Source organism: Musa acuminata, chromosome BXJ1-4 (genome assembly GCF_036884655.1).
Source record: "Musa acuminata AAA Group cultivar baxijiao chromosome BXJ1-4, Cavendish_Baxijiao_AAA, whole genome shotgun sequence".
In the NCBI taxonomy this organism is placed as follows: Eukaryota; Viridiplantae; Streptophyta; class Magnoliopsida; order Zingiberales; family Musaceae; genus Musa; species Musa acuminata.
The window spans coordinates 16,480,179-16,624,357 of record NC_088330.1 but is presented as its reverse complement, the minus strand read 5'-3'; the positions used below and the strand labels follow the sequence as shown (position 1 = coordinate 16,624,357).

Here is a 144,179-nt window from a genome sequence, read left to right as displayed (position 1 = left end):
TTTCTATGCCAGTACTGAAGCCATGTTATTCTGGTAATGGTCTTATACAGGGTTGGGGTAGTCTTTTGTGGCCGCCAATCACCTGGAGGGCATAACATTATTTGTGGACTTTATGATGCTATGAAGTTACACAACCCAAAAAGTACCTTGCTAGGGTTTTGCGGTGCGTATGCACTCACCATATATCTGATATATAATGGGCAAAGAGTTTATTTTATAGTTCACTGTTTTAACTTTCTATCCAGTGGCTTATTTTTAGAAGGTATTTCTTTGAAACTTCTTTTATCTGGTGACATGTTGGTTAGGCAAATTATTGCATAAGGCTTTTTGATAATTGACAATTTCTTTGCTTTGTTAAAATAGGAGGAACCGAAGGATTATTTGTGCAAAAAACATTAGTGATCTCGGATGATATCGTCGCTGCTTATCGTAATCAAGGTTTATATTAGTTGTCTTTTGCTAAACCTATGGGCATTTTATTTGTTCATTTCTGGAATCACTTGCTCTATGACTTTCTTGTCACCTGGCACCAGCTGTGGCTTGAATGCTATAAATTGTCAATTTTTTTAGCCATGCATTAGCAATTTAAGTTGTTGTTAAAGCTATATACTTCCACAATAGGGAATTTAATCATCTTTTGGAAAATGCAGACCAAAAATTTCTTACTGGTTTATCTGGAAATAAGCTAATTCTTCTGGTTTTACAATGCCCTAGCACCCTCACATGATGCACTTGCTTGAGTGTTTATTTTAATCAATGAATTACAAAATTAGAATATTTAGTAGTTTAAGAGTCATATGCATCAACATGTTGCATTTTGGTCCATAAATATTATTAGTGTATGGCCGTATGCTTCATAGCACAATGTGATTTTGTAACGACATGTTGCATTTTGGGCCATGCATATTAAAAGCATATGCTCCATACCATCCGTATTAGTTTAAAATGTCAAGAAACCAACAGTTGGAAGTTTTTCCCAAGAAACAAGTTTCTAAAATTGTTTATTCTACTCCATTGATGAGAAGTACCAGATAAACTGAGATTGACCCATATGCATTGGGTAGATGACAGTCATGATTGCTGACAAGAATGTGTTGTTTACATAAATGACTTTTAATCCAAGGATGAAAATTACCAAATAAATTGAGATCGATCCATCAGGTTAAGTCATTGTTTCTGATGTTAATTTCTTTACATAAATTGCCTGGCAAAATATCTCTGCCCTAGCAAACTAAAGCCTTTGTAAATAATGTACTTGTGATTTCATGAATGTTGATGTCTCCTCTATATATTTTGAATTGTTAAGTGCAAAATTTTGTCTTTGGACCAGAAGAAATGAGATCTGGCAATATTGAATGCTTAACACAAATTGGTATGGTTGGCACTTGCAGAAATAAAATCTGAACTACCTAATCATTCCGAAATTTATTATCTAGGGGGTTATGATATGCTGGGAAGGACAAAGGATCAAATAACATCAAAGGAACAGGTGAACTCTGCACTAAATGCATGCCAAACACTAGATCTTAATGGACTTGTTGTTATTGGAGGTATTTGCCTTGATTTTAATCCTAAATAGACAAGCTTTTCAGCATTATCTAGAGTGATAGTTCATGTATTCTTTCTTCATGAAGGTGTCACATCCAATACTGATGCAGCTCAACTTGCTGAGACATTTGCAGAAGCAAAATGTTTGACAAAGGTTTTTGGCAATTCCTGTAGCTAATGTTAATTCTTAATCTGTAATTCATATAATTTATTGAATTATTGCTCTTAACAAGTTCCAACACAACAGTGAACCATTTTTCCCCTTGACTGGTCCAATCCTTATATGGCTATTTTTTTCCAACAGAAACGACAAATATTGTCTTAAATTTGGGTATTTGAACTTTTTATTGAGTAGTGAACTCCACCTAAGGTCATAGTCTTTATATGCGATAGAAGAATGATAAATCTTGGGTTTGTAGGTTGTTGGTGTTCCTGTTACCTTCTATGGGGATCTTCAGAACCAGTTTGTTGAAGCTAATGTCGGATTTGACACAATCTGCAAGGTATTTAATGTCCACTTTTTTTTTTCTTCAGTTTTTTCTCTTTATCCTTAAATTTGGAATGAAGAAAAGCAACCACTAGACGTCAAACAAAATTAGCATATTGTGTCGCCACCATATGCTAACTGCCTTATTAAATATTATACATGTAATAACTGAAATCTTTGTAAAAGATTTCTTTTTCTTTTGATGATTTAGTAACCTCCAACCATATACAAAATTGTGTATGCAAAGTTGCAATCTCTTATTCTTTTGTTCGTCAATAAGAAAAAATGCGGTTGCAAGGAAAAAAATTAGTTACAATTTTTTTTTAAAACAAACAACAAAATGTTAAGGAACAGTAATCGGGTAGGTCACCACTCCAAACATAAGAACCCTGCTGTCAGGCATAGTCAGCAAGGGTGTAGGCCTCAATATTATGATCACGTTTCACATATTAAGCATGTTTCCAAAAGGTGAATCGCCTGCAGGTGGTCAGATCTGGCCAAAATGGGGCGGGCACCTCTCTAGTGAGCTAACTTCAATCCTTTAAGAATGGTCCATCTTTCTGTCTGTAGAACTGAATGAAGCTGTTTAGCCCTACAGCCTGCTACAATGATCTGGCCTTGAAGGTCCTTTAGAGAATATAACCTGTTCCTGCAAACTCCATAGAACTTTTGAAAGAAGCATCATATTCTAAAATATAGTAACAAGTTGCAACTTCTATTGTACAAGAAATTACACAAGCATCTTATATTAGAAATTGCTCTGAAACTACTAAGAGAAACTAAGACTCAAGATTGTCAAAGTAGGATAAAAGAAATGTGATGCATATTTATTCAATATAATGCAGTACTAACTAGTAAGATTAGTTAAATAATATTATTATCGGATTGAACACCATCCTTATATGTAACTAATATATAATAGGTTGAATTTAACAAGAAAAGCTCAATGAAAAAGTACTTAGAATCAAGGTTCGCCATACCGCAGCATACCGCTCAGTTCGGGTGGTTACGTGCCGATCTGACAAGGGACTGGTATGGGTGGTACATTGGTATGTCCTTATGTACTATATGTTGATATGTTTGGTATGGCTCGGTACAGTTTGACACGTATCGTACCGACAATTGGTCAGTACCGGTACGAACCAATTAGACAAATCATGCTTAGACTTATGAATCAGATATCTTAAGAAAATATAGGAACTTTAATATGTAATTGGTACATATGGTAATTATGTATGCAAAAATAGTCTGGAGTTATTGTATGATCTATTATGCATAAAATTATGACATAGCTTATGATTTGAAGTATCAGTATATGATTGGGAAGGTTTATGGTATAGGGTGACAAAAAAATCAATCTGAAGAGCCATCTCACTCTGTTTATCAGGAGAGATCATCTTGTCCCGCTCGGTACGGGCGGTACGTACCGGTCCGATAGGTTGTCGGTACGCGGACTGCCCCGTACTGGTCCGCACTGTAGCAGTGCTACAGTGCTAGGTACACCTGGGTGTACCGCTCGGTACACCGTACCGTACCGGTACCGAGCTCAGGTCGAAATACCGGGACGGTACGGTATTGCGAACCTTGTTGGAAAGAACTATTTGAAGAAAACATTACAGACATGCAGTCTACTTCTTGATTTTCTACATCAATAGATTGCATATACTTTCTGGGCTCCAATCTTTTGAATATGAACAACTCATGGCCCATTAAAAAGCACTGACATGACATGGAATGTGGGTTCAGCATCATGTGAGAGATCTATTTTGCTAACAGATACATTGATGATGTCTAACTTTTGCCAGTATTCTTAAATCTGGTGCTAATAAACTGCTCAGCAAGTGAAAAATCTTGTCATAGACCGTAATATATGATCTATTTCTTGAGATTCATGCAATGACTTAATTTATATGCCTGCTTTGAACTTCCAAAGTATGACTTTTAAATTTTTGCTGTTAATTCTCACAGACATCTGTTAGTAAGCACAGAAAACTGTGAACTCCTAGAACCATCATTATCTTTGATATACATTATACAGTACCTTAATTTACTTATGTTGCATTTCTTCATTTTATTAAAAATAAGAAAATCATTTTCATAGTTTAGCTGGTTCTTTTGCTTAGGTGAACTCTCAACTCATCAGTAACATATGCACAGACGCCCTTTCTGCTGAGAAGGTACAAATTACATTATTTGAAATTTAAATTGAGTATTAGTTGGAAAAGGGTATTGATAGTGGGTAAGTTTCATATGATTCTGTGAAATAGGTCCATTTGAATAGATGTCAAGACTGTCCTGATCAGCCATCAGCACTTGTAATATGCGTATATCCAGAAGCATATATATATATATATATACATACATACATACATATATACATACATACATATATACATACATATATATATATATATACACAAGGTCTGCCGTACCGAAGTGTACCTCCCGTACCGGGCGGTATGTACTGGTCTGACAGGTTATCGATACGTGGACCGCCCGGTAACACTACAGTGCTACGGTACTATACTGTAGCACTGCTACAGCAGTATAGTAATATACTGTAGCACTGCTACAGTATGAAAAATAAAAAATTATTCGGTACACCAGGGCATACCGCTCGGTACGCCCTGATGTACCGCCCGATACACCGGTACCGTATCGTACCGAGCCCGGGTCGAAATGTCGGTATGGTACGGTACAACGAACCTTGTATATACATACATATATGTATGTATGTATATATGTATGTATGTATGTATATATACATATGTATATATCCATACATACATACACATACATACACATACATACATACATACATACATACATACATACATACATACATACATACATACATACATACATACATACATACATATATATATATATATATATATATATATATATATATATATATATATATATATATATATATATATATATATATATATATATATATATATATATATATATATACTTGTGGATGTACATATGTATATATGTAAACTTAGCCTTGCAGATTCAAAAGGAACACAAGGATCAACACAAGGATCAACCAGGATCCAACCCTCATCAACTATCTTTTTCTAAATTGTCAAGTCTTAAAATGGTAGGACTGAGTGATTACCTTGTCTTCTTTGCTTGCATGGTGATTTTGGTCCCTTTTTGCAGAAAAGAAGAAATTAAGTAACTAAACAAAATGGATGATAGATTTGTTCTATTTTGGTATTTATGTTTTACATAGCTTAAATTTTAATTAACTAGTTGCTTTGCATGTGCTAAATCACATCTATACCTAGAATTGGGAGAGTTTTGAAGGTTATTAATTAGCATGAGGTTCAGATGATTCAGTCAGAAATTAATCACTCAAATCATTCTGTGATTCATGTGAAGCTTTTATTGCACATCATTTCATTGTTTTTCCTGGTTACAAAACCAGTCTTGTGAAGTCTATTATCTTTTGACTGTGTAAAGTAAATTCATCAATCTGGTTGACATATTTAAGCTAAACAACTTCCACAGAAATAACCTATCAAATTATGACAAGAATACTTAATCCTTTCTTGACTGTAAGGATTATGTATGAACTTTTCATTTATTGTATGAGTCCAAAGCAGAACCACACATATTGGTGCTTATTAAGTAACTTGTAAATAGTAGAAACAATCTTGGCATGATTTTGTATAGTATCTACCATCTATGATCTTTTTAACTTTGGCAAACACCTCGTACTTGCATCTGAAAACATTGTGATTTAGGGGCTTCATGAAGCAACAAAGAGTAACTAGCTTTTATTTCCAGCTAGCTTGGGATACACCATGTTTATTTTGTCCATTTAATTTTTTGGAGTCATCTTAATTTCCCTAACCAATGCACTAAGTTCTTTTAAGCATGTTCAAACAAATTGTTTTTGGTTGACGTAAGTCTCTACGGATCCAATTTTATTGTTTTATATTGGAAAATGTATTGTAATCTAAGAAACTAATTACTCCTGAAGGTTCTTTTATACTCAATTTTTTTGGACGTTTGTTTCTTTTTTATTCATAAACTACACAAGGTAAGTCTACATATGTTGACCCTCCCTAGACCACCTTCCTCGAGTTGCATGCTCTTTGCCTTTTTGTTTCACTAGTCTTATAAATTTTGTAAAAGTTAACAAAAGGCATATTTATTAATTGCATAAAACATTAGATGGCTGGCCTTATTGTCATATACTCAACTCAAGTTTGTGCTTCGATGACTACATATGAATGGGCCATATTGGGTACCCCACATGGCATACAAATTCATATACCATCCCATAGCTAAAATCAGTGTCTGCCGTACCGAATCGTACCGCCCGGTACAGGTGGTACGTACCGGTCCGACAGGCCAGCGGTACGCGGACCGCCCGGTACGGGTCCGCACTGTAGCAACAGTGCACTATGCACTGTTGCAGTGCAGTGTACAGTGCTACAGTGCACCAGTACACTGTAGCACTATACACTGCACTGCTACAGTGATCGATACACCGTACCGTACCGGTACCGAGCCCAGGTCGAAATACCGGTATGGTATGGTATTGCGAACCTTGGCTAAAATGATTACAAAATCCAAATTTAAAACCTCGATACCAGGTTGGACCGATATAGGTCTGGTACATAAAAGCATATCAACACATGGTACACCATACACTAACAATACTGATCAACGCCAACCAAAGAGAAAGAGGGAGAGAAGGGAGGAGAAGAGGAAGATGATAGGAGAAGAGGAGTGGAAAGAAGAGAAGTAGAGGAGGAGGGGGTCTACAAAAGGCGAAGGAGGAAGTGATGATCCGGTGGCACGGTAACAACAATCCAGCAGGATGGTAGCAATGAGGCAGTGGATCCACGACAGTGAGGCAACAGGTCAAATGAGGGCGAGGCATTGATGTAGTGGGATGGTGGCAGTTAGGCGGTAAATTGGCCAGGACAAGGTGACAGGGAGGAGAAGGAAGAGGCTTAGAAGGAAGGGAGAGAGAGTGAGAGAAAGAAAGGGTTTAGGACTATGTGGAAAAACAACTCAGGAAAGATTAAAGAAAATGGAAGAAGAAGCAAGATAACTGCAAGAAAAATGATAGTGGTACCAGGTTGTAGACTTATCACCATGTAACCCCATCTCTGAACCAACAACGGGATAAATCATTTGGATCGTGCTCTAGTTTTTGGTTGGACCAGTAAATACCAATCGACATGGACTAGCACAACTGGTTTTCTATACCTTGTACAAAATAGGTGAAAATTTTGAAGTTTTGATTCAATGACTTAAATCTCATATTAATACTGATTGGATTCATATGATACTTGTACACCGTGTGATATATTGGTTTGTACCATACAATATCACCATGAAAGGGAAAATTAAATGCTGGCTGGTACCGACCTATATGGTTTGTTACTGATTTTTGATCGGATTGATAAAATAATGTTTGACATGTACCAGCCCAACATGTATTTGTAATCTTGTTCTGGTTGCATATTGGTCAAAGGTTGCAATTTTCATTTATATACTTCTGCCTTTTCAATTACCAATCACTTTTTCTCTCTCCTCAGCACATGGATTTTATGTGCTCCAATCTCCTTCCTTTTCTGACAATCCTTTGACCATGGCCATCGTATGACCTCACCAAACTACTGGCACAGTTTTGGCCCATTGCCCCTTAGAATATTAATCATGGAAGCAATTCATTTTGCTGTGGTTGGTGCATAAATGAGTAGTAGCAATGGAAAAGGCAAGATCCACAATGGCTTAAGTTACAAGGGATAGTCTTGACGCTACTCATTAGTGTGAGCTTGATTCTATGAATAGGATTCCTAAGTATGATACGAATGTATCATGATAATTTCCATCATATCAACAAAAGCTCCAGTTGGACTTATGATTACGTAAGCTCTTTTACGGCACATGTGTTATCGAATGATTGTCCATGAGTACAACATACCAGAAATGGAGAGCTCCTCTATATTTAGTGATAATTCTCTATATAATTATTGTTTTTGACAAAAACAATAACATTTTGTTTGATTGTTATTCTTAATGAAAAGTGTCTGTGATAGTTCTCTTCATAATTATTGTTTTTGTTTGATTGCAATTATTATTAAAAATTTGGCTTCTGACTTGATTCTACTTTGTTTTTCTTAATTAAATGTTAAAAGCACTGTAATCTATATATTTAACTTGGACATCCATTTTTGGATGCTTAAATTCTTAAGTTTGCAAGCAGGGAAAAATGTTATAAGAAAATAGCACTAAACAAACAACTTGGTATTCAACACAAAATTCGCCTCCGGGTGTCATAATCATAGAATTAGAAGATACCCATGCACCTAGAGTAGACATATCTTTGGCCAATGTAGACCGCGTACTGCATAAGGCTCTTTCCGATACAAGATCTTAAAATGTCAATGTGCACAAGCTTACTCCTGAAAGTAGAGAATTTGTTTCCATGACTCCAAGCTTGGTTACCCAAGTGGTAAAGGAGCAACATTTCTTACATCAATATTTGTCCTATATATTGGCATTTCTAGACCATGCATAAGTATTTGGCACATATGAATGCTTATAAATAAAGCTATCATATTGTTTTTGTTGTTGAATTATACCAAGTAAAGCAGAGTGAAAAGTTTAAGGGATTGCTAAATCCATCTGTATGTTTCTCAGTATTACTATTTTATTCGGCTTATGGGAAGGAGCGCATCTCATGTTACTTTGGAATGTTCTCTTCAGTCTCATCCAAATATGGTATGCTTATCTGGATTTGCACATTGGTATTTTGTCTTCACAGCATTGCTGGTAACTTGTTGCTCTGGAAACATATGGTTAGGTTATTCTTGGAGAGGAAGTTGCTTCTTCAAAGCTTACTCTTCATGACATAACAAAACGAATTTGCAATGCAGTTCAATCAAGGGCAGAAAAAGGTAATTTCTCTCTCCATGCACATCGAACATTGTGATTCCAAATTTCTTAAAATGAAAAGAGAATGCAGCATTTATTACATTACATTGATTTCAGACAATGTAGTAGTGATGGAATTTCATTATCAACCAATAATCCATGATATATAGTCAAGGAACTTGCTCTTTCCATATAATGTGGTGGATGAGTTAGTGCATGCAAGAAAATCATATCATTCTTCTAAAAGTACCATAAGAATAGCAGCATATCAAGTGCTTTTTTAGCTTTTTCGATATTGGAGTTTGGAGGAGACCAACCTTTTCTTTCTAATCAACTTCTTGAGTTGCCATTTCCATGATGTGGGAAGATCTCCATCTTCTGTGGCAGGCCTTTTTGCCTTACATAAAACTCATACCATTATTATGCTTGTTTGAATTGGAATTGATCACTTTTTTGGCCATTACCTTCTACCAGTACTGTTAAAAATTCATCATGATATTGAACTACATTCCACAGTAATTATTTTTAATCTTTTATTAGAGTTCTTGGCTGATTAAGTACGCATGCATGTTAATGCAACTTGTTCAAATGTTTCCAATCTTTTGCACTTTTGAGAAGTATTTTTACTTTAAGAGATCTAAATTCATATGGAAGCTATATTTGATATTGGTCAGTGTAAGAGATTTGTAGACATTTTTTTCTACATACTGGAACGTTTCCCCAGGAAAAGATCAAAATGAGATGCTTTTATTCAAAATATATTTATTCTTTATCATTTCTATGAAAATATATGTCATGATGCAAATCATCTTAAGGGACAGAATCTTGTTTTTATAGGAAAATATCATGGTGTGATTCTTTTACCTGAGGGACTCGTTGAAAGTATACCTGAAGTATATGCCCTACTGCAGGTACTAACTGCATCATAATGAGAATAATGGTTATATATTTTTATGTTTTTGTTATTTTGGGAATAAAATGAGCTTGAGCTTGGATCTTTCATCTTTCAAGGAAATACATGTTCTTCTGAAGAATGGTGTTTCGACTGAGAGCATTTCAGGACAGTTGTCTCCTTGGGCCTCTGCTTTGTTCGAGTCTATGCCGCCATTTATAAAGAAGCAGGTATACTGATTTTCCCATTACAGCCTCCATAATGGCCTTTATTTATGTTAATGAGATTTAACATTACTTGTTCACACTATCGTGTAAAATTATACTTCATGTTACTCTCTGAGGCTTGTTCAAATGCGACATCCAATTAGAGCTTCTCGAATGAGGATAAAACACTGGGTGTGGTTCTTTACCATCCATTTATGTAATATTTGTTTAAATACTAAAGCTACAGCATGCAATGCCTCATTTTGCCATTCTGTATTTTCTTTGGATTCATTTTTTGTGTTAACATGTTTTCAGCACTGAAGAAGTTCTGTCTAATGTTGACTCTTATACCAATGTTTTCTCAATGAACTTGATTTTGAACTAAAGTTATTTATTTAATTCTGTTCCCATGATGCAGCTTCTTCTTTCTCCTGAATCTGATCAATCAGCACAATTGTCTCAGGTATAAAACTGATGTAGTACATGTTTCATTCAAATTGTTTGATATTCGAGTGCCTCCATGAGAATGAGTGAAATTAAATTCTTCTCCTGACAGATTGAAACAGAGAAATTGTTAGCTCAATTGGTGGAAACAGAGATGGAGATACAGACTGTAAGTTGAAATTTGAAAACTATTTATGTGTTTTAAGTGTTTAATCTGTCTGTAGTAAACCTTGATTATGTGTTATCAATTCTTTATTGATTTATTTGCCCAGAAGTTTTAGCATTATGTATATCAAGCACAATGGTATAGTATTGACACCATATTGTATCGTGTATCAATATGCTTGGTTTAATGGTAGGCCAATAAAAAAATTCTTTCAATATTTTTTGATTGTTTTGGATGGTTTTGAATGTCTTTGAATTTGTATCATCTATGTCACGTATCATGATCATAATATTGTCTTAGAAGACAATAACATATTATTGCATTTTATCTCATTAAAAGATCATATATGGTAATGAATTTATAACTCAATTAATTACAAAACATGTTAGCTCAATGATATAAATGTAATTCAGGTTCTACTAGCACAACTATCAAATTATTATTATTTATATATTTATTAATACAGATCAGCGACCGAACCAATACACTAGGCTTTTAGTGGCTCATAGAGACCCAATTTTTAATTGTCAATGTTTCATATGGATTGATACCATTTGGTACCACCCAGTGTGTATAGAGAGAGAGAGAGAGAGAGAGAGAGAGAGAGAGAGAGAGAGAGAGAGAGAGAGGATGTGCACTAGTAGGAGGCATGAGTGATCTATTGAGAATGAAGAGGCGACATCTACAAAGCTGCGAGGAGGAGGTGGCAGTGAAATGGTGAAAAAGAGGAGGCAGCTTAGCGTGGAGGAGGTGGAGGAAGGGAGTGAGAGCTTGAGAGATAGAGAAATAGAGAAGAATATGAAGAAAAGACAACTATGATAGAAGTCAGTTATAAGCTTACCACTAATCTATTTACTTCCTTGTAAGATGAGCTTACTAAATGGTTCAATTCATACTGAACCAAACAAAGTGAAAACCAGTTCATATAAGTTAGTACAGATGATATTTTGATCCGTGCTTGATTCAATAGTAAGTTTGCTCCTTTGAGACCTAAGTGATTGAGATTCGGTATGGAAATAACCTCTTATAGGGATAAGGCTTCATACTTTGAACCTCCCCATACCTTGCTTTGGCCAAAACCTCATGCGTTGGGTTCATAATATTTTGCTCAATATTGGTCTTATAATATATCTAGACCTCTTATTGTTGGATAAGTAGCTGCAAAAAATGGTCCCCCAATGGATTGTTGGCTATTGGATGGTGTATATGGATGCAACCATGTGTCCGACCAAAATAAGAAGCTGGATCTGAGATGGGCCAAGTAAGATAAAGTTATGAACTTATTTTGTTCTGTACAAACTTTTTAATTAGAGACGTGTAGTCACTAAGTTCGCTGTTGTAATGTATATTTTCTTGTCAGCTTCTGTCACCTAGTTGTAAAGGGGTTGACCTTGGGAGGGGAAAAGACTAGAAGCAGCTCCTTCATACTCTTTATAGGTGAAATCATTATGGGCATACCGGCACAGCGTTGGATGCATTGGCAGTGGGCATTAGATGATGCTTCACCTTGCAATAAATAAAGGTGTGGTGGTGGGAACATGAAGTTGCTACTTATGATGAGTGCAAACTTCATAGGCAGATATCAATGGCATTGCAAGTGGGAGCATGCTGCTTACTGAAAGCCAGCGAGGATGAGGCCATGGTGGGAAGGGCAAGTTGTGCATGGTGAGGCCACTGGTGGCGAGGGGGCAGCAGGACTGGAGGTACTGACATGGGTGGATGGCATCCATGATATTGCCATTCAAGAGAGGTAGGGATGGTTTGAGCATCTAAAAGACAGGCTTCTTAGACCTGGGTTTTATCCATGATACTTTTCGAGGGTAATGGAGCACTACCTAGAAGTGACAGGAGCAGTAACTTATTTGAAGTTTTGCAGGGGTGTAGTAGCAATTCCAACATTTGTGGGGATATCTAGACAAATATGGAAAATAGGGGGTGTCCAGTGCAAAAAACCCCCAAAAATTTCTAAATTACCTTCAAACATCATTTGTGTTGAAAACATGATACAGACATAAAATCTGTGCTTAATATGTCATTGCTGTCTTTCTTGATTTAAAGTTATTTCTGCTGGAAGCTGATATATTTTCTTTGAATGTTATATTTGTGATATACAGAAAAATGGTACATACACAGGTAAAAAGTTCAATTCTATCTGCCACTTCTTTGGATACCAGGCACGAGGATCAGTTCCCTCCAACTTTGATTGTGACTACGCATATGTAAGGGTTGGATTCTTTAGCTTGTTGATGGCAAGTTTATGCTGTTTTTCAATCAACTGATTTGATTCATGATGGTTGATCTAAATGTAGGCTCTTGGTCATGGTGCTTATCATCTTCTTGCTGCGGGGCTTAATGGTTATATTGCTACAGTGACAAACCTTAAAAACGATGTTTCTAGGTGGCGATGTGGTGGTGCTCCACTTACGGTATGTCATCTGTTATGCTTTTACATTGATGAACTCACAAATATATCTAAACCTCAACACTCTTAAGATGACCCTTGGCATCATACATTAGAATCAAATCAAGAAATTGGCCTGTTGGAGGGTCAGACTCTCCCACAGTCCCACTAAGCATATGTTTTGCTAATAGCAAGATCCAACCAACCCAGATTCTGTCTTTTTTTCTTAACTTGAAATTGAGGTTAAATTTGTCTTAACCTGCAAATCATTCCCTGACCTGAAATCTTTTTACCCGAGCTGTTATCTACATGGTTAGGATACATGAAATGAGTTGTTGACCTGCCAGGAGGTCATGGCAGGCTCAGGCCAGCTTTTGTTCTATTACCCAATCTTGAATTGACATGAACATCTCATTAGGCCCCAAGCAAATGTGAAGAATTTATTTGAAGGAAGAAGCCAGGAATTATATAATTAGTAATAGCGAGGTCTTAAATGCTGCTCTGAGACCAATTTGACAACTTGTCAGATAATTGTACACTGGACAGTCTATCAACCTGCTCCATCCAGTATCATAAAAATATCAAAAAAAATAAATACTGATCAGTAGAAACTATATGGTAATTCTAGTCCCTGTTTAGACCGATTATTCTCAGCCTGCTTTGAACCGGTTCAACAGGTATTTGAAATTGAAACCATAAGTAGCATATGTAGATTAATTTAGTTTGTAAAGAGATAATCAAAGGTTTACATCATGAATTAATTTTTATACTGCATGAATTTTATTGTTTTTCACATGAACTTTATTGTTTTCCAGATGCAGAGAACAGCATATTTTCACTTGTTATCATATTGTATGAACAAGATATTACCAATGATGACCAATTTTTTTCATGATGAGAGTTGCAAAGTATTTTGCAATTTGATTAGAGGACAAATTGCTGTATGTTTGATATATAGTTCCTCAACATTAGTAGTTGTCCTGTTATAACTTATGTGTTTTAAAGAACTAGTTTTCAGAATTCTTGTAGCCCATTTATTGCTGGTGTTAGACTTGCTAAACAAGACGACATACATTAATTCTAGCGGTGATGTTTTGTGCCAGCATCTGACCTAATAAGTGTATTTCCAACAGGTGCTTATGATCGTGAACTCTTCACAATGCTGACCTCATTATTATAGTTTTGATGTATTTCAATGCTTAAGATTTCTTTTTAACATATCATTGGTTGAATCCTGATTTATATTAATTGTAAAACCTTATTAAGCATAAAAAATCACTGCTCTCTTGTTTTCTGTTAAAATTAACTGCTCCAGGTTTGTGTTTTATAAGGAAATTCGTTCTCCTATGTAGCTTCCATATGATGCTCTTAATTGGGAACTTCTTTCTTACTTTGCTTATTGTTTATTGAGAGCCTTGGTTTTGTCCCTGTAATTGCTAATACTGCTCTGCCCCCAGGCCTTTTGTTTCAAACGGCAAATTTTACGCTAAAGAAACAATACCATAGAGGTGATTTTGACCTTTTCTTATATATTGGCAGGCTATGATGACTATAAGGAGGTTGTTGCGTGGTCTTGGAACTCCCTTGATTGGAAAACCATCAATCCATCCGGTTGGAGTGGACTTAAAAGGAAAATCATATGGGTAAACTGTTTTTTTTTTAATGTTAGTTAGTAAAATGAGTTTGTCAGTTTTAGGTTTTAGAGTGAGTCTCCATAAAAATTTAACCTCATGATTATTCCAACATTTCAAATATAGTCCTGATCTATATAGTGGTATTTGTAATGCTATCCTGACAAATCATATCATATTCTAGATACTGAGGGATATATCATGGGAGATGTCTGAAAAATGTAAAAAAAGGGGAAGTTGTGATCTGAGTTCTAGACTGTTTAGTATGTTGGAAGGTAGAGCTGCAAAACCAACTTCAAAGAGAATGTTGAGGCTTATTTTCATGTCAAGCCTTGTAAATACTCCAATTTGCTGTTAGTGTTCTTAGTAAAAGTGATAAAATCAAAGGTAATATATAAGGGAGTCTGATGCAACATCAACATAGTATTGTAGTATTATGAAGAACAAAGGGTTAAGTATGAATTATGTGTAGTCTTATGGCACATTAATGATATTTAAAACCCTTACAACAAATTAATGATCTTTCATCTATACGTATATGATAATCAAAATGACATGGCCATCCCCGTACTTCTTTCAACTTTGTTGCTACTATAGTAATGTGTCAAATAATAGAAAGGTTCTACAGAAATGCTTGCACTAGGCATTGAGGAACATCTGCATAGAAAAATGAAGCTTTGAAGTTTGTTGTGGGGCAGATACCAGATAGGAAAGTAGAAGATGTAGCATTTATCATTTTCACCTTGCCATATTGTGCATAGAGAAATCTTTCCAAATACAAAGAATAATGTATCGTCAGCTGAAACTTGATTTTGATTTATGTTGTAGGTTGCAACAAAATTAACATTGATGAGAGCTACTTACTGAAGTTCATCATTATATGATAATAATGATGACAAATCTGTACTTTGACATTTTTTAAGCACTGGCTTTTTTTGTTCACAGTTTGTTGCTGCAAAATGCTGAAAAGTACTTGATGGATGATCTTTACTCCAATCCAGGACCAATTCAGTATAAAGGACCTGGTTCTGACAGCAAAACCATCTGCCTGTGTGTGGAGGATCATGATTATATGGGCAGGTTGAAAAAGTTGCAATCTTACCTTGATAAGGTACAGTGAATAAGTTATTTTTATAACTCATGTTCCATTAGATGTTCTTCATATGGTTTGTGCAGCATATCTCGTCTAATAAACAAAATCAATACTTAAAAGACCGTGTTTGCTGTCTTTGCTGCCATGATGATACTGATCAACTTTCCAGAATGATTTTAGACAAATATCAAATCTCTCTGGTAGTTTGTTAATGGTAGCCTTACTCGACTGAACTACATTTGGTCACTCAATTGACATTCCTATCATTAGGAGAGAGGCTTGGCAACTACTCACTGCCCTCCTGCCCTTTGCAGCACCAGCAAACTTCCTTCAAATATTTGTGACCAGATCATATCGCTGATATTAGTGCACTATGATATTAGTGCACTATGATCGAAGTAGTGAGCAAGATTTCTTATGTGACACTAATTAAAATAAATATATTAGTAATTTTAGTGGATTTTTCTTTGACTGCAGGTGAAAACAAGTGTCAGACCTGGTTGTTCACAAGAGGTACTGAAGGCTGCTGTGAGTGCCATGGCTTATGTTGTTGAGATACTTAGCCTGATGTCACCAGCTGGAACAGGCCATGCTTATCATCCTTTAGAAGATACATATGCTAATATGTGATAACCAGTTTTGGCATTTCATCAAGTTACGATTCTTCAACTCTAGAGATCTCAGTTTTGCTTTCTTGAAGCCTCTGTTGCAACAAAGTCGCAGTGAAAATTATTATTATTTTGATCCTTGTTTCAGTCCCAATGAAAAAAAAAAATGTATGAATGAATTTAATTGATTTTAGCAATAACCCCAACTAAGTCAACTCTACCGTCTATGATTCAACAATATAAAAATATTTTGCTAGCAGCTGTTTCTTTGAAGTCTGATTAATCTACCAGCTTTTTTGTGTCTGCACTTATTGTGTCTTCTTTTAGGGTAAATCATGTTACAGATTGTTTAGATCTGCACAAAGACTGATTTGGTCATCCATGAAGGTAAATCTCATGCAGTTTTATTGAATCATAGCATTAGCAAGCCTCTAAATTACAACCTTGTGATATATAAGAAGTTGGCAACATTAACATTAATTCTTTGACTTCACCTTCAGGCTCTCTCTTGTGAAAACCCTTTTTATGCCCTAAAATTTTATTTTCACAGATTTTTTTACTTATTTTTATTTTTTCAGAATTACGAACAAAGCGTAAATATTTAAATGGAGATGGATACAATAAATTGAAGCATAACTCTTCTACTCGCTTTCTTATTGACTTGTTATGAATTTAGTTAGTTTTGTTTAAGTAGTATGATATTTTTACGTGTTTGATCATAAGGGTTAGTCTTGAAACTTTTTATGGTTCGTTAAGGATTTGCAAAAGAAAAGATAAACTAGAGAAAGTGTTTAACTCGGGATCCATAAGTAGTCATTTCCGTAAGCATTTGATAGACAATGCAAATTACAAATAAAGACTTCACAAGCTCTGAACGTGAAAAAGGGTCTAAGATGACCCGTTGCGATCAAAAGTCCTCATAAGTGTCCACATGATATTGTTAGAATATGACAACGAACCTGTCTTAGACATTATCCTAAATGCCCATTCAACCATGTGCCAGCCAAGTAGCTCTTGGGTGTTATATTGGTTGACACTTTACATTACTCTACGGAGCTAGAAAATCTCCAAAATGACTGTTTGGATGGTTTGTTCCTAGCAGATTTGCTTTTACTTAATGACTACACAATAACATGCATTTACAAGCCTGAAACAACTATAAAAACCAATCAAAATAGGGTTGTCAAGTCTACTACAAGCCATCTGTATGTTGTGTAGAGAATAAATAAAATTAAAAGACACGACATAGATGAGCATTATATCGAACCCCTTGTTTATAACTTTGTCTGGAACATTCTCCCCCACTTATTTCTTCAATGTTATCATCGAAGTCTTTGCGGATACTATGTATCCTCATATTTGATGAACATTTAATCTTCTACTCTAGTTGCAATGCACTCGTAGCTCTTAACTGCTTATCGTCGTTATTATGAGTAGTCAAACTTTGATCTACTATGCTACTTCAACTCGTCAATAACTCTGTCTCTATTGTGGGGTCGGTTGAGTTGTGTTGATCTTTGTTGGTTCTTACGGATCCTTCAGATGAAGGAAAAAACATTTCTTGTTATGCATAATCTCTCAAACATCTCGTCACTTGAATTGGTTGAATGCATATTGGAGCTTTAACAAGTATTACCTTGCCGACTCTAAAAATTTTGAGGTTTTTCCTTTGTTAAATTTGTCTATCAATTCTTCTTCTACTTAGTTGTCACCTTCAGGCAGGTTTGCATCACTTTCACTTTTGACTGATATTATGTTAGAAAATGAAACAGATAGTCTACTCTCGATAGAATCGATCACTATCGGTGAGGATTTACAATTATTGTCTTATACTAAATTTCTTTGAATGATCTTTGAATATGTACAAAGCTCCTCTATTGGATAAATAAGAGAATTAAGGTACTCGATTTTTCTCATTCTCTTAAGAGTTAAAAAGGTAAATATTACTTGACTTTGCTTCCCTTATTAGAGGTTGTACTCAATGCATTGAGTTGGTTATTAGCCTTCGCTTGTTTTTTGCTCATACTTTTGAAGCACTCGAAGTATTTGCACTACTTGTATTGGGTTAACTATTGTGATTCACCTCCTTATCACTATAGAACTTTTGGAATATAAGAAGTTTTGCCCCAGAAGAGAAAATTTTATCTCGATTTGGAGCAAGTCTCCAATATTTTTTATTGCCTCTGGCATTATATTGTCTTATCTATCATTTCTATCGTATACTCCTTTGAGTAGAAAAGGTACAACACCATGTATTGTCTAGTTCATTTTTTAGTCAAGCATTTCTGCATCGACTTGAAGTCCCCCACTTTTGGTTATAATGATTAGAAGCATGTTGACACCAGTCTTACAAAGTTTTTGAACTTTTGCCCTTCAGTATTGTCTTGATACTTGGAGTTTGTCTCTGTATTCTCCACATCGTCAAACCCTTTCAGGATCATGCATTCTCCCTCCATAAGAGCAAGGAATTGATATCATAGTGTTGCCATGCCCATAGCTCTGCAATCTGTTGCCTTGCATGTGCATCTCTTTCTTTACGATTGGTAGATCAGCATCTGTGGCACTATGATACTCCTTTGAGTCCACCTCCATTCTAATTGATATTTGGTTTTAGATAGCTAAGTTTTTATCTACTTATCATCGCTTCCTCGCCCCTTTCAACTATCTACTTTAACACATTTATATTTTTCGAGTAGTTCTCCTTGATCGATAGAAAGACAGATTACAACTCATATGCATGACCTCCACCATCATGTTGTAGGGTTCATGTCGATTCTATTCTCATTTATATCCTTGGTAACAATGTTTACTTACTCGACTTTATCCTCTGACTTGTTGGGCTTCCTTAAGTGAATATGAGCTATGGAGCATTCCAATACTCTAAGCACTCAAATCATACCTCTGTATGATCAAGTCTCCCTTGGGACTCATTAGTACTTACACTTGAAATTCTCCCTTAGTGGTATACAACCCTTATATAATGATGACCAAGACTTTTATCTGATTCAAAATTCGATGCATGCAAATAAAACTTGCCTCCGTGGTATCATGACATTTACTCATTAAATCCATAGGCCTTCTTGTTCTCGTATTTATTCACCAAAGTGAATCTCTTAATAACTCTCAATCATACATCCATATGACCAAGTCCTCTTACAAGACTTGTCTCATGTGTGTCGCATCGCCTTGAATTATTTCATAATGATCTGTTGCACTATTGTCACGGACTTAGCTGGTTTTGCCTACGTCGTGCGGCACCCTTGCGTGTTCGTTCGTAAAGGTCAGCCTCCCCGAAGCCTCCCATGTCCCTTAGGACCCACAAAAGAGAGAACGGGTTAGAGAAAACGCCTCATTCGAGATCCACAAGCAAACATTTCCGAAAACACTTCATAGACAATGCAAATTACAAACAGACTTTACAAGCTTTGAACAGTTGCACAACAAAGGGTCAAAATGGTCTATTACAGATCAAAAATCTCTCACACGTGTCCTCATGACACAATCTTTATTTACAAGCCTAAAGCGGCCACCAACCTAACTAAAATGAGACTATTAAGCCTTCGGTCGTCCCTCTACATGTTGTACAAAGCATGAACATACCAAAAGACATGGACATATATAAGAATTACATCAAACATCTTGTTTAGAAGTTTGTCCGTGACATTCTCCCCCACTTATTCCTTCGACGTCCTCGTCGAAGTCTTTGCCAACACTATAACTCCTTGCCTTTACTAAGTCTTCAATCTTCTGCTCCAGTTGCAGTGCGCCTCCTGGCTCCCAACTGCTCTCCGCTGCTGTTTTTGAGTAGTCGAACCTTTGATCCGCCATGCGGCTTTAACTCGCCAATGACTCTGACTCTAGTGTGGGGTTGGCTGAGTTATGTTGATCCCTGTTGGTTCCTGCGGATCCTCCAAATGAAGGAAAAGACCATCCTTACTATGCGCTAGTCTCTCAAATGCTCATGCTGCTTGAACTGGGTGGATGCTTGTTGGAGCTTTAACGAGTATCGTCTTGCAAACTTCTGAAGTTTTTAGGTCCTTCCTCCAGAAAATTTGTTCATTGACTCTTCTTTCACTTAGTTGTCACTTCCGAGTAGGTTCGCATCACTTCCGCTTTCAATTGGTAGTTCATTGGGAAATGAAGCAGACAATCTACTCTAAATAGCACTGATCACCATTGGTGAGGATTTGACAACTATTGTCTTTCATTATCTTCGAAGGGTCTTTGAACATGTGTAGAGCTCCTCTATTGGATAGATAAGAGAATTAGGGTACTCGGTTTCGTCCATTCTCTTAAGAGTTGAGAAGGCAAAGGTTACTTGACTTCGCCCGCCTCCTCGAGGTTGTACTCCATGCATCGAGCTGGTTACTGGCCTTCGCCTGCTCTTTGCTCACACTTCTTAAGCACTTGAAGTGTTTGCACTCCTTGCGTTGAGTTAGCTACTGTGATTCACCTTCTCAATGCCATCGAACTTCTGGAATGCAAGAAGTTTTCACCCCAACTTGGAGTAATTCTCTAATAGATTTGGTCGCCTATGGGATTGTACCGTCTTCTCCATCAATCCTGCCGCCTACTCCCCTGAGTAGCAAAGGTACAGCACCGCATACTGCCTGCTTCATTCCTTGGTTGTGCACTCTTGCATGACCCGAAGTCCTTCACTTTCGGCTATCTTGATGAGAAGCTTATTGACACCGGTCTTACGAAGTTCCTCGGTCTTTGCCTTTCAGCCTTGTCTTGGTACTTGGAGTTTGCCTCTGCATGCTCCACCTCCTCGGCCCCTTTCACGACCAAGCACTCTCCCTCCATGAGAGCAAGGGATCAATGACTTTCACGAAAGTCCCGCCTCTGCGGTACCATGACGCTGCCATGCCCATGGCCCTACTATTAGTCGTCTCGCATATGCATCCCTTTTCTTCACGATCAGTAGATATGTCTCCATGGCACTCCTTTGAGTCCACCTCTATTCTAACTGATGCTTGATTTTGGGTAGCTAAGTCCCTTTGGACTCGTTGTCACTTCCTCGCCCCTTTCGACCCCCTGCTTCAACACCTCTGTGTTCTCCAAGCAGCTCCCCTTGGTCGATGGAAAGACAAACTGCAACTCCCATGCATGGCCTCTGCCATCACGTTGTAGGGTTTGCACCGATTCTGTTCTCCTTAGCTTCCTTGGTAGCAACGTTCGCTTACTCGACCTTGTCCTCTGACTTGTCGGGCTCCCTTAAGCGAATATGAGCTCTGGAGTAGTCCAACTCTCCAGCTGCTTCGATCATACCTCTACATGATCAAGTCCCTCCCATGGGACTCACTAGTACTTGCATTCGAACTTTTCCCTTGGTGGAACACAGCCCTCACATGCTGATGACCAAGGCTTTCATCCGATGCAAAATTCGATGCATGCACGGAAGACCTGCCTTTGCGGTACCATGGCCTTCACTCCTTGAATCCATAGCCCTTCTTGCCGTCGTGTTGTTCACCGAAGTGGAGCTTCCAGTAGCTCCCGATCATACCTCCATATGATCTAGTCCCTCACGGGACTATGTTGTGTGTATCACATTACCACGAACTGTTCCACCACGATCCACTGCACCATGTCGCCTCCTGGTGACATCTCTATTGCATTCTGATCCTTGTGGGATGAACTCGAATTGTGAACCCTTCATATGTGGCCTCTGCCAATACATCGCAGGGTCTCTTCCACCTTCGATTTTGTTCGCTCCTTTGGCAATCGACCTTCATCCACCCACTCTTGGGTCACACCTAGATGAAGTACCGCTCTAGACAGTCCATCGCCTAGTAGCTCCCAAAGTCCCCCGACTTCGCTACAATTAGTGCACTATTGTTTGGATCCTAGGCCTCTACCCCTACTAGTACAATCTTTGCTGCGCACCGCTTCCTTCATGGCAACTTGAATGACAACACTGTGGCATATTCTTCAAGAGTACCCGCCTCTACGTCCTCTTGCCCCGTGCTAAAGCCTTCTAAACCCAACTTCACCTCTGTAAATTGAGTCGCCTTAGTTCCTCCATCAAATGCTCCTCCGAGATAAGGTGCATGTGCCCAGAAGCTCCCTTCGTCTTTGGCACTATGCAAGATGAGTCTGCTCCGTCAGAATGAATGACCCATGGAACAACATGATCCTGCTCTTGCCTCTGCAAGAGTTCATGTCCTTGACCTCTGTCCAAGGAAATCACTGTGCCTCCGCTCCATGTTCCATCTTCTATGCTGGCTCCCTTCATGTGGCTTGGGTACTTCGCCAAGTTACACCTAAGTTGCTCTACTCCTCGTTTTTGCATTGAGTTGATGGTGGCCTTCACGCCCACCATTCTACGGGTCAGCCCTCCCTTGAGTCCGATCTCCATATCGACTCCAAGTGTGCCTTCATTTGTGTTGCTTTGGGTCGCTCCCCCACTTGATCTCGCAATGCATCCACCAATGCATTCTCTCGAGCGAGATCATGCGACGACTCCTCGCCGCTTGCTTAGTCCATTAAGCTTTGTGGAGTTGTTGTTTGTTGAGGTACTCCTCCTCAACATGTGAGGTCCGTCTCACATGATTCTCCCTCTGGAGAGCCGGGACTTATCCCTCTTGGATAACTATCCCATTGGAGCAACATCTCTCTTCGTTTCGGAGACCACCATCCCCTTAGACTACTCCGATTTGCTGAACAAACTGTGCATTATTCTGCCTCCTGCAAATGCACTTACTAGATTACGACTCCACATCAATACAGCCCCCGCTGCACCACTCAAGGTCTAGCAATATGTTGAACTTATTGCACACTTCAGCCTCTTATGGACGTATCCTTCACATACCGAAGAGAAAGTTTCAATGCTCCCTGGCGCCGAGATTCGGTCGCCTTGGGATGGCCGCGAACATTCCATCGTCCGCATACAAGCCCATGCATGCATGAGTATCAAATTCTTTGAGTTAGCAATTCCCCTCACCTCTGTGAGCTTTGCACAACTCATTCGGTCGCTGAGCAACTCATTCCACCTTGCATGGTCTCATTCTTTACCAAGCGTCTCGCTTGCCTTGAGCACCATCAAGTATAGTTGTCAACGTTGAGCCGTAGCTCAAACTCAGCCATCCCAACCTTTGTGCGCTCCGTATTCTTCCAAGCTTGCCTGTTCTCGTGGTGCCTCTTGCGCGAAGGGTTGGCCATTCCTCTGAATGCCAATGTCAGATGCCCGCTCCTTCGAGCGACTCCTTTTCCCTAAATCTCCATGCCCGTTTTCCCTCAAACGGTCACGCGTGTGCTGACTGCCCTCAACGTAGCCCCGCTAGGTCCTCCACGTTTGCATGCTAAGTGTTTCTATGAGTGCTTGTCCCGCTCTGATACTATCTGCCGCATGACTTAGACAAAACCAGCTAAGTCCGTGACACTATGTTGCCTCTTAGTGATATCTCCATTGCATTCTGATCTTTGTAGGATGAATTTAGACTATGATCTCTCTATGTATGGCTTTTGCAAACACATCAAGGGCCTCCACCACCTTTGATTATATTCACTCATTTGGTAATCAATCTTCGTCCAACTGCTCTTTGGTTATACTTGGATGAAGCATAAATTTAGGATAGTCCACCTAGTAGCCCTTGAAGTCCACTAACTTTGCTAAAATTGGGGTGCCACTATTTTGATCTTGGGTCTTTGCCCCCCAACATAATCTTCACTATGCATTGCTTCTTTCACGGAAACTCGAATGACAACAATACGACATATTCTTCAAGAGGACTCGCATTGGCGTACTCTTACCCTATTGAAGGCCTTCTGACTCCAGCTTTGCATTTGAAAGTTGAGTCAGTTTAGTTCTTTCATCAAATGCTTTATCGAGATAAGGTGCAAGTACCTTGAAGCTCCCTTGGACTTTGGTCCCAATCACGTGAGACTTGATACACAGTCTTTTTTCACTTATTATTATATGGTATTTTATTACTTTATATTACCTTTTGCATGAATATATTGTGATGTCCATGGATCTGTGCAATGAGAATTAGATCGTGATGAGATCATGATAATGAGACCGATTCGCCTTTAAACACATATCTTAAATAATCCTAGTCATAGGTTACTCGAAAGAGATTGAGATAACCAGATAAACTGATGTGCTGTATACCCATCCATATGATGGATACAGTTGGTCTTATAGCTGCTCATGTGGGGACACTAGCAATACAGTGCAGGTGCTCATTGGATAATGAGTTCACTGATTGATCCGCTCATAGAATGTTGGATGGTTGATGATGCCTTATTGTTAGACAGTGATTCTGTCGTCTTAGTGATGTATCTAGTCCTTAGACTTGAGACATCAAGGATGTCCTGTATGAGTACTCCACTCTTTGATACCAGACTTATTGGTCTAGATATTCCAGATCTAGTACAGCTGGTTATCGGGAGTGGTAACCAACTTTACAAGAACTATTGAGTGTCGATAGAGGATCATCCACTCTTCGTGTCATGAGAGGAATATCTCATGTATTCTTGCTTAGACAAATCCCTAGCCAGCGTCATTCGGATTGAGAGAGAGAAAGAGTTCTTCGAGAGAATCCGATTAGAGTGAGACTCGTGTAGAAACTGTATGGGCCTAATAATACTATGCTTGGTATATGATCTCTATGATATTAGATGGATGATGGACTATAGGTATATGATAATCGAGGATAGATAGGTCCAAAGGATTGGATTCCCCTATATCGTTTGGGGACTACGACGTAGTGGCCTAGTACGTCCACAATTGATGAGTCGAATGAATTATTATGAAGATAATAATTCACTGAGCTAGAAGGAATTCTGATATGTATGACTCACGGCTAGCTTGATATTGAGCCTAGAGAGTTACATACATATGGTAGGCGTTGCGATGAGTAAAGGTTCGGATATAAGATATCCGTCGGAGCCCCTATCTTATTGGATATCAAATAAGCTCTTGAATTATTGGATCCTATGAATGAGATCTAATAAGAGCTAATAAGATATTATTAGGTAGAGATCCACTAATCTAAGAGGCTTAGATAGTTGGATGGAGATCTTGTATCCAATATGATAGGGTCCATTATGGTTAAGTTGAGAAGGGACCTTCATAAATAGGAGAGAACCAAAGACCCATAGGCTAGAGGTTCTTTTTGGTTGCCTCATTCTATTCTTCTCTCTGCCTCTCCTCCTAGGAAGTTTAGAGGTACTGAGGTGTTTTACCTAAAGAGATCGTATATCCCTGAATCTCTACAGATCTCTAGGAGACGGTGAAGGAGGTTAAGCATCCTCCTCTCTAGCGGTGATCCACACAGCAGGATTGCGTCGATGCTTCTCAAAACTCTAAGCCTACTATCTGAGGAGGAGAAGGGGAGGAGAATAGGAGAGGCAATCCAAAAAGGCTCTAGCCTATGAACTATTGGTTCCCTCCTATTTATAGAAGTTCCTTGTCAACTTAACCATAATGGATCCTACCATATTGGGTATTGGATCTCCATCCAACTATCGCCTCTTAGATTAGTGGATCTCTATATAATAATCTCTCATTGGCTCTTATTGGATCTCATCCATAGGATCCAATAATTCATGGGTTTATTGGATATCCAATAAGATAGGGGCTCCGATGGATATCTCATATCCGAACCTTTACTCATCGTAATGCCTATCATATGTGTGTGACCTTTTAGGCCCAATATCGAGCTGACCGTTAGTCATACCTATCAGAACTCCTTCTAGCTTAGTGAATTATTATCTCCATAATGATTCACTCGACTCATCGATTGCGGACGTACTAGGCCACTACGTCGTAGTCCCCAAACGATACAAGGGAATCCAATCCATTGGACCTGTTTGTCCTCAGTTACCGTATACCTATAGTCCCTTATCCATCTAATATCCTAGAGACCATATACCGGGCATGGTGCTATTAGACCTATGTGGTTTCTACTCGAGTCTCGCTCTAATCGGATTCTCCCAGAGAACTCTCTCTCTCAATCCGAATGACCCTAGCTAGATATTTGTTTGAGCAAGAACACATGAGATATTCCTCTCATGACACCGAGAGTTGATGATCCTCTGTCGACACTCAATAGTCATCGTAAGGTTGGCTACCACTCCCAATGACTGACTATGCTAGATCTGAAACCTCCAGACCTATAAGTCTGGTATCAAAGAATGAAGTACTCATAGAAGACATCCTTGGTGTCTCAAGTCTAACGACCAAATACACCACTAGGACTACGAAATTATTATCTAACAATAAGGCATTATCAACCATCCATCATTCTAAAAGCGGATCAATTAGTGAACTCATTCTTCAATGAGCACCTGTACTGTATCCCAAGTATCCCCACACAAGCAGCTATGAGACAAGCTGCATCCATCATATGGACGGGTATATAGCACACCAGTCTATCTGATTATCTCGATGTCCCTCTCGAGTAACCTATGACCGTGATTATTTAGGATTTGTGTATAAAGGCGAATCGGTCTCATTATCATGATCTCATCATGATCCGATTCCCATTGCACAGATCCATAGACACCACAATATATTCAAGCAACAAACAATATAAAGTGATAAAATATCAAATAATAATAATAAGCAAAAAGACTACGTGTCAAGTCACACGTGCCATCACTCAGGTGATTGGCTTGTAGGGCACCTATGACTAGCACTAGCAACATGTTGAATTTGTTGCACATTTTAGCTTTCTACGAAGGTATCCTTCCCATACATAAGAGAAAGTTTCAATACTCCATGACAGTAAGTTTTAGTTATCTTGGGATGGCACTGAGAAAGTTTCAGAACTCCTTTTGGCTTAGTGAATTATTATCTCCATAATAATTCACTCGACTCATCGACTACGGACGTACTAGGCCACTACTCCGTAGTCCTTGACGATATAGGAGAATCAAATCCATCTGACATGTCTATCCTTAGTTACCGTGTACCTATAGTCCCTCATCCATCTAATATCATAGAGACCGTATACCGAGCATGATGCTGTCAGACCTATATAGTTTCTACTCGAATCTCGCTCTAATCGGATTCTCCCGGAGAACTCTTTCTCTCTCAATCCAAATGACCTTGGCCATGGATTTGTCTGAGCAAGAACATATGAGATATTTCTCTCATGATATCGAGAGTGGATGATCCTCTATTGACACTCAATAGTCCTTGTAAGGTTGACTATCACTCCCAATGACCGGCTATGCTAAATCTGGAACATCTAGACCTATAAGTCTGGTATCAAAGAGTGAAATACTCATACAGGACATCTTTAGTATCTCAAATCTAAGGACCTAATACACCACTAGGACTATAAAATCGCTGTCTGACAATAAGGCATCATTAACCATCCAGCATTCCATAAGTGGATCAATCAGTGAACTTATTCTCCAATAAGCACCTGTATCGTATCTCTAGTGTCCCCATACGAGCAGCTATGAGATCAACTGCATCCATCATATGGATGAGTATATAGCATGTTAGGAACGAGTCGACACTAGGGGGGGGTGAATTAGTGCAGCGATAAAAATTACGTCGGTTCGAAAATCTTTGTGCATTAAAACCGATTCCGACAAAAATCATTTCGTAAAGATCTTAACTTAAAACACATTCGTAAATGTATCGGAAGCAGTAAGCAAGTAAAGTTTGCAATAAAGATAAATTGCTCAAATATAAATGCAAACCGAGTTTTACAGTGGTTCGGTCGTTGTGACCTACATCCACTCCACCGATTCCTCTTCCGTCGAGGCCACCAGCATCCACTATCGGTCTTCCTTCAATAGGCGAAGACCAATCATATTTTACAACTCGATTCTCCTTTTATTGGATTTAGGAGATAACCCTTACACCCCCACTTACTCCTCTCTCAAACTATTCTAACACTTAGAACTTTGAGAGGAGTTTCACACACAATTGCAACAGAGTTTTCTTTCTTTTTTTGCTCTCAGTTTTGTGTTAATTAACCAGGGATGAGAGAGGTATTTATAGGCTTCAAGTTGATTTAAACTTGAAGCATAAAAAGGTCTTATCCCAAGTTTCCTGAGTACTAGCAGTACCACCGTTGTTCCTGGGCGTACTACCACCGTAGGATCTACCACTGGGCGGTACCATTGCCTGACAGGGGTGGTACCACCGCTGGCAGCATTACTACCGGCGGTACTACCGCCCAGAATACATGGGGTGCTATTCCCCAAGCGGTGCCACCATTGGCCAAGGTTTCAGCACTTTGGTTGGGCCTTGAATCCGGCACAAACCAGCCCAACTTCGGGCCCAGTTGGCCCCTAAGAGAGTTGATGGGATTACCTCCCAATCCCAACTCCAATTATGTGCTAACTACGATTCCTAAGACATAATCTAAGCAAGATAAGTTCGGTTTCTTTTAGCGAACTTCCGACGATCTCTCGGCAAGCTCTTGGACTTCACGACGATATTTTTGGCGAGTTCCGATGAGCTTCTTTAGCAAGCTCCTGGACTTCTCGGTTGGTTTCGATAGAATTTCCGACGAACGTCCGGACTTCCGACGAACTCTCAAACTCCCAACAAAATCGCGTTCTTGACTCCGGGACTTCATTTTGCTTTATGCCTTGTTATCGTAGTTAATCCTGCACACACAAAAACACACTTCGATCTAAAAAAATATTACTAAGCATGAATCATGTTGTCCAGCATGTCATTGGTCCATCGACGCTTCGTCCGATCTTGCGGCCTATTGCCCAATCGACCATTTAATCTCCGCAACTCCGATATCCTTGGAGCAATATCCGCTCTTCTTGGCCTGATGCCCAAATCCATGGCCCGAAGCCTTCTGTCAATACGTCGACCGATCCTCCGGCCCGACGTCCAATCTTCTGACACGTTTTCCTCCGGCCCAACATGATTCTTGCTGCGTTAATTGTCTCTCCCTGATTGAAGTATCCTGCGTCACTCAAAACGCAGATCAAATCATAAATACTTATCAATTGATTTCATCATCAAAATCCGAGATTCAACAATCTCCCCTTTTTTGATGATGACAACCAATTGATGATGGAGTTAACCTTAACTCCTGGAGTTTAAACAAACTCTCCCTATCAATATGTCATATTGATAGAACTCTTGAATTCAAAAATCCAAGCAACATGTTATCATAAACTTATGCATAACATCATCATACTTCCCCCCTTTTGTCATCAACAAAAAGAAGTTCAACTATCAAGTGTTGGAGATATAATGTCAAATATTGCATTTATCATCATGTAATTTGTAAGCTTGAAAATTTAGGAAGTGCTACATCATGCAAGCTATCAAGTTTTAGATATGCAAGTTAGTAAGATAGCAAGTTTATACAAGCTAGCAAAAATTTCGAAAGCAAATGCAAGATAGCTTTCTTGTTGAAGTGTGTAAGCTAGCGATTCTTGCTTCCTTTTGCAATGTGCAAGTTACAAGTTTTGTTTCTTGAGATAAGCAAGATAGCACGCTCTTTCTTCTCTTTTGAGAAGTGCCATTTTTGCTTCCTTTGTAAAGTGCAAGCTAGCAAAATTTTACATTATTTTATAATATACAAGCTAGCAATTTGACAAGTGTTACTTCTCTTTGAAGTATGAAGGCTAGTAAGTTTTTAAAAAATAATACAATATAACAAGCTAGCAAGATATAATGTTTTACATGAAGCAAGCTAACAAGTTTTGCATTATGCAAGCTAGTAAGTTTTTTCAAACCTTTTGATATATACAAGATAGCGTGTTTTTGCATCTACTTAAAACGTGCAAGCTAGCTATCTCCCCCTTTGTCATTGCCAAAAAGAAAGAAAGAATACAATTTTGTATCTCTTTTTCTCTTTACAATGATTTTCAAATCATCACAAAGGATAAATAATAAAGATGAAAAATCAAGTCATGAATGTTAAAATAATTTTTCATCATGAATATTTCATCATTGCATGCATTATTATCATAAGTTAAAATATTATATGCATAATGCCAAATCATCATTTATAATTACATCAATATTTCAATCATTATTTCAATATGTTTGTGCATCATTACAGTTTCAATTTACGACATGCACAATTTTAAAGCATTATATATCATCCTTACTCTATGCATGATACTAAAAATAAATCAATTATCATATCATACATGATACTCATATGCTAGCAAATTTATATCATTTTAGTGTATCAACATAATATCATGAGTATTTCATGCATTTATATCATCACATGAAAAATATCAAGAAGAATTAGATGATGAGATATACACTAAATGAATACAAGGGAGTTTCGAAAGATGAAAGAAAAATCAATTTATGTTTACCATGTTCCAAACTTCAAAGTACATCATCTCAAGTTGTGAGTAAAAAAAAAATTATGGAAACATTTGTGATTCATTTGGACAAATATTCTCATTAATAAACTGCAAGAAATTATTCGAGAATAAAAAGTGAGGGATTTTGATTCAATTAAGGAAAATATCAAGATTTGATTCTGAGTATCCAAGATCATGAGTTCAGTAATACTTCCTTTTAATATATAGCAAGTAGAATCATAAGAGATCAAATAATAAAAGATCTTCAAAATAAATTTTCAATCATGAATTCCTAAAAAGATATTCTCTTTAATAAATCGTAAAAGGAAATATAGGGGAAAAAGATTTCAATTTATGCATAAGAAATTTTATGATTCAAATTCAAATCTCAAGTAATTCCAAGGAATCAAATTCACGAAATAGGTAAAAACTCATTCAAATTCAAATAATCAAAATCATATATTTTCAAGAAAATTCAATAAAGACAACGTAAATAGATTTTCATGAGAACTCGATTCATGCATAATATCTCAATTTTTCATGAAGGTCATAAGACATGATTTATTTTAACAAATCTCTTCTTTTATAAGTGGATAAAAGAAACATAGGAGATCTTGATTCGTGCATAAAAAATCTCAAGTTATAAATTTTGAAAAATCAAGATAAAGCTCATTTAAATTCAAATCATCAAATCAAGATCATTTTTTAAGAGATTATATAAGATAGATTCATCACTAAGAATCACTTGTTGAAAAATCGAAAAGCTTTAGAGGTATTTTCAAGAAAAATATACATTCCCCCTTTTTGTTTTAATCTAAGTGATTTGATTTCATACATGCATGCCTAAGTTTTTTTCATATGAAAACCATACATCATAGTTTAAAACTGAAAAGGCTATGTTCATTATTATAAAAATCGATAATCCATAAATCTCAAGAATCATCATACATAAATTCGAAACATAAACTTATTGAGTATGATATCAAATCATTACTTCAAATGAAATATGATTTCATTAATCATAGAGCATCATTAAAGCATCATGATTCCATAAGGTATTTTTAATCAAAATTATTTTATTTATTTATCATAAAACATAATCATTTTCAAAATTACTTAGCATGATCCCTATTTTTTTTTGATATTTTCATTACATCATTAAACATGCAAATTTTAAGAAAAATAATTAAACTAAATTAAAAATAACTAATGAAAAGTATTATGTAATTTTAAAATAAATTAAAGGAGGTTCGTTTGAGTTGTTTACCTCATTGTAGAAAGTCGTTAAGGCATAGTTTGCCACCTGGCCTTTATTTTTCTCTTCGTTTTCGGATGAGCTTGATTCGTCCAAAGTCGCTTTCTTCTTTTTTTTAAGTTCATTTTTAATTTTTGATTCTTGTTTTAAAAATTTCATGAGGAGTTCAAGTTCACCATCACTTGAGCTTATGCTCGAGTGGTCTTCAATTATTCTTAGTCCGAAATCCTTCATGTCCTTTGGAAGATGGTTCTCAAGTTCTTTACGTGCATTGCACGTCATTTCATAGGTCATTAGAAACCTGATAAGTTTTTCGATCAAAAAAGTATTCAAATTGTTTGATTCTTGTATAGTCGTTATTTTTGAATCCCAATTCTTAGAAAGTGATCGTAAAATCTTGTTAATGAGTTCAAAATTAGAAAAACATTTGCCAAGAGCTTTTAAACCATTGACGACATCCATAAAACAGGTGTACATGTCTCCAATGGTTTCACTTGGCTTCATTCGAAATAGTTCAAAATCGTGCATTAAAAGATTTATTTTAGAATCTTTTACTCTATTAGTGCCTTCGTGTGTGATTTCGAGAGTGTGTCATATATCGAAAGTCGTTTCACAAGTATAAACCCAATTAAACTCGTTTTTGTCTAACGCACAAAATAGAGCATTCATAGCTCTAGCATTTAAAGAAAATGTCTTCTTCTCCAAATCATTCCAATGGTTCATTGGAAGAGAAGACATTTGAAAACCATTTTCAACAATGTTCCATAAGTTCAAATCTAAAGAAGGCAAGAAAACTCTCATTTGAGTTTTCCAATGTGTGTAGTCCATCACATTGAAAAAGGAGGACGAACGAGAGAGTGACCCTCTTGAAAGCCGAAAAGAGTTATTTCTCTTCGGTATTAAACCAAATAAGAAATACGAGAACTTATAAAAAAAAAAAAACAAGAAATACGAGACTCTGATGCTAACTGTTAGGAACGAATCAGCACTAAGAGGGGGGGGGGGGGGGGGGGGGGTGAATTAGTGTAGCGGTAAAAATTACGTCGGTTAAAAAATCTTCGTATGTTAAAATTAATTCCAACGAAAATCGTTTCGTAAAGATTTTAACTTGAAACACATTCGTAAATGTATTGGAAGCAGTAAGTAAAGTTTACAATAAAGATAAATTGCTCAAATACAAATGCAAACCGAGTTTTATAGTGGTTCGGTCATCGTGACCTATATCCACTCCACCGATTCCTCTTCTGTCGAGGCTACCGGCATCCACTATCGGTCTTCCTTCAATAGGCGAAGACCAACCACATTTTACAACTCGATTCTCCTTTTACCGGGATTAGGAGATAACCCTTACACCCCCACTTACTCCTCTCTCAAACTATTCTAACACTTAGAACTTTGAGAAGAGTTTCACACACAATTGCAACAGAGTTTTCTTTCTTATTTTGCTCTTAGTTGTGTGTTAATTAACCAGGAATGAGAGAGATATTTATAAGCTTCAAGTTGATTTTAAACTTGAAGCCTAAAAAGGTCTCATCCCAAGTTTCCTAGGTATTGGCGGTACCACCGCCGTTCCTGGGCGGTACTACCACCGCAAGATCTGCCACTAGGCGGTACCACCGCTGGCAGCATTACCGCCGACGGTACCACCGCCCAACCTGGGCAGTACCACCTCCCAGAATACCTGGGGTGCTATTCCCCAGGTGATTCCATCGCCGGCCAGGGTTCCAACACCTTGGTTGGGCCTTGAATCCGGCCCAAACCAGCCCAACTTTAGGCCCAATTGGCCCCTAACAGAGTTAATGAGATTACCTTCCAATCCCAACTCCAATTATGTGCTAACTATGATTCCTAAGACATAATCTAAGCAAGATAAGTCCAATTTCTTCCGGCAATCTTCCGACGAACTTCCGACGATCTCTCGGTGGCGGTCTCCCTGTAAGCTCCTGGACTTCTCGGTTGGTTTCGACAGAACTTCCAACGAACGTCCGGACTTCCAATGAACTCTCGAACTCCCAACGAAATCGCGTTCTTGACTCCAGGACTTCATTTTGCTTTATGCCTTGCTATCATAGTTAATCCTACACACAAAAACACACTTCGATCTAGACAATTATTACTAAGCATAAATCAAGTTGTCTGACATGTCATTGGTCCATCGACGCTTCATCCGATTCTTCGGCGCATCGTTCGATCTTGCGGCCTATTGCCCAATTGGCCAATTAATATCCGCAACTCCGATATCCTTAGCATAATATCCGCTCTTCTTGGCCCGATGCCCAAATCCATGGCCCTAAGCCTTCTGTCGATATGTCGACCGATCCTCCAGTCCAACATGATTTTTCCTGCGTTAATTGTCTCTCCCTGATCGAAGCATCTTGCGTCACTCAAAACGTAGGTTAAATTATAAATACTTATCAATTGGTTTCATTATCAAAATATGAGATTCAACATAGCACACCAGTCTATCCGGTTATCTCGATGTCCCTCTTGAGTAATATATGACCGAGATTATTTAGGATATATGTTTAAAGGCGAATAAATCTCATTATCGTGATCTCATCATGATCCGATTCTCATTGCATAATATATTCAATCAATAGGCAATATAAAGTGATAAACTATCAAATAATAATAATAAGCAAAAAGATTGCATGTTAAGTCACTCGTACCATCACTCACATGATTGACTTGTAGGGCACCTGTGATTAGCATTAGCAACATGTTGAACTTATTGCACACTTCAGCTTTCTGCGGACGTATCTTTCCCATACATAAGAGAAAGTTTTAATATTCCATAGCACTGAGTTTTAGTTATCTTGGGATGGTTACAAACATTCTATTGTCCACGTATAAGCTCTTGTATGAATACCGAATTCTTTGAGCTAGCAATTCCCTTACTCGTGTAAGCTTTGCACAACTCTTTTGGTTGCCGAGCAACCCATCCCTCCTTTCACAATCTCTTCCTTTACCAAGTGCTCTACTTGCCTTGAGCACCATCAAATTTAGTTGCCAACGTTGAGCCATAAGTCGAACTCAGCCATTCTAACCTTTGTGCATTACACGTTCTTCACAGTTCACTTGCCTCGTAGTGTCTCTCGTATGAAGGGTTGGCCATTCCTTTGAATGCAGATCTTGGATGCCCTTTCCTCTAAGTAACTCCTTTCCCTACATCTCAACGTCCGTTTTCTTCAAACAATCATTTGTGTTGAATGCCCACAATGTAGCCCTATTAGGTCTCCTACGTTTCCATGTCATGTGTTTTTAAGTGTGCTTATCCTGCTTTGGTACCATCTGTCACAAGCACAGCTAATTTTGCCTAAGTCATGCGACACCCTTGTGTGTCCATCTATAAAAGGTCAGCCTCTCTGAAATCTCTTATGGTCCCTTAAGGACTTGCAAAAGAGAAGATAAGTTAGAGGAAATATTTAACACATGATCCAACAAGTAACCATTTCAACAAACACTTGATAGTTAATACAAATTACAAACATAGATATTGTAAACTTTGAATGATCGTGCGACAAAAAGTCCCAAGTGATTCATTATGGCCAAAAGCCCCCACAAGTGTCCACATGATCCTACTACAGAATAAGATAGCAAACTAGCTCTAGATACTATCCCAAAGGCCCATCCGGCTATGTTCTACCATGGTAGCTCTTAGGTGCTATATTGGCTTATACTCTGCACCACTTTACAGGGCTAGAAAACCTCTAGAATGGCTGCTTGGATGGTATGTTTCTAGACGGTTTTGCCTCTATACGATGATTGCACACAACTTGTATTTGCAAGCTTAAAATGACTACAAAAGCTAACCAAAATGGTCTCTACCAAGCCTACTGCAAGCCCTCTACATGTTGTGCAAAGTGTGAACAAAACCGAAAGACACGGATATACACGAGCTTTACATTGAACACTCTGTTTATAACTTTGTCTGTGGTAGTGCAACACCTTTGCGTGTTCCTCTACAAAGGGTTAGTCACCTTGAAACTTCTTATAGTCTCTTAAAGACTTATAAAAGAGAAGATGAGTTAGAGGAAGCGTTTAGCTCAGGATTTCACAAGCAGCTATTTTAATAAACAGTTGATATGCAATACAAATTACAAACATGAACTTCACAAGTTCTGAACGGTTATATGACAAAGGGCCCAAAATGATCTGTCATAACCGAAAGTCTCCACAAGTACCCACATGATACTACTATGGAATAAGAAAGCAGACCAACCCTAAGCACTACCCCAAAAGCCCATCAAGCCATTTGTCACTCAAGTAGCTCTTAGATGCTATACTGACCGACACTTTACATCACTCTGTGGAGCTAAAAAACCCTCAAAATGATTGTCCAGATAGCTTGTTTCGAGGTAATTTCTTTTCCGTACGATGATCGCAAATAATTTATATTTAAAAGTCTGAAATAACCACAGAAGCTAACCAAAATAGGGTTGCCAAGTCCTTTACTTGTGGTATAAAGCATAAATAAAATCGAAAACATAAACACACACAAGCATTACATCGAACCTATTATTTATGATAGATCGAGTCCTGAGATTTGAGACTCTATAGGTCTCTTGAAGTTTTCTTTTTTATTTTGAAGATGAGGTATCGTGGTGGTGACCATAAATTTATTTTTAATTTTATTATTCTCATTTCCCTCGGACATCCTCTCATAATCCACATTCAGAAATTTAATGAGTCCAAAACTAATTATGGGGAATTCCATTTCGCCCAATTAAGATGGCGTATGCTAGCCTAGAATTAGGAGTACAAAGACAATCCCCATAGGAATCAAACCACAATTATGAGAGAGAGAGAGAGAGAGAGAGAGAGAGAGAGAGAGACTGCATGGCATTCAAAAATTAACCTTTCAGAAACCGATGACGTCTGGAGACAAAGATGCAAGTTATCATGCCATGGCACAAAGATAGAAGACAACATCATCAGCCATCCAACCCTTAAGTTCCAAAAACTCTATAAACATGCCAAAACTGCTAGTTCTGGAGACTGACATTGGGAAGAAGCTCTATACATTAACTGTGAGACTCTCTTAAGCTGATGGAAGTTCGTTCAAGTCATAGGCAGCCAATTCACCGGATTCCAAGGTTTCAGTTGCCAGGCTTCTGCTCAGTGCTTGGTGAAGCCTGTGACATGGAAAATGTTGAGGACAACTTCATCAATGAGGCATGTGAATCAGTATTTAGGTTTTTAGCATTGTGTGTATTGCATTGACAATGTTAAACATGATGGCATTCTATTTAACATGTTCAATCATCCAATAATCACTGGAAATGATTGATACTGACCCCAACTGAGGTGACAAAGCTGCAAACTGCGCACTTCACTGATCTTGCTCCATATTGATACATCAGCAGCATATGGCAGTTTCCGCAATTGACATGTGCAACCTGGTTTGCTGCAACACAAATGTGTCAACAATGAGAATACAGTGGTAACAAAAAAGAGCTCAAGATGCTCTTATGTTTGTGATCTGCTTAATAAATTGTCTACATTGATTCCTAGACACTAATTACAGCGTTGAAACTTGAAGAATGGCTTGAGAAGTTTCAATGCTAGTTTGATTAGGAACACTGTTATTGTTAAGAAACTAGAGTGTTTCAGCTACTTCTACACTGAGTTTCAGGCACAGCAAGTGTCTTTGTAAGGATTCCATCAATGTCGATGAAAAGAGCAATCTCATCTTACAAATTCATACTGAGTTTTCTTGTCGAAGATTATAAAATTTAAGCCATTTATTTGTCAGATTGTAAGAAGTTTCTCTGAAAAATCAGAGATATGCAATCAGATTTGGTACACAAAGTAGAAGTTGATGGAGCTACAAATATGAAGCAAGAGTATCAGCATGAAGTTTAAGTGAATATAATGTCTAAAATGTAGGTTAGGTTAGGTTATATGTTACCATAGTGTTTCACTTGCTGTAGTTTAAAGAGAAACTTCTCGGTAATGTAGAGCAAACACTTGATGTCCAAGTCAAAAATTCAGTCGAAAGAAGGCTCTAATTATGTGAAGGAAATTTGATATCACTACAAAAAAATTAAAAAAATATAGTTAGAAAATATATTATGGTTCAAGAGCATCCAAGTGTCTAAATGCAAATTTAGTTGGTAAAGACTTGAACCAGTGATAGCATCCAGTTGACACCAACTAATGTAACATATGAAAGAACAAGTTCAACCACCTCAGAAGTAGCAAAAACCAAAAAAAAAGATATTGGTATTTAGCATCTTCATGAATCAATAGCCTTCCATTAATAGCAATTTAAATTCATTAAAGTAGAACTTTTTTTGTCACAAAAACCTGCTTACCTTCTGGAGCCAGATTGACTGTGTGACAGCAAGAACACTGAACCCTACTCGCTCCACGAACATACATCAACAGTGTGTGGCAGCTTCCACAAATTAACTGTGCCATTTCTGTTCCTGCAGAAAACTCAAGAAAACCTGACAAAGTAAATTCCAAATTGATATCAGAACGCAAGAGGAACTCGATAATAACAAATCGAGTTGCAAACTTACGGGGAAAAGAAAATATTACCAGGTGGAGGTACAGTGGTCACTGCACTGCAGACGGCACAGCATACTGATGTTGCCCCACCTGGATAGATGAGGAGATTTCTACACCCACAACAGACAACTTGGCTCTGCCCACCTGCATATGAAATTAATCGACATCAATATTTCAAATGTAACAACTTCATAATCTAATACAATGAAACATTGATAGCAAATATAGCACTAGCTGAGACATTATCTCCAGATTTCAGATTCCATTATTGCTAGCATAGTTTTATGCTAATTTAACAACATCAGAGCTTAGGAGTGTTATCTGATCAAACAAATCAGCTGCCATGATAGAGGCAATACTAATAAAACAGAGCTCTAATCTTTTGTTGCAAGCAGTACTTTCAGATTAAGCCAGAGAAAAAAGGTGAAGTATTTATTCAGTTCTGATATCTTAGTCACCCTTGTTCTTATACTAAATTCAGGGCCTATTAAAATTTTCAGCAAGCATTATCTTCTACGGTTAGTTGGAATTTACGATTTTGTTGTTGTATTATCCTCTACCGTAGGAGACATGATATTGTTATGAACTTCATTTTCTTCTTTTACTAAGAGTTTATTGCCCTACTTGGCATAACATATTTCATTTGTCTTCTTTGTGACATATACATCTATCACACTCAAAAGAAAATTGAGGCAGAAGGTACTATTCGGTAGAGCTAATGGAAGTGGAGGTGTCGGGTATGGAGCAAGAGGGACTGGCATTGCCGGCTGTTGTCGATATCTCTCTTGTCAAGCTCTGAAGGCCTTCGACTTCGAACTGGAGATATGGATTCTCTAGTCTCCCATAGCTCCCTGTACCAGAACCACACCTTGCCTAAGGCAAAAGAATTGGAAGAGAAAGACTACTCGAACTTGTAGTGCATATTAGCACATTAAAATCCAGACAAAAAAGCAACCTTGTAAATCCACCAGCGTAAGCAGAATTCTAAGGCTTTGTATTGTTTCTCGATATAAAGCCGAGCAGATCACGTCACAGAAATAAACACAAACACCTGGTGCGACAACTCGAAATCTCACACAAATGTTGTGTTTTGCGGCTAACAATTAGCCATGGAACTAAAATCCATTTCCAAGGTACACCAAAATCTTATAAAGCTAGAGATGCAATCGGAAGAAACGGAACAAAACCAGTAGATAAGGAGCATTTAGCAATCAACATGATCAAGGAAAACATGGTGGAAGCACCTTCGATTACTGTGTCTGATCCGGGAATACCTCACCAAGTTGATCTTTTTTGCTCGTCTCTCATCTGCTTACTATAGTTTTCTCCTCCTCCGAGTACTGTAACTATTCGAGGAGAGTTGTGGTGGTGGTGAGACCGAGCAGTCTCCATTGTTCTCAGTATATATACGGTGAGATTTCAAGATCACCGGCTGCCTTCCATCCTTGCACTGTTCTTTGCCTCTCCCACCTTCGTGTCGTGTGGTGGCCGACGCCATGCACGTGAGCTCCACGTACCTGCGAACTGGCGGCTGACGAACCTCCACGTTCATCAAAGAATCGCTAAGAGCACGAGGAGACCACACCACACACACAAGCTTTATCTCTACATGTTTCTGTGACAATTACCAGTCAAGAAATCATCAACATTTTCTTTCACGTCTCAAATCATTCACTGATTTGCGTCTTAGAGTGGATAAGAGCGCCATCTTCTTCCAATCCCACCCATCTTTGACCGACTCACGAAAGGAACTTCCAACCCTTCACGGCCACAAGCACAATATCTTGTGGCGATGGACCACATGATTTCGGACGGAGACATGCTCTGCTACTTTGTGGGCAGCGGAGGCATCAGGGTCCTTCTCCGTAAGTTTGTAGCTCTCCAATCACCGCATGCCCGCGATCTTCGAGTGTGACTGCCCTCCGCGAGTCGAGCCGAGAGGTGGAGTTCACCGCTGTAAAACCTCAGTAAACCTCATGTCATCCGCCGAGACGATGACACGAGCACTGCGTCAACGCCACATCATCGTACTTATATTGTATTCGAGTCTATTGGATCTGCGAGAAGAGCCGCAACGTTGCCAAAAGGCATGACGAATATTCCCAACGACAACCACATCAACTTCTCTTCTGCACTGTTTGGGTCCTGCGTGTCGGATGCGACTATAGAAATCGGCGGCAGGAGACGTGACAAGAGGAGGAGGGAGCAATGTGTTGTTGGCTCCTTTTCCCGGACACAAAGATCCATTCATGTCCGATGAATTAATTATGTGATGCAGCAGCATAATGGATATTATGTTTTGTAGGAATCAATAGATGATCTCTCATTCAACTCAATCCCACCCTCCATTCTCGATATCAAACTTATTAAGAAATATTGCGAAGAGTGTCATATTAAGTCGATTGTTATTTGTTGTGACATAGCCCATACATAGTCTCCATTTATCTTAGATTTATCTTCTTTTTTTGCTTTCTTTCTTTCTTTCTTTCTTTCTTTCTTTATTATAATAATAATATAAAACGAGATTCGAGTTCGGAACCTCCTTAAGTTAATCTTAATTATTAGAAATCTAATAATAGATAAAAAATATAAATAATATTTATCCTTTTGTCTTCCATACAACCAACCCTACTAGGATTTGATGGCTTAACTAATGCCAAAATAAAATTTAGAAAATTATTTTGGTACATTTAATGACACGGGAGTATCTAATTTGTTACAATCTGCTCATATGGACCATACTGATAATATGATATTTTTTTCAGCCAACAATATTGCTACATAATCTTCAACTCAGCCTACTCAGATAAGACAGCTCGTCAGCATATTCCCTGCACAAAGGAATACATTAATGGAGTTGGTTGGCAACTGTAAAGCTGTATCATGATACTTTTCTTCATGGCTAAGGAATACATTAATGGAGTTGGTTAGCAGCTGTAAAGCACTTAATTTCGAAATTTCCTATGCATGAAGGGTTGTTTCATGCACTAGTATTTATTTTGGGGTTTAGGGCTTAGAAAAGACTTTAGAAAACTGAGGATATTGGCAGAAGCTCTCTTGGAGTGATCTTTTGAACTCTGTATCTCTTGGATGTGTCTTTGAGTGGTGAGTCTTTTGCTTTCAGTTTTGTATCCTTGTATATTGTCATTAGGGTGGTGATCTTTCTGTATCCCTTTTGATTTTAAACTTGGTGGTGGGCTATTTTTCGTTTTACCGAAGTTTCTTCAAGAGTTTGTTCATTGCCTTCTGTGATATTTTCTATCTGTACAACTATTCTATTGATGTTCTTTCGAAATCCATTCTGTATTTTTTACCCTCCCCGGTATCAGTTTGGTATCAGAGCTAAAGGCTAGAGATCATGACAAGGCGGAATGGAAAAGATGTAGTTGGTGAAGGTAGAGACCACGAAGATGACGCTAAGTCGTTGAGGCTGCAGCTATGAAAATTGCTGCGTAGCTTACAAGAAAAAAATGAGATAATCGATGAACTTCAAAGTAGACATAACCAACATGAAAATGAAGCTCGAGAGTTTACTTATGATGATGATACACCTCTTCCAAGGGAGTCGAGAAGATGTCGGAGAAGAAATGGAGCCCAAGATGAGTGGCAGAATAAATATAACCCGAGATTAGATATTCCAGAATTTGAAGGTAAAATAGATATTGATAACTTTATCGATTGACTTAACATAGTAGAAAGAATTTTTAATTTTCATGAACCACCAGAACAAAAGAAGGTCAAACTTATGGCACTCAAACTCAGGCGAAATGCATCTTTTTGGTGGGAAAATCTGAAGAAACAAAGAGAACGTGAGGGGAAGAGTAAGATCGTTACATGGGAGAAAATGAAAAGGGAGCTAAAGAGAAAATATTTACCTCATCATTATAGGCAAGAGATCTTTCTCAAAATACATGATTTCAAGCAAAAAGATCTTAGTGTGGAGGAGTATACTGCAGAATTTGATAATTTGATGTTAAAAGGAGAACTGGTGGGACCGGAAGAGCAAACAATTGCAAGATACTTGGGAGGTCTGAAGTATGAGATTGCTAAAGTTATTCAGCTACAGTCATATTGGTCTTTAAATGATGTGAGCAAGCTGGCATTAAAAGTTGAAAAGCAACAGAAGTTTGAAAAGAGTTTTCGGTATGGCTCAAAAGAAGGCTACACAAAAGGAGGAAGTTCCAAGCCTACTGTCCAAAGCAAGGTGATATCGAAGGTGCAAGAAAAGGGTGAAGAATCTGCTGGCAGCAAAAAAACACCTAATTCTTCTACCCCAACTGGCCGAAAATGCTTCAAATGTTATGGTTTTGGGCATATTGCTTCGGATTGTCCAAATAAGAGGATTGTAACTTTGGTTGAAGATCATAGTGATGGAGGAGAAGATGAAGCTGACGACGAACCAAAATACGATGATGATGAGGAAGAGATTACTTATGTTGATCATGGTTTGTCTATTGTATTGCAACGTAGTTTACAAGTGTCATATGTGGCCGATGATGAAAGTTGGGTGAGAAAAAATGTGTTTCACACTAAATGCACTTCTCTTGGCAAAGTGTGCTTGGTGATCATCGACGACGGTAGCTTTGAGAATGTGGTATCTTTGGAGATAGTGCAGAAGCTAAAGTTGGATACCATCCCTCATCCACATCCATACCAGTTATGTTGGCTGCAATAAGGAAATGACATCAATGTAACTAAAAGATGTTTAGTTTCATTTTCTATTGGCAAGTATTATAAAGATGAAGTATGGTGTGATGTTGCTCCTATGGATGCTTGTTATTTGCTGTTGGGAAGACCTTGGCATTATGATAGAAGGGTGTTGTATGACGGCTACAAACATACTTATTCTTTTAAGGTGAATGAAAAGAAGATTATTTTAGCTCCATTACAACCATCGGAAATTAGTGCACCAAAAAAGAAAGTTAGCGCTTTTATGTCCTATGGTGAATGCAAAGATGAATTAGACAAGGGTGGTCATGTTATGGCTCTACTAGTAGTAGAAGAAAATGAACAACACAAGGAGACACCAGAAATCATGAAACAAATCTTGGAAGAGTTTGAAGATGTTATACCAGAAGAGATTCCACATGACCTTCCACCCTTGAGAGATATCCAGCATCACATTGATCTTATTCCGGGGGCTGTTCTACCTAATAAGGCAGCATATAGAATGAGTCCCAAGGAGCATGAAGAACTTCAAAGGCAAGTTGATGAATTGGTGAAAAAACAGTTAATCCGAGAGAGCATGAGTCCTTGTGCGGTTCCAGCCTTGTTAGTGCCTAAGAAGGATGGTTCTTGGAGAATGTACGTGGACAGTCGCACCATCAACAAAATCACAATGGACTATCGCTTTCCTTTTCTAAGGTTAGATGATTTAATTGATCAATTATGTGGTGCTTATATTTTCTCAAAAATTGATTTGAGGAGTGGCTATCACCAAATAAGAATGAAGCCCGGAGATGAGTGGAAAACAACATTTAAAACTAGAGAAGGCTTATATGAATGGTTGGTTATGCCATTTGGGCTATCTAATGCTCCTAGCACCTTCATGAGATTTATGAATCATATACTTAAGCCATGCATCGGAATATTTATTGTAGTTTATTTTGACGATATATTGGTGTACAATAAGAGCGTAGAGGAGCATATGAATCATCTGAAAGAGATCTTTCTTATTTTGAGGCATCAAAAGCTTTATGCTAACCTAAAGAAGTGTGATTTCTTTACTTCTAGTATGGTGTTTCTAGGGTATGTTGTTTCAAAAGATGGAATCATGATGGATCAAAGTAAGGTAGAGGCTATTCTCAGTTGGCCAACACTTGCTTCGTTGCATGATGTGAGGAGTTTCCATGGCTTAACTTCATTTTACAAAAGATTTATCAAGGGTTTCAGCTCTATTGTCGCTCCAATCACCGAATGTCTGAAATGTGATAAATTCAAATGGACTAGTGAGGCTAATGATGCTTTTGAGCTTTTGAAAAGAAAGGTTACCGAAGCTCCTATCTTAGTTCTACCAAATTTTGATAATGTGTTTGAAGTTGAATATGATGCATCTAATGTGGGAATTAGTGTTGTTTTGAGTCAAGACGGAAAGCCCATTGCATTTTTTAGTGAAAAACTGAATGATACGAGAAAGAAATACTCTACTTATGATAAGGAGTTTTATGCGATTTATCGAGCTTTGTCTCATTGGAGTCAATATCTTCTTGCCAAGCCATTTGTTCTATATTCTGATCATGAGGCATTAAAGTTCATTAATCACCAGCACAAGCTAAACAAGAGGCATGCAGCTTGGGTGGAGTTTTTACAATCTTATAACTTTACAATCAAGCACAAATCTGGTGTTCAAAATGTAGTTACTGACGCATTGAGTAGAAAGCATTCTTTATTATCAGCAATGGAAGTCAAAGTGGTTAGATTTGAAACATTCAAAGATCTATATGAGAATGATGTGAATTTCGACTTGATATGGCAAAATTGTAAATCAGGTTCCTTTCAACAATTTTTTATCTTTGATGGTTTTCTTTTTCGAGCTAATGCTTTGTGTGTTCCATCTTGTTCTTTGAGACAAGTAATTCTAGCTGAAGCTCATGGTGGTGTTTTGGGAGGACATTTCGGTAGGGACAAGACTCTAGCTCTTGTTCAATCAAATTTTTACTGGCCTAAAATGTTCAGAGATGTGGATAGACATGTGAAGCAATGCCGATTGTGTCATTTGGCAAAAACAAGAAGTCAAAATTCTAGTTTGTACACTCCATTGCCAGTGCCAAATTCTCCATGGGAGGATGTGAGTCTTGATTTCGTTTTGGGACTGCCAATAACTCAAAGGAACAAGGATTCTATCATGGTTGTTATTGACATATTTTAAAAAATGTCTCACTTTGTTCCATGCAATAAATCAAATGATGCATCTCATATTGCTGATTTATATTTTAAGGAGATTGTTAAATTGCATGGTATTTCAAGAACTATGGTGTCTGATCGAGATTCAAAATTTGTTAGTCATTTTTGGAGAACTCTTTGGAGGAAGCTGGGTACTTCTTTGAATTTCAGCAGCTCGCATCATCCACAAACCGATGGGCAAACTGAGGTAACAAACCGAAGCTTGGGAAATTTGCTTAGAAGCTATGTTGGCAAGAATATTAAGCAATGGGATGTCCTTCTTCCACAAATTAAGTTTGCCTACAATCGTTCTATGCATCATAGTATTGGTAAGAGTCCTTTTGAGGTAGTTTATGGTGCTAATACTACTGGTCCTTTGGACTTAATCCCTCATTCTACAACAAAGCAATTTAGTAGAGATGATGATGAAAGAGCTAAGCAGATAAAGAAGCTACATGAGGGTGTGAAAGCAACCATTGAGAAACAAAATGAGAGGTACATGCAAGCTGCTAACAAACACAAAAAACTTGTGGAGTTTAATGCAGGTGATTTGGTCTATTCATCTAAGGAAGGAGAGGTTTCTACCAGGAAAATTTGGAAAATTGAAACCTAAGGCTGATGGTCCATTCAAGGTGCTTAAGAGAATTGGCAAAAATGCTTATGAGATTGAGCTATCTAAAGATTACGGAGTATCCCAACATTTAATGTGGCTGATTTAAGTCCTTTTTATAATCATGATGACGAAACAAACAAGAACTTGAGGACAAGTCTTTTTCAACCAGGGGAGATTGACATGGGAGTATCTAATTTTCTACAATATGCTCATATGGACCATACTGATAATATGATATTTTTTTCAGCCAACAATATTGCTACATAATCTTCAACTCAGCCTATTCAGATAAGACAGCTCATCAGCATATTCCCTGCACAAAGGAATACATTAATGGAGTTGGTTGACAGCTGTAAAGCACTTAATTTCGAAATTTCCTATACATGAAAGGTTGTTTCATGCACTAGTATTTATTTTGGGGTTTAGGGCTTAGAAAAGACTTTAGAAAACTGAGGATATTGGCAGAAGCTCTCTTGGAGTGCTCTTTTGAACTCTGTATCTCTTAGATGTATCCTTGAGTGATGAGTCTTTTGCTTTCAGTTCTGTATCCTTGTTTATTGTCATTAGGGTGGTGATCTTTCTGTATCCCTTTTGATTTTAAACTTGATGGTGAGCTATTTTTCATTTTACCGAAGTTTCTTTAAGAGTTCGTTCATTGCCTTCTGTGATATTTTTTATCTGTACAACTATTCTATTGGTGTTCTTTCGAAATCCATTCTGCATTTTTTACCCTCCCCGGTATCATTTAAGTATAGAACAAATTAATTAACAAAAAAAAAAATGTATTATTTTAATTTGCCCTTGTTCTTCCTTTCTTAGAATCTTGACGGGCATATCATAATCTTTGGAAGAGTTGACTTATCATCTCTTGTTTTTGTTTGAAGTTTATTTGCTCAATATGAATGTTCTTTTGGGCCGGGCCTCAAATTAAACGGTTCGGGCTCCATCTCCACCGGTCCGGTCCGCCGATCGCCTCAGACGAAGCCGTGGTTTATAGTAGGGTTTACGAACCGACCTCTCGCTTCCGTTTCCGTTCCATTCTTCGCACGAGGCTTCTATCCGCTGCGTTCGTCGTCTGATCCCGCCCGCACAATTCTTGACGCGGATCCTTCTCCTTCTAGTATATAAGTATCACGCACCGCACCGCCCCGACCTTTGCCTTCATCTTCCCCTCCGATCGACATAGCGCGTGCATTCGACGAGAGGGCGAATCCGTCGCCTCCGATGGGCGTTTTACCAGATGAGTACGTTCGATTTCGATCCCTTTCCGTGAGAAAGAAGACAACGGTCACTTGTTCGATCTGATGAAACCGTTATTTCTCCTTTGGCAGCGCGGTCGCGTCCACCAAGTCGCTCGCCGCGCCCGTCAAATCCGCCGTCGATAAGTTCCAGCTCCTCCCCGCCTTCTTGCGGGTGCGAAATCCTCTTGCAATCTCGATTTGTTCTTGGATTCTTTTGGTTCTTTTTCGTCGCGGGGTTCTTGAAAGGATCTGGTGGTGGTGGATGGGTTTTGGATGCAGGTGAGAGGACTGGTGAAGCAGCACATTGATTCTTTTAATTACTTCATCAACCATGATATCAAAAAGATCATGAAAGCCAACGATCTCCTCGTCTGCCGCCACGATCCCACCTTCTATCTTAGGCAACTGTCGTCTCAATCCCTTCAAATTTGATTTTCTTTGGATTCCAAAGAATTGATCAATCTTTTTGTTTTCCTTTTTTTTTTGTCTTGGTTTAGGTACACTAACATCGAAGTTGGGGAGCCATCAGTGGACGTGGATTTCTCCATCGAGAAACTGACACCGCACCTTTGCCGCCTCTCTGACAGAACGTACGTTGCGTTCCTCTCTGTCCTCCCATTGCTCGAAATATTTTTTAGAAATGGTCACGAATGTCAATCAGTTGCTTAACGTTGCAAGCAGGATTATTAGGTCATATGCCAGCAGTTGTTAGAGCTTTTGGTATTGTATTGTTTGGACAAATGGTTTCGCCAAAGAAACGGATACAAAATAACCCTCATTCTTCTATAGCTTTAGGTTATTCTGATGTTGAAGGTAAAACTAGCACAGGTAAATCTGTCTGATGTTGGTACTTGGTGGGGAATATTTGTAAGATCAGCAGATCAGGAAGAAGTGATTGGAGCGAGTGTGCTAACCAAGTTGTAGCCTGCTGACAGGATACATATGTGTACTTTTAGGTCCCAGATAATATAATCTAGTAATATTCTAATTCTTAAAATAAATCAGGTACACTATTCGTTTTGATAATGAGAGTACCAAGTCAGTCAGTGGGTGCTTTTATTTTTTTTCTACGTCTTCTTGAGTCTCCATTAAGTTCTGGTGATTACATCAAAGCAATCAGGATGAATGCCACTTTACACGGTTGGTTTTCAGACCCTAAACAGGGACAGATCTATCTCCTCTCTATAGCAGGAAGAGCCTTACTTCCTGGCCACTCGTTCTGTCTTTGTGCATTTTTTAATAAATTAAATAATTTAATCTGACAAAACTATCATAACCTGTTTGGTTATCATGTTTACCAACGCAGGTTTCTCAGAGAAAGTAAAACCAGTCCTTTTCAGTCAAAGGCTCTTTTTGGTATTTATATAAAACATTGAAATTCTTTCGTGAAAAATCTGGCATTTGGTAGAACCAAAAACTTAGCTGAACTGTTCAAGAATCAGATGTATGTGCAAACAAATATTGGTCGCAAAATGTTCGAAGTGACCAGAAAACAAATATGCATACATTGCCAAATTTTAATGATGAAAGACAAATATTGATCACACTTTAGATTGTAAAGTTATTATTAAGTCACTAACTCTTAAGCAAAGAAAATCATTTTTAGTGTGGGAATTTCAGGCTTCTCAACCGTAAGTCTTTGGTCGTCCGTGTATCCTAGCTGCATGTTTCAGAAGGCCTGTTCTAGTCACATTTTTATTTGGCATTCCCTTTTGGTCGGAGAACAGTCTTCCTCTCTTGTTGATGTCCATGGACAGAAACACTCTCTTGCTGATATCTGAAAACAATATTTTGTTTATAGTGTTCATTATCCTATTCATATGATAGTTAAAGGCTATAAAAGTTCATTGTGATTGTCTGTTTCCTATGATGGTCAAAGGCCTAAATAAAGGTTCCGGTGACATCTAAATCTCATCAACTTACCTAATTGTTATGCATAGCTATGATGATTGGGTTGCATATTTGTATTCATAAATGGTTTGGTGGGATAAATTATCATACATCCTTTTTTTCTGCTTCAATTTTTACGCGATTCATTCTGTCATAGGTAAAATGGCCAATTTGTTTACTTATATTCTTAGAGAAGCAGTAATAATAAACTAATGTCAAGTTAGACATTTGAGGTAAATTCAAATATATGTGGCTGATGAGGGGTTAAGATTAGAGCAGGAGTTAGGTTTTTTTTATAATTATTTTCCCACCCCCAACAAAGGCATCTTCTTGCATGCAAAATTATGGGGAGTTGTCTATTCAGATTGGGAGAGGGAAGCTGGTTGAAAGTTAATAGAGATGAATTATGCCCAACCCTTTAGGTGAGTTGCTAAAGATGCTAAACATGGTTTTTGCGTATATGGGTACATCGTTGGTTAACATTTATTAGAAATTAATTGAACTTTGAAGTATCAGCATGATCAATATCTTGCCCATCAGTTCTTATGCCAAGTACGGGTCGTTGCATTGGAATGTGATGGATTGTAGCTTTACATGCTCTCCGTATTATGCATTTTTTTCTTCCCTTCTCAGGAAAACTATGCTTTTCGTTGAGACAATTAATCTGTATTATCTCTATGTGTCTCTTGTTTCTAAATTGCTAGCACTTGTGCCTACTGTCGATCAATTTGTATTTTTGCTTGTGCAAGAAAACTCAACTCTCAACAATGGGCAACATTTGCTTTACTCGTGCTAAAATTGAAACAGCTAGAACCTTTTGTTTTGGTAAGTTGTATTACTTGATGCTTATTTTGCAAGGCAATTGATGCCCTGCGGTTGTCTTAAAGTGATAACACCCCAGGTTTTTTTGCTGGAAAGCTTTTATTTGTCCATATATGCATAACTAATTATCAAGTTTGTATTCTTGAAGTCTTTCATAGCATGAATGTAGAGGCCCTGAATTTTTTTAAAAATATTCATTATATAAGGTTAGAATTGAAGATAATTAGTTACCCTGCAGGCATTCCTAAGATGATTATCATGCCTCTGTTGGACAAGAAAGTAACCTAGAATTCGGTGTCTTTTAGAGTGGTTCTTCTGTTTAATTGGTACCTTCTTGGGCGGGATACTCTTTCATACTTTGAGTTTATCCAGATTTATTCGTTTAGCTTCAAGGGAACAGGGGTTAATTGGTTCGATGTTTAGATAGCCTATGTTTTTGATGTTTTTTTTCCTTCATTACATTGATTTCTCTTGTACTATAATACTGCATAACTGGTTAAACATAGGACTTTTGTTTGATGCTGGTCTACATGTGGCTACTTGGCGACAAATCTAATGCTAATGAATTGATTAATGTTGCTCATCTCTTTGAATGGTTTTCTTATTCTGTGCTGTTCTCATCTCGTGTCTTGCAGATATGCTGCACCGATAAAAGTTGATATTGAGTACACAAAAGGAAATCAACCAAATAAGACTCCTGAAGTCAAGGTATTTGAGTCTGACGACATTTGTAGTTGCAAATTATTTCTTTGGAATTTTGTTCACATCAGTAATTGCATATTACTCTTCTGAAATTTGTTCTTTTTTTTTTTTTTTGTGTATCAGAGAGGTTTGGTGATTGGAAGAATGCCAATTATGCTTCGGAGTTGCCGTTGTGCTTTAAGTGGGAAGGATGAAGCTGAACTTTCTAAACTTGGTTTGTCACATATTTTGCATTTTGCCTTGAATGATAGCTTTATGTTAGTTCTTCTAATTGGGTTGCTCTTTCAACTTGGTTTGTTTTCAGGAGAGTGTCCTCTTGATCCTGGTGGCTACTTTGTTGTTAAAGGAACCGAGAAGGTAATTTAGTGGTCATATTATTAAATTATCATTGCTCCTAATTAAGGATCTAAGGTCAATTGAATAAGTATGGTTTTGTTTTGGTTAAGCTAGAATTGCTATCCTTTCCTTTTCTTTTTGATCTGAGCTATGCATGATTGGGATTTAGGATTAAGCAATGTTCCTTCTCTTCTTTTCCTTTATTTCTTGCTTTTTCTTAGTTTTACTTGTCATTTTTGGCTGCTGCATACATGTACCCACTGCATGCTTTTGGCCATTTGTCTCTCTTTAGCTACATGGTGGTTCGGTTTTCCCTTCTGTTTTGTTTCTTGGCCAAACAACCCTGCATGGTAGCCAATTGGGTACTTATTTGATATGGAAATCCCATACCTAATTAACTGTGGTTGGATTGATGGATAAGAGTGTTGGCTTGTGATATCTTTTAAAGTTTGAGTTTTTTTTATTATACATATTCTATGAGAGAACAAGTAATATTTAGAGTGATGTAATTGAATTTTTATGAATGACAATGTCATATCTGATATGACGCTGGTTGGCCTGATGATTTTTCTTTTATCATTCCTCAACCGTGTCTTCTATCATTTAGCCTGTGTTGTCTTCTATTTTGATCGTTTCCTTCAGTGTCTAGTTCTTAACTTCTGCCTCCCGTATAATCCTATGGATAAATGTTGTTTTTACCAGGGTCTGCTGTACCGAATTGTACCGCCTTGTACGGGCGGTATGTACCGGTCCAATAGGTTGTCGGTACGCGGACCGTCTGTTACCATTCCGAGTGCACTGTAGCAGTGCTACAGTACTCGGCACATCTGAGTGTACCGCTCGGTACACCTGGGTGTACTGCTCGGTATACCGTACCGTACCGGTACCGAGCCCAGGTCGAAATACCGGTACGGTACGGTATTGCGAACCTTGGTTTTTACAAGCCATAGAACATCAATGTTCATGCTACAATGGTGAGGGAAAGTGGTGCTAGTGTGTTGCAAATGCAGGATTATTTCAATTGAGATAAAGAACTAAAATCTTGATTTGGGTCCCTTTTAGTGGGATTTTATGGAGCAACAAGAGTTCGGGAAAAAAAACTCCCTTATTAAAACCCTCTTACATATGAGATCATGGAAGCACTTGGGGTATATGATTTTAGTTATCTTTTTTTTGTTGCGTTAATAATTAGTAATAGTTTTTTTAGTTTAGTTCTCTCTTTTAGTTGGTAGTTTGGGATCATAGTCTTAATGAAGGATTGCAATTTCGTGATGGCTGGTTGTGTCGGTCTTTGGTCGGATTGGTATTTACTGGTCTGTACTGGCGGACCATGTGTCGTTATGCAGGGATGTGTTGACAGATCCAAAAAGTGGTCGAAAAGTCCCCCAAAATACCTAACATTTTGTCAAAACCTAAGTCAGGGTCTTATAATCTGAACTAAATGCAAATTTAGTTTAATTTAAATAAAAAATATCCACATAAGGAAGGGATAGCAGATTTATATTTTTCGGACGTTGAGGAGCAACTTTGTGGCACGTTCCGAGTGGTTCTTCCATGGATATTGGATCATCTACAAAGGTACCACTTGAAATATTAGATTATGTCTCGAAACTTTAAGATTTAAACAAATCGAGTAATAATGGATCAGTTGTTGGATATACTTGCTTCTAACACCAAAATGAATGACGAGACTTTATAGTCGGCAGATCAGGGTTCCCAATCCTATGTATTCGTATATCAATATGATACATTTGTCGAACCCAATCTTGAAATTGCTCTCATGATATAATGTAGTAATAAACTGTGTGCCATTGGTGCATCAATGTGGTGACTTGATTATCCTATGTAACATGTGTCCGAGACTCTTGAGGCAAGTATAATTGCGGCATGTATGGGTGGGCAAGTATTGACCCTAATTATTATTAACTAGACAGAATGGTGCTAACACAGATCTAATATAGATGTAATAATCATTAAATCCACTAATCACATAATTAATAAGCTGTGATGATACCTAATTTACTGCAGTTTGGCACTAAAAACATGTGAGTGGCCCTAATCATCAGTAACTAGATGGAATGAAGCTAATCATGTCATAAAATAACTAAGAGGTAGTAAAAGAATATACACCTTTTAATTAGAGTAATCCTCCTCTAAATGACTTGTTAGAATGCCTTGAACCTCCCAAATGAACCTCTAATCATCAAATATCAGCTTTAATTGAGAACAAGAGTCATAATGTGTGAGAAAGAGAGAGTGATTGAGTGAGAAGGAGTGTTATAAGATGTGAGAGTGAAACAGAGTGAAAGAGGGGGAGGAATGGGTTTGAATAGGGTTTCAAATGGGTCCAACAGTCAAATTGGCCGTTGGAACCAAATGAATCTCGGCCATTGAATGATTTCAATCGAAATTTGATTGTTATCTATTGGTACAGGTCGATAACGGTCAAATTCTAATTGTTACGCTCGATACGCAGGTTGTACTGCTCGTTACGATCGCCATTTGTATATACCGCATGGTATTGGGTGGTCCGTGTTTTGGTTGGCTGTCTGACCGGTATGTATAGCCCGTATCGTACCATTTCAAACGGTATGTCAAACCATGGTCTTAACTATATACTAAGCCTTCACTATTAGCAGGACCTTATTAGCTTGCTGGCACTTGTAACCAAGGTATACAGTTTCGAATGATACCGCCCGGTATGGGCGGTACATACCGGTTCGACAGGTTACCGGTACGTGGATCGCCCGTTACCGGACGGAACACTTAAAAGTGGCCCGTATCGGACGATATGGGGTTATATCGGGACGATATGGGGTTATATCGCCCGTTACCGCCCGGCATAGCTTGGTAATGGTCGAAATCGATCGTTACAACTCGGTAACGATCGAAATCGATCGTTACATCTTGGTAACAGTGCTCCAATGGTCAAATTGACTATTGGAGCCCTTTCTCATATATTTTTAAACCCTTCTTCTCCCTTATTTCACTCCATTTCATTCTCATACCCTCTTAAACTATCTCAAATTGTTTTTTCTCACATTTGTGCTCTCCTAAACTCTACAAAACAATGAGTTTTGAATTGAATCGAAGTTAATTTCGGAAGATTAAGAGGAAGAACTTTTTAATCAAAAGATATGTATTCTCTTTCTTTAATTAGAGAGTAATTAAGATCTTTAATGTTATGATTAGTGTGTTTAATATTGCTTAATTCGAAATTAGATACTATTAAGTATCGAATAGGTGTACTGCTCGGTACGCCTAAATTAAGTATCAAATTAGATACTATTGATTAATTCGGAGGATTTTACACCTAAATTAGGTGTATCGCTCGGTACGTCCTGGCATACTACTCGGTACATGGTATCGTACCGAGCCAAGTTCGAAACACTGGTACAGTACGGTATTTCATTTCTTGCTTGTAACTTTGTTGCAGTCTCTTTTTTGCTGTACTATTACATGAATCATGCCTTAACATATACGAATATCGTTATTTGTCAGTTCATTCTGCAATTCTTGGCTCTACTAAAACTGGTTTTTGAAGACATAATATATAAGCTTGTTCCTAATGCTTTGGAGATGCAACTGGAATGGACCATAGTTCCCTTGTGCTAAAACATTATGACAACCTGAAATTCTGAAGTTTTCATGGAAACCATTCTGACCGGAAGATTTTTAAAAGCACTCTTTGGTGGGGTTTTAGCCTTGACGTTTTGGTACAGAAATGTCTAGTTCTTGAGAGATTTTTTTTAAGGAATTTCTACAATACTATGTAGCTACCTTGCTTTTATGTCTTTTTCCCTTCTCTTTTCTTTCATTTGTGTATTGAGATGAGTTGGATAGGCGCTTTACCTATCCTTTGTAAAAAAAAAAAGTTACTTCTTATTAGTTGGAACTGAGAGGTATGACTTCTTTCTGTCTTTTTTTTCAACTTTATGACCACATGTTACAATCACTGACATTACGTTGTGGATTCCAGGTGATTTTGATACAAGAGCAACTCTCCAAGAATCGTATCATCATTGACACTGATAGTAAGGGACGGTGCGTCTTAGTTATGATCTTTTATTTGCAAAAATCATTAAGTAATATGATTTAATTGTGCCTGTTTGTTCCTGTCCTCGGTGAATTTTTTCTTTTAGTAGAAGATACATGAAGAGAAAGTAGCTAAGGGAAGCCCTAATTATCCATGGTGTGGGGTTGATATTGATGAAAATTGCTCACCCCCTTGTAGTGTTTTGTTCCTTGCTGCACTGATGCTATTTATATTACGGTTCTCATTTTTCTGGTTACTCTCCATATTGAGAATCTCTTTCAGTAATGCCTAATGTGAAATACATTTGATAAATGATTCTTGCTTAAAGGAATGGCCAAATATCACTCTAGTTTCATACCAGGTATGATTGCATGCCTTGTTGAAAAAAAAAATTAGACAAAGGCCTTCTAAGTAGTAAGTACATTTGCTGGATTATTTTAAGCACTTCTACATCAGATAAAGAGTCAGAACTGCAGATTGTAAAAGCTTGGCTAATCAATATAACATTATTTAACTAGTACTAGATGGTGGAATCTAAAAACAATTGTGAGAATTTTTATAGTATGATGACAAATATGGGGTCTCAACATGAATGGGAATGATGCTATTGTCATGTGGATTTTGATGGCTACTAACATCAAAAGCAATGCAAAAGATGGTGGTGGTGTGAGGAGGTCTAAAGAATTTTCACTATAAAAGGCCATTTTTTGATAAGCACTAGGAGTATTGGGATTATTGGATTGTGAATGCATATTTATTGAATTGCCAAAGCTAGGGATAGGGAGAGTAGAGGTTTAGGTGACATGGTGCATAAATGGTGAGCACTAAGAGGTATTTATATATGATATATAACCTATATCATTGTTGATCCGTTTTGGTGCCTGTCAATGCCGATGTTTCTGAGAGGAAGAAAAAGGAGAGAGGACAGGGATGGTGAAGGAAGACGAAGGAGGAGGAGGAAGGAAGAAGATGAGATAACAAAGGAAAAGGATGAAGGAGTAGAGGGAGGAAGCCGAAGGAGAGGCAGTAGAGCAGAGGAAGGAGGAAGTGATAGAGGAGGAAATAAACTTGTCGTCAGCACACGATGAGCGGCAGGTGGCGACTGGTGACAACGTGAGGAGAGTCACGCTCATGTTTGGGCAAAGAGGGCTCGCAAACGTGAGCTCTAAATGCTTAAACAAGTCAGAGTAGATCGAACAAGGACGATTTGCATATTGAACCAATACGTACCGTCCATTTCGTCCATCGCCCATTTCTAACTAGTTCAGGCGAAATGGCGGTCCTTGATATAGATATTGAGGAGAGACGAAGACATTATTTCTATAAACCTTGTAATGAACTTTTTGCAACGAATCTAGCTTTATTGATAGGAAATAGTTATAAATTTAGGATTATTTATTTATTTGTAAAATTAAAGTGAACAAGGTAAAGAGAGCTTTGAAGATGATAATAATAGGTTAGAGTGCAGGATTATATCATATCCCATTGAGGTTTGAAATAATGTACCAGATCAAATGATTGTTCAGTTGACTAATGGAGAAGCTTTTTGGTATTGGTTTAAAAGAGTAGGGGTGATATTCAGAGTTGTTTTATTTATTAGGAATTTAGATAATGAGTCAAGTTATGGAACTTTAAAAATTATGATATGAGACAAGTATATATGGGGATCAGTATGACTTTGTGTTCGGGACCATATAAGTTATTTATTTATTTAAATGATGTGGTATTTGGAATTTTTGAAAAGAAATGAGTATGTGGTAGTTATGTTCATCTAATAAAGATATATATGCAGATAAGTATATGTATTGCAGCCTCATAATGTGCTTGTAGAATTTCTTCTACAAGCAAAGAATTCAATATTGGTTATGGGACCTATGCCAGCATATTGACACATGGTACCTTTGCATGTACTAAGGTAGTGTTTGCTGGTTTGGGAGAGGGTGGAGGGGGGAAGGAAGGAGAAGAAGGAGGTGGTGGAGGAGGAGGAGGAGGAGGAGGGAGGAGGAGAAGAGAACTAACAGGTAATGGCCTGCCATCAACAGCGTGCAAGAGGTGGTTCAACGTGATTCCTTCTTCAGCATGCAAGAGGTGGCTCATGAGAAGAGATTTCTGCCCTAAACACATGTTTTTTCTTTTTCTGAAAATAATGGGAACCGGACAGTGGGAGAAGAGGCAGTCTTGTGTCTCCGTTTATCCTCAGACCGGCAAATTCTGGTCGGTGTGAACTGGTTCAGATGGTTTTGAATTCCTTGTTGAAACTGTGTTCCTTACTTTTAACTAATGTTTTTGCGTTTGCTAAATGTTATGTGCCATTGATCATCTTGGGGGTTGTCTAATGATCAAGGCCACTCAGCCAACTCAACAATTCCAGCAGTAGCAGAAGTTACGATGAATCTGTAGGAATTCACAGTTGTTGCTTTTAGTTGCAACAGCAGTATCTGCTGATTCTGATGGCAGAAACCACAACCATTGGCGTTATAGAAACTTGGAAATAAAAGAAACTGCAAGGAGTATGACTTGAAAATTGCCTTCTAGGTGATAAAATAGTTGTCTAATGTTCAACTGCCGAAATGATTGCTGCTGGTGTAAATAAACAAACTGTAGCTGCCCTCAGTTTGGGCAAGCACCTTGGTGGTTCTTGAATATTTCAGAAAGCTGAAGTACATGTTATCGTCTTGGTTGTATATGCTATGTATATATTTTGGGTGGCTGAACGGATTACTGTGATAATATATGGATGATAGTGTTCCTTTACATTTTGAATTGTGCAGTGTTGGATGTTTTTCTTTGCATTCTCAATATGACTGCTTATCTTTAATATGTAAATTTACATGTATCATTTTTTGATATTTGTTCGAGTAAATTTGATAGTACAATGATGGCAATCTAATTTTGATCAGGGTCACAGCATCTGTTACTAGTAGCACACACGAGACAAAAAGCAAAACTGTTTTCTTTATGGACAAGGATAAGATATATCTACAACTCAATCAGTTCAGTAAACCGGTAGTAACTTACAAGGCTTTATTTTTGTTGATTTGATTTGTGGGTAGTTGTTTTATTTGTTCTTGTTGTGTTAGATTCCTATCATGGTGATTATGAAGGCTATGGGAATGGAAAGTGATCAAGAGATTGTACAAATGGTTGGAAGGGATCCACGATATAGCGGTCTCCTCCTCCCTTCAATTCAGGTAGCCTTCAGCTCCAACATAATTACATTTTTAAACTACTTGTATGCATCTGCTCCATGTAAGTATGTTACATTAGTTAATGTATCCATCTCTTGTAATCTGGTTTGTTATACACCTTAGACGGATTGGAGAACTGAGAGGTTGCATCTGTTATTCAAATTAACAGAACATGCTTCACAAGAGCCAATATTGTAATTTGCATTTCATTACACACACTAAGGAATGTGTTTGATGGAGGTAAAGTGATTGAAATCAGGACACTTTGGTCTACACTAGGCATGGGAGATAGGAAGGCCGACCCAAGATGAACGTGGATTTGGGTTCAATTGGTTTGTTTTCATTTCGGTTTAGTTATTTCTTTTTCTTTGAAAATTTTGGTATTTTAATGGAAGTTTTTGTAATAAATATAAGTTGTCATATGGCAACATCGCCTTTCTACTTCGGTTTCCTAGATTGTCCAAGAAGAAGAAAATGGAAGCCAATGAAGCCAAAGATAGAAGAAACCATGGTATGCAGTACCGAATGGCACCGCCCGGTACGGGCGGTACGTACCGGTCCGACGGTATACCGGTACGCGGACTGCTCGGTACCGGACGGAACGTGCTACAGTGCTACAGTATTACACTGTAGCAGTGCTGCAGTAAAGAAGAAAATATATAAAATTGTTCGGTACACCCTGGTGTACCGTTCGGTACGCCCTGGTGTACCGTTCGGTACGCCCTGGTGTACCTCTCGGTATGCCAGTACCGTATCGTACCGAGCCAACCTCGAAACACCGGTACGGTACGGTATTGCATACCTTAAGGTCTGCCATACCGAAGCGTACCGCCCGGTACCGGGCGGTACGTACCGGTCCGGCAGGTTACCGGTACGCGAAGCGCTCGGTACCGCTATAGTGCTATAGTATTTTTACTGTAAAATTGTTCGGTACACCAGGGTGTATCGCTCGGTACACCCTGATGTACCGCCCAGTACACCGGTACCGTACCGTACTGAGCCCGGGTCGAAACGTCGGTACGGTACGGTACGACGAACCTTGCTGTTAACAGTATACTATCGAAGTGAGAAGAGTGAGTAAGAGGAAGACCGAGGCTGCTGACTGAAAGCAGCGGTAGCGGTAGCAGTAGCAGCGTTAGCGGGAGTGACGACAGTGGCAGCGGCAGTAGTAGCGACAACGATGAGCAGCGACAGCAACAATGAGCAGTGATTGTGGCAGCGGCGAGCAGTGACAGTGGCAGCGACAATGGAGAGCAGCGACAACGGAGAGTGGCAACGACAACGGAGAAGAAATCTCGACGGTAAAATCACGAGCAGGGTTAGGATTGGGGAAGTCGCGAGAGGGATGTTGGGAGGCTAATATCGGTGCTTTAGTTGGTTCGAACCAACCAACAAAAGTACTAGAGTCCGAACCAGACCTAAAACGTTGGTTCGGTTGCCTGATTTAACCTGGGCGCTCGCCCGAAGCGCCTGGCGCCTGGGCTCGGGCGCGCGCCTCTTTGAAGCGCGCTGCTTGGAAATGAAGCGAGGCGCTCGGGCCTTGCCTCGCCTCGCCCGAGCGCCTATTGAAATCACTGTTTTTTAGTGAATGAATGAATCAGAATGTTAGTGTGAGTTTACATCGCCATGAAGTGAGCTCGGAGTACTTAGAGTGAGTTGAAGAAGTTATCTCCCGTCTTTCTCTCATCTCTTCCCCAATTATCTTACTACTCGAATTTCCAAAATCCCTGCTGTCTTAAGCTTTTCTTCAACTTCACAATTTAACAAACCCCACATTGCTGAAAACGAGATGTTATTGGAGCCACTTAGTGTTGGAGACTAGTGGATTAACTTCATATCAAGTTAAGCTGGTCGAAAGCCTTCTTCGACTGGAGCTGCAGGTTGGGTTTCAAGCACAAGCTCCGGTCAGTGCAGAGGTAAGCACAAGGTGCGGAAAGCCTTCTTCTATTCTATTTATTCAGGCACCTATTTTGACTGCAAGAACCGGAGAACGAAATCCATCCCGATGATCTACTGAGTAGGATTCTTCCTTGGAAAGTGTCGGGTATCGGGCGAGGGCTTGGAGCGCTAACTCTAGGGAGTGTGCAGTCTGTCTTTCAAAAGGATTTGGATCTACTTGTTCCTTTATTATTTAGAATTATTTCTTCCATGAGTTGAGCATGCTTTATTGAATCTCCTCCTTCGTTATGTCTTTCTTTTTTCTCCACTTCTCTTCCAGTCCCCTAAGCTCTGTCACCCTTTTAGGTTGTCCTATGTTATATTTGGTATAAGAGCTTGGTTTGTCTGTAATAAGTGACCAATCTTATGCAGACAGAGCGATTACTTATTGTGTAATCCCAACAAAAGTTTTTTGTCTTTAAAAAACGAACTACTTGACATCAAAGTTTGCTTAGATGACTTGAATACAACATTAGCTTCCCTTAGGAGGATCCAATATGCTGAAAGGGCAGAAATTTCAAGGATCTGGTATCAAAATTAGGGTGGTGATAATTTAAATCATGCTGAGACTGATCTCAGGATGGTGATAATCTTCGGCATGAATGTTATGATTGTAATGTAGGAATCCTAGAGAAATAATCTTTGGTCAATTCAAAAAAAAAAAAAACCCCTACTTTTTCATGAGATATGATGAATAAATAATCCATTTAGTTTAAGGTAAGAACCAAGGTTTTTAATTTCGAATGATACCGCCCACAGAAGATTGAGGTGGAACCTAGAAGCAAAAATTATGTTTGGCAAGGAATTGTATTGTGTTTGTTCTGCTCCATATTGGGTGGCAATCCCTTCTTTAAAATTCAGAACGAAACATCAATTGTCTCAATAAAAAGAACTGAAACCCATTGAGATGTCTTTGATTTATTCGACTTGCTTGTAATAGGTGAATGAACTCAAAGCATAGAATTTGCAGCCTGAACTCATAAAGGTAGGGCTGTGGTTAACCTTGATGTAAGGGTCAATGACTTGAACCTCTAATTAGATCCTATCGATTAGGTTCAACTGCTCGGCTAATGCATGTCCTGGCCAAAGGGGAAAATAAGCTTTGGACGACCGGTGCTTGCTGATGCTCACTGGCAGAGTATTGTATGAGTGTTCATATCTTGTTCTCACTGTTGCCATATTTTTTTTTATTTTTTTGCCATTGGTGAGAATATTTATTGTTTTCCCCTTATCATCAGATTTATCGATTTGAACTTTGCATCATCATCTCTAGTTTTTCCCCATTGTGCTACATTTTAGTTCTGCTTGTTTCGGCATGCCAGCATGTTTCATTAGGCCAGCTGCTGGCATTGTTGCGCTGCTGTTTCTTAAAGTATATATATTATATACATATATACATATACATATACATATACATATATATGTATATATATACATATACATACATATACATACATATATACATACATATACATATACATATATATATATATATATATATATATATATATATATATATATACATATACATATATATTTCTTGTTTGTTCGCCTTGCAGCTGACTGACAGCTAATTATATTTTTGTCAAACTTATGCTTGCTTATCAGGAATGTGCATCTGAGAGGATCTATACACAGCAACAGGCATTAGATTACCTAGATGGAAAGGTGAGTTTTTTCAATTTTTGATATGTACAGCTTCCTTTTATATTTCTCTTTAATATGATATGCACATACTCTATCAGGGTTTATTTTGAATAGTTTGCAATGAATTTATTAGTTTTATCGGATGAACACTGCTAATGTGCAAAATGTAAATATTCAGTTATGTAATATTTTTCGTCATGTGAATTGTATCTGTTTTATCTAGCTTCAGTTGTTCTGATTCCAATGGAAAGTCTTGATGTGATAGCAAGAGTTGAGGGCTGATAATTTACTGCTTTTCATTAGCTGTTTTGTTGAAAGCCTTGAAGTGTGAGATGCATGCCTTGGTCTTTGTAAGATGCTAATTTGTGGGGCTTGAAGATTGCCTGTTTGTCCATCCTGTTTTGTATTGCTGTGGTGTAGGATTAGGCATAGTTCCAATGTCTTGATGAGCATAGCTTACTTAAGGATGTCCACAGGTTTGTTATGGCAAGGTCAAGCTTCAGTTTGTCCAACACTGATGTTCTGTTTTAACTAGCTTCAGTTTCTCCAACATGGATGTTCTGTTGTTCTGATTCCTATGGAAAGTCTTGATGTGATAGCAAGAGTTGAGGGCTGATAATTACTGCTTTGCATCAGCAGTTTTGTTGAAACCCTTGGAAGTGTGAGATGCATTCCTTAGTCTTTGTAATATGCTCATTTGTTGAGCTTGAAGATTCCCTGTTTGTCCATCCTGTTTTGTATTGCTGTGTGTAGGATGAGGCATGGTTCCAATGTCTTGATGAGCATGGCTTACTTAAGGAAATCCACAGGCATGTTTTTGGCAAGGACAAGGGTGAACATGCAATGGGCAGGACATGAGTGGAAACCACAAGGCTGGCCCAATTTTGGCACAAAGTTTTTCCATGGGTGGGTAATCATAAAGAAGTAATGCAAATTCACCTGGACAAGAATGTACTTATCAGTAAGGATGTGAACTGGCATGCAAACTGCCCAATTTCAAGCAGTCCCTAGGCAGTACATGGCTTATCACCTTGTAAGCCTTATGAATTGGGCTTACTGTCTTATGCTCGGTAATGGCCCTGGACTAGATGGTATGATCTGGTCATTGTTACCAGTATTCAAAATCGAAAACCTTGATCTTCGGGGCTTATGGTTCAGTTGGTATGGTCTAGTATAAAAAATTGAGAACTTAATCTTAAATATTGTTCGGAAATGATAGTATTGTCTAATATAGTTCTGTTACAAAATTAAGTGCCGATTTAGATGTGTTTTTATAACAAATTTTGTAACTTCTGCTTGAAAACATCCAAAATATATGATGATTTGGTTTATACTTTTAAGCTTCATATTAGAGACAACTATGGGTCACAGGGCAGTATAGTTGTAACCACAAGGTCTGAAATATCAGTCGTGCTTATACCAACCTCAGATGGAATTATATGTACCATTACTGACTAGCTATGAGTGTTGGTATGGGTCTAGATCCATTGGTAGTAACAGGTCCAGTCAATTCAGTATCCATACGTGACCTCTCTTTGATGCATATACTATATATTACATGTGATTTCCTATCTTAACATTTTTATGACCTGTTATCAATTATTGTCCTTGTGTAGATATAGATTAGCTTTATACAAATAATGCTTGAACTAACTCAAAATTAAAACTTAAATGCTCCATTAATGTCTACATTAAAAGTTAATGCTTAGTTGCTGATGAAAATCTAGAACGCCAAATGAATGCTTTTAACAAAAATGTTACTGGGATAATCCAGAATAAAAGAGAGCTCTAATTGAGGAGGGGTGGTAGTCTCACAAATTGGAGAGGAAATGAGAGAAATAGTGAAGAAAGATTTTTAAGCATCCCTGGATGAAAATTTCAGCTAAAGAGGAGCTTGAGTTGGAAAGGGATTCGGCATTTGGCTTCCTGCCCAGTGTAAGGTCTCAAATACCAAGTGGTAGGCTTTGTATCTGACAAGTACCAGCTGATAATCTCGTTATAAGCCCCTATTAGTCACTGTTGGTGGGTCCACTTACTGGTCCATGGCCAGTCAGCAGTATTTTAAACCATGGTCGAACATACTGTTCCAGGTTTTAATATGCAGTTTGTACAGCATAATCGTAGAATATGTTATACACAGGAAAAACTTCTATCATACAGTTGTGTTTACTAATTCAAAGAACCAAGAGTTAGAGCCAAGCCTGGTGAATTTCTATGGTCTCTATCTTTTCTATAATAATTTACATATATCTATCTGAAACGTTTCTTTTCTGGATTTTACAGGTTGGAAGTTCTAATTCTGCGAGAGCTGGGAACAGAAAGGTGCTTTGATTAGCTGAATATTAGATGAATTTGTGCTCAAGCTATCGAACGCTCGTTTTGCAACATGTTTCATGGGAGCATTGTGAATTTAAGGATCAAACTATTTAGCGCATGTCATGCAAAAATTATTCGAATGTTTTGCATCATCATGAACTTTTATACTTGGGGCGTATGAATTCCCTGCATAGCATTGAATATAGCTGGGGTTGAGTGCATGTTGTTCCTCTGCGTTTGTCTTATGATGCTCAAGAAATATGCGTGTTGGTTTTTATGTTCAACAAAATTCTCATGTCTGCAGGAAGGGCTAGCTAAGGCTATTCTTCTTGATGTATTTCTTGCAAATGTTCCGGTACAGTATATATTCCCCAGATTTAAGCATGTATGTTGATTTGTTTTCAGTAAAAACTTTCAGCCTCATGTGCTTTGTAGGTATTCCGAGGTAATTTTCGTCCTAGATGCATATATGCTGCTGTAATGTTAAGACGCATGTTGGATGCAATTCTCAATACAGACACATTTGATGATAAGGTGTGGTGAAAATATAAAATTTTGATTTCATTGTCAAATTTAGTAATAATTTATCTCTTAATATTTCACTTACATTAGGATTGTGGATATCTATATATATCAACTTGGTGCCTTTGATATTGTTGTAAATGAAGTGGATTAACTGTAGGTTCACATTTTTTCATGGTTATCTCCTGTGGTTTTCTTTCATGATATATAATGCACAAAATTTAATAAATATTGGCTATACAATTTTTGTATGCTTAAATTGTTGTCCTGTTCACATCAAGGTTTTTAATCTCGTATCGTATTGATGTATCAAGATTTTCTCGGTACAGTACGATACCAACGTATCGAGCGGTACGTCTAAAATAGGCATTAATCTCTCCAAAAATACCTAAAAAATAAAAAAAAGAGTTGCACGTTTTAGCTGAAAATGATATTTAAATTTATAAAAAATGGAGTCATTAGAAAAAAGTTAACTAATGAAACATTAAAAGCTGAAATCTATGGTTCATCCTATCATAAACTGATTTTTCCTTAAAATTATATCGCAATAATTCCTGCATGTTTTAGCTGAAAATGATATTTAAATTTATAAATCTGAAGTATTGGACAATGACTTGTATCATATTATCTTCTTGAAATCATTGTTAAGACAATTTCATGTACTGTTTCTAGAATTTCAGCAGCTTTATGCTTTCATTTCAATTCAATGAGTTGCAGTAATCCTCTTTGAGACTCCATCAACACTTGTTCTACATCAAATTGCTACCAAAAATTCCTGGTTTAACAAGAAATTCTAACAATCAACATCAAAGCTGAAATCTATGGTATCGCTGGTACAAGTCGGTAATGGTAGAAATTTTGACCGTTATCGCCTGGTATAGCCTCGTATCACTCGGTACGGGGCCAAAACCTGATACCACCTGGTAGCGGGCGGTCCATTTGCCGGTTTGCTGCGGATTGTTACTTACGTTCGTACCGGGTGGTACGTATGAAATTAAAAACCCTGATTCACATAAAATGTGTATTCTTTTGGTTTATTGCATATAATACTAGAAAAATAGTTTCATAACTTCTCTCTATCCTCAGCGCCTATGCTTTTTTTTTCTCATTACTAACTCAACCTAGTTTAACTTCTTTAAACAGTAATTGCAGCTGATAAATAAATGCCAATTTTGTTTTTCATGCATGTTTATCTATTGTAGTTTTGTTACTGCAGCTCTTTCTGGGGATTGGGTCTGGGAGGTTCTTGTGCAATTATCAAAAGAAAAATGTGCCAAGGCTAATATCAAGATATTGATTTGGATGGACCATTCAAACAAAGATGAGATCATGATCAGTCAAATCACTTGATTTGTATCAGGACAGAAAATGAAAAAGGAAAATAAGTTGATTAATAAAAATAAAATGCTTAATTATTCAGTAACTGAAAAAAGGGAAGTCCTTAGTGTATAAGGTTCCCGTCAATGCAGGGTCAATATGTTATCTCTAAATATAGAGAGACTGATTTTGTCATTCGAACCCTGGTCTAATTATTTAGATCGGGCTGCAAAGGAGCAATTCTAATTATTTAGCAACTCTAAATTCCAATAAATATCAGGGGATTTTTTGACGATGATGTTGCATTAACTATATATTTTTGATGTCAATATCAGGATTATGTGGGTAACAAGCGGTTGGAGCTATCGGGACAACTGGTTTCCTTGCTCTTTGAGGTCAGTTACAGATGTCATAGGCTTGTCTCATGTGAATACTTGAAGACTAATAGTTTTGCATTTATTGAAACTTGTTTTTGCAGGATTTATTCAAATCAATGAATGCTTTTGCTCTAGAACTTGTCAACAGAGCATATGAACACGCTAGCCGTTCTAGTCCTCTGGATTTTATCCATGTAAGTTGCAATAAATTTTAGAAACTTGTATTAATATGGCAAAATATCTCGTTTGGCTACCAGATATTGTATGTTTCGGCATATTTGTCTTCATGTACACGTCTCTTGCATATACACCAAGCATCTAAAAGTTTACCCTAGGGCATGTTTCTTCTTTTACGGAGATGATTTTGTCTAACATCTTCTGTCACTGTTATGCACACAGTCTCTTATCTATAACATTGTATGTCTGCAATTTCATCCAGACTTCCTCCCCTTTAACTAAATAATCTGAATGAGCCATATCAATTTTTAATACTGATAATTTTATTGATCTTGCTATGGAGGACATGTTTTATCAACGAAAGACAGAAATTAATATATCAATTAAGATGCCTTCATTTTATTGGAATTCATCCATTTAATTATTTTGCGATGATGAATACTTGCACAATGTGACCTGTGTAAAATAAATCACCAATTATTAATATAATCTGGTTTTGTTCCTTAGTGATATTACAAGTAGGATGCAGATATTCTCCTTATGCAAGTCCTGGATTTACCTATCTGGATTATGGACCTTTGTGATATCTGTGTTATGTTTTATTCTCTATTTCCATCAGCATTAGAATTAACAAAATGAGAAAACAACAGCTATTTGTAACATGATGTTGTAATACTGAAAATTTTATTGATCTTGCTATGGAGGACATGTTTTATCAACGAAAGACAGAAATTAATATATCAATTAAGATGCCTTCATTTTATTGGAATTCATCCATTTAATTATTTTGCGATGATGAATACTTGCACAATGTGACCTGTGTAAAATAAATCACCAATTATTAATATAATCTGGTTTTGTTCCTTAGTGATATTACAAGTAGGATGCAGATGTTCTCCTTATGCAAGTCCTGGATTTACATATCTGGATTATGGACCTTTGTGATATCTGTGTTATGTTTTATTCTCTATTTCCATCAGCATTAGAATTAACAAAATGAGAAAACAACAGCTATTTGTAACATGATGTTGTAACTTAATGGCTTTGCAGTATATAAAGCAAGATTTTATCACACATGGCTTAGAAAAAGCTATCTCAACAGGTAATTGGGATTTAAAACGGTTTAAAATGCACCGAAAAGGTGTATCTCAGGTAATGATTTCTCCCTTCTCTACTCTTTTTTGGGCTTTATCTCTTTAGTATAAATACTGAAGTAGTTTCATGTCCTGCTTCTCAGGTTGTTTCAAGATTATCATACATAGCAGCTTTAGGCCATATGACCCGGATATCACCACAGTTTGAGAAGACTAGGAAAGTAAGTGGACCAAGGGCCCTGCAACCAAGTCAGGTAATCTCTTTCAGTGCCTGCTTGAAAGTTTCCTTAGATGTCTATACCATTTCATTCCTTGGTGTTTGGTTTTTGATGTATATAAAATGTATCTGTAACAGTGGGGTATGCTTTGCCCTTGTGACACTCCCGAAGGAGAAGGTTGTGGGTTGACAAAAAACTTGGCTTTGATGACTCATGTCACAACTGATGAGGAGGAAGGCCCGCTGATTTCTCTGGTTTGTCACTTGTTTAAATATTACATCTCTATTACTTAAGATTGGCTTCAACTTTTGGATCTCAAACTTGTTTAATTTTTCTAGTAGCACTACAGGTATCTATGTATATTCATGTCCTGAGAAGAATTGAGGTTTTTTATTTGTAAATGGTGTTTGAAACAGAACTGGGCTAGGATTGGCTGGGTAAGACTAGATAATCAGTGTTTGTCACAAAAACAACCTTTATGCTTGCAATTGCTAACTTTGACCCTTTCCAAAATTTTGGGAGCCCTGTGCACTGATCTTCCCTTGATATATAGTTATGTGGAACTGGATTAGGATGAGTTGGGTTGCCAAACACCTCAACCTGTTCCTGTACTCGAATTAGTGTTAGGTTGCATATCTTTTTCCAATCTTGCTTGTCTTGTCATTGATTTAGCTGATTCGGCACTCTAACAATACCTGCTCACAAAGGGTCAGCTTATTTGCAATCTCTCTTGCAAAGGTGGAGCATTTGCAAAAAGGAAAAAGGAAAGGTGTTAATGGTTGAGTGGACACAAGGGTAAAATGCTATCGTCACTTTACAAAAGGACAAGGATGCAGATTGAAAAACAATTGAAGGCTTTGTTAGCAGCAAGATACTTGCAATTTTTGAACGACTACAGCAATGGATTCTAAGGGGCGGGACAAGGCCTAACCACCATCTAGCACTTGAAGACTTCCAACAAGCAAACCCACTAAAGATATCTAGTGGCCCCTTGAGTATTAGCCAAGAGTTCCTATTCTCCTTGTGCCTCTTGGAGGCTTCGAGGGGGCTGTGCTGGCTGATGTTTTTACTAGCTCTGCTTAGCAGAATCCCTCACATAGCATGGGAGAATGGGGTTGTTTTTTCCCTGGTTTGGCCCTCTGTGAAGGTCATTCAACAGATTAACTTGCAGATTGGTTTTCTACAATTGTGAGATTCAAATGCAAGCCAAAATGAGGTTGCTGGGATTCCACATGACTCACCATGTTACAACAATACAGGAAATTAAGGACAAAACAAAGTGACTGATTGCTAGAGCAAAAAGGTTGTCTATCATTGTGGTTTAGCTGCGAGTGTTTCGTGAAATTTCTCCTACCTTTCTGTTGAGACCCTCATCAATTTGCACTTGGATGCTTAAATGATCTCATTTTCATGCTTAGTAACATTCATTGGTTTCCAACTTGCTTCTCTTGGGAAGGTCCCACTGCTGAACTTGTGGACGTCATCTCCGACATGCACTTGAATGCCGAAGGGAACTCTTCATGCCTCAAAGCATCACTATCTAGTTGCATGAGTCTTTAATTCCACCTCCTCGCCCATAGCATTAACTTTGATGTTTGCTCGCTTGTACTTATATTCAATCACCATGTCGAACTCTACTGGCTAGTCATCATATTGCCTATTTGGTGATAATTATTTCTTTTTCCGGAATAAGCTCAACTTGATGTTGCATGAGTCTTTAATTCCACCTTGCTTCTCTTGGGAAGGTCCCACTGCTGAACTTGTGGACGTCATCTCCGACATGCACTTGAATGCCGAAGGGAACTCTTCATGCCTCAAAGCATCACCATCTAGTTGCATGAGTCTTTAATTCCACCTCCTCGCCCATAGCATTAACTTTGATGTTTGCTCTCTTGTACTTATATTCAATCACCATGTCGAACTCTACTGGCTAGTCATCATATTGCCTATTTGGTGATAATTATTTCTTTTTCCGGAAGAAGCTCAACTTGATGTTGTCTGTTTAGAAGACAAACCATGCCCCCAGTAAATATTGCCTTCCAGTCTGTAGTCAATGCGTAACTGTGGTCATCTTGTCCATCAAATATTGCTGCTCAGACTTGTTTTGATTGTGGCTTCCATGAACTTCAAAGAACTTCACATAGTTTGGAAGTCTTAGCACTCATTCTTATATCACTGTAGCCTTAAGGTTTTGAAATACATCATTGCATTAGTCCGGCCACAGGCCACCTCCAAGGTTGCTGGTCCTTTCAGAACTTCATTAGTAGGGCTGCATGCTTTGAGTATATCTCAATGAAATACATACAAAAATTGATGAATTCAATGAAGAATTTGAGCTAGGACAATTTTTTGGTTTGCAATTCTGCCAGTCTTCATCTTCACACCATCCATTTGACTCAATCCACTGTCAAGTCAATACCTGAAGAACATGATTTCTACTTGGGCAAAGTAGCACTTCTCCCACTTCATGTGGAATCATCTTGGAAAAGCTTGAAGATGGTCCGTAAGTGCTGGATGTGCTTCTATAGGTTTTAACTATATATGATGATGATCGAGGTAGATAATTTTCACAAACTTGTTCAAATAATCCTTAAACACGGTTCATTTGTACTGCCTGGTACGTACATACCCATCCTGGTGAAGCATCAAACCTTGCCTTAAAGTATAATTGTGATTTGTGTGTCAGCAGCAAGAAGGCACTTGCAAGTTTTGAATGATAGCGCATAAGAGGTTCTCAGAATAGCACATGGTCTAGTGGTCATTCAGTTTTATTAGGTGTCATTGTGGACTGGCTGCGAGCTATCAGTGGCACTCCTGATCTCAAAAGGATATCTGAACCCATCCACAATCCATGTTGTTTTCGGTTGGGCTACAGTCAATGCATCTGAGTTGCATAGTTGACTGGAACCAATACAACAAATTGTTTCTTTCTTGTTCTAATAGTATCTGTTATAAGAAAGAATGAGCTGTTCTAATATATGGACAGAAAATTAATTGCTTAATTTTTCATGGATTGTCATAGTAATTGTGGAGGACAAAGGCAAAAATTTATTAGTTGAAAGAAGTATTTCAACATATAGGAAGCAATATTCGTGTAAATGCTTTTTTCATATTCTCTGATGATAATGTCATGACGCCTACTTTAAATCAGCAAAATCCATTAGGTGATTTTTCTTCCATTCTTCCTGAACCATGGAAGTTACTTTTTATTTTATGTTTATGACTGGTTTGAAATCAAATAAATTTGTGGTTGGCTATGTCTGTATGTTTTTCAGCCCTTGTATTCTAATTTTCTTTAATATCTTTGGCAGTGTCATAGTTTAGGTGTTGAAGATTTAGGACTTCAATCTGGTGAGGAGCTTCATGCACTACGATCATTTTTGGTTATATTTAATGGGCTTATACTTGGAAAGCATAGACAACCACAGGTTTATATGATAATTATTTTAACTTTTGCAAACAGTTTTTCTATACTCAATTCTTATTACTCTCTTATTTAAAAACATGATCTTAATTTTGCAGAGATTTGCTAGTGCCATGAGAAAGTTGCGAAGGTGTGGTAAGATTGGGGAGTTTGTAAGCATTTTTGTGAATGAAAAACAGGTAGAATTTGTTTTGCCATGTTTTTATTTTTTTAAACTTCATGTTTGGAATGGGACCATGGACATGTATCAATTGCACTTTTACTGCATAATGAAATAATTGAATGTCCCTTATCTTTAGCATAAGATTGGATCTAATGCATTAATGCTTATGGTCAATTATATCTTTTGAATGCTTTGTCTTGTATTAGCAGATCTTGATGAGCAGTGGTGAGTCGCATTCATTTTTGAATTGAGCTACTTTTCCTGATGGTTTGGACATTATAGGATTCCCTAATCCAAAGATTGATAATACATGCTTGTCCCACTGAAACTCTGGCATACCTGTTTTGTGACTAAGGATCAGTTTTTGCTTTATGTAATTGATTTTCTTCTGGGCAAGCATAATGAAACAGTTTTACATTGTTCCTCATCAGTAGTTTGTTCATCATAAACTCGATTGTAGTCATCATTTTTTGATTGAAAAGCATGCAGCTCAGAACATGTCCATTGTCTTGCTTGCTTAATCTTTGTCCAGAAGAATATGATTCTACATATTCAAGTCATTTCCTGTTTCTTCTATCAAGAGGTTTTTAACTTGTCCAGTTTCTTAACGATGCTTGTTTAATTCTAGTCAGCTGTTCAATTCAGATGCTGAAAATTTAAATCATCCAACATTATGAGTTTTTGGATTTGTGTCCTATTTATAAACATCTTTGTTGAGGTCTGTAATGTACATTTTCCATGTTCATGTCGTGGTGGTGAAGGGTGGTTGTATCAGATACTGACAAGAGTATCATATTTTCAGAATCTATGCTTCTTTGTATGGATTATGGAATATTGATTAATAATGAACCTGTCAGAAGCACTAGAAAAGGATAGGTAATATACATTGAGCAGCATCCTGCGTACATCTTGTTGGTCAAGGATTTTTTTGTCAATGAAAGGGGCAAGATGGGAAGCATTGCTAGTATTAGGATTGAGTGTCAAAAGAAATTAAGATATCCATCTTGGTTTGAATGATGGCTTTGAATATACCAAGGAATTTGTTTTAATTGTTTCGAAGGATTCTGTAATCTGTTGTTGCTACATCTGAGATATATGTAACAATGGTGACAAAGGCATGTTGTTAGTATTTCTACTTATTATAGATGTTTTATATTGGATATCCTATTGTACCAAAATGATTGGTCTTGGTGCATAACTGCATTTATAATATTTTGACATAGATGGACATCTTGCATCTTGCATCTTGCAGAAAGCACATTTCTTTAGTTTCATATTGACCAAATCACCAAACTATGGAAGTTCAAACTTTTCTTGGTGCTCTGGAAAATCTGGTTGGTATAGAGTGTCCTCCATATCCCATCTCAGAATGATCATCTCCAAATTTTCCTGTGAACACAATCCTTAAACATGCTATAAGTTGAAACTCTTGATTCTTTTTCAGTTAGTACAAGTAATCAGAATTTCTTTTCCAACTCTAAATTATTTGCTGTATCATGGAGAAACACCGGCTTTTAAATTGGCCAGCATAATTGAATATGAAAATCTTGCAGTTATCAAGTTGCACACTTGCCAAACAGTGATACTCTCGTTTGTTTTAATGGTTTTTTTTATTGCTACAGCTAACTGAATTCCTGATCCATTAAAACATTTTCCATAAGTATGACTATTTTTTGTTGATCAATCTTCTTTCATATACATCCATCGTATTGATTATTACCCTTTTCTTGAAGCATTGTGTATATGTTGCCTCCGATGGGGGTCGGGTTTGTCGTCCACTCGTTATTGCTGACAAAGGAATATCAAGGATTAAAGAACATCATATGAAAGAATTGCGGGTTTGTGTGTTTGCGGTTTCTTTATTACGTCCCCGTTTGTTTTCTTTGATGTTCTTTTAAGATCTTGCTTTTTGACGCTTGTTTCTAGGATGGAGTTCGTACCTTTGATGATTTTCTACGGGATGGATTGGTTGAATATCTTGATGTTAATGAAGAAAACAATGCCTTGGTTTGTTAATATGCTGCTAATTGTGTTTTTGGTTGCTAGAAATTGTTCATTTCATTCTTTGATATGCTTTTCTTAACAGATTGCACTATATGAGTGTGTAAATGATATGGATGACTCTGAGGATGACATCAAGAAAAGTTGCATAACACATATAGAGATTGAGCCATTGACACTATTAGGGGTCTGTGCTGGTCTAATCCCTTTTCCCCATCACAACCAATCTCCACGCAATACATACCAGGTTTAACTCCTTTTTATAGTTAACTTCTTTGTGTTCTAAACACTTCCAATAACTTTTGGAAGAAAAATTCTGTTGTAGTGTGCAATGGGGAAGCAAGCTATGGGAAATATTGCTTATAATCAGGCAAGTGGTTTTTAGATGACTCTATGTTGAGAATTAATGTATTGCTTCATTTTCATCAAATTTTTCCTTATTTTCATAAAAATAGTAGTTTTTTAGTTGAGCCTTAAATATTTGTTACTTCTGAAGGAGTTTCTCATATCCAAGGTCTGCCATACCGAAGCGTACCGCCCGTACCGGGCGGTACGTACCGGTCCGCGGATCACACGGTACCGCTACAGTGATACAGTATTTACTGTGGCACTGTAGCAGTGCTATAATACTATACTGTAGCACTACTATAGTATGAAAAAAATATAAAATTGTTTGGTACACCAGGGTGTACCGCTCGGTACGCCCTGATGTACCACCCGGTACACTGGTATCGTACTGTACCGAGTCTGGGTCGAAATGCTGGTACGGTACGGTACAGCGAATCTTGCTCATATCTACTGGATTTTTTGGTACATTGAAGTCTAGTATTAGTAAAATGATATAATGATAATCTGATTTGCAACTTTTAGCATTCTTCATAATTATTGTTGTATGCCTTGTTCAAACTAACATTTTTGAATATTTGAATAACATGTTTTTCTAGGTAATTTAAATTGACAAATGAAAGCCAAGGGCCCAACAAATCTGCTAAAAACTCGAAAAATCACTAAATCAAATCTTCAGAGATCATACCTTTTCCTAATGCTAAATGACAAGGCTAAGATTTTGCACCCCTTAGTGCCTCATGATTTTGTGTCTGATTTGCATTAATTATTCCAGTATCTTTTATCCTTATAGTGAGGATACTGAATCTTTCACTTAAATTCTGGCAGCTTTGTCGAGCGGACACTTTACTTTATTTGTTAGTGTATCCTCAACGCCCGTTGCTGACGACAAAAACAATTGAGCTGGTCTGTATTTTCACTTCTGTTATGTGTATAATGCTTTTATGGCATCTCCCTAACATTAACTGTACCAGATTGGGTATGATAAACTTGGGGCTGGGCAGAATGCAACTGTTGCTGTTATGAGTTACAGTGGCTATGATATTGAGGATGCAATTGTCATGAACAAGTCATCTCTTGATCGTGGTTTTGGCCGTTGTATAGCAATGAAAAAGTACTTGAGTGTATCCCTGAACACACTTCATGTATTCCTAAACATGTGTCTTTTCCTCTATACATAAAATTGCCATAACCTTTATTATTTTTCTAATTTTGGTTTTAGGTATTCTGTTCTCAAAGAGATCTATGGTAATGGTACATCTGATAGAATAGTCAGGCCAAGAAAGGATAAAGATAACCAAAGAATGCAGGTATCTTTGTCAATGCATTATTCTGTTGGATGTCTTGCAATTTTGATTTTATATTCTTCGTCTCTTAATCCCTCTGGTAACCATGCTGTAAGAGTAATAAGATGTTGCGTTCTCTATATTTCTGATCCTTTGGTTTGCATGCTAGGTTGAGCATCAGCCTGTTTAAATTGAATATTTATATTCATAATGGCATATCTTGTAAGATGATTCGATTTTTTTTTTCTCATAAGAATTGACATGCTTGTTCAATGACTTTTAAGATGGGTATTTCTGGTATGGCCAATCATAAGTGGCGAAGGCACCAACTCCCTTTCAGTGATTGTATAAACCTTCAGTGCTGTCAACAAATAAAAACTAAGATGGAACAAGGAAAACTAAGAGCGACGTCACCTATGATTTTGCTAAGAAATAGACAGGTCAACAAAGAAAAACTAAGAGGGAAGTCAGCTATGAGTTTGCTAAGAACTCATAATAGACAGGTCAACAAAGAAAAACTAAAGAGGGAAGTCAGCTATGATTTTGCTAAGAACCAAGGTTTTAAATCTCGTACAGTACCAGTGTACTGAGATTTGCTCGGTACAGTACGTCTAAAATAAGTATAAATCCTTCCAAAAATACCTGAAAAATAGAAAAAAAAAGAGTTGCATGTTTTGGCTGAAAATGATATTTAAATTTATAAAAAATGGAGTCATTAGAAAAGAGTTAACTAATGACTCAACATGAAAAGCTGAAATCTATGGTTCATCCTACCATATACTGATTTTTTCTTAACATTATCTTAGAACAATTCCTGCATGTTTTAGCTGAAAATGATATTTAAATTTATAAATCTGAAGTATTGGACAATGACTTGCATCATATTATCTTCCTGAAATCATTGTTAAGACAATTTCATGTACTGTTTCTAGAATTTCAGCAGCTTTATGCTTTCATTTCAATTTAATGAGTTGCAGTAATCCTCTTTGAGATTCCATCAACACTTGTTCTACGTCAAGTTGCTACCAAAAATTCCTGGTTTAACAAGAAATTCTAACAATCAACATCAAAAACTGAAATCTATGGTATCGCCTGGTACAGGTCGGTAACGATCGAAATTTTGATTGTTACTGCCTGGTACAACCCCATATCGTCCGATACAGGACCAAAAATCTGATACCACTCGGTAGCGGGCATTCCGTGTGTTGGTCTGCTGGTGGACCGATACGTACTGCCCGGTAAGTACGAAATTAAAAACCCTGCTAAGAACCACCATCTTTTTTTCTGGGTAAGGAGGTGGCTTCTCTCAAATGTGCCCACGCTGATTGGCCTCTGTCGTAGCATTGCTACATTGTGTGTCAACCTTTGACCCACCCAGACCTTATATGCTGGCTTGGAAACTGGCACGTGAATAACCACCTGTTTGTTTGGTGCATTCTTAAATACCTTCTAGCATTTTTACCAACAACCACAAGTTGAATGAAAGTGGGGTCAAAAGGAAGAAGGTAGCTTGTATTTCTTAGAGCTACTGTAGATAATACATGACAATGTCTATTACCCTTTTCTGTTTAGTCTGATTTACCAACTTTATAATGGAGAAACAATAGTGTTAATTAGTGATTGAAGATATTCATGTATATATTAAAATGTAACTTCATTTATGTAGCAAGCTTATTTGTGTGTTGTTAAAGGAAGGTCTAAATACTGATATCGGTACTTATATCAGAATCTTATCGGGCCATTTTGTACCAACTACTATGATATCAAATTCTTTGGTACACCAATAACACATAACACTTGAAAAAATTTGATACATTGATGACTTGCTTGATGGTGATACATAGATGGACTTTTGATGGCGTGTCCTATCAATAGAATTCATTGTAATGAATACTTTGGTAAGTTCTGCTGAAACTTTAGACTCATTCTGGAAGGAACTCATTTAGGTTCCTGAAATATGGAAACAACACTTTGGTTTAATGTCATAAATGAATCTTTGCCCATTTTCTAATCCCATTCTCGCCGGCTTGAAGCCATTTGTGACAAGAAGGTCCAAGACTACATTGAGATTTGGTACTTGGCTTGCTATTTGGTCTCAGATTGTCTTCTTCTTCGTAAATAATGATGAGAACCTCATTTTTGGGATTCTTCTTTCTCAGACAGTTTTGGTTACTTGAACTTTATTTTAAAATCTTATCCTTTAGTAATGATTTTTCTATATTTTGTGAAAACTTGGTAACACAGATTCAATCCTGTACTTATGTTTGAACTTCTATCTCTGTTCATGGTTGCTAAAAGTATTGTAGTGTTTTACTATCTTACATGCATAAAATAATGCATGTAAGTCATCTACATCATTCCAATTCAAGACTAATTTGAATTGAGTTGTGGACAGATACTCGATGGTGATGGAATTGCTGCCCCTGGGGAGATAATTCGGAACAATGATATTTATGTGAATAAAGAAACTCCCATAAATACAAGGGATAAGACTGGTGGCCCGATGGGTTTGAAAGATGAGTAAGTCTTATCTTCTTTTGAAGTTTTCGACCCATGCAAAAGTGATGCTAATGTTGTATTCTTGTGAAATTCCAGAGACTACAAAAGGACACCTGCTGTGTACAAAGGTCCTGAAGGTGAGACTACCGTGATTGACCGAGTGATACTTTGCTCGGATACAAATGACAAGTTATGTATCAAATTTATCATTCGTCATACTCGTAGGCCCGAGGTGAGTATATGTAAACAAATTCCTTGTGCTTTGGTCAAGGTTGCAAATCTGGGTCACACTTCCAATTCCTGGATGATGACCCTCTTAGACACTTAGGAAGGATATCAAAGAAGATAGGTGGAGACCTAGAATATAATGTATCAATTCAACCAAACATTGTATATGATAACTGGTACAGTTGAACTCTTGTTAGATTAGGATCATTAGGTTTTTCACATTAGTTATGATAAGTCTTTCAACACTGAGTAATGGAATTTTGAATATCAAAGATGAGCAGTTCAGAAACATGATATGACTATTACTTTGTTATAAAAGAGGCACTAATTTATATTTAAATTATTTAAACTCTAAACAACAGTTGGCAGAGGCTATAAATAATGCCAGGAATAGAATATATTCACAAAGACAGCTGATTATATTTTAATGTTCAATTGGTTGTACAATACTGATATATTGCTACAGAAGTGTTCTTTGAAAACCAATCATCTTCTATATTAGCAATAATTCTTGTAACTATCAACCATCTTTATTAAAAAAGTTGGTCCCTTTTGTGTAAAGTTGGCCTTTTCCTTGTAGACCATTGTTTAGGCTGTCATTTAGCACTAGGTAGCCACTCGGCTTCAAACATCCCATGAGTATCCACGCTTTCTGAGGGTAGTGGGTCGGGACAGCTGTTTGTGACTACATTGATCCTGATATACTAACATATGCTGTTAATCCTGTCCATTTGATTTTGTTGATCACGTAGGTAGGTGACAAATTTAGTAGCAGACATGGTCAAAAAGGGGTTTGTGGTACCATAGTTCAACAGGAAGATTTTCCTTTTTCTGAGCGTGGGATATGTCCTGATCTTATCATGAATCCACATGGATTTCCCAGGTATGATATCTGCTTCATGGCTTTTGCTCAAGTTCTGCTCATCATATGACTGGATTGTATGTTCCTGTTGTCATCATCAACAGGTTCTGTTTTCCTTTTATTATTTTGTTGAAAGATTAGATATTGAATTATGCGCTGGTTTAGTTTGAATGATTTATCTTTGCCTTTCTACCTGTTAAATAATTCGCCATAGATTTCACTGAAATCATGTATCCTTGTTCTTACACGATTTCTCTATACAACTATTGATCCATTAATTAATTACCATTAGATTGACTGATACATAAGTGCTTCCTTGTCCTCTGTAACAAGTAACAACAATGATGAGATTTTGTTTCTGCTTATTAGGCTACAACTACATGCATGTATGCATGGCTTTAAGTGAAATATACACCCAAATATGGTTTGTAAGTGATGAGCACTGCTCCTAGGTGAAGCTTAGGCAACTTAGAGTTCAACTTATGAAGGGGAACTTAGCAACAATACGTGTCTTCTTTTGATGCATTTGAGCAATCTCAAATCTGAGCAACAAAGTTCGGTGTTCCTTAGGGTAGCTCATATTTTGAGTTTGTATTGATTCATTGTCTGATGTCTCCCTCTCTTTCCTTGTCTTTGTTCGATAATGCAAGACATTTGATTGGACCAAATATTTGGATATCAATTTGATTGGATGTGGATCAGCTCTAAGCTGATCTTGTCAGGTAGTCTGTTCTTATTGGATCAAATCAAGGTGAAATGTTGTATGATCCATTTAGTTTATCTAATAATGCGTCAAAAATAGGCTGATCTCCTAACCATTGTATGTGCAATAACATGAAAGAATGCAACTAAGCAAAGCTCTAGAGATGGTTCTGGAGAAGTAGGAAAAAAGTGAGACTACTATTGAGTTGATTGCTTGTCAAGATTTTTTTATTTCGTAGAAAAAAGGAACAAGATGGAAAATGAGATTAACATTTATATCGTGGATATTCGACATGAAAACATGTCTAGGTATGTAGAGAGTTCTAATTATTTTTGGGAAAATCCTTGAATAGTTGAATGTGAGAACATGAACACCATTCATTCGTGAAGCCCTTACTCCATATCGCGGATAACTGAGTTTTGATGATTTAGATCTTTCAAGATCATTGAAATTATTGACTATATATTTTCTGAAAAGTCCTACTATGTGATACTGGTATAAGACCCCAAATTAGTCCAACATTGAAAGTGGACTAACACTAAGATTGACTTATAAGAGGCTAATGGGTAGGCTTAAGCATTTTAGGTCAATGGTATAGGCTTAATTAGGCATTCTGGGTTAGTTATTCAATCAAATCGGGTCATGACAATTGGTATGAGAGCCGAGTTAGTATTGAAACATGTGAGAGGCTCGAGTCTCGTGAACTCAGAGGGTAAGTCACGATGTGGAATTACTATTGGGCTATGCCTCACATGCACAGTGTTAGGTTCAATTCTGCACTATACTAGGTCTTGACAAGGACATCAAGGGAGATTGTAACACTCCAATTTAGACTCACAAGACTGGACTAACACTTAGATCTTGACGAGGATGACAAGGCTAACACTCCAATTTAGTCTCACAAGACTGGACTAACACTTAAATTGACTTATACTAGTGCCAGCTTGAGCTTAAGCATTCCAGATTAGTAGTTCAGATTCAACAGGTTAACATGTGAGTTATCCAATTAGACCAGGTCATGACAATGGATGCCACCTTTAGCATAAATCTTTTGTGCAAAGTCATCGAGATGAAGTCATTGTTGATATCCAGTTGAAAAATTGGTCCTATTTTAATGGCTGGTGCAATGATCAACTTAAAGTAGGAGAAAGTTTCAAGTAGAGAGACATTCATGTTTGTGCAAATTTTAACAGTTTCACTTTCAGGTTTTCTTCATGTCAGAAGGAATATGTTCCTTAATAAACACCCGTCTATCAAAAAGCCTGCATTTTTGTAGTTCTCAACTGGCTTCCAGTTTTAATCAAGTCAAGGTTACCCATTTATGTTTCATAGCATTTATCTGTCCATTGTCAATCAACGCACTGTAGGAGCATAGAAATAGAACTAGAGGCAAAAATTATGACAATTGTAGGTAGCCAAATGTTTGCTGGAAGCAAGAAAATCGAGGATGGAGATCGAGTAGAAGTGCGTGTTTTCTAAAAAAGAATTGTTTTGAACAATTAGAGGCTTGTACATCCTAATGCAACAGGGAGTTGGCATGGCTGCCACCATCACCAATTCAATGGTAGCCTTCATCCACTGATCAATCATGCTGACCAATGACCTAATGGAAGAGTCGTCTGGTGGCCATTTACATGGCAGTGATCCGACAACTGATGTAGCAGGATCTTTTTATTGTGGAACACATTCCTGACTGGTTGGGCTTCTAGCAAGATAGACCTCAAGTGATACCAACTACCAAGTACTGCACATAAGATGGATCCATACAAAATACACATTGAGCATATATGCAGAGTCAAATAGGTGGATGATAGATAAAAAGGGGAATCTAGTGCCCTTGCAGGGTCTAGGGAGTATAAATATACATTAAGGAGGTTTTTTCCATACTGGCCTCTTATTACCATAGTCACAGAAGTGCTACTTTACCACAGATAATCAGTAGTGGGCTTATTGAGCTGTTGATTGGTTATTAGGTGATTGTGCAGCACAATAAAGTGGATATGAAATCATCCAAAGGAGAAGAAGACACCTAAAGGAAGTTATTTTTACAATGGTGTCACATTTCACTGTATAATCTCACACTAAGTTGCAGACCCATTAAGGGCCCATACACAGAAAACCCACTAAATGGGCCTTAAAGAAGGTTTCTAATTCTCATTGAGGGCTAATTGGTCTTAAAAAATGATTACAGACTGATCTATTCATGGACCATTTTTTGTTTGAAACTGGTCCAAAAATGAGTTGAGCAGGAGGGAAGAAGAATAAGAATAAAGACAGAAGAGGTGAAATGGACCTTGGCTTCGTCCTTCATTCAGAAGGTATATTTCCTTCCAACTCTGCCTCATTTTTCCCAGGATTTTGGGTGTCTTCTTTTCTTTTTCTTAACTAACCAGTATATCATCAGCTACCGTACCAGTCTTACAAGGGACCAGTACAGGTACTGACTGGTCTTGAAATTTTAAACCTTGGGTTTTACTGATTCTCTACATGATTATGTTGTTCGGGTCTTCCAGTAGGTGTAGTCCGTCCCACTGAACATGGGTGGACGTGTAATGGAATGGCCCTCTTGGTTTCCGGCGTAAGCCATCTCTCTTGGATTTTAATCCGTTTGAGAGTTAACCGGGCTCTGATACCAATTGTTAGGATCGAGAGCACTAAGAGGGGGGGGGTGAATTAGTGCAGCGGAAATCTTACAGCGATTAAAAACGAAAGTTGCGTTCGTTCGATACAGAAAAATTATTATGATGCAAAAGCCGATTCACAGTTTGTATCTAAGTGCAGTTTGCGCAGTTTGCGTCTAAATGCAGTTTTGCGTCTAAATGCAGTTTGCGTCTAAATGCAGATTGCGTCTAAAAAAAGGGTCAAAGAATTCTAAATGATAGTAAAACTGATCTCTTTTTTTTCTTTTTGGTTTTGCACATCATGTCATCCTTCCGGTGGTTGAAATTGCATCCACGACTTGTAGATACCTATGCATCCTGCCTGCTTGCACCTGCAGGGACCAAGGGGTGGCATGGCTGCAGTTTATATTTCATGCTTGGATGAGGCCTGCAACATAACCAGCAAGCAGCCATGTTATAGAGAGAGACATGTGCTTGGCTCATGTGATAACAATACCAATTCTTGATTTCCTGAATTTTATATTTAGTTGGTCACAGGTTTAAGGTTGACATATTGAAATCTTAGATTATGAAATATAGATTTTGTACTATGTTTGGAGAGCATATATTGACATCATTTGTTTGCACAAATAAGTGACTAGTGCTTGAATTATGTATATTTACCATACAAATGTGCCATCTGATCAATTAGATTGTTCAGCCTACAATAATTTGTTGCTGTAATTGTCTTCCATGCATATTCATTCTTTAATATGTGCTGGAGATATTTGGGTTCTTTCCAACTGTGATTACCTTATTATTGCTTCAAGTTTTACACAGCATTCAGACTATTATCATGTTATTTACAAGAAGAATCACTAACATCCATTGCAATAAATAGTCGAATGACAATAGGCAAAATGATTGAGCTTCTTGGTGGAAAAGCTGGAGTATCTTGTGGTCGATTTCATTATGGTAGTGCTTTTGGGGAACCAAGTGGCAATGCTGATAAGGTTGAAGACATAAGGTATGCTACATTTTAAACTATCAATAGGTTTCTGGCTGTGGTATCTGCTTATACTTATGCAACAAATCCAGTTATACACTTGTAAAGCATGGATTTAGCTACAGTGGAAAGGATTTTATCTATTCAGGTACGCAAGTGAGCTCAATCTCTTTACAAGAAAATATATACAACAACAATTGAAGGTCTTGCATATGCTTTATGAGAAATTGGCATATATAAAATTCTAATGAACACCACTCTAGAAGAAAACAAATCAAATCTGAACGTAAGCCACAAATTTTATTCTGTACATGAATTTATTTTATAATTCTAGAACTGCTTTTTCTTATCAAATGATTGTGCAATTTTTTGTACCTTTTTTCTCTCATATGATGCATAAATATTATTGAATTGGATATCTAACTTAATTAATGAACACAACTCTAGAAGAAAACAATATCTGAAAGTAAACCACAAATTTTATTCTGCACATGAATTTATTTTATAATTCTAGAACTGCTTTTTTATCAAATGATTTTGCAATTTTCTGTACTTTATACACTTGTATATGTTAATCATCAGAATATCTTTAAAGATCAGTTTTTTGGTCATTATCTACTTGTATGATAAACTAAAAGATGGTTACTAACTTACATCTCATGACAATAATCAGGACCAAGACCTTCACATTTTTTAACAACTTATGTTGTTGTGCATGTAAGATTTGACATGATTGTTTAATCTCACAGGCATTACAGGTTATCCTCTGCAAGCATATATATTCATGGGGCCAATCTACTATCAGAAGTTGAAACACATGGTAAGAGGATCAATATATTCTAGTAATCTCGTGTCTAGGGCATGAAAACTGCTTTAACAAAATTAAATTCTAAGAACATGAATTTTGTTGGTTTATAATGTTTATTGCTTTTATGCCATCTTGTCAATTATTTATAACAAAATGGTATGCCCAAAATTTAAGTATTTATTATGCTTCTTGTTAATCTAAGGTTTAAAGAATCATCTTTTGAATCAGTCTGATGATTTTCTAGTAGAAGAAATTTTGATTATAAACATAAACTAAACACCTAAGGATGTACCATGAAGTGGTCTTAAGCTAAGAAGCACAGGCATGGCCACGGCGACGCATCATTTTTAAAAACATTAGGATATGGACATGGCGAGGACATGTGTATTTTTTAATATATATATATATATATATATATATATATATATATATAATATTTGATTAATATGAATTTTATAATATTTATAATTTTATTTTAGTATTGGTAGTTTTTTAATAAGTTCGTAGCACATATCCACATAAGTTACTTTACTTTTGTTATACATGACTTATTACTAATAAGAGGCAGTAACAAAATTTACCATCAATATTATTATTAATATAGTTATGTTACATTATAATTTAGGGAATATAAAAGGTGATCATTTCCTAAAAAAACACTAAAAAGAAACAGAAAGTAGGCTTTCTGTGACCAAGGTTGCAGGTTTGCTGTTTGCACACAAGTGGGGTGCGAGGCCACGGGTTACAAGCGATGGATCAGTGAGAGGGATGATGAGGGAAGCCCACGTGCCTTGTTGCCCGTGATAGGCGATGGATCAGCGAGAGGTATGCTGAGGGAAACCACGAGCAAGGCTGTCGGTGACAGGTCTCAGTGGGCATGGCCCCATGGGTTATGTGACTACCAAACTACCTAATTTTTCTTTAATTTCTAAATTTATATCTTTGTAAACATACATACCTTTAGAAACTTCAGAAATTCTATGTAGGCAATTTATTCTGTTTTAAGAAAATGTATTTTGGTGATCTTTTTGGTATTTCAGGTGCTTGATAAGATGCATGCTCGAGCTTCAGGGCCCCGTGTGATGCTAACTAGACAACCCACTGAAGGAAGAAGTCGTGATGGAGGTTGTGTAAAGATTAACACTGAATTTTAACCTTAAGAATTTTTGTTTGTGTTGGTTTCATGGTTCGGGCTCAATATATATATTTTTATAAATTCACTTGTTTCTATATGCAGGATTACGTTTAGGAGAAATGGAACGTGATTGTTTGATAGCATATGGTGCTAGCATGTTGATTTTTGAACGTCTAATGTTATCTAGTGACCCTTACCAAGTTCAGGTACTTACAGAAGCTATTCCTATGTTTTCTTGTGGCTATTATCTTAATCATACTAAACATGGATCTTAGTGGCCTAAACATGTGCAGCTCACATTTGTATTCTATTGTATTACTGTTTGAGGAATGTTCGTTGAGATGAAACAAGCACCTGGTTGTAGACTGGTCAATGAATTTAATGCTGAAAATCCACAGAAAATGATCTGCCCAAGGAGTAATTTAGTTTTATGTGATTTTATCCCTTTCAATCAACTAGGATAGCAACCAAATGGAGAAGGGGGATTAATCTGTGTTTTGTTTTTTTTTTTTTTGCTAATCAGGTTTAGTCAATGTTTAACTGACACTATTAATGATTCACATGTGTGATCCTGGCTGAAGCCACCATGCAACCTCTTTTTAGTGATGATAGCAGACACTAGCTATCTGGCGTTTTACATGCAATTTCATACCTATTTTCATAATGGCCTTCCAGGTATGCAGGAAGTGTGGTCTCTTGGGGTATTATAACTACAAGCTGAAGACAGCCTTTTGTTCCATGTGCAAAAATGGAGAGAATATATCCACAATGAAACTTCCATATGCTTGCAAGCTGCTATTTCAGGTAACGAGGGATTATATTCTTCTTGTGCCGTGTGCAATCATTTGGCTGCTTTCTACGTCTATCAATATTTTAGGTGAATTATGTTTCTGTTCCTCTCTTTCCTTGCCATCAGGAGTTGCAGTCGATGAATGTCGTGCCACGTTTGAAATTAGTCGAAGCATGATTGCTTGATGGATGGATGGATTTAGAAGGCAGATAAAAACATCAGGCATGTAGCAAGAAAGAGGAGAAAGCATGCCCCAAGCAGGGACCTTAAAATCGAATGCGAGGTCCACTCAACTTACTGTGGATAGGATTTTACTGCTTTTCCAGGAGGATATCAAAATGGATTTTACTCATCTTAAATGTTTTTACATGTCATTGTAATTAATTAGACTGCCTACGATAGCTTTTTCCCAAATAGAGAACTGCACTTGGATAAAGCATGAGACTATATATTGTGTGGTGTTTCTCAAAGTGAGAAAATACTAGTATAACCTGATAGGCGATGGTGTAACCTCGACTACCTGATAGAGTATAAGCTGATATGCAGACACCAAGAAAAGGCACTCTGGTGTAACCTCGACAATCATCCTAAACAGCACTAAGCACAACACCATATCTAAACTTTGCCCCGGCCAACTTTATTATTGGTTTTAATAGAGAGGTAGGGTTCTTGTCGCAGAAAGACTTGATGGCGGCAGGGAATAAGGGGTTGAAGGTGGGGCGGCATTGGCGAAGATGGGGTGAAGCAGCCATCTTCGATCTTGTCGATGACCTTGCAGCACTCGGGCCCGAGCTGGGCGTGGAAGTTTAAGTAGGAGGTCAACAGCTCCCGGTTGCAGTGCCGGATGCGGAGCTCCAAGTGCCAGCACTGGGCTATCTTTGCCTGGGTCGATGCCCAGGCAATATTGTAGGTATATTATTGTAGGCATAAAGATTCGTAAGAGGTTTTTCATCGAGTCTATCGATATTGTAGGCATAATATTATTTGTATTTTGTATGACGATAGAGAATGATATTATTTGCTTTGATGCAGATGTGTTCTACTTCTCAGTGGTAGTAAGCATTCACGTAGCGACAGTGGTGCCTGACTTCTCCCTGCTCTCCCGTGAGCACATTGATGCTCCCCATCTTCACAATGGAGCTCCTGTAATGGCGGAAGAACAGCTCTTGATCACGCGCATACGCCCACACCAAGCTCGCCACACCATCGTCTTCGTACCCGGCGATGAGCTCGTCGTCGCTCAGCAGCAGCGCGTTCCCCCGCACCAAGTTGTGGAAATACCGGTTGTCGAATCGCCTCGGGGTCTTCAGGTCGAGAGGGACGAGCGTGTCGTCTCCGCCTGATGGTGGGCACGCCGACCGCAAGCTGCTGAAGAACTCAGAGTACCTGTGGTAGAGATCGTGTTCTTCGAATGGCTCTATCGGATCTTGGCCGTACAGCCTGCCTTTGAAGCTTACACACCTCGATCTTCCAATCGTGTGACTGCCTACAGGAATCAGAGTTCGATCCACTAGTTGAGCTCAGAAGATAGGCAAGCGCAAGATGCACGGAACGGCTACCTGAGAGGCTGACCAAGTCTACTATGTCCAGGCCCTGATCATGGAAGTTGGAGATGAGCATGTCGAGTGTGAAGTTGGGCGCAGGTATTCTTTTGTTGGCTTCGCTCAAGCTTGCTGTGAGAGAATCCTTCCTCCCCGAATACACCTCCCAAGTCGGACCACCTCGCTACAGAATTCAATGGATGAACAGTTCAATCTCAGCAGTCTCTGCAATCCTAATTTGTGACCGAAGAGCTTACCAAATGGACTGCATCTCTGGCAACAATGGCGAGGATATCAGCGCACGACACTGTTAGCGGGCAGGCCTCCTCCAACACGGCCTTTATCGAGTCTATCACCTCGAATCCTCGGAGGGAATTCAGGTTCGGCACAGCATTCTTCTCGCTGACTATGCCATCGGCATCGTCCAGTAGCACCGATGCATCGCATCCCTGCAACACCAACAGAGCTTTCAGTCGCTGCAGCAGCAGGAAGAGACTACGGATTGGATGCATGGGGAGTGAGACCAGAACGAAGCAGTCGTGGAAGTGAAGGCGGAGCAGCGACGCGGCCAATCTCGGATCTCGATACACCACCGCTTCCACGTTCTGCCTTATGATGTGCTCCGCAAGGGGGCAGGTCTCCTTGTAGTAGTGTGGGGAGAGTCCGCCGTCTGCTTCCACACCAACCAAAACCAGCAGCAGGCCGAGGACGAACGACTTCGCCATTTTCTGATGGGCTTCTCTTTCCTGGAGACAGGGCTTATTATCTCCTTCATTGATATATCTGCAAGCAGGTCACCATTCTCTTCTTCTGAGGATGATGATGATGATGGCATGGCAAGCGTTCGAAGGTGCTTTCCACAACCACCCACAGCAAGTTAGACAACAGAGGATACACCTACCCGACCAACTTCCCTTGTCGAGAGCAGAACACAAGTTTAGTAGCGCTCAAAGTCTCATTCGACCTCATGGGAGAAAGAGACAACGGAACAGAGGCTTTGCACACTTTCTCATGTTTTCATCCATCTAACCAATCATGATCTGCAAATGCTTGCTGACAATACCAAGAAACCAGGAAATAAATCGGGATGTGTAGATTAGACATTATAGATTATAAATAAAACAAAACAATAGCTTAAAGAGAGAGAGAGAGAGAGGGGGTTCAAGCAGGAAAAGAAACTGGGTACGAGAACAGTATTTTCCTTGGAAGCTTACTATTCATATCTTTTGAATTATTATGACAATACTATCATTCCTTTATATATATATATATATATATATATATATATATATATATATATATATATATATACTATTTACGATCCTAATATTAGGAACGAGTCGACACTAAGGGGGAGATGAATTAGTGCAGCGGAAAAATCATCGGTTTTGAAATTTCTTCGTACGATCAAAAACTGATTCCGACGAAAACCGTTTCGTAAAGATAAATTTAACTTGAAAGCGTACGGAAGAGTGTATTGAGAAGGTAAAGCAAGTAAGGTAGTTTGCAATGTAAGTAAAGAGCTTAAAGTAAATGCAAACTGAATTTTATAGTGGTTCGGTCGTCGTGACCTACATCCACTCCGTCGATTCCCCATCCGTTGAGGCCGCCGGCATCCACTAACGATCTTCCTTCGATGGACAAAGATCAACTACCCTTACAACTCGATTCTCATTTTAACAGGTTTAGGAGAGAACCTTTACAACCCCACTTAATCCTTCTAAAACAGAATTCTAAACACTTAGGCTAGAGGAGGAGAACTCCCAATATTACAACAGAATTTTACCTTATTTGTGTACTATATGTATGTTAACTAAGGATGAGAGGGGTATTTATAGGCCTCAAGTTGATTTAAATTTGGAGCCTAAAAATGTATCATCCTAGGTTTCCTGGGTCTTAGCGGTACCACCGCCTAGTCTGGCAGTACCACCGCCTAGGAGATTGTGTCTGGATGGTACTATCGCCTAGACTGGCGGTACCACCGCCTGATAATCTCAGAGACTAAGTCTGGATAGTACCATCACCTGACAATCTCAGAGACTGAGTTTGGATGGTACCACCACCTGACATAGTCTCGAAGACTGTGCCATGACGGTTCCACATATTGGGTCACTGTTTGGGCATTTTACTTGGCCCAACATAGTCCATACATGGGCCCAACTGACCCCTAATTAGGTTGACCCAATTCCAATCCCAATTATGTACTAACTACAAATTCTAAGGCATACACTAAGCAAATCCGGTCCAATTAGTCTTGGTTTCTTTCGACAAGCTTCCAGCGATCTTCCGTCGAACTTCTAATGATCTCTTAGCAATGTTCCAACTGACTCCCGACAAGCTCCTGGACTTCACGACGATCTTCTTGGCGAGTTCTGACGAGCTTCTTCGGCAAGCTCCTGGACTTCACGACGATCTTCTTGGCGAGTTCCGATAAGCTTCTTTGGCAAGCTCCTGGACTTCTCGGTCAATTCCGGCAGAAGTTCCGACGAATTGTCACAGACAAACTTCTAAACAGGATGTTTGATGTAATGCTTATGTATGTCCGTGTCTTTTGGTATGTTCATGCTTTACACAGCATGTAGAGGGATGGCCGAAGGCTTAGTAGTCCCATTTTAGTTAGGTTTGGTGGCCGCTTTAGGCTTGTAAATAAAGGTTATGTTATGTGGACACTTGTGAGAGATTTTTGGTCTATAGTTGACCATTTTGACCCTTTGTTGTGCAACTATTCAGAGCTTGTAAAATTTGTTTGTAATTTGCATTGTCTATGAAGTGTTTTAGGAAATATTTGCTTGTGGATCCCAGTGAGGCGTTTTCTCTAACTCGTTTTCTCTTTTGTAGGTCCTAAGGGACCATGGGAGGCTTCGGGGAGGCTAACCTTTGTGGACGGACACGCCAGGGTGCCGCACGACTTAGGCAAAACCAACTAAGTTTGTGACAGATGATATCAGAGCGGGACAAGCACTCATAGAAACACTTGACATGCAAATGTGGGGGACCTAGCGGGGCTGCGTTGAGGGTAGTCAGCACACGCGTGACCGTTTGGGGGAAAAACGGGCATTGAGATGTAGGGGAAAGGAGTTGCTCAGAGGAGCGGGCATCTATGAGTGGCATTCAGAGGAATGGCCAACCCTTCGCGCAAGAGGCACTATGAGGACAAACAAGTTGGGAAGAATGCGGAGCACACAAAGGTTGGGATGGCTGAGTTTGAGCTACGGCTCAACGTTGACAACTATACTTGATGGTGCTCAAGGCAAGCGAGGCGCTTGGTAAAGGATGAGACCATGCAAGGTGGAATGAGTTGCTCAGCGATCGAAAGAGTTGTGCAAAGCTCACAGAGGTGAGGGGAATTGCTAACTCGAAGAATTCGGTACTCATGCATAGGCTTGTATACGAATGATGGAATGTTCGCGACCATCCCAAGGCGACCGAAACTCGGTGCCATGAAGCATTAAAACTTTCTCTTCGGCATGTGAAGGATACGTCCGTAGGAGGCTGAAGTATGCAGCGAGTTCAGCATGTTGCTAGGACTTGAGTGGTGCAGTGGGGGCTGTATTGACGTGGAGTCTCAATCTAACAAGTACATTTGTAGGAGGTAGAACAATGCGAAGTTTGTTCAGCAAATCGGAGTAGTTCGAAGGGGATGGTGGTCTCTGAAACGAAGAGAGATATTGCTCTAACGGGATAGATATTCAGGAGGGATAAGTCCCGGCTCTCCAAGAGGGAGAATCATGTGCAACATACCGCACATGTTGAGGAGGAGTACCTCAATAAACAACAACCCCACGAAGCTTATTGGACCGAGCAAGTGGCAAGGAGTCGTCGCATGATCTCGCTTGAGAGAATGCATTGGTGGATGCATTACGAGATCAAGTGGGGGAGCAACCCAAAGCAACACAAATGAAGGCACACTTGGAGTCGATATGAAGATCAAACTCAAGGGAGTGCTGACCCGTGGAATGGTGGGCGCGAGGGCCACCATCAACTCAATGCAAAAACGAGGAGCGGAGCAACTTGGGTGTAACTTGGCGAAGTACCCAAGCTGCATGAAGGGAGCCAGCATAGAAGATGGAATATAGAGCGGAGGCATAGTGCTTTCCTTGGACAGGGTCAAGGACATGAACTCTTGTAGAGGCAAGAGCAAGATCATGTTGTTCTATGGGTCCTTCATTCTGATGGAGTGGACTCATCTTGCATGGTGCCAAAGATAAAGGGAGCTTCTGGGCATATGCACCTTATCTCGGTGAAGCATTTGATTGAAGAACTAACGCGACTCAACTTGCGGAGGCGAAGTTGTTAGGATCAAGAGCACTAAGAGGGGGGGTGAATTAGTGCAGTGGAAAACCTTCTACGATTAAAAAAATGTTCGTTCGATGAAAGTGATTTCAGTAAGAAAGCCGATTCGTAAATCACTTTAACTTTTGATTAAGCGAGATGCAGCAAAGATATAAATGTAGTTTGCAGTTATGGTTCAAATCAGATAGTAGGCGCAAACTGAAATATGATATTCGTACGAAAAAACTGATTTACGTCTAAATGCTGATTCGTAAATCAATTGATTAAGCGAGATGCAGTTAAAGCAAGGATATAAAGGCAGTTTGCAGTTATGATAGAAATCAAAACGTAAGCGCAAACTGAAATATGATGATCGTACGATAAAATTGATTTACATCTAAACGCCGATTTGAAAAGTGCAAAGCTTGAAACCCAATCGTATATGCGCAGAAAGCAGTAAGCTTTTGAGGAGGTTTGTAGTAAAGATAATATGCTCAAAGTAAATGCAAACCAAGATTTAGAGTGGTTCGGTCAATCTTGACCTACTCCACTTTTGGCTTCCTCCACCGACGAGGTCACCGACGTCAACTAGAGGCCTTCCTTCAATAGGCAAAGGCCAACCACCCTTTTACAGTTTCACTCCTTTTGACGGGTTTAGGAGACAACACTTTTGAGCTCTAAAAATCATAAAGTAAAATCAGAATTTCGGTGGTTTTTGGGTGCCCTTTCAGTGCTAAAAGGGTGGGGTATTTATAGGCCCCAACCCAGTTTGAATTTGGAGCTCAAAACTATCAATTCCCGGAATTCCGGGATCTGGCGGTTGCACCACCTGACTGAGGCGGTTGCACCGCCCGGCAGAGCTCTAAGACTGAGCCTCTGGGCGGTGCCACCTCTGTCAGGGGCGGTTGCACTTCCTGCCAAAGCTCGAAGACTGAGCTTAGGCAGTGCCACCGCCTGATTGAGGCGGTTGCTCCGCTCAGCTAGAGCTCGGAGACCGAGCCCAGGCGGTGCCACCTCCTGTCAGGGGCGGTTGCACCTCCTGCCAGAGCTCGAAGACTGAGCTCAGGCGGTGCCACCGCCTGACTGAGGCGGTTCAACCGCCTGGCAGAAATCAGGGTCCGAATGGGTTGATCCATTCGGCCCAATTTGGGTTTTTCAGGGGCCCAAATTTTCCAAGATTAAGTTAATGGGATCACCTCCCATTTCCAACTTAATCATTGTGCTAACTACGATATTTTCTAAGACATTTACTGCAACTTGCTCCGGTGCGTCAATCGCTTCTTCCGGCGAGCTTCCGACGAACTTCCGTCGATCATCTGATGAACCCTCGGTGATGCTCCTGCGGACTTTCGGCAAACTCCTGGACTTGCGACAATCCACTTGGCGAGTTTCGACGAGCTTCTTTGGCAAGCTCATGGACTTCTCGGATTTGTTCCCGCAGAACCTCCGACGACTGTCCGAACTTCCGTCGAACTCTCGAACTCCCAACGTGATCATTGTCTTGACTCCGACGCAACTCCTGCTGCATATCTTATTTTCATCGTAGTTAATTCTGCACACTTATCTCAACATATAGATTAGATAACAAATGACAATTGACTTCATCATCAAAATCCGAGATTCAACAATCTCCCCCTTTTTGATGATGACAATCAATTGATAATGGAGTTAACCTTAACTCCCCCTGTCTATATGCTATACTTGAGATAAGTCATACTTGAATTCAAAACCTTTAGATTCAAGAGACATATTGATAAGTTAAAATCATTTAAACTTATCAATACTCCCATAATGATTCCCATCATGATGTATCTCTCTGAAGATGATGTCAAGGCTTGACATTCATTTTCAAATTTTACATTACAAGTTTGAATGATGGTAATAGTAGCGATTCATCATATTGTAAGATATCAACATGTAAAACTGCGAAGTAAGATTTTGATATCATTACATGATACAAACAAGGCATAATGCAAATTATAGCAATCATAGCATCAATTCATATATCTCTTGGTGATGCAAGCATGACATTAATACTCATATATTTCTCCCCCTTTGTCATCAACAAAAAGTGTGGTAATTGTGATACCAGGAGAACAATATAAGCGAATTTTGAGCATAAGTGTGATGCCTTTACTAGGTTCATGTCATTTTCAATAGTGAGTCAATTATGCAACCATGACATGGAGATATCAATTCTGTTTTTACTCCGCATCTCCACCATATATTTGTGAGTTTACTTTAAATGAAGTTAAAATTGATGAGAGATTAAATCTTACTTCATTTTCACAAGGATCAAGATATGTATTAGAAACGAATCCTTGTTAGTAAAAACACTATCATTCATATAATCAGGAATCATTTTATTAAATCCATTTCTTTAAAGAATATTCTTCATATAGGTGTATGAGAGATGTATTTCATATGTCAACAATGATGAGAATTAAACTCGTTATGACGTATGCTTTATTAAGTCTGGAAGAGGATAATGTATCGAGAAACTCTGAGAATCCGAAAACGAAATTAAGACTTTCATGAGACTGTGCTATTGATTTTCAAATATGATCATGAAGACAAAACATGCTTATCATCATGGAAATTTTTATATTCATACACATAATTTCCAACATGTAATTGTGTAAAATCATCATAGCAATTAAGTGACATTGATCAATCAATCAATAAAGTCCGAAAAATAATTTCAACAAGTTTATGTATTCGGACACATCAACATTCCTAATTCTCTTTTTATGAAATCAAAATTTTCTTCACTTAGTAGTTTTGTAAAAATATCAGCTAGTTGATGTTTAGTGTTATAGCAATAATAATATCATGACAATGTCATGACTCATCAACTGCATTGGTATATCATTTTCTCAAATCATATTTATCATGGAAACCAAGGCACAAGGTTTTCAAAGTAGTTATAAAAACATTTAGTTTCAATGTAAAATCTGACAATGAATAACGAGATTAAACAATGAGAGATGTTTGTAACTCTGCATATGCTCACAAATAAATACATCAGGTAACCATATCAAGGATCAAGGCAAAGGGCATCATGGTGAGTAACATAAAGAGTTTACAATAACAATAGGTGATTGTGTTCACATACAAGCTCATTCAGGAGGTGAAAAATTAAAGTGCCTAAATAAAGAGTCAAATTGTCGATGAATTTGCTAAAGCTCAGATAGGATTTGATCTTATTGATGTTCAAGCTGTTCTTGTCTTTGTTCAAATCGGTCCATCCGAATCCCAATATCTTCGACAGATGATGCAGTAGCTTGCTCAAATGAATGTGTTTCCTCAAAGGGACAGATCGGAGGAAATTGAGTACCCCTAAAGACTGGTGTTTCTGGTTCCGATTTAGGTTGGGGGGGATCGGTTCTTCTAGGCATTCTAACCTAGTTACTATTTCTATAAACACATCTTAATCGGTGAAGTAGATTTTTATTTATTATGCTAAACCTATCTACTTTTATTACTTCTTCTTCCGGTGGTATTGGAATATCGTATGCTTTCAGTATTCTAGTGATTATACCACCATATGAAAGCATCATGTCTTTCTTAGATAGTTCTAACATGTTTTGCTGGATAAGATAACCAAGACAGATGTCATGTCCTTTCATGATCCAAGACATAGTTCCTAATTCTATTTGGCTTACTTCATCATGATGGTATTGTTTAGGGAGAATGATGCTAGTTAGGATATGATGAAGTACCTTAGTGTTTAGTGGTAGTAGATGTTCACAACTTTTAGGAACAAATGCTAAGTTGGGATTGGCGAAAATTGTTCCTAAGGCTTCAACATATGTTGTCCCAACAGTTTCATCATCCCATGATCTTCTAAAATAAAGTCCTCTATTTTTTAGGGGAATGCCTATCATGTCGCAAATGAATTTATCCGTAATGGAGATGTGTTGTCCTAAGAGATCGGTAGACATTCGTTCTTCTTCATCTACTGTATATTGTTGTAGAACAGTCTAACAAGTCTTGGATAGATGGGTTCACTAATTTGTAAAATAGGGAGTAGATCTAAGTTTGCAAACCATTGGATTGTCTCTAAGTCTCTTAGTTCATTTAAATCTACATGTTTTCCCTTATTGACACTCCTAAGTTCGAAAGAGGAAAACTTTTCAGCATGATATTTTGAATCGAAAAGGGTAAGATCAAAATCTTCCACTAATCTCCTCTTCCCTTTGTCCCTTGAGGATCTTCTAGACCCCATAACTACTGCTATTTAAGAGGGTAGTAATGAGCAAGAGTAAATGAATCAAAAACAGAATTTAAGGGGTTCTTAGAGAATACCTTAGTGAGATCTTCAATAGAAAGAGAGATTGTTGATCTTTTGCTTCAAAATGAGGAGTATTTGGGATGCTATGAGGGGTGAAATGGAGGTGGTGAAGCTTTGGAAGAGTAAAGAGGGGAAGGGAGTGAGTTGGGGTCGGTTCCACCGTCGGCCCTAGCTCGGGTTAAAAAGAGGCAGAATTGCGGGCAGTTGCACCACTGGCTGGGGCGATGCAACCGCTTGCAACACATGACAGCCGGAGGTGCTACCTCCAGCTGGGGCGGTGCCACCGCCTGCAGGCGGTGAGCACTTGTTCTGACTGCAGTGTGATCTGATTTGAATGTTTTTGACTTAAGAAGAATTTTCATTTAGAGCAATCAACTTTACTTACGTAAGAATTTTCATTGTAAGATAAGAAATTTTGCATGATCAAGATAGATCTTGTGACGTGCATACTCTAAATGTCGTGCACATGTTTGTGACAGATTGTTCAAGTTGGTAAGCCTTGCAAGTTCATGACAAACTTAGTAAGTTCATGATATAGTTGGATTCGAAAGTCACGAACGGATGACATCAATGGGTTCGAAAATCTAGAGAATATGTGAAGTGAGAATCATGGGTTTCCAATTCTGAGGGATCAAATAGGATTGTATCTATATCACATTTGTAATTTTAATTTTCTAATCCTCTTCTGTTATTTAGGCTAGAGAGCATCGCGAGTTCTTTTTGGATCTCGGGTCATGAATATCGAGAATCCAAAGAGCAGGATATTATTTCTTGCTCCCAGCTTATGATGTTTTATGTCTTTACAAGAAAGGATAATCTTTAGGTACCCATTTGCTTTTGGGTGCCTCAAAAATAGATCTACATTTTTTATCATGTTGCATAGAATTTATCATGGTTCCTTTAGGAACCCAAATTAATCTGTTCAGACTAATTTTCTTGAATGGACAATAATACGTTTTGTGTCCAAGTTTGCAACAAAAGTTACATTTGCTTTGGTGTCGAACATGTAAGATGGGGCCTTTTATGAAGGTGGTTGGATTTTGGTGAGGACTTCTCACAAATCCGATTCCACTTCTTTTGGGAACGTGACCCTTGTTTGCAAGGATCATGTTCAAGGACTTGCTACCAACCTCGAATTTCTTCAAGGTGTCCTTAAGTAGCAAGTTTTCCTTTTGGAGAGTTTCTAGATCATGACATTTTATGCATGAACCTAAACTATCATGATATTCAGTTTTTAACTTATCGAAATTACAAGTAAGACTATCATGCTCCTTTTTTAGCAATTTGTATTTTCTACTAATAATCTTGCATTCATCAAATAAGTCATGGAAGGCATTTAATAATTCATCAAATGATAAATCTGCATCTATTAAATTCGTTACCTCCTCTCCGATGGCCATTAAGGCGTAATGAGCAACTTGCTCGGTGTTGGACTCCTCTTCTTCGGACGCGCTTGAGTCATCCCATGTTGCTTTGAGTGCCTTCTTCTTTGATGTTCTCTTTTTGACTTGGGGACAATCACTTTTGTAGTGTCCCGGCTTTTTGCACTCGTAGCAAATAACTTGGTCCTTCTTGGGTTCAAGTTTATTTTTTGTGTCATTCTTAAACTTATTTCTTTTAATGAATTTTTTAAATTTTCTTGTTAGAAGTGTCAAGTCATCGTCACAGTCCTCATCACTTGAGTTTTCTCTCAAGTGGTCTTGTGAAGTTCTAAGTGTCATATCTTTCCTGTTCTTTGGAAGGATGTCTTCTTGCTCTTCATGAGCTTTGCAAGTCATCTCGTAGGTCATTAATGACCCGATTAGTTCTTCAAGAGGGAAGTTGTTTAGATCTTTCGTCTCTTGAATAGCAGTGAATTTAGGATCCCAATTCTTAGGAAGGCATCTTAGAATCTTATTTACGAGCTCAAAATCCGAAAAACTTTTTCCGAGTCCTTTTAGACCGTTGACGACATCCGTGAAACGGGTAAACATGTCGCCAATAGTCTCACTCGGTTTCATCTGGAAAAGTTCAAAAGAACGTAACAAAAGATTGATTTTTGACTCTTTCACTCTACTTGTGCCTTCGTGAGTCACTTTGAGTGTGTGCCAAATATCAAATGTGGTTTCACAAACCGAAACACGGTTGAACTAGTTTTTATCAAGTGCACAAAATAAGGCATTCATAGCCTTTGCATTAAGAACGAAAGCCTTCTTCTCCAATTCATTCCAATCGATCATTGGAAGAGAAGACTTAGAAAATCCATTTTCGACAAGATTCCAAAGTTCAAAATCCATAGAAATAAGAAAGATCCTCATTCGGGTCTTCCAATAGGTGTAGTCCGTCCCATTAAACATTCGTGGACGTGTAATAGAATGGCCCTCTTGGTTTCCGGCGTATGCCATCTCTCTTGGGTTTTAATCCGTTTAAGAGTTAACCCCGCTCTGATACCAATTAGTGCAGCGGAAAACCTTCTATGATTAAAAAAAATGTTCGTTCGATAAAAGTGATTTCAGTAAGAAAGCCGATTCATAAATCACTTTAACTTTTGATTAAGCGAGGTGCAGCAAAGATATAAATGCAGTTTGCAGTTATGGTTCAAATCAGATAATAGACGCAAACTGAAATATGATATTCGTACGAAAAAACTGATTTACGTCTAAATGATGATTCGTAAATCAATTGATTAAGCGAGATGCAGTTAAAGCAAAGATATAAAGGCAGTTTGCAGTTATGATAGAAATCAAAACGTAAGCGCAAACTGAAATATGATGATCGTACGATAAAACTGATTTACGTCTAAACGTCGATTTGAAAAGTGCAAAGCTTAAAACCCAATCGTATATGCGCAGAAAGCAGTAAGCTTTTGAGGAGGTTTGCAGTAAAGATAATATGCTCAAAGTAAATGCAAACCGAGATTTAGAGTGGTTCGGTCAATCTTGACCTACTCCACTTTTGGCTTCCTCCACCGACGAGGTCACTGACGTCAACTAGAGGCCTTCCTTCAATAGGCGAAGGCCAACCACCCTTTTACAGTTTCACTCCTTTTGACGGGCTTAGGAGACAACCCTTACAGAATTTCCTTTCCTCTCTTAACAGATTAGAACTTGGAAGAAAAGAGGAAGAAGAACTTTCAACTCATACAACACTTTTGAGCTCTAAAAATCACAATGTAAAATCAGAATTTCGGTGGTTTTTGGGTGCCCTTTCAGTGCTGAAAGGGTGGGGTATTTATAGGCCCCAACCCAGTTTGAATTTTGAGCTCAAAACCGTCAATTCCCGAAATTTCGGGATCTGGCAGTTGCACCGCCTGGCAGAGCTCGAAGATTGAGCCTCTGGGTGGTGCCACCTTTGTCAGGGGTGGTTGCACCTCCTGCCAGAGCTCGAAGACTGAGCTCAAGCGGTGCCACCGCCTAACTAAGGCGGTTTCACCGCTCAGCTAGAGCTCGGAGACCGAGCCCAGGCGGTGCCACCTCCTGTCAGGGGCGGTTGCACCTCCAGCTAGAGCTCGAAGACTGAGCTCAGGCGGTGCCACCGCTTGACTGAGGCGGTTCAATCGCTTGGCAGAAATCAGGGTCCGAATGGGTTGATCCATTCGGCCCAATTTGGGTTTTTCAGGGGCCCAATTGCCCCAAGATTAAGTTAATGGGATCACCTCCCATTTCCAACTTAATCATTGTGCTAACTACGATATTTCCTAAGACATTTACTGTAACTTGCTCCAGTGCGTCAATCGCTTCTTCCGGCGAGCTTCCGACGAACTTCCGTCGATCATCCGATGAACCCTCGGTGATGCTCCTACGGACTTCCGGCAAACTCCTGGACTTGCGACGATCCACTTGGCGAGTTCCGACGAGCTTCTTTGCAAGCTCATGGACTTCTCGGATTTGTTCCCACAGAACCTCCGACGACTGTCCGAACTTCCGTCGAACTCTCGAACTCCCAACGTGATCATTGTCTTGACTCCAGAGCAACTCCTGCTGCATATCTTATTTTCATCGTAGTTAATCATGCACACTTATCTCAACATATAGATTAGATAACAAATGACAATTGACTTCATCATCAAAATCCGAGATTCAACAGAAGTTAGGTTCAGAAGGCCTTAGCACGATGCAAGAGGACGTGGAAGTGGGTACTCTTGAAGAATATGTCACAGTGTTGCCAGTCAAGTTGCTAGGCAGGAAGCGGTGCGCAGCGGAGATTATGCTGGTAGGGGTAGAGGCCCAGGATCCAGACAATGGTGCACCATTTTCAGCGAAGTCAGTGAAATTTGGGAGCTACTAAGCGACGGACTGTCTTAGAGCGGTGCTTCATCTAGGTGTGACCCAAGAGTGGGTGGATGAAGGTCGATTGCCAAATGAGCGAACAAAATCGAATGTGGAAGAGACCCTACGATGTATTGGTAGAGGCCACACATGGAGGGATCACAATCGAGTTCATCCCATAAGGATCATAATGCAATAGAGATATCACCAGGAGGTGATATAGTGCAGCGGATCGTGGTGGAACAGTTCGTGGCAATGCGATACACACGACATATTCCCGTGAGGTACTAAATCATACGGAGGTATGATTGGGAGCTATTGGAAGCTCCACTTCGGTGAACAACATGACGACAAGAAGGGCTATGAATTCAAGGAGTGAAGGCCATGGTACCGTAGGGGCGGGGTCTTCCGTGTGTGCATCGAATTTTGCATCGGATGAAAGCCTTGGTCATCAGCATATGGGGGCTATGTTCTACCAAGGTAAAAGTTTGAATGCAAGTACCAGTGAGTCCCATGGGAGGGACTTGATCATGTAGAGGTATGATCGAAGTAGCTGTAGAGTTGGACTACTCCAGAGCCCATATTCACTTAAGGGAGCCCGACAAATCAGAGGATAAGATCGAGTAAGCGAACATTGCTACCAAGGAAGCTAAGGGGAATAGAATCGGTGCAAACCTAGAGGCCATGCATGGGAGTTGTAGTTTGTCTTTCCATCGACCAAAGGGAGCTGCATGGAGAACACAGAGGTGTTGAAGTAGAGGGTTGAAAGGGGCGAGGAAGCGACGACGAGTCCAAAGGGACTTAGCTACCCAAAATCAAACATCAGTTAGAATGGAGGTGGACTCGAAGGAGTGCCATAGAGACATATCTACTGATCGTGAAGAAAAGGAATGCAGATGCGAGGCAACAGATAGTAGGGTCATGGGCATGGCAGCGCCATGGTACCGCAGAGGCGGGACTTCCGTGAAAGTCATTGATCCCTCGCTCTCATGGAGGGAGAGCACTTGGTTGTGAAAGGGGTCGAGAAGGTGGAGCATGTAGAGGCAAACTCCAAGTACCGAGACAAGGCTGAAGGGTAGAGGCCAAGGAACTTTGTAAGACCGGTGTTAACGAGCTTTTCATCAAGATAGCCAAAAGTGAAAGACTTCGGGTCATGCAAGAGTGCACGACCAAGGAACGAAGTAGGTAGTACGCGGTGCTGTACCTTTGCTACTTAGTGGAGTAGGCGGTCGGGTTGATGAAGAAGACGGTACAATCCCAGAGGTGACCAAATCTATTAGATAATTACTCTAAGTTGGGGTGAAAACTTCCTGCATTCCAGAAGTTCGATGTGTTGGGAAATCATTGGGGCGACATCATATGCACAGCGGAAGAACAAGAAAACAAAAATCCCCGATTCCCAGAAAGATGTTCGTCGTCGTGCGAAGATTGGTGCGCAAAAATCCGCAAAACACAAAACTGCGTATAGAGATTGTGTTACCTAGGGAGATCGTATATCCCTGTTTCCTTGCAGATCCTTAGGAGAGGGTGAAGGAGGTCAAGCGTCCTCCTCTTTAGCGGTGATCCACACAGCAGGGTTGCGACGACGCTCCTCAAAACTCCAGGCCCACTTTGAGGTGGAGAGGGAGAGGAGAATAGGAAAGGCAAGCAAAGACTCTAGCCTATGAGGCTATGAATCCCTCCTATTTATAGAGATCCCGTGTCAAACCCTAATGGGTCCTTCCCTAGTGGGTATTGGATCTGCATCCAATAAGACAAGGGCTCCGTCGGATATCTCATATCCGAACCTCTACTCATCGCAATGCCTACCATATGTGTGTGACCCTCTAGGCCCAATATCGAGCTGGCCGTGAGTCATACCTGTCAGAACTCCTTCTAACTCAGTGAATTATTATCTCTGTAATAATTCACTCGACTTATCGACTACGGACGTACTAGGCCACTACGCCGTAGTCCCCAGACGATACAGAGGAATCCAATCCATTGGACCTGTCTGTCCTCAGTTACCATGTACCTATAGTCCCTCATCCATCTAATATCCCAGAGACCGTATATCGAGCATGTTGCTGTCAGACCCATACGGTTTCTACTCGAGTCTCGCTCTAATCGGATTCTCCCAGAGAACTCTTTCTCTCTCAACCCGAATGACCCTGGCCAGGGATTTGTCTGAGCAAGAACACATAGGATATTCCTCTCATGACGCCGAGAGTGGATGATCCTCTATTGACACTCAATAGCCCTCGTAAGGTCGACTACCACTCCCAATGACCAGCTGTACTAGATCTGGGGACAGCCAAACCTATAAGTCTGGTATCAAAGAGTGGAGCACTCATACAGGACATCCTTGGTGTCTCAAGTCTAAGGACCAGATACACCACTAGGACTACGAAATCGCTGTCTGATAATAAGGCATCATCAACCATCCAGCATTTCGTAAGCGGATCAATCAGTGAACTCATTCTCCAATGAGCACCTGTACTGTATCCCTAGTGTCCCTACACGAGCAGCTATGAGACCAGCTGCATCCATCATATGGACGGGTATACAGCACACCAGTCTATCCGGTTATCACGATGTCCCTCTCGAGTAACCTATGACCGGGATTATTTAGGATATGTGTTTAAAGGTGAATCGATCTCATTATCGTGATCTCATCACGATCCGATTCCCATTGCACAAATCCAAGGACATCACAATATATATATGCATTTATGCAATAGTTATAAAGTGATATACGCCAAAATATAATAAGCAAAAAGATTCTGTATCAAGTCACACGTGCCATCACTCACGTGATTGGCTTGCTGGGCACCTATGACTAGCAATCTCCCACTTGACCTAAAGCCAATCACCTATGTGTCTGATCCCCATCAGACTCCTGTGACGCTCAAAGACAATCTGAGACAACGGCTTTGTTAGTGGATCTGCAATGTTATCTTCGGATGGAACTCTTTCCACTGCTACATTTCCTCGGGTTACGATCTCTCTGATAAGTTGGAACCTCCTCAGAACACTTCTGATGAGACCCGGGTTCCCTTATTTAAGTAATCACCCCATAGTTGTCGCAATAAGGGAAGTCGACTTGTCGCTATCTGTATCGACTCCCAAATCTGTGATGAACTTCTTCACCCAGACTCCCTCCTTTGCTGCATCTGATGCAGCAATGTACTCCGCCTTTGTGGTCGAGTCAGCAGTGGTATCTGTTAGGATCGAGAGCACTAAGAGGGGGGGGGGGGGGGGGGGGTGAATTAGTGCAGCGGAAATCTTACAGCGATTAAAACCAAAAGCTGCGTTCGTTCAATAAAAACTATTATGATGCAAAAGCTAATTCTCAGTTTGTATCTAAGTGCAGTTTGCGTCTAAGCGCAGATTGCGTCTAAGCGCAGTTTGCGTCTAAACACAGTTTGCGTCTAAGCGCAGTTTGCGTCTAAGCGCAGTCTGCGTCTAAACACAATTTGCGTCTAAGCGCAGTTTGCGTCTAAGCACAGTTTACGTCTAAACGCAGATTTACGTCTAAACGCAATTTTACGTCTAAACGCAGATTTACGTCTAAACGTAGTTTTACGTCTAAACGCAGTTTTACGTCTAAACGCAGATTTACGTCTAAACGCAGTTTTACGTCTAAACGTAGATTTACGTCTAAACGCAGTTTTACGTCTAAACGCAGATTTACGTCTAAACTCAGTTTACGTCTAAAACGTCTAAACACAGTTTGAGCAGTTTTACGTCTAAATGCAATTTTACGTCTAGACGCAGTTTCAAAGGGATCTGAACTTTAGAAACTCGTTCGTAAAAGCGCAGAAGACAATTTTGCAGAAACAAGGCGTAAACGTAAACTGCAATGTAAATATCGTACGAAAACGCTGGTTTACGTCTGAAAGCAGATTCGGACAGATCAGCACTTAAAAACTTGTTCGTGAAGGCGTAGAAGACAGTTTTGCAGAATTAAAACGTAAACGTAAACTGTAATGTACGAAAACACCGATTTACGTCTGAATGCAGATTCGGAAAGAACATCACTTAGAACTTGTTCGTAAAAGCGTAGAGAGCAGTAGTTATGAAGGAGGTTTGCAGTAATGATAAAGTGCTCAAAATAAACGCAAACCAGAGATTTAGAGTGGTTCGGTTAGTCTTGACCTACTCCACTTTTGGCTTCCTCCACCGACGAGGTCACCGACTTCAACTAGAGGCCTTCCTTCAATAGGCGAAGGCCAACTGCCCTTTTACAGTTTCTCTCCTTTTGACAGGCTCAGGAGACAACCTTTACAGACCTTTCTCTCCTCACTTTACAACTCATAACTTGAAGAACAGAAGGAGGAGACTTAAAGGCTTTACAACACTTTTGAGCTCTTAGAATCACAGAAAAGATCAAGATTTCGGTGTAGGTCTGTATCTTTTTAGTGCTGAATGGGTGGGGTATTTATAGGCCCCAACCCAGTTCAAATTTGGAGCTCAAAACGATCAAATCCCGGAATTCCGGGATCAGGCGGTTGCACCTCTTGACTGGAGAGGTTGCACCGCCTGGCAGAGCTCGAAGACCGAGCTCAGGCGGTGCCACCTCTCTGTCAGGGAGGTTGCACCGCTCAGTCTTGCTCGAAGACTGAGCTCAGGCGGTGCCACCTCTCTGTCAGGGAGGTTGCACCGCCCAGTCTTGCTCGAAGACTGAGCTCAGGCGGTGCCACCTCCCGGCTGGGGAGGTTGCACCACCCAGTCTCGCTGGGAGGCTTAGCCTAGGCGGTGCCACCTCCTGGCCTAGGCGGTTGCACCTCCTGGTGCAATCAGGGACCGAATGGTTAGCTCCATTCGGCCCAATTTCAGTCTTTCAGGGGCCCAATTGCCCCAAGATTAAGCTAATGGGATCACCTCCCATTTTCCAACTTAATCAACGTGCTAACTACGATTAAATCTGAGACAATTTCTGCAGCTTTGCTTCGGTGCGTCAATCGCTCCTTCCGGCGAGTTTCCGGCGAACTTCCGTCGATCATCCGATGAACCCTCGGTGATGCTCCTGCAGACTTCCGGCAAACTCCTGGACTTTGCGACGATCCACTTGGCAAGTTCCGACGAGCTTCGCTTGGCAAGCTTCTGGACTTCTCGGATCTGTTCTCGCAGAACCTCCGACGACCGTCCGAACTTCCGTCGAACTCTCGAACTCCCAACGTGATCATGAACTTGACTCCGGCGCAACTCCTGCTGCTTGTCTAACTTTCATCGTAGTTAATCCTGCACACTTATCTCAACACATAGATTAGACAACAAATGATAATTGACTTCATCATCAAAATCCGAGATTCAACAATCTCCCCCTTTTTGATGATGACAATCAATTGATAATGGAGTTATCCTTAACTCCCCCTGTCTATAAGCCATAGTTGAGATAAGTCAACCTTGAATTCAAGACCTAAGAATTCAAGTGACGTATTGATAAGTTAGATCAGTTAAACTTATCAATACTCCCATCATGATACTCATCATGATGTATCTCTTCACGGATGATGTCAAGGCTTGACATACATCATCAAGTTTGTATGATTGTGTTTGTAACTATTCATCATGTAGTTTGAACATTATCATATAAAGCTGTGAAGCACTATTACATGATGCACACATTTGAAATATTCTAGCAAGTTTTGAATTTTCTTCACATGATAAGATATCAACTCAAGGCATAATGCAAACTTTAGCACATGTTCATATATCTCTTGGTGATGCAAGGATGGCATAATCATAGCAGTGTGTTTATAGCATCACTCATAGTATTTCTAATCATGGCAGTGTTTATCACATCACTCATAGTATTTCTAATCATGGCAGTGTTTATCAATTCATATATCTCCCCCTTTGTCATCAACAAAAAGCTTAGTAATTATGATACCAGGAAAATAATAATAGCAAGCTTATAGAGGAATTTTACATAGATTGCTTTAAATACTTCTTCCCCTTTTTGTTATAATACATTGTCTATGTAAAGATTTTGCAGGATGGAATACATACACATGAATCACTTCATCAAATCTATTTCAGAAACTTATTTTTCATGAAAGTGTACGAGAAAATCTGGTGTATAGCATTCAAAAAATAAGATGCATTTGGACAAGATTTTGTTGCAGATTTTCACATATAATCATGGAAACATGGCAATCAAGCGATTTGATCATTCAATATAGTCCGAAAAACAAATCAACATTCCTAATTCTCTTCGAATGAAATCAAATTGTTCTTCACTTAGAGGTTTTGTAAAGATATCAGCTAGTTGATGTTTAGTATCAATGAACTTTATGATTATATCATGATTCGCAACATGATCTCGTATAAAGTGATGTCTGATATCAATATGTTTTGTTCTTGAGTGTTGTATAGGATTCTTTGTTAAGCATATTGCACTCGTGTTATCACATTTAATGGGAATATCTTTAAGATTAATTTTGTAATCTTCTAAAGTGTTTTTCATCCATACAACTTATGCACAGCATGCACTTGCTGCAATATATTCAGCTTCGGTTGTTGATAGAGCAACCGAGCTTTGTTTCTTAGATGACCAAGAAACAAGAGCATGTCCTAAAAATTGACATGTTCCTGATGTGCTTTTTCTATCTAATCTACAACCAGCAAAGTCCGCATCAGCATAAGCAATTAACTCAAGATTCTCTGATTTTGGGTACCATAATCCTAGATTTGTGGTACCATTAAGGTATCTGAGTATTCTTTTAACTGCTTTGAGATGAGATATCTTAGGGTTTGATTGAAATCTAGCACAAAGTCCTACACTGAACATGATGTCTGGTCTTGTTGCAGTGAGGTAAAGTAAACTTCCTATCATACCCCTATAAGTTTTTTGATCAAAGCTTTCTCCACTTTCATCAATTTCTAATTTAGTGGAGGTGCTCATAGGAGTGTTAATGGCTTTTGAGTTCTCCATATTAAACTTCTTGAGTAAATTCATGGCATATTTAGTTTGACTAATAAAGATGCCATTGCTTAGTTGTTTGATTTGTAAACCTAAGAAGAATGTTAACTCTCCCATTAAACTCATTTCGAATTCAAGACTCATAGTTTTAGCAAAAGTTTCACAGAGAGATTCATTCGTAGAACCAAAGATAATATCATCAACATAAATTTGAACAATGAGAAAATTATTTTCAAAATTCTTGATGAATAATGTAGTATCAACCTTGCCTTTTATGAAATTATTTTCAATGAGAAAAGAACTAAGTCTCTCATACCAAGCCCTTGGAGCTTGTTTTAAACCACAGAGAGCTTTAGTTAATCTAAACACATGATTAGGGAGACTATTATTTTCAAATCCAGGAGGTTGTTCAACATAGACTTCTTCGGAAATAAAGCCATTTAGAAAAGCGCTTTTAACATCCATTTGAAATAACTTAAAATTATTACAACTAGCGTAGGCAAGGAGCATCCTTATGGCTTCCAATCGAGCCACAAGTGCGAAGGTTTCTTCGTAATCGATACATTCTTCTTGGTTGAAACCTTTGGCCACTAATCTAGCCTTGTTTCTAACCACGATACCATTTTCATCTTGCTTGTTTCTAAAGACCCATTTAGTACCAATAACTAAATGGTCATTTGGCCTAGCAACAAGTGTCCACACCTCATTTCTCTCAAATTGATTCAATTCATCTTGCATTGCGATAATCCATGAATCATCTTTCATGGCTTCGTCAACGCATTTGGGTTCAATTTGGGAGAGAAAGGCAGCGTTTGCACAAAAAGTTTTAAGAGAAGATCGTGTTTGAACCCCCTTTGACGTGTCTCCTAAGATTAGCTCCTTAGGATGAGCATCTACATACTTCCAATCCTTGGGTAAGGAAGTGGATGCATCCAAGTTGCTAGTTGGAGACGGGGTTTCGTTTAAATTCAAAGAATCAAAGTTAACATCATCATCAAGATCATTTTTCTTAATTTCGGAAATCTCATTGAAAACAACATGGATGGATTCTTCAATAATTAAAGTTCTTTTATTGAAAATACGAAAAGCTTTTGAAACCGAAGAATAACCAAGAAAGATTCCTTCATCAGATTTAGCATCGAATTTTCCTAAGTTATCCTTTTCATTCAAGATAAAACACTTACACCCAAAGACTTTAAAATATGAGACGTTGGGTTTTTTGTTATTCCATAACTCATAAGGAGTTTTGGTGAGTAAGGGTCTTACTAGAACTCTATTCAAAATATAGCATGCAGTGTTTACAGCTTCGGCCCAAAAATATTTGGGTAGGCTATGTTCATTCAACATGGTTCTTGCCATTTCTTGTAGATTTCGATTTTTTCTTTCTACTACCCCATTTTGTTGAGGATTTCTTGGAGTAGAGAAATTATGGTTGTATCCATTGAGTTCACAGAATTCTTGGAAATCATGGTTTTGAAATTCTCCACCATGATCACTTCCAATTGACGAAATCATAGATCCCTTCTCATTTTGAACAAGTTTACAAAACTTGGTAAAATATCTAAAGCATTCATTTTTCTGTTTTAAGAAGTAGGTCCAACAATGACAAATGCGTATTTGCTACCTCCTAGACTCGATGTAGAGATTGGTCCGAACAAGTCCATATAGATCAATTGTAAGGGCCTAGAGGTGCTTATTTGATTCTTAGCTTTGAAACTACCCTTAATTTGTTTACCTAATTGGCAAGCATCGCATACATTATCTTTGATGAACTTGATATGAGGGATTCCTCTTACAAGTTCTCTAGATGATACTTGAGTGATTAGTTTCATGCTAGCATGACCTAATCTTCTATGCCATAGCCAAGCATCCTCATTCATAACCGCAAAACACATTTCATCACATAAGTCATTGATGTCAATAGTGTATACGTTATTTTGTTTTAATGCAATCATAGACATATTTTTATGTGGTTTTTCAATGATGCAAGCATTAGATTCGAATTTGACAGTATATCCTTTATCACATAATTGACTAATACTCAAGAGGTTATGTTTTAAACCATCAACTAACAGAACATCTTCAATAAAGAGGTTGGATTTGTTACCTATGGTTCCTTTGCCAATGATTTTACCCTTGTTGTTGTCTCCGAAGGTGACATAGCCTTCGTCTATGCTAGTGAGCTTAGAGAATTGAGATGGATCTCCGGTCATATGCCTTGAGCATCCACTATCAAGGTACCATCTCTTGCTCCTAGCTTGCGATGGTTTAGTTTTCTCATCTTCGATGGCCATTAAGGCGTAATGAGCAACTTGCTCGGTGTTGGACTCCTCTTCTTCGGATGCGCTTGATGTTGAATCTCGTATTTTGATGATGAAACTCCTTGATATATGTTTATGATTTAATCTGCGTTTTGAGTGACGCAGGGTGCTTCGATCAGGATGAGACAATTAAAGCAGGAACATCATGTTGTGCCGGAGGAACATGTCAGAAGATTGGACGTCGGGCCGGTGGATCGGTCGACGTATCGACAGAAGGCTTCGGGCCGTGGACTCGGGCATCGGGCCAAGAAGAGCGGTTATTGTGCCAAGGATATCGGAGTTGCGGAGTCAACTAGCCGATTGGGCAATAGGCCGCTAGAGAGGACGAGGCGCCGAAGAATCAGACGAAGCGTCGAGGGACCAATGACATGCCGGACAACTTGGTTAATTGCTTAGGATTAATTGTCTCGATCGAAGTTTTGTTTTAATTGTGCAGGATTAACTATGATAACGATGAAGACATAAAGCGAAACAAAGTGTCGGAGTCAAGCGCGAAGGATTTGTTGCGAGTTCGAGAGTTCGACGGAAGTCCGAAGGTTCGTCGGGAATGCTACCGGAACTAGCCGAGAATGAGTTGGGAGCTTGCCGAAGGGTTTTTCGGAAGCTCGCCGGAAGGTTCGTTGGAAGTTCGCGGAGCTCGCCGAGAAAGATCGGAGCTTGCCGAAGAAGCTTGTTGGAACTCGCTAAGAACAAATCGTGAAGTCTAGGAGCTTGCCGGGAGTCCGCAGAATGGTTTCCGAGAGTTCATCGGAAGACCGCCGGAAGTTTGCCGGAAGCTCGCCAGAAGAAGTCTTGACTTGCGGACTTTGTAATAGCTTAGAAAATGTCTTTAAAATCATAGTTAGCACATTAATTAGGGTTAGGATTAGGTGTTAATCCTATAACCCAAGTAGGGGTCAATTAGGCCCAAGTTCGGACTGGTTTGGGCCAAGTTTGGAGCCAAACCAAGTGAGCTGAAATAGTGAAAGAGGTGGCACCGCCCCAGCCAGGAGGTGGCACCGCCTAGGCTAAGCCTCCCAGCGAGACTGGGCGGTGCAACCTCCCCAGCCAGGAGGTGGCACCGCCTGAGCACAGTCTTCGAGCTCTGGCAGAGAGGTGCAACCGCCTCTGTCAAGAGGTGGCACCGCCTGGGCTCAGTCTTCGAGCTCTGCTAGGCGGTGCAACCTCTCCAGTCAGGAGGTGCAACCGCCTGATCCCGGAATTCCGGGATTTGATCGTTTTGAGCTCCAAATTTGAATTGGGTTGGGGCCTATAAATACCCCACCCATTCAGCATTGAGACAGCAAGAACTTACCCGAAATCTTGATCTTTTCAATGGTTCTTAGAGCTCAAAACTGCTAGTTTTCCTCCTCCTTCTGTTCTTCAAGTTTGAGTTGTAAAGAGAGGAGAGAAAACATCTGTAAGGGTTGTATCCTAAGCCCGTCAAAAGGAGTGAATCTGTAAGAGGGTAGTTGGCCTTCGCCTATTGAAGGAAGGCCTCTAGTTGACGTCGGTAACCTCATCGGTGGAGGAAGCCAAAAGTGGAGTAGGTCAAGACTGACCGAACCACTCTAAATCTCTGGTTTGCGTTTATTTTGAGCACTTTATCATTACTGCAAACCTCCTACATAGCTACTGCTCTCTGCGCTTTTACGAACGAGTTCTGTGCAGTTTACGTTCACGTCTTAATTCCATTTACAAACTGCAAACTGCTCTCTGCGCTTTTACGAACGAATTCTGTGCAGTTTACGTTTACGTCTTGATTACATCTACAAACTGCAAACTGTCTCTCTGCGCTTTTACGAATGAGTTCTGTGCAGTTTACGTTTACGTCTTGATTTCACTTACAACTGCAAACTGTCTTCTACGCTTTTTTTTACGGACAAGGTTCTGTGCAGTTTACGTTTACGTCTTGATTTCATTTACAACTGCAAACTGTCTTCTGCGCTTTTACGAACAAGGTTCTATGCAGTTTACGTTTACGTCTTGATTTCATTTAGACGCAAACTGAGTTTAGACGTAAATCTGCGTTTAGACGTAAAACTGCGTTTAGACGTAAATCTGTGTTTAGACGTAAAACTGCGTTTAGACGTAAATCTGAGTTTAGACGTAAATCTGCGTTTATACGTAAAACTGCGTTTAGACGTAAATCTGCGTTTAGACGTAAAACTGCGTTTAGACGTAAATCTGAGTTTAGACGTAAATCTGCGTTTAGACGCAAACTGCGCTTAGACGCAAAACTGCGCATAGACGCAAACTGTGTTTAGACGCAAACTGCGCTTAGACGCAAACTGCGCTTAGACGCAAACTGTGTTTAGACGCAAATTGCGCTTAGACGCAATCTGCGCTTAGACGCAAACTGCACTTAGATACAAACTGTGAATTAGCTTTTGCATCATAATAGTTTCTATCGAACGAACGAAGCTTTCGGTTTTAATCGCTGTAAAATTTCCGCTGCACTAATTCACCCCCCCCCTCTTAGTGCTCTCGATCCTAACAATTGGTATCAGAGCGGGGTATTTCTCATTTCGGATTTACACCCGAGAGAAATGGCTCTTCAAGAGGGCTTTTTGGTCTTTCGTCCACCGTTTTTAACGGATTGGACTACACTTATTGGAAAACTCGAATGAGAGTTTTCTTGATTTCTCTAAATCTGGATTTATGGAATATTGTTGAAAATGGTTTTCAACTTCCCTCTAAACCGACGAACGAATGGTCGGATTTAGAGAAGAAGTATTTTTCTTTAAACGCAAAGGCTATGAATGCCTTATTTTGCGCTTTGGACAAAAATGAGTTCAATCGGGTTTCTTTGTGCGAAACGACTTTCGATATTTGGCGCACTCTTGAAATCACGCATGAGGGAACTAGTAGAGTCAAAGACTTGAAAGTTAATATCTTACTACATGATTTCGAGCTTTTTCATATGAAACCAAGCGAAACCGTTGTTGACATGTACACCCGTTTTACGGATGTCGTCAATGGTTTAAAATCACTTGGTAAAAGCTTTTCGGATTTTGAACTGGTTAACAATGTTTTGCGCTCACTTTCTAAAACTTGGGATTCAAAAGTAACTGCTATTCAAGAATCGAAAAACTTGAACCAATTTCCACTTGAAGAACTAATTGGTTCATTGATCACATATGAAATGGTGCACAATGCACATGATGAACATGTTGAACACAATTACCTTCCAAAGAACAGGAAGGATTTGGAACTCTGGACAAATGAATGCCACTTGAGCGATGACTCAAGTGATGAGGACAATGATGAACAAAACAACCTTCCAAAGAACAGGAAGGATTTGGGACATAGAACATTTGAAGACCACTCGAGCATAAGCTCAAGTGATGGTGAACTTAAACTACAAATGAAACGAAAATTAAAAAGCAAAAAGAATGGAACTACTTGCTTTAAACGCAAGAAGAAGAACAAAAATTGGGATGAATCGAGCTCCTCCGAAGAAGAGAAAGTCAACAAAAGCAAGGCGGCAAACTACGCCTTAACAACCTACAATGATGAGGTAATCGAAATCCCCCTAATTTATTTTGAAATTACTTGATGCTTTCATGATGTATTTTTCTCTTGTAGTTTAGAATTAATTTTCTTAAAAATTACATGTTAAAAAATTATTATGATCATACTAAGTAATTTCGAAAATGATAATATTGCATATTTTATGATAAACAAATAAAATGATCTTGATTGAAAATATGAAATCATGGTTAAGAAGTAATAATGTGCATTATGTTGATTTCCATTGTTATTTCTCGATATTGATTAAAGATCATGTTTGATTTGAAGAAATGCATAATGATGAAATTAAAAATTTCGATTAACAATTTTATGCATGAGATTTTAAGCCGATGATAAGCATGTGTTATTCTCATGAGTATATTTGAAAAACTATGGCAAAAATGTGCTCGAATGCATGAACGTGTTAAGATTATTTTTCGGACATTCTTGATTCAATGTTCAAAACACTTAATTGCCATGATGATTTTACACTATAACATGTTGGAAATTATATGTTTTGGATACATAAATTTTTATGATCATGAGCATGTTTTATCTTCATAATTGAACTTGAAAATCTATAGCAAAATCTTATCCGAATGCATGAAAGTACTAATTTCATTTTCGGATTCACTTAACAATTGGTATCCTAACAATCGGATTTTCTCATACACTTATGAAAAATATTTTTCTAAAATGGATTTGATGAAATGATTCCTGCTTATAAATTCCATCTTGAAATATGAAAGTGTCTTTGCTTGCAAAGATTTGTTTCACATACATATCTCCTATGATTCATGTGCAAAAAAAAAGAATTTATAAATCATAATACAATGAGATTTCTTATGCAAAAATAAAGTGCTTTTGTGATTCTTTGCTAAAGAGAATAATTATTAAAATCATGATCTTGATAATTATAACATGAAGCTCTTTATAAATCAAGATCGTTCATTGTGCTCCCTACATTTATCAAAAAGGAGTTCTTCAAATGAAATGCAACCTGTCTTTTGATTTCATGATATTTTATGAATTTCGAAATTAATTTTAATGACTTGATTATAAGTTTCAAGTTGACGATTTGATTTGAATAAGTTATGTCTAAATCATAATCATGATCTTGCAAAATTGAAATCACAAATAATATCTTTTGGTATTCATGAATTGATACTATAAGTGCCATATTTGAATTTTCATCATGTTAAGATATCAAGAACTTGCATCGTAATTCTACTTGATGATATCTTGCCATGTGATGAAATGCTACAATTGATAAACACTTGAAATGCAATCCTCTATCTTATTGATTTTTCAATAAATCTATGCTTGTCATATATGAATTTATTGAATATAATTTTGAGGATGATTTCAGATTTGACAAATGCTTGATTCGTATTTACGACATAAGATACACTTTAAATATGAATCATGCTTCAATCATGTTAAATGCTTCAATCATTTTCTATCTCTAGAGTTCTCGATTTTGATGAAATACAAGTGATAAATTTATTTATGATATCTTGTAAATTACTTGAATTATGAATGAGTTTTTATGATGTGTTAAAAGAATCACTTAAAAATAAAATGCTTTTCCCATCTTATCGAGATTAATGCATGATATTGTGTGAATCTCGAAATTGATTTTGATGAAATAGTAATAACGTTATTCATGTTATGAATCTCAAAAATGATAATATGCTTCATGTGATAATATGAATACACGAAACACTTATGATATGATTTTGATACAATTCCGTGTATTCATAAAATATTTATCTCCTCATCCAATAACTTTTCTTGATATTCCTTATGAGATGAAATGAAATAATGCATGAAATACAAATGAGGAGTTATTGATCATGCATGGTAGGATATAATTTGACAAAATTGATACCATCATGATATGGAACATTTATGATCTGCAATTATGCATGCAATACTTGTGCTTTCTAATTATGATGTGATGTATTGCATATGATGTAAATCATGATTTAAAATGCTATGAGTGCTAAGTTACACATTTTGAGAAATTGCTATATTGAAACATTAATGTAATTATGAATGATGATATGATATTATGCATGTAATACTTCAACTTATGATAATGATGCATGCAATGATAAAATATTCATGATGAAAAATTGGCTTAACATTCATAACTTGATTATTCATCCTTTGTCATGATTTTGAAATCGTTGTAAAAGGAAAAAGAACTACAAAACTGTATTCTTCCTTGACAATGACAAAGGGGGAGATAGCTAGCTTGCACAAGTCAAGAAGATGCAAAAACTTGATTGCTAGCTTGCCTATCTTAAGTAGCAAAAATACTAACTTGCACATCTAGCAAAACTTGACAAATTTGCATATCTCAAGAAGCAAGAGTTGCCTTCTTGAACATCTTTAAATTGCTAGTTTGCATGTTCTAAAAGTGCTATCTTGTATACTGTAAAACTTGCATATCTAAAACTTGATAGCCTGAATATTCTAAGCATGATGTAACATTTGCTAAATTTTTTGGCTTCAAAACTGCATGATGATAAAACTTGATAATATGTTTTTCATGCAATGTGTTGAACCAATATCACAAACACTTGATTGTGATACTTCTCCTTTTTGTTGATGACAAAGGGGGAGAAGTATGTTGATGAAAGTATGTTGATGACATGACATGTGATGCATAAGTTTATGCATATGTTCATGTTGACATGTTGCAAGTATTCATGATGAATATTGCAATGACTTGAATTCAGTTTGAATTCAAGGTTCTATCAATATGGCATATTGATAGGGGGAGTTTGTTTAAACTCTGGGAGTTAAGGTTAACTCCGATTATGATGACATGTTGCTTAGATTTTTGAATCTAAGAGTTTCTATCAATAAGGTATATTGATAGGGGGAGTTTGTTTAAACTTCGGGAGTTAAGTTTAACTCTGTCATCAAGTAGTTGTCATCATCAAAAAGGGGGAGATTGTTGAATCTCGTATTTTGATGATAAAACTCCTTGATATATGTTTATAATTTAATCTGCGTTTTGAGTAACGCAGGGTGCTTCGATCAGGATGAGACAATTAAAGCAGGAACATCATGTTGTGCCGGAGGAACATGTCAGAAGATTGGACGTCGGGCCGGTGGATCGGTCGACGTATCGACAGAAGGCTTCGGGCCGTGGACTCGGGCATCGGGCCAAGAAGAGCGGTTATTGTGCCAAGGATATTGGAGTTGCGGAGTCAACTAGCCGATTGGGCAATAGGCCGCTAGAGAGGACGATGCGCCGAAGAATCAGACGAAGCGTCGAGGGACCAATGACATGTCGGACAACTTGGTTAATTGCTTAGGATTAATTGTCTCGATCGAAGTTTTGTTTTAATTGTGCAGGATTAACTATGATAACGATGAAGACATAAAGCGAAACAAAGTGTCGGAGTCAAGCGCGAAGGATTTGTTGCGAGTTCGAGAGTTCGACGGAAGTCCGAAGGTTCGTCGGGAATGCTACCGGAACTAGCCGAGAATGAGTTGGGAGCTTGCCGAAGGGTTTTTCGGAAGCTCGCCGGAAGGTTCGTTGGAAGTTCGCGAAGCTCGCCGAGAAAGATCGGAGCTTGCCGAAGAAGCTTGTTGGAACTCGCTAAGAACAAATCGTGAAGTCTAGGAGCTTGCCGGGAGTCCGCAGAATGGTTTCCGAGAGTTCATCGGAAGACCGCCGGAAGTTTGCCGGAAGCTCGCCAGAAGAAGTCTTGACTTGCGGACTTTGTAATAGCTTAGAAGAAGTCTTTAAAATCATAGTTAGCACATTAATTAGGGTTAGGATTAGGTGTTAATCCTATAACCCAAGTAGGGGTCAATTAGGCCCAAGTTCGGACTGGTTTGGGCCAAGTTTGGAGCCAAACCAAGTGAGCTGAAATAGTGAAAGAGGTGGCACCGCCCCAGCCAGGAGGTGGCACCGCCTAGGCTAAGCCTCCCAGCGAGACTGGGCGGTGCAACCTCCCCAGCCAGGAGGTGGCACCGCCTGAGCTCAGTCTTCGAGCTCTGGCAGAGAGGTGCAACCGCCTTTGTCAAGAGGTGGCACCGCCTGGGCTCAGTCTTCGAGCTCTGCCAGGCGGTGCAACCTCTCCAGTCAGGAGGTGCAACCGCCTGATCCCGGAATTCCGGGATTTGATCGTTTTGAGCTCCAAATTTGAATTGGGTTGGGGCCTATAAATACCCCACCCATTCAGCACTGAGACAGCAAGAACTTACCCGAAATCTTGATCTTTTCAATGGTTCTTAGAGCTCAAAACTGCTAGTTTTCCTCCTCCTTCTGTTCTTCAAGTTTGAGTTGTAAAGAGAGGAGAGAAAACATCTGTAAGGGTTGTCTCCTAAGCCCGTCAAAAGGAGTGAATCTGTAAGAGGGTAGTTGGCCTTCGCCTATTGAAGGAAGGCCTCTAGTTGACGTCGGTAACCTCATCGGTGGAGGAAGCCAAAAGTGGAGTAGGTCAAGACTGACCGAACCACTCTAAATCTCTGGTTTGCGTTTATTTTGAGCACTTTATCATTACTGCAAACCTCCTACATAGCTACTGCTCTCTGCGCTTTTACGAATGAGTTCTGTGCAGTTTACGTTCACGTCTTAATTCCATTTACAAACTGCAAACTGCTCTCTGCGCTTTTACGAACGAATTCTGTGCAGTTTACGTTTACGTCTTGATTCCATCTACAAACTGCAAACTGTCTCTCTGCGCTTTTACGAATGAGTTCTATGCAGTTTACGTTTACGTCTTGATTTCACTTACAACTGCAAACTGTCTTCTGCGCTTTTTTTTACGGACAAGGTTCTGTGCAGTTTACGTTTACGTCTTGATTTCATTTACAACTGCAAACTGTCTTCTGCGCTTTTACGAACAAGGTTCTGTGCAGTTTACATTTACGTCTTGATTTCATTTAGACGCAAACTGAGTTTAGACGTAAATCTGCGTTTAGACGTAAAACTGCGTTTAGACGTAAATCTGTGTTTAGACGTAAAACTGCGTTTAGACGTAAATCTGAGTTTAGACGTAAATCTGCGTTTAGACGTAAAACTGCGTTTAGACGCAAATCTGTGTTTAGACGTAAAACTGCGTTTAGACGTAAATCTGAGTTTAGACGTAAATCTGCGTTTAGACGCAAACTGCGCTTAGACGCAAAACTGCGCATAGACGCAAACTGTGTTTAGACGCAAACTGCGCTTAGACGCAAACTGCGCTTAGACGCAAACTGCACTTAGATACAAACTGTGAATTAGATTTTGCATCATAATAGTTTCTATCGAACGAACGAAGCTTTCGGTTTTAATCGCTGTAAAATTTCCGCTGCACTAATTCACCCCCCCCCCTCTTAGTGCTCTTGATCCTAACACTTGAGTCATCCCATGTTGCTTGAAGCGCCTTTTTCTTTGATGTTCTCTTCTTGACTTGGGGACAATCACTCTTGTAGTGTCCCGACTTTTTGCATTCATAGCAGATTACTTGGTCCTTCTTGGGTTCAAGTTTATTTTTTGCATCATTCTTAAACTTGTTTCTTTTAAAGAACTTTTTAAACTTTCTTGTTAGAAGTGCCAAGTCATCATCACAGTCCTCATCACTTGAGTTTTCTCTCAAGTGGCATTCAGAAGTTTTGAGTGCCATATCCTTCCTGTTCTTTGGAAGGATATCTTCTTGCTCTTCATGAGCTTTACAAGTCATTTCGTAGGTCATTAATGACCCGATTAGTTCTTCAAGAGGGAAATTTCGCAGATCTTTTGCCTCTTGAATAGCAGTGACTTTAGGATCCCAACTCTTAGGAAGGGATCTTAGTATCTTGTTAACAAGCTCAAAATCCGAAAAGCTCTTTCCGAGTCCTTTTAGACCGTTGACGACATCCGTGAAACGGGTAAACAACACGCCAATGGTTTCACTCGGTTTCATGTGGAAAAGTTCAAAAGAATGTAACAACAAATTGATTTTTGACTCTTTTACTCTACTTGTGCCCTCATGGGTCACTTCGAGTGTGTGCCAAATATCAAATGCAGTTTCACAAGTTGAAACACGGTTAAATTCGTTTTTATCAAGTGCACAAAATAAGGCATTCATAGCCTTTGAATTAAGAGCGAAAGCCTTCTTCTCTAAATCATTCCAATCGATCATTGGAAGAGAAGACTTCGAAAATCCGTTTTCGACAAGATTCCACAGTTCAAAATCCATAGAAATAAGAAAGATCCTCATTCGGGTCTTCCAGTAGGTGTAGTCCATCCCACTGAACATGGGTGGACGCGTAATAGAATGCCCCTCTTGGTTTCCGGCGTATGCCATTTCTCTTTGGGTTTTAATCCGTTAGAGAGTTAACCTTGCTCTGATACCAATTGTTAGGATCGAGAGCACTAAGAGGGGGGGGAGTGAATTAGTGCAGCGGAAATCTTACAGCGATTAAAACCAAAAGCTGCGTTCGTTCAATAAAAACTATTATGATGCAAAAGCTAATTCTCAGTTTGTATCTAAGTGCAGTTTGCGTCTAAGCGCAGATTGCGTCTAAGCGCAGTTTGCGTCTAAACACAGTTTGCGTCTAAGCGCAGTTTGTGTCTAAGTGCAGTTTGCGTCTAAACACAGTTTACGTCTAAGCGCAGTTTGCGTCTAAGCACAGTTTACGTCTAAACGCAGATTTACGTCTAAACGCAGTTTTACGTCTAAACGCAGATTTACGTCTAAACGCAGTTTTACGTCTAAACGTAGTTTTACGTCTAAACGCAGTTTTACGTCTAAACGCAGATTTACGTCTAAACGCAGTTTTACGTCTAAACGCAGATTTACGTCTAAACTCAGTTTACGTCTAAACTCAGTTTACGTCTAAAACGTCTAAACACAGTTTGAGCAGTTTTACGTCTAAATGCAATTTTACGTCTAGACGCAGTTTCAAAGGGATCTGAACTTTAGAAACTCATTCGTAAAAGCGCAGAAGACAGTTTTGCAGAAACAAGGCGTAAACGTAAACTGCAATGTAAATATCGTACGAAAACGCTGGTTTACGTCTGAAAGCAAATTCGGACAGATCAGCATTTAAAAACTTGTTCGTGAAGGCGTAGAAGACAGTTTTGCAGAATTAAAACGTAAACGTAAACTGTAATGTACGAAAACACCGATTTACGTCTGAATGCAGATTCAGAAATAACAGCACTTAGAACTTGTTCGTAAAAGCGCAGAGAGCAGTCGTTATGAAAGAGGTTTGCAGTAATGATAAAGTGCTCAAAATAAACGCAAACTAGAGATTTAGAGTGGTTCGGTCAGTCTTGACCTACTCCACTTTTGGCTTCCTCCACCGACGAGGTCACCGACGTCAACAAGAGGCGTTCCTTCAATAGGCGAAGGCCAACTGCCCTTTTACAGTTTCTCTCCTTTTGACAGGCTCAGGAGACAACCTTTACAGACCTTTCTCTCCTCACTTTACAACTCAAAACTTGAAGAACAGAAGGAGTAGACTTAAAGGCTTTACAACACTTTTGAGCTCTTAGAATCACAGAAAAGATCAAGATTTCGGTGTAGGTCTGTATCTTTTCAGTGCTGAATGGGTGGGGTATTTATAGGCCCCAACCCAGTTCAAATTTGGAGCTCAAAACGATCAAATCCCGGAATTCCGGGATCAGGCGATTGCACCTCTTGACTGGAGAGGTTGCACCGCCTGGCAGAGCTCGAAGACCGAGCTCAGGCGGTGCCACCTCTCTGTCAGGGAGGTTGCACCGCTCAGTCTTGCTCGAAGACTGAGCTCAGGCGGTGCCACCTCTCTGTCAGGGAGGTTACACCGCCCAGTCTTGCTCGAAGACTGAGCTCAGGCGGTGCCACCTCCCGGCTGGGGAGGTTGCACCGCCCAGTCTCGCTGGGAGGCTTAGCCCAGGCGGTGCCACCTCCTGGCCTAGGCGGTTGCACCTCCTGGTGCAATCAGGGACCGAATGGTTAGCTCCATTCGGCCCAATTTCAGTCTTTCAGGGGTCGAATTGCCCCAAGATTAAGCTAATGGGATCACCTCCCATTTTCCAACTTAATCAACGTGCTAACTACGATTAAATCTGAGACAATTTCTGCAGCTTTGCTTCGGTGCGTCAATCGCTCCTTCCGGCGAGTTTCCGGCGAACTTCCGTCGATCATCCGATGAACCCTCGGTGATGCTCCTGCGGACTTCCGGCAAACTCCTGGACTTTGCGACGATCCACTTGGCAAGTTCCGACGAGGTTCGCTTGGCAAGCTTCTAGACTTCTCGGATCTGTTCTCGCAGAACCTCCGACGACCGTCCGAACTTCCGTCGAACTCTCGAACTCCCAACGTGATCATGAACTTGACTCCGGCGCAACTCCTGCTGCTTGTCTAACTTTCATCGTAGTTAATCTTGCACACTTATCTCAACACATAGATTAGACAACAAATGACAATTGACTTCATCATCAAAATCCGAGATTCAACAATCTCCCCCTTTTTGATGATGACAATCAATTGATAATGGAGTTATCCTTAACTCCCCCTGTCTATATGCCATAGTTGAGATAAGTCAACCTTAAATTCAAGACCTAAGAATTCAAGTGACGTATTGATAAGTTAGATCAGTTAAACTTATCAATACTCCCATCATGATACTCATCATGATGTATCTCTTCAAGGATGATGTCAAGGCTTGACATACATCATCAAGTTTGTATGATTGTGTTTGTAACTATTCATCATGTAGTTTGAACATTATCATATAAAGCTGTGAAGCACTATTACATGATGCACACATTTGAAATATTCTAGCAAGTTTTGCATTTTCTTCATATGATAAGATATCAACTCAAGGCATAATGCAAACTTTAGCACATGTTCATATATCTCTTGGTGATGCAAGGATGGCATAATCATAGCAGTGTGTTTATAGCATCACTCATAGTATTTCTAATCATGGCAGTGTTTATCAATTCATATATCTCCCCCTTTGTCATCAACAAAAAGCTTAGTAATTATGATACCAGGAAAATAATAATAGCAAGCTTATAGAGGAATTTTACATAGATTGCTTTAAATACTTCTTCCTTTTTTGTTATAATACATTGTCTATGTAAAGATTTTGCAGGATGGAATACATACACATGAATCACTGCATCAAATCTATTTCAGAAACTTATTTTTCATGAAAGTGTACGAGAAAATCTGTGTATAGCATTCAAAAAATAAGATGCATTTGGACAAGATTTTGTTGCAGATTTTCACATATAATCATGGAAACATGGCAATCAAGTGATTTGATCATTCAATATAGTCCGAAAAACAAATCAACATTCCTAATTCTCTTCGAATGAAATCAAATTGTTCTTCACTTAGAGGTTTTGTAAAGATATCAGCTAGTTGATGTTTAGTATCAATGAACTCTATGATTATATCATGATTCGCAACATGATCTCGTATAAAGTGATGTCTGATATCAATATGTTTTGTTCTTGAGTGTTATCACATTTAATGGGAATATCTTTAAGATTAATTTTATAATCTTCTAAAGTGTTTTTCAACCATACAACTTGTGCACAGCATGCACTTGCTGCAATATATTCAGCTTCGGTTGTTGATAGAGCAACCGAGCTTTGTTTCTTAGATGACCAGGAAACAAGAGCATGTCCTAAAAATTGACATGTTCCTGATGTGCTTTTTCTATCTAATCTACAACCAGCAAAGTCCGCATCAGCATAAGCAATTAACTCAAGATTCTCTGATTTTGGGTACCATAATCCTAGATTTGTGGTACCATTAAGGTATCTGAGTATTCTTTTAACTGCTTTGAGATGAGATATCTTAGGGTTTGATTGAAATCTAGCACAAAGTCCTACACTGAACATGATGTCTGGTCTTGTTGCAGTGAGGTAAAGTAAACTTCCTATCATACCCCTATAAGTTTTTTGATCAAAGCTTTCTCCACTTTCATCAATTTCTAATTTAATGGAGGTGCTCATAGGAGTGTTAATGGCTTTTGAGTTCTCCATATTAAACTTCTTGAGTAAATTCATGGCATATTTAGTTTGACTAATAAAGATGCCATTGCTTAGTTGTTTGATTTGTAAACCTAAGAAGAATGTTAACTCTCCCATTAAACTCATTTCGAATTCAAGACTCATAGTTTTAGCAAAAGATTCACAGAGAGATTCATTCGTAGAACCAAAGATAATATCATCAACATAAATTTGAACAATGAGAAAATTATTTTCAAAATTCTTGATGAATAATGTAGTATCAACCATGCCTTTTATGAAATTATTTTTAATGAGAAAAGAACTAAGTCTCTCATACCAAGCCCTTGGAGCTTGTTTTAAACCACAGAGAGCTTTAGTTAATCTAAACACATGATTAGGGAGACTATTATTTTCAAATCCAGGAGGTTGTTCAACATAGACTTCTTCGGAAATAAAGCCATTTAGAAAAGCGCTTTTAACATCCATTTGAAATAACTTAAAATTATTACAACTAGCGTAGGCAAGGAGCATCCTTATGGCTTCCAATCGAGTCACAGGTGCGAAGGTTTCTTCGTAATCGATACCTTCTTCTTGGTTGAAACCTTTGGCCACTAATCTAGCCTTGTTTCTAACCACGATACCATTTTCATCTTGCTTGTTTCTAAAGACCCATTTAGTACCAATAACTAAATGGTCATTTGGCCTAGGAACAAGCGTCCACACCTCATTTCTCTCAAATTGATTCAATTCATCTTGCATTGCGATAATCCATGAATAATCTTTCATGGCTTCGTCAACGCATTTGGGTTCAATTTGGGAGAGAAAGGCGGCGTTTGCACAAAAAGTTTTAAGAGAAGATCGTGTTTGAACCCCCTTTGACGTGTCTCCTAAGATTAGCTCCTTAGGATGAGCATCTACATACTTCCAATCCTTGGGTAAGGAAGTGGATGCATCCAAGTTGCTAGTTGGAGACGGGGTTTCGTTTAAATTCAAAGAATCAAAGTTAACATCATCATCAAGATCATTTTTCTTAATTTCGGAAATCTCATTGAAAACAACATGGATGGATTCTTCAATAATTAAAGTTCTTTTATTGAAAATACGAAAAGCTTTTGAAACCGAAGAATAACCAAGAAAGATTCCTTCATCAGATTTAGCATCGAATTTTCCTAAGTTATCCTTTTCATTCAAGATAAAACACTTACACCCAAAGACTTTAAAATATGAGACGTTGGGTTTTTTGTTATTCCATAACTCATAAGGAGTTTTGGTGAGTAAGGGTCTTACTAGAACTCTATTCAAAATATAGCATGCAGTGTTTACAGCTTCGGCCCAAAAATATTTGGGTAGGCTATGTTCATTCAACATGGTTCTTGCCATTTCTTGTAGATTTCGATTTTTTCTTTCTACTACCCCATTTTGTTGAGGATTTCTTGGAGTAGAGAAATTATGGTTGTATCCATTGAGTTCACAGAATTCTTGGAAATCATGGTTTTGAAATTCTCCACATTGATCACTTCTAATTGACGAAATCATAGATCCCTTCTCATTTTGAACAAGTTTACAAAACTTGGTAAAATATCTAAAGCATTTATTTTTCTGTTTTAAGAAGTAGGTCCATGTATATCTGCTATAGTCATCAACAATGACAAATGCGTATTTGCTACCTCCTAGACTCGATGTAGAGATTGGTCCGAACAAGTCCATATGGATCAATTGTAAGGGCCTAGAGGTGCTTATTTGATTCTTAGCTTTGAAACTACCCTTAATTTGTTTACCTAATTGGCAAGCATCGCATACATTATCTTTGATGAAATTGATATGAGGGATTCCTCTTACAAGTTCTCTAGATGATACTTGAGTGATTAGTTTCATGCTAGCATGACCTAATCTTCTATGCCATAGCCAAGCATCCTCATTCATAATCGCAAAACACATTTCATCACATAAGTCATTGATGTCAATAGTGTATACGTTATTTTGTTTTAATGCAATCATAGACATATTTTTATGTGGTTTTTCAAAGATGCAAGCATTAGATTCGAATTTGACAGTATATCCTTTATCACATAATTGACTAATACTCAAGAGGTTATGTTTTAAACCATCAACTAACAGAACATCTTCAATAAAGAGGTTGGATTTGTTACCTATGGTTCCTTTGCCAATGATTTTACCCTTGTTGTTGTCTCCGAAGGTGACATAGCCTTCGTCTATGCTAGTGAGCTTAGAGAATTGAGATGGATCTCCGGTTATATGCCTTGAGCATCCACTATCAAGGTACCATCTCTTGCTCCTAGCTTGCGATGGTTTAGTTTTCTCATCTTCGATGGTCATTAAGGCGTAATGAGCAACTTGCTCGGTGTTGGACTCCTCTTCTTCGGATGCGCTTGAGTCATCCCATGTTGCTTGAAGCGCCTTTTTCTTTGATGTTCTCTTCTTGACTTGGGGACAATCACTCTTGTAGTGTCCCGGCTTTTTGCATTCATAGCAGATTACTTGGTCCTTCTTGGGTTCAAGTTTATTTTTTGCATTATTCTTAAACTTGTTTCTTTTAAAGAACTTTTTAAACTTTCTTGTTAGAAGTGCCAAGTCATCATCACAGTCCTCATCACTTGAGTTTTCTCTCAAGTGGCATTCAGAAGTTTTGAGTGCCATATCCTTCCTGTTCTTTGGAAGGATGTCTTCTTGCTCTTCATGAGCTTTACAAGTCATTTCGTAGGTCATTAATGACCCGATTAGTTCTTCAAGAGGGAAATTTCGTAGATCTTTTGCCTCTTGAATAGCAGTGACTTTAGGATCCCAACTCTTAGGAAGGGATCTTAGTATCTTGTTAACAAGCTCAAAATCTGAAAAGCTCTTTCCGAGTCCTTTTAGACCGTTGACGACATCCGTGAAACGGGTAAACATGTCGCCAATGGTTTCACTCGGTTTCATGCGGAAAAGTTCAAAAGAATGTAACAACAAATTGATTTTTGACTCTTTTACTCTACTTGTGCCCTCATGGGTCACTTCGAGTGTGTGCCAAATATCAAATGCAGTTTCACAAGTTGAAACACGGTTAAATTCGTTTTTATCAAATGCACAAAATAAGGCATTCATAGCCTTTGCATTAAGAGCGAAAGCCTTCTTCTCCAAATCATTCCAATCGATCATTGGAAGAGAAGACTTCGAAAATCCGTTTTCAACAAGATTCCACAGTTCAAAATCCATAGAAATAAGAAAGATCCTCATTCGGGTCTTCCAGTAGGTGTAGTCCGTCCCACTGAACATGGGTGGACGCGTAATAGAATGCCCCTCTTGGTTTCCGGCGTATGCCATTTCTCTTTGGGTTTTAATCCGTTAGAGAGTTAACCTTGCTCTGATACCAATTGTTAGGATCGAGAGCACTAAGAGGGGGGAGAGTGAATTAGTGCAGCAGAAATCTTACAGCGATTAAAACCAAAAGCTGCGTTCGTTCAATAAAAACTATTATGATGCAAAAGCTAATTCTCAGTTTGTATCTAAGTGCAGTTTGCGTCTAAGCGCAGATTGCGTCTAAGCGCAGTTTGCGTCTAAACACAGTTTGCGTCTAAGCGCAGTTTGCGTCCAAGTGCAGTTTGCGTCTAAACACAGTTTGCGTCTAAGCGCAGTTTGCGTCTAAGCACAGTTTACGTCTAAACGCAGATTTACGTCTAAACGTAGTTTTACGTCTAAACGCAGTTTTACGTCTAAACGCAGTTTTACGTCTAAATGCAGTTTTACGTCTAAACGCAGTTTTACGTCTAAACGCAGATTTACGTCTAAACTCAGTTTACGTCTAAAACGTCTAAACACAGTTTGAACAGTTTTACGTCTAAATGCAATTTTACGTCTAGACGCAGTTTCAAAGGGATCTGAACTTTAGAAACTCGTTCGTAAAAGCGTAGAAGACAGTTTTGCAGAAACAAGGCGTAAACGTAAACTGCAATGTAAATATCGTACGAAAACGCTGGTTTACGTTTGAAAGCAGATTCGGACAGATCAGCACTTAAAAACTTGTTCGTGAAGGCGTAGAAGACAGTTTTGCAGAATTAAAACGTAAACGTAAACTGTAATGTACGAAAACACCGATTTACGTCTGAATGCAGATTCGGAAAGAACAGCACTTAGAACTTGTTCGTAAAAGCGCAGAGAGCAGTCGTTATGAAGGAGGTTTGTAGTAATGATAAAGTGCTCAAAATAAACGCAAACCAGAGATTTAGAGTGGTTCGGTCAGTCTTGACCTACTCCACTTTTGGCTTCCTCCACCGACGAGGTCACCGACGTCAACTAGAGGCCTTCCTTCAATAGGCGAAGGCCAACTGCCCTTTTACAGTTTCTCTCCTTTTGACAGGCTCAGGAGACAACCTTTACAGACCTTTCTCTCCTCACTTTACAACTCAAAACTTGAAGAACAGAAGGAGTAGACTTAAAGGCTTTACAACACTTTTGAGCTCTTAGAATCATAGAAAAGATCAAGATTTCGGTGTAGGTCTGTATCTTTTCAGTGCTGAATGGGTGGGGTATTTATAGGCCCCAACCCAGTTCAAATTTGGAGCTCAAAACGATCAAATCCCGGAATTCCGGGATCAGGCGGTTGCACCTCTTGACTGGAGAGGTTGCACCGCCTGGCAGAGCTCGAAGACCGAGCTTAGGCGGTGCCACCTCTCTGTCAGGGAGGTTGCACCGCTCAGTCTTGCTCGAAGACTGAGCTCAGGCGGTGCCACCTCTCTGTCAGGGAGGTTGCACCGCCTAATCTTGCTCGAAGACTGAGCTCAGGCGGTGCCACCTCCCGGCTGGGGAGGTTGCACCGCCCAGTCTCGCTGGGAGGCTTAGCCCAGGCGGTGCCACCTCCTGGCCTAGGCGGTTGCACCTCCTGGTGCAATCAGGGACCGAATGGTTAGCTCCATTCGGCCCAATTTCAGTCTTTCAGGGGCCCAATTGCCCCAAGATTAAGCTAATGGGATCACCTCCCATTTTCCAACTTAATCAACGTGCTAACTACGATTAAATCTGAGACAATTTCTGCAGCTTTACTTCGGTGCGTCAATCGCTCCTTCCGGCGAGTTTCCGGCGAACTTCCGTCGATCATCCGATGAACCCTCGGTGATGCTCCTGCTGACTTTCGGCAAACTCCTGGACTTTGCGACGATCCACTTGGCAAGTTCCGACGAGCTTCGCTTGGCAAGCTTCTGGACTTCTCGGATCTGTTCTCGCAGAACCTCCGACGACCGTCCGAACTTCCATCGAACTCTCGAACTCCCAACGTGATCATGAACTTGACTCCGGCGCAACTCCTGCTGCTTGTCTAACTTTCATCGTAGTTAATCCTGCACACTTATCTCAACACATAGATTAGACAACAAATGACAATTGACTTCATCATCAAAATCCGAGATTCAATAGTATCTTGCTTGGAACTCTTCCAGCACACTGCTCCTCCATTCAAGGTGTACACATACCCTGAATTCGACTTGCTATCATCGACATCAGACTGAAAACTTGAGTCAGTGTAGCCTTCAATCTTAAGGCTATTACCTCCATATACTAGTAAAAGATCCTTAGTCCTTCTCAAGTACTTAAGGATACACTTTACTGCTTTCCAGTGCTCCAAGCCTGGATCCGCCTGATACCTGCTCGTGACACTCAGAGCATGCGCTATCTCAGGCCTAGTACATAGCATGGCATACATGATAGACCCTATTGCTGAGGCATAAGGTATCATATTCATGTTTGCCCTTTGGAATTTTCCATGCCAAACCTTTTGACAATGGTTTCTATGTACCTGGACTAGGACAAGCCAAGCATCCTCTTGGATCTATCTCTATAGATTCTAATCCCCAAGATATAGGATGCTTCCCCTAAGTCCTTTATGGAGAAGTGTCTAGATAACCAAGTCTTTACTGTGGATAGCATTCCTACATCATTCCCAATGATGAGGATGTCATCCACATATAACACCAAAAAGGTGATAGCGCTCCCACTTACCTTCCTGTACACACAAGGCTCATCTTCGTTCTTAACGAAGTCATAAGATCTGATTGACTCATCAAATCTTATGTTCCAACTTCGGGAAGCTTGTTTTAGTCCATAAATGGATCTAAGCAACCTACACACCTTATCTGGGCAATTCTTGGACACGAATCCCTCAGGTTGCATCATATACACCTCCTCCTCGAGGTTCCCATTGAGGAATGCGGTTTTCACATCCATCTGCCAGATCTCATAATCATAGTGTGCGGCAATAGCCAATAGAATTTTGATGGATTTTAGCATTGCTACGGGTGAGAAGGTTTCGTCGTAGTCAACACCTTGCCTTTGACGATACCCTTTAGCCACTAGCCTTACTTTATAGGTCTCTACCTTTCCATCTACTCCGATCTTTTTCTTAAAAATCCATTTGCAACCGATGGGTACAATACCTTCGGGCGCATCAACTAGGTTCCAAACCTTATTGGAGTACATAGAATCCATCTCAGAATTCATGGCTTTTTGCCACTTCCCGGAGTCTATACTCATAATAGCCTCCTCGTAGGTCTGAGGATCAATATCCTCAACATCCTCTCCTCTAATATGTCCCACATATCTCTCAGGAAGATGAGATACTCTATCAGACCTGCGTAAAGTTGAAACTTGTGTATTAGGTACCTGAATAGACTCGGGCTGTAGAGTGGTGCTTGAGCTTGGTTCTCCAACCTCGCTCAACTCTATCATTCTCCCACTGTCTCCGCCAAGAATGTGTTCCTTCTCAAGGAACACTGCTCTCTTAGCTACAAAGACCTTTTGGTCCTCGAGATGATAGAAATAATACCCACAAGTTTCCTTGGGGTGTCCCACAAATTTGCATCGCTCTGTCCTTGATTCTAACTTATCGGGGTTGTGTCTTTTAACGTGGGTAGGGCAGCCCCAAATCTTAACAACATTAAGATCAAGCTTCTTCCCTTTTCATATCTCATATGATGTAGACACTACCGACTTAGTTGGAACTCTGTTCAGAAGGTAAGCTGCGGTCTCTAGGGCATATCCCTAGAATAAGATGGGTAGGTCAGCGAAACTCATCATGGACCGTACCATATCTAATAGCGTACGATTCCTCCTTCCAAAGACACCATTGAGCTGAGGTGTATAAGGAGGTGTCCATTGGGATAATATCCCATGGTCCTTGAGGAACTGAGTAAACTCTGTACTTAAGTACTCACATCCTCGATCTGATCGAAGAGTTTTGATACTCTTTCCAATCTGGTTCTCCACCTCATTCTTATACTTTCTGAATTTCTCAAAGGCCTCGGACTTGTACTTCATTAAGTACACATATCCATACCTTGAGAAATCATCAGTAAATGTAATGAAGTAGGAGTAACCTCCAATGGCATGAGTTGACATGGATCCACATACATCACTATGTATGAGTTCCAACAACTCAGTGGCTCTCTCTCCAGTTCCACTAAATGGAGAGTTGGTCAATTTTCCACGAATGCAAGGCTCACAAGTTGCATAAGACACATAGTCGAATGGATCTAGATATCCATCATTTAGCAACTTTTGAATCCTTCTTTCATGGATGTGACCTAGCCTACAATGCCACAGGTATGCACTGTTCAACTCATCTCGTTTCCTTTTGGACACATTTACATTCATGATATGTGAAGTGGTGTCTAACATAAATAAACCATTATGCAATGTTCCTTTCGTGATGATCTTATCATCTAATAATATCGAACAACCATTATTCTCAAAAACAAATTTATATCCACTAACTGTTAAACATGAAATGGAGATGCTGTTTTTGATAATAGAAGGAACAAAATAACATGCATCTAATGCAATAAAAGCTCCACTAGGCAGATGTAAGGTGACCTCGCCAACAGCTACTACAGCAACTTTTGCTCCATTACCCATCTTGAGGTCCATCTCGCCTCTCTCAAGTCTCCTATGCCTTGCCAGAACCTGCAACGAATTGCATATATGATAAGCACTACTTGTATCCAATACCCATGTGTTATCATAAGATTCTGACAAATGGAGACTGATCATGAATGTACCTGAAGCTTCATCAAGCTTTTGTTTCGCCCTTTCTGCAAGGTACTCTTTGCAGTTTCTCTTCCAGTGCCCATCTTTACAACAGTGGAAGCACTGGCCTTTGTCCTTTGTTGGGTCTTTCTTAGCAACATTTGCTTTACCTTGTTTGCCCTTGCCTTTCCCTTCTTAAGGGACCTTTCTGCTTTCCTTTTCTTTTTGGTCTCACCAGTGTAGAGAACTGGCTTCTCTTTCTTAATAGTACTCTCTGCCTCCCTCAATATATTGAGGAGCTCTGGGAGAGTCACCTCAAGCTTGTTCATATTAAAATTCATTATGAACTATGAAAAGGAATCTGGTAGGGACTGAAGCACAATGTCCACACACAAGTTATCCTCTAGGACCATTCCTAGACCTGTGAGTTTCTCTATCCACTCAATCATCTTTAGGACATGGTTCTGAACCGGTGTCCCCTCAGTCATCCTAGCGCGGAAAAGGCTCTTGGATATCTCATATCGTTGAGTCCTTCCCTGTTCCTCAAACAATTTGCGGACATGTAGGAGAATGGATCTGGCATCCATCTTTTCATGTTGTCTCTGTAACTCTGGAGTCATAGAGCCCAACATATAGCACTGAGCAAGAGTGGAGTCATCAATGTACTTCACGTAGCGAGCGATCTCATCCTCGCTTGCCCCTTCTTCGGGCGTAGGCATCACTGTATCAAGGACGTACACGATTTTCTCCGCTGTGAGAACAATTCTCAAGTTATGGAGCCAATCCGTATAATTTGGACCAGTGAGGCGGTTGACATCAAGTATGCCACGTAAGGGATTTGAAAGCGACATTTTCTGAAAATAAAGATGTAGCAGAAATGAATAACATGCAGATTTTGCAAGAAATAAACTATCAAGATATGGACTTCTATCTTAATATGCTCCCACTATTTTACTAACGAGTCACGCGACACCCTCAACACGTGAAACGGAAGTCTCCGGCAGACTTCTAGTGGGGATCAGGATCCAATCAGCGTCTTAGTGTAACCTCGAGGGACTCGACCAATCACACTAAGCCTAAAAGGTAGGCAACTCTTGCCGATCACAACTCCTTGTGATTCCCGTCCTGTTCGGCCTCCGAATCACCATGGCCTCGAGGGACTCGACCAACCATGATGCTCGGTTAAGTCAACACATTCGTTACAAGATGAGTCTGATTTGATGATATACACTCGAGGGACTCGACCAAGCATACCATGTCCTCAGGTCACCGGTGACATCTCTATGTCGTAAGCAAGATAGCGAATCGCGATATAGGTGAGTCTCGAGGGACTCGACCAACTCAACCTACACCGGGAATCGGTTCCTACTCATAACGATGGAAAGCCACGTGGGTCAATCTAATTGTCTCACGTTTACCGACTTAATATTATCGAGAGATGTTTCTATAATTTGGTCTCCTAATATGACATGTCACACATATACATATTTAATATATATCTACATCGCATGTAAATATATATACATATCTAGTATGTGTATAAGCAATCACACCAGATGATCATGGACCACAACCTTGTTAGGATCGAGAGCACTAAGAGGGGGGGGGGGGGGGGGGTGAATTAGTGCAGCGGAAATTTTACAGCGATTAAAACCGAAAGCTGCGTTCGTTCGATAGAAACTATTATGATGCAAAAGCTGATTCACAGTTTGTATCTGCGTGCAGTTTGCGTCTAAGCGCAGATTGCGTCTAAGCGCAGTTTGCGTCTAAACACAGTTTGCGTCTAAACACAGTTTGCGTCTAAGCGCAGTTTGCGTCTAAACACAGTTTGCGTCTAAGCGCAGTTTGCGTCTAAACACAGTTTGCGTCTAAGCGCAGTTTACGTCTAAACGCAGTTTACGTCTAAACGCAGTTTGCGTCTAAACGCAGTTTGCGTCTAAGCGCAGTTTACGTCTAAACGCAGTTTGCGTCTAAACGCAGTTTGCGTCTAAACGCAGATGACAGTTTATAGTTCTAAATGAAATCAAGACGTAAACGTAAACTGCACAGAACCTTGTTCGTAAAAGCGCAGAAGACAGTTTGCAGTTGTAAATGAAATCAAGACGTAAACGTAAACTGCACAGAACCTTGTCCGTAAAAAAAGCGCAGAAGACAGTTTGTAGTTGTAAGTGAAATCAAGACGTAAACGTAAACTGCACAGAACTCATTCGTAAAAGCGCAGAGAGACAGTTTGCAGTTTGTAGATGGAATCAAGACGTAAACGTAAACTGCACAGAATTCGTTCGTAAAAGCGCAGAGAGCAGTTTGCAGTTTGTAAATGGAATTAAGACGTGAACGTAAACTGCACAGAACTCATTCGTAAAAGCGCAGAGAGCAGTAGCTATGTAGGAGGTTTGCAGTAATGATAAAGTGCTCAAAATAAACGCAAACCATAGATTTAGAGTGGTTCGGTCAGTCTTGACCTACTCCACTTTTGGCTTCCTCCCCCGATGAGGTTACCGACGTCAACTAGAGGCCTTCCTTCAATAGGCGAAGGCCAACGACCCTCTTACAGATTCACTCCTTTTGACGGGCTTAGGAGACAACCCTTACAGATGTTTTCTCTCCTCTCTTTACAACACAAACTTGAAGAACAGAAGGAGGAGGAAAACTAGCAGTTTTGAGCTCTAAGAACCACTGAAAAGATCAAGATTTCGGGTAAGTTCTTGCTCTCTCAGTGCTGAATGGGTGGGGTATTTATAGGCCCCAACCCAATTCAAATTTGGAGCTCAAAACGATCAAATCCCGGAATTCCGGGATCAGGCGGTTGCACCTCCTGACTGGAGAGGTTGCACCGCCTGGCAAAGCTCGAAGACTGAGCCCAGGCGGTGCCACCTCTTGACTGAGGCGGTTGCACCTCTCTGCCAGAGCTCGAAGACTGAGCTCAGGCGGTGCCACCTCTCTGTCAGGGAGGTTGCACCGCCCAGTCTTGCTCGAAGACTGAGCTCAGGCGGTGCCACCTCCTGGCTGGGGAGGTTGCACCGCCCAGTCTCGCTGGGAGGCTTAGCCTAGGCGGTGCCACCTCCTGGCTGGGGCGGTGCCACCTCTTTCACTATTTCAGCTCACTTGGTTTGGCTCCAAACTTGGCCCAAACCAGTCCGAACTTGGGCCTATTTGGCCCCTACTTGGGTTATAGGATTAACACCTAATCCTAACCCTAATTAATGTGCTAACTATGATTTTAAAGACATTTTCTAAGCTATTACAAAGTTCGCAAGTCAAGACTTCTTCTGGCGAGCTTCCGGCAAACTTCCGGTGGTCTACCGATGAACTCTCGGAAACCATTCTGCGGACTCCCGGCAAGCTCCTAGACTTCACGATTTGTTCTTAGCGAGTTCCAACGAGCTTCTTCGGCAAGCTCCGATCTTTCTCGGCGAGCTCCGCGAACTCCCAACGAACCTTCCGGCGAGCTTCCGAAAAACCCTTCGGCAAGCTCCCAACTCATTCTCGTCTAGTTCCGGTAGCATTCCCGATGAACCTTCGGACTTCCGTCGAACTCTCGAACTCGCAACAAATCCTTCGCGCTTGACTCCGACACTTTGTTTCGCTTTATGTCTTCATCGTTATCATAGCTAATCCTGCACAATTAAAGCAAAACTTCGATCGAGACAATTAATCCTAAGCAATTAACCAAGTTGTCCGACATGTCATTGGTCCCTCGACGCTTCGTCCGATTCTTCGGCTCATCGTCCTCTCCTGCGGCCTATTGCCCAATCGGCCAGTTGACTCCGCAACTCCGATATCCTTAGCGCAATACCCGCTCTTCTTGGCCCGATGCCCGAGTTCACGGCCCGAAGCCTTCTGTCGATACGTCGACCGATCCACCGGCCCGACGTCCAATCTTCTGACATGTTTCTCCGGCACAACATGATGTTCCTGCTTTAATTGTCTCATCTTGATCAAAGCATCCTGCGTCACTCAAAACGCAGATTAAATCATAAACATATATCAAGTAGTTTCATCATCAAAATACGAGATTCAACAATCTCCCCCTTTTTGATGATGACAACTACTTGATGACGGAGTTAAACTTAACTCCCGGAGTTTAAACAAACTCCCCCTATCAATATGCCATATTGATAGAACCTTGAATTCAAACTGAATTCAAGTCATTGCAATATTCATCATGAATACTTGCAACACGTCAACATGAACATATGCATAAACTTATGCATCACATGTCATGTCATCAACATACTTCTCCCCTTTTGTCATCAACAAAAAGGAGAAGTACCACAATCAAGTGTTTGTAATATTGGTTCAACTCATTGCATGAAAAACATAATATCAAGTTTTATCATCATGCAGTTTTGAAGCCAAAAAATTTAGCAAATGTTACATCATGCTTAGAACATTCAAGCTATCAAGTTTTAGATATGCAAGTTTTACAGTATACAAGATAGCACTTGGTATGAAAATTAGAGATGTTCAAGATAGCAAGTTCTATATCATGCAAGGTAGCAAATTAGAGATGTTCAAGAAGGCAACTTTTGCTTCTTGAAATATGCAAATTTGTTAAGTTTTGCTAGATGTGCAAGTTAGCATTTTTGCCTCTTGAGATAGGCAAGATAGCACATATGCTTCTTTTGAGATAGCAACTTTTCGCTTCTCTTTAGACTACAAGCTAGCAATTTTTACGATATACAAGTTTCGCAATATACAAGCTAGCAAAAACTTCGAAAGCAAATGCAAGATAACTTTCTTGTGTAGGCTCATGATTATTGCTTCCTATTGTAATGTGCAGGTTGCAAGTCTTGCTTCTTGAGATATTCAAGATAGTGATTTTCAAAAAGACAATTTTTGCTTCTTGAAATAAGCAAGTTAGTAATCAAGTTTTTGTATCTTCTTGACTTGTGCAAGCTAGCTATCTCCCCCTTTGTCATTGTCAAAAAGAAAGGAAGAATACAGTTTTGTAGTTCTTTTTCCTTTTACAACGATTTCAAAATCATGACAAAGGATGAATAATCAAGTTATGAATGTCAAGACAATTTTTCATCATGAATATTTTATCATTGCATGCATCGTTATCATAGGTTGAAGTATTACATGCATAATTTCATATCACCATTCATAATTACATTAATGTTTCAATATAGCAATTTCTTCTCAAAGTGTGTAACTTAGCACTCATAGCATTTTAAATCATGATTTACATCATATGCAACACATCACATCATAATTAGAAAGCACAAGTATTGCATGCATAATTGCACATCATAAATGTTTCATATCATGATGTTATCAATTTTGTCAAATTATATCCTACCATGCATGATCAAAACTTCTCCCCATTTTATCATTGAAAACAAGAAGAAAGTAGAGGGTAGAGCATAAAAGTGTTAAATATTTCAATCATTTCAAGGCATCATAGATCAAGTTATGATTCGTGATTCATCATAAAGCAAGTTAGTTTTCAATCATCACATAAGGCATTTAAGGAATTTTTGAAACATAGGAGAATGATTAATTTAAGCATACAATGTTTCAATCCAATTCAAGTCATGAATATCAATGCTTTCATATTGTGAGTATCAATTCATGAATACCACAGGATATTATTTGTGACTTCAATTTTGCAAGATCAAGATTATGATTTAGATAAAACTTATTCAAATCAAATCATTAACTTGAAATTCATAATCAAGTCATTAAAATTAATTTCGAGATTCACAAAATATCATGAAATCATTAATCTCGATCAGATGGGAAAAGCATTTTTTTTAAGAGATTCTTTTTCATCTAATCAGGCCTTAGTCTTTATATGCCAAATTAAGATAAGCATGAAAGTTCAAGACAAAAGGCAAAGAAATCTTGTTATTTCTATATTATGAAATATATGATATCAAGGCTCATGATTCATTTGAAAAGATATAGTACAAAGAGCAACTTGAAACATTATTATCAAGATCACATTTTAAAATATTCCAAGTTTTAAGATATTAATATGACACTTCATTGAATTCTAAGAAATCAAAAGACAGGTTGCATTTCATTTGAAGAACTCCTTTTTGATAAGCATAATGAACGATCTTGATTTATAACGAGCTTCATGTTATAATTATCAAGATCATGATTTTAATAATTATTCTCTTTAGCAATGAATCACAAAAGCACTTTATTTTTTCATAAGAAATCTCATTGTATTATGATTTATAAATTCTTTTTCTGCACATTAATCATAGGAGATATGTATGTGAAACAAATCTTTGCAAGCAAAAATACTATCATTCATATTTCAAGATGGAATTTATAAGCAGGAATCATTTCATCAAATCTATTTTAGAAAATTATTTTTCATAAGTGTATGAGTAAATCCGATAGTTAGGATACCACTTGTTAAGTGAATCCGAAAATGAAATTAACACTTTCATATATTCAGACATGATTTTTGCTATAGATTTTGAATTTAAATCATGAAGATCAAACAAGCTCATGATCATGAATAACTTAAAATCTCATGCATAAAATTGTTTAATCATTGTATCATAACCATTTAATATTATTATGCATTACTTTAAATCAAACGTGATTTCATTCAACAATGTTAATCAAACATGATACACATTATTACTTCTTAACCATGATTTTATATTTTCAATCAAATTTTGTTTGTTTATCATAAAATATGCAATATTATCATTTTCGAAATTACTAGCATGATCATAATTTGTAATAATTTTTTTTTTTAACATGTAATTTTCAAGAAAATTAATTCTAAACTAAAAAAGAAAACTACATCATGAAAGCATCAAGTAATTTCAAAATAAACCAAAGGCATTACCTCAACATTGTAGGTTGTTAAGGCGTAGTTTACCGCCTCGCTTTTGTTGATTTTTTCTTCGTCTTCGGAGGAGCTCGATTCATCCCAATTTTTGTTCTTCTTCTTGCGTTTAAAGCAAGTAGTTCCATTCTTTTTGCTTTTTAATTTTCGTTTCATTTGTAGTTTAAGTTCACCATCACTTGAGCTTATGCTCGAGTGGTCTTCAAATGTTCTATGTCCCAAATCCTTCCTGTTCTTTGGAAGGTTGTTTTGTTCATCATTGTCCTCATCACTTGAGTCATCGCTCAAGTGGCATTCATTTGTCCAGAGTTCCAAATCCTTCCTGTTCTTTGGAAGGTGATTGTATTCAACATGTTCATCATGTGCATTGTGCACCATTTCATATGTCATTAACGAACCAATTAGTTCTTCAAGTGGTAAGTTGTTTAGGTTTTTAGCTTCTTGTATTGCAGTTACTTTTGAATCCCACTTCTTAGAAAGAGAACGCAAAATCTTGTTCACAAGTTCAGAATTAAAAAAACATTTGCCAAGAGCTCTTAAACCATTGACGACATCCGTAAAACGGGTGTACATGTCAACAATGGTTTCGCTTGGCTTCATTTGAAAAAGCTCGAAATCATGCAGTAAAATATTAACTTTCAAGTCTTTGACTCTACTAGTTCCTTCGTGCGTGATTTCAAGAGTGCGCCAAATATCGAAAGCCGTTTCGCACAAAGAAACCCGATTGAACTCATTTTTGTCCAAAGCGCTAAATAAGGCATTCATAGCCTTTGCGTTTAAAGAAAAATACTTCTTCTCCAAATCCGACCATTCGTTCATCGGTTTGGAGGGAAGTTGAAAACCGTTTTCAACAATATTCCATAAATCCAGATTTAGAGAAATCAAGAAAACTCTCATTCGAGTTTTCCAATAAGTGTAGTCCAATCCGTTAAAGAACGGTGGACGAAAGACCGAAAAGCCCTCTTGAAGAGCCATTTCTCTCGGGTGTAAATCCGAAATGAGAAATACCCCGCTCTGATACCAATTGTTAGGATCGAGAGCACTAAGAGGGGGGGGGGGGGGGGGGGGGGGGTGAATTAGTGCAGCGGAAATTTTACAGCGATTAAAACCGAAAGCTGCGTTCGTTCGATAGAAACTATTATGATGCAAAAGCTGATTCATAGTTTGTATCTACGTGCAGTTTGCGTTTAAACGCAGATTGCGTCTAAGCGCAGATTGCGTCTAAGCGCAGTTTGCGTCTAAACACAGTTTGCGTCTAAGCGCAGTTTGCGTCTAAACACAGTTTGCGTCTAAGCGCAGTTTACGTCTAAACGCAGTTTACGTCTAAACGCAGTTTGCGTCTAAACGCAGTTTGCGTCTAAGCGCAGTTTACGTCTAAACGCAGTTTGCGTCTAAACGCAGTTTGCATCTAAAAGCAGATGACAATTTATAGTTCTAAATGAAATCAAGACGTAAACGTAAACTGCACAGAACCTTGTTCGTAAAAGCGCAGAAGACAGTTTGCAGTTGTAAATGAAATCAAGACGTAAACGTAAACTGCACAGAACCTTGTCCGTAAAAAAAGCGCAGAAGACAGTTTGCAGTTGTAAGTGAAATCAAGACGTAAACGTAAACTGCACAGAACTCATTCGTAAAAGCGCAGAGAGACAGTTTGCAGTTTGTAGATGGAATCAAGACGTAAACGTAAACTGCACAGAATTCGTTCGTAAAAGCGCAGAGAGCAGTTTGCAGTTTGTAAATGGAATTAAGACGTGAACGTAAACTGCACAGAACTCGTTCGTAAAAGCGCAGAGAGCAGTAGCTATGTAGGAGGTTTGCAGTAATGATAAAGTGCTCAAAATAAACGCAAACCAGAGATTTAGAGTGGTTCGGTCAGTCTTGACCTACTCCACTTTTGGCTTCCTCCCCCGATGAGGTTACCGACGTCAACTAGAGGCCTTCCTTCAATAGGCGAAGGCCAACGACCCTCTTACAGATTCACTCCTTTTGACGGGCTTAGGAGACAACCCTTACAGATGTTTTCTCTCCTCTCTTTACAACTCAAACTTGAAGAACAGAAGGAGGAAAACTAGCAGTTTTGAGCTCTAAGAACCACTGAAAAGATCAAGATTTCGGGTAAGTTCTTGCTCTCTTAGTGCTGAATGGGTGGGGTATTTATAGGCCCCAACCCAATTCAAATTTGGAGCTCAAAACGATCAAATCCCGGAATTCCGGGATCAGGCGGTTGCAACTGGAGAGGTTGCACCGCCTGGCAGAGCTCGAAGACTGAGCCCAGGCGGTGCCACCTCTTGACTGAGGCGGTTGCACCTCTCTGCCAGAGCTCGAAGACTGAGCTCAAGCGGTGCCACCTCTCTGTCAGGGAGGTTGCACCGCCCAGTCTTGCTCGAAGACTGAGCTCAGGCGGTGCCACCTCCTGGCTGGGGAGGTTGCACCGCCCAGTCTCGCTGGGAGGCTTAGCCTAGGCGGTGCCACCTCCTAGCTGGGGCGGTGCCACCTCTTTCACTATTTCAGCTCACTTGGTTTGGCTCCAAACTTGGCCCAAACCAGTCCGAACTTGGGCCTAATTGGCCCCTACTTGGGTTATAGGATTAACACCTAATCCTAACCCTAATTAATGTGCTAACTATGATTTTAAAGACATTTTCTAAGCTATTACAAAGTTCGTAAGTCAAGACTTCTTCTGGCGAGCTTCCGGCAAACTTCCGGCGGTCTTCCGATGAACTCTCGGAAACCATTCTGCGGACTCCCGGCAAGCTCCTAGACTTCACGATTTGTTCTTAGCGAGTTCCAACGAGCTTCTTCGGCAAGCTCCGATCTTTCTCGGCGAGCTCCGCGAACTCCCAACGAACCTTCCGGCGAGCTTCCGAAAAACCCTTCGGCAAGCTCCCAACTCATTCTCGGCTAGTTCCGGTAGCATTCCCGACGAACCTTCGGACTTCCGTCGAACTCTCGAACTCGCAACAAATCCTTCGCGCTTGACTCCGACACTTTGTTTCGCTTTATGTCTTCATCGTTATCATAGCTAATCCTGCACAATTAAAGCAAAACTTCGATCGAGACAATTAATCCTAAGCAATTAACCAAGTTGTCCGACATGTCATTGGTCCCTCGACGCTTTGTCCGATTCTTCGGCTCATCGTCCTCTCCTGCGGCCTATTGCCCAATCGGCCAGTTGACTCCGCAACTCCGATATCCTTGGCGCAATACCCGCTCTTCTTGGCCCGATGCCCGAGTTCATGGCCCGAAGCCTTCTGTCGATACATCGACCGATCCACCGGCCCGACGTCCAATCTTCTGACATGTTCCTCCGGCACAACATGATGTTCCTGCTTTAATTGTCTCATCCTGATCAAAGCATCCTGCGTCACTCAAAACGCAGATTAAATCATAAACATATATCAAGTAGTTTCATCATCAAAATACGAGATTCAACAAACCTAATATGATTAGGCCCGAGCCAGTAGGCCTAATCACTCACATCAAGATCTATGTGTGCAACGGTGCATCTCCATGCCCTGTGATCGTCCATCTCGTCCTCGTCGGTTTCGTCGACATCTTGATGCATCTCCATGCATCACGATCGTCCGTCTCGTGGGTCCCGCTATCGCATCCACGCTCCCACTGTGCCTCCTCATGTGATTACAACTTAATCATAGGCATGCAGGCCCGACAATAAATGAGAAATATAATGGAGGTTCGCAGACCTCAATAATAATAATCACAAGTACACACATCACACGGTCCATGATCATCCGTCTACACATCATACATCACATGTATAAATAATCATCATCATGTAGGACTACTAGATAATAATAAAAATAATAATTAACTAAACCTTTTAATTAATTAATATTTTCTGAAATCAGGGACATGTAGGGAATTTCTCAATTCCTAAGGGTATTTTCGTAATTTGGACAAAAGACATAAACTGGAATTTCTCAAATTCCGAGGGGCAAAATTGTCTTTTGCCCAGAAAACCCTAATACCCTTTCCCCTTTTCGCTGCTGCCGCCACCGCCACCCTGCCAGCGGCGGCCTGTGCGGCGGGGCGAGGGCACTGCCCTCGCCTGTAGGCGGCACGCTAGCTGGCGGCGCTGCCGCTGTAGGTGGGCTCCCCTTTCGGGCGTCGCTGCCTCCGCAGGCGGTGCTGTCCCGCCGGGCGGCCGCCCCTGTGGGGGGGTTTTCGACCGCGGGAGCAGCGGCGGTAGGCGCCGCTGCCCTGCGACGCCTCTGCCCGTGGGCTGCCAGCCCCGCCAGCAGCAAGCCTGCTGCAAGCAGACCGCCGGCCGACTGCTGCAGGCACAGCGCTTGCGCATGCGCCGGCGCTGTGCTGCCTGGCTGCGGCTGCGGCTGCCGCTGCATGTGGCTGCAGGCATGCAGATCGAGGGCAGCAACTGTTGCTGCCCTTCCTCGCTTTTGCGTCAACGATTTTGACGTCAATATTCTTCCTAAACACAACACACGCAGTTCAAAACCAATCATTCGCACGAACAACCTGGCTCTGATACCACTGTTGGGAAATCATTGGGGCGACATCATATGCGCAGCGGAAGAACAAGAAAACAAAAATCCCCGATTCCCAAAAAGATGTTCGTCGTCGTGCGAAGATTGGTGCGCAAAAATCCGCAAAACACAAAACTGCGTATAGAGATTGTGTTACCTAAGGAGATCGTATATCCCTGTTTCCTTGCAGATCCTTAGGAGAGGGTGAAGGAGGTCAAGCGTCCTCCTCTCTAGCGGTGATCCACACAGTAGGGTTGCGACGACGCTCCTCAAAACTCAAGGCCTACTCTGAGGTGGAGAGGGAGAGGAGAATAGGAAAGGCAAGCAAAGACTCTAGCCTATGAGGCTGTGAATCCCTCCTATTTATAGAGATCCCGTGTCAAACCCTAATGGGTCCTTCCCTAGTGGGTATTGGATCTGCATCCAATAAGACAAGGGCTCCGTCGGATATCTCATATCCGAACCTCTACTCATCGCAATGCCTACCATATGTGTGTGACCCTCTAGGCCCAATATCGAGCTGGCCGTGAGTCATACCTGTCAGAACTCCTTCTAACTCAATGAATTATTATCTCTGTAATAATTCACTCGACTCATCGACTACGGACGTACTAGGCCACTACGTCGTAGTCCCCAGACGATACAGGGGAATCCAATCCATTTGACCTGTCTGTCCTCAGTTACCATGTACCTATAGTCCCTCATCCATCTAATATCCCAGAGATCGTATATCGAGCATGGTGCTATCAGACCCATACGGTTTCTACTCGAGTCTCGCTCTAATCGGATTCTCCCGGAGAACTCTTTCTCTCTCAACCCGAATGACCCTGGCCAGGGATTTGTTTGAGCAAGAACACATAGGATATTCTTCTCATGACGCCGAGAGTGGATGATCCTCTATTGACACTCAATAGCCCTCGTAAGGTCGACTACCACTCCCAATGACCAGTTGTACTAGATCTGGGGACAGCCAAACCTATAAGTCTGGTATCAAAGAGTGGAGCACTCATACAGGACATCCTTGGTGTCTCAAGTCTAAGGACCAGATACACCACTAGGACTACGAAATCGCTGTCTGACAATAAGGCATCATCAACCATCTAGCATTCCGTAAGCGGATCAATCAGTGAACTCATTCTCCAATGAGCACCTGTACTGTATCCCTAGTGTCCCTACACGAGCAGCTATGAGACCAGCTGCATCCATCATATGGACGGGTATACAGCACACCAGTCTATCTGGTTATCACGATGTCCCTCTCGAGTAACCTATGACCGGGATTATTTAGGATATGTGTTTAAAGGTGAATCGATCTCATTATCGTGATCTCATCATGATCCGATTCCCATTGCACAAATCCAAGGACATCACAATATATATATGCATTTATGCAATAGTTATAAAGTGATATACGCCAAAATATAATAAGCAAAAAGATTCTGTATCAAGTCACACGTGCCATCACTCACGTGATTGGCTTGCTGGGCACCTATGACTAGCATGATGGCATTGAGAAGGTGAATTACAGTAACTAACTCAACGCAAGGGGTACAAACACTTCAAGTGCTTCAGAAGTGTGAGCAAAGAGCAGGCGAATGCCAGTAACCAGCTCGATGCATGGAGTATAACCTCGAGGAGGCGGACGAAGTCAAGTAACCTTTGCCTTCTCAACTCTTAAGAGAATGGGCGAAACCGAGTGCCCCAATTCTCTTATCTATCCAGCAGAGGAGCTCTGCACAAGTTCAAAGACCATTGAAAGATAATAGAAGACAATAGTTGTCAAATCCTCACCAATGGTGATCAGTGCTATTGAGAGTAGATTGTCTGCTTCATTTCCCAATGAAATGCCAATCGAAAGCAGAAGCGATGCGAATCTACTTGGAAGTGACAACTAAGTGAAAGAAGAGTCAATGGGAAAATTTTATGAAGGAAGGACCCAAAACTTCAAAATATTGTGAGGCGATGCTCGTTAAAACTCTAACAAGCATCCACCCAGTTCAAGCAGCATGTGGTATTTGAGAGACTGACATATAGTGAGGATGGTCTTTTCCTTCATTTGGAGGATTCGTAGGAACCAACAGTGATCAACACAACTTAGCAAACCCCACACTAGAGTTAGAGTCATTGGCGAGTTGAAGCAGCATGACGGATCAAAGTTTTGACTACTCAAAAATAGCAGCGGAGAGCAGTTGGGAGCCAAGAGATGCATTGCAGCTGGAGCAGAAGATTGAAAACTCAGT

At 39.2% G+C, this 144,179-nt stretch overlaps 4 protein-coding genes across 7 annotated transcripts in view; 2 read left to right on the top strand and 2 right to left on the bottom strand.

Annotated features, from left to right (window-relative positions):
- Positions 1-16,595, top strand: part of LOC135583178 (pyrophosphate--fructose 6-phosphate 1-phosphotransferase subunit alpha-like) — a 19,352-nt gene extending 2,757 nt beyond the window's left edge. Inside the window, exons 3-19 of the mRNA XM_065180935.1 lie at positions 51-163; positions 364-438; positions 1,437-1,550; positions 1,635-1,702; positions 1,968-2,051; positions 4,159-4,212; positions 8,714-8,794; positions 8,877-8,970; positions 9,785-9,858; positions 9,959-10,069; positions 10,464-10,508; positions 10,602-10,658; positions 12,770-12,874; positions 12,965-13,081; positions 14,596-14,699; positions 15,633-15,798; positions 16,258-16,595. Coding sequence (XP_065037007.1) covers positions 51-163; positions 364-438; positions 1,437-1,550; positions 1,635-1,702; positions 1,968-2,051; positions 4,159-4,212; positions 8,714-8,794; positions 8,877-8,970; positions 9,785-9,858; positions 9,959-10,069; positions 10,464-10,508; positions 10,602-10,658; positions 12,770-12,874; positions 12,965-13,081; positions 14,596-14,699; positions 15,633-15,798; positions 16,258-16,410 — 1,615 coding nt within the window. The 3' untranslated portion in view covers positions 16,411-16,595. The remainder of the gene's footprint in view (positions 1-50; positions 164-363; positions 439-1,436; positions 1,551-1,634; positions 1,703-1,967; positions 2,052-4,158; positions 4,213-8,713; positions 8,795-8,876; positions 8,971-9,784; positions 9,859-9,958; positions 10,070-10,463; positions 10,509-10,601; positions 10,659-12,769; positions 12,875-12,964; positions 13,082-14,595; positions 14,700-15,632; positions 15,799-16,257) is intronic.
- A 20,150-nt stretch (positions 16,596-36,745) lies between these two features.
- On the bottom strand, positions 36,746-39,824 carry LOC103973002 (protein LSD1-like). 4 transcript variants are annotated; one of them, XM_009387449.3, is made up of 6 exons: positions 39,666-39,824; positions 39,125-39,272; positions 38,452-38,565; positions 38,223-38,357; positions 37,203-37,312; positions 36,746-37,040 (listed from the first exon to the last, which is right to left on the bottom strand). In XM_009387449.3, the coding sequence occupies exons 2-6, from the start codon at positions 39,180-39,182 to the stop codon at positions 37,005-37,007; spliced, it is 453 nt and encodes a 150-aa protein (XP_009385724.1). In that variant the 5' UTR covers positions 39,183-39,272; positions 39,666-39,824; the 3' UTR covers positions 36,746-37,004. The 4 variants fall into 4 exon arrangements, 3 of the variants coding, with proteins under 3 accessions (XP_009385724.1, XP_009385726.1, XP_065024734.1); XM_009387451.3 differs by having other exon boundaries at positions 38,223-38,336; XM_065168662.1 differs by having other exon boundaries at positions 39,696-39,819.
- A 7,124-nt stretch (positions 39,825-46,948) lies between these two features.
- LOC103973003 (DNA-directed RNA polymerase III subunit 2) lies at positions 46,949-86,057 on the top strand. Its single transcript, XM_009387453.3, has 38 exons — positions 46,949-47,160; positions 47,248-47,329; positions 47,437-47,558; positions 47,655-47,747; positions 50,505-50,577; positions 50,695-50,785; positions 50,876-50,928; positions 54,887-54,951; positions 57,844-57,949; positions 58,024-58,134; positions 61,678-61,737; positions 64,000-64,038; positions 64,337-64,387; positions 64,468-64,566; positions 66,207-66,266; positions 66,350-66,442; positions 67,476-67,577; positions 67,663-67,773; positions 67,875-67,991; positions 71,049-71,165; positions 71,260-71,340; positions 73,058-73,162; positions 73,251-73,331; positions 73,411-73,572; positions 73,651-73,695; positions 74,499-74,576; positions 74,645-74,784; positions 74,893-74,980; positions 77,352-77,476; positions 77,552-77,687; positions 78,436-78,566; positions 82,750-82,875; positions 82,947-83,002; positions 83,604-83,674; positions 84,703-84,787; positions 84,900-85,003; positions 85,473-85,601; positions 85,714-86,057. The coding sequence occupies exons 1-38, from the start codon at positions 47,141-47,143 to the stop codon at positions 85,762-85,764; spliced, it is 3,459 nt and encodes a 1,152-aa protein (XP_009385728.2). The 5' UTR covers positions 46,949-47,140; the 3' UTR covers positions 85,765-86,057.
- A 403-nt stretch (positions 86,058-86,460) lies between these two features.
- Positions 86,461-88,255, bottom strand: LOC103973004 (peroxidase 20). Its single transcript, XM_009387454.3, has 4 exons — positions 87,653-88,255; positions 87,386-87,577; positions 87,147-87,312; positions 86,461-87,073 (listed from the first exon to the last, which is right to left on the bottom strand). The coding sequence occupies exons 1-4, from the start codon at positions 87,851-87,853 to the stop codon at positions 86,634-86,636; spliced, it is 999 nt and encodes a 332-aa protein (XP_009385729.2). The 5' UTR covers positions 87,854-88,255; the 3' UTR covers positions 86,461-86,633.
- Between the last annotated feature and the right edge of the window lie 55,924 nt (positions 88,256-144,179).

Coding starts and splice junctions, on each gene's coding strand:
- LOC103973003 (XM_009387453.3), top strand. CDS start 47,141: ATGGGCGTTTTACCAGATGA. Junction 57,950..58,023: donor TCAATCAGTTCAGTAAACCG/GTAGTAACTTAC, acceptor TTGTTGTGTTAG/ATTCCTATCATGGTGATTAT. Junction 67,774..67,874: donor GGGCCCTGCAACCAAGTCAG/GTAATCTCTTTC, acceptor TATCTGTAACAG/TGGGGTATGCTTTGCCCTTG.
- LOC103973002 (XM_009387449.3), bottom strand. CDS start 39,182: ATGCCAGTCCCTCTTGCTCCATACCCGACACCTCCACTTCCATTAGCT. Junction 38,566..39,124: donor TCCATTAGCTCTACCGAATA/GTACCTTCTGCC, acceptor TTTCATATGCAG/GTGGGCAGAGCCAAGTTGTC. Junction 37,041..37,202: donor GCTTTGTCACCTCAGTTGGG/GTCAGTATCAAT, acceptor TCCATGTCACAG/GCTTCACCAAGCACTGAGCA.
- LOC103973004 (XM_009387454.3), bottom strand. CDS start 87,853: ATGGCGAAGTCGTTCGTCCTCGGCCTGCTGCTGGTTTTGGTTGGTGTG. Junction 87,578..87,652: donor TCCACGACTGCTTCGTTCTG/GTCTCACTCCCC, acceptor TTGGTGTTGCAG/GGATGCGATGCATCGGTGCT. Junction 87,074..87,146: donor AGACTTGGTCAGCCTCTCAG/GTAGCCGTTCCG, acceptor TGATTCCTGTAG/GCAGTCACACGATTGGAAGA.